The 144,179-nt window shown below is 39.5% G+C and overlaps 1 protein-coding gene across 5 annotated transcripts; it reads right to left on the reverse strand.

Moving 5' to 3' along the window:
* Positions 1-1,281: 1,281 nt before the first annotated feature.
* On the reverse strand, positions 1,282-120,874 carry chd6 (chromodomain helicase DNA binding protein 6). Of its 5 annotated transcripts, none has more exons than XM_042510233.1 (45): positions 120,801-120,874; positions 93,865-93,914; positions 65,347-65,989; positions 60,783-60,906; positions 55,609-55,762; positions 53,706-53,855; positions 52,457-52,522; positions 52,279-52,337; positions 47,734-47,851; positions 45,785-45,871; positions 45,477-45,614; positions 42,617-42,738; positions 41,526-41,769; positions 39,192-39,368; positions 38,346-38,489; positions 37,911-38,009; positions 36,406-36,562; positions 35,866-36,076; positions 35,135-35,330; positions 33,655-33,819; positions 33,335-33,514; positions 32,895-33,005; positions 31,041-31,243; positions 29,523-29,603; positions 28,606-28,727; positions 28,129-28,288; positions 27,119-27,208; positions 26,699-26,802; positions 25,975-26,104; positions 21,339-21,417; positions 20,246-20,303; positions 17,170-17,545; positions 16,195-16,403; positions 14,127-14,224; positions 12,518-13,348; positions 12,054-12,308; positions 11,442-11,757; positions 8,909-10,366; positions 7,903-8,054; positions 6,719-6,988; positions 4,776-5,390; positions 4,356-4,601; positions 3,925-4,065; positions 3,618-3,722; positions 1,282-2,732 (listed from the first exon to the last, which is right to left on the reverse strand). In XM_042510233.1, the coding sequence occupies exons 2-45, from the start codon at positions 93,892-93,894 to the stop codon at positions 1,488-1,490; spliced, it is 10,719 nt and encodes a 3,572-aa protein (XP_042366167.1). In that variant the 5' UTR covers positions 93,895-93,914; positions 120,801-120,874; the 3' UTR covers positions 1,282-1,487. The 5 variants fall into 5 exon arrangements, with proteins under 5 accessions (XP_042366167.1, XP_042366157.1, XP_042366175.1 ...); XM_042510223.1 differs by lacking the exon at positions 120,801-120,874 and adding an exon at positions 120,425-120,793; XM_042510241.1 differs by lacking the exon at positions 120,801-120,874 and adding an exon at positions 120,080-120,191 and having other exon boundaries at positions 60,783-60,903.
* Between the last annotated feature and the right edge of the window lie 23,305 nt (positions 120,875-144,179).

Genomic DNA, 144,179 nt, shown 5'->3' on the forward strand with positions numbered 1-144,179 from the left:
ATCTCATGATTGTTCTCTGCTTTTAGCAATAAAAGCAAAAGGTGGTTCTTGTTCTGGGTTTTTGGATTATTATTGTAGTGTGACGAGTTAAGAACATTTTAACTGAACTACTTTAAAAAAAGTTATAGCAGCAATGGCATAGCATTGATAATAAAGTTGTAGTAAATAAAAAAAAGATGAATGACAAATATCTCAAATGTCGGGGACAGGCAGACGATACTGCAGCGTGTACACCCGGGACTTACAGACTTTACTTGTATTGTGATTTTTTTTTTTTTACCTTCAAGTCAATATTAGTCACGTTTTCTCAATTTTAGCAGGTAAAAAAATAACAAATTTGTTGGGTTTTTTTATATGGCAGCTTCCTTGCGTGTACTTTTATTCTTCAAATGCATCACGGTGATGCAGAGATTTAGGATGCTGCCTGTCTTCTTGGTAGAGTTTTCCCTTTGTATTGACCATAGATGGTATACAATGATGGACGACATGACAGCCCAACGTGAGGCCAAAACATCTGGATCGCCCCCTGCTGGCTGCCCATAAAGCCCGCCCCCTCCATGTTAGTAAATGGCCAAACTAAAGTTATCCGATTACACAAGAAGAGGATTTTCCGCCATGATTGACAGCTGTGAGAGCCAATCAGTGCTTGCACTCAGTGGCGCTACTCGTGATTGGTCAGATGGGTGTTTTGGCGGGAACGCAGAGAACGCTACAACGCAGAATCTGCCTCCGAATGACATCACCAGTGCAATATTTGAGCTTATAAGCATAGCGAGGATAAGTGTGTATGTGTCGTCCATCTTTTTATACAGTCTATGATTCAAGACACACTTCCAGGTGAGACTACTGCAGGTTTTGAACATTGCACAGAGATAATAACAATAAAAAAATCAATTCAGTGGAGTGTGCAAGGAGTCAAAAAAACAAAAACAAAAGAAACAAAGACAGTACTGAACAGGCTCGGGGTTTTGACCTTGAACATCAACAAGTGCTCCTCTGAACTCCCAAACTGTGGCGAGAAATTCAGAGAACTGACAGCTGAGCCACGACTCTCCATCGTTAGCAGACCAAAACTTTCTGGGATCACTCTGAGCTGATAACCGGATCATTACTGCCAAAGCTGCTCCTTGGTTAGCACATCTTGCCTGCAGTGTGTGTGTGTGTGTGTGTGTGTGTATGTGTGTGTGTTGAGAAGTGTCCCTCCCGACTCAGTCTCGATGCAGAATGAAGGGGAAGAATACACAGAAGATCGTTTCTTACACTGTTTTTGTTTTTTTTTGTATACAAGGAGGCGTGGAGAGGGTGGGTGGGGTCTTGGTATATAAACAGAACCAAGTCGAATATAATCATTATTATTAGTCAGCATCATAATAAAAGTCTTTACATGGACATTGACTGACAGACACGGCACAAACTTTACACTGTTGCTCAGTCGAGAAAGAGAGCAACCGAGGAGGAGAGAGCAGGAGGTGGTTGTCTCTCCTCCTCTATGCTTCCTCTCCGTCCACCTGTCTCTGCTCCTCGCTGTCCCGCTTCTCCTCCTCTGCTGCCTCTCCTCCTGTGTCCTCCAGTCTTTCCTCTTTCTCCTCTGTGGCTGCTCCCTCAGGAGGGTTATGGGAGTCTGGTTCCTGGGGCTCTGCAGGCCCGTCCGCTGCGTCTCCTTGCCCAGTCTGGGGCTCTTCAGTCGGGGACAGGCCTGGGTCTGGAGCCGAGGTAGAGGGGATGGAGGGAGATGAGGAGGAGGACGGGTGGGAGGTAGCCTTAACTGTACTTTCTTTCTCTTCTACCTTTCCCGCCGCCACCACCTTCTCCCTCTCCTCCTCTCTCTCCCCCTCCTCCCGCCCTCTCTTCCTCCTCCTCTTGGGGCTGCCCGGGGAGCCGTCGACTGTGCCAGGAGGCATAGCGGGCAGCGCCATGATGCCGCCGTGCGGCAGGAACATGTGCGGGTACAGCAGGCCGTGGGACATGCCCGGGATCAGGAAGGGGTTGAAGGTAAGATGGCTGCCGGTGCCGGCGCCGAGATGCGCAGCGCTAATGTGGGCCCTGCTGGTGGAGGTGATGATGGCGGCTGCCTCCGCCACTCCTGGTCTCTTATTGGATTCCGCTGCTCCTTTCTCCTCCCGGCTCCTCTCCTTCTCAACTGTGGTGGAGCCAGAGGAGGCGGCGCTCTCTCTCTCAGCGGGCGTTGTCGAAGACGGGATGGCGGCCTCGGATGTAGACGGCGCGGTTGTTGTGGTGACCTTCGCAGCAGACAATGATGAAGAAGACGAGGAGCTGGGGTGAGGAGGAGGCGGCGCCGTGTGCGCCATCATCGCGCCGACGCTGAACAAGGCGTGTTGTGGGATCGCGGCCCCATGAGGGTGAGGGATGCCATGCAGCATCATGGGTAACATACTCAACCCGTTCTTGGCATCTTCTGCCGACGCTCCGGCTCCGCTCGCCTGGACAGCTGCGGAGAAACCGTGTGGGAATCCGGCCGCCATGATCCCGGAGATGGGAATTCCAGGGATCCCACCACGGAGGTTCTGCATGGTCACCATGGAGTCCATGCTGCCGATCAATCCGCCGTTCATGAAGAGCGGAGGACCGAGGCCGGACGTGGCGGAATCTGAGACGGACAGTAAAGGCTTCGGCATCTCGCTGCGAGGTCGCCGACCACGTCTGCGAGAGGCCGGGTCTTTGTTGACTGGTTCCGTCAGGATCCGAGAGAACTTCCCCTCAGGGAGGAAACCCTGCAGGAGGAGAGGAGGACGTGAAAGGTCACGGAGCTGCTTAATTACAGCGACTGTGGGTTTGTTTGTTTTTTATTTAACCAGAAAAACCTCTTGAGATTAAAAATCTCTTTTTCAAACAAAACTCACAGACAAAACGGAACAAAAACACGAAAATTTAAAATATACAACAACGATAGAAAACAGAAAAAGAACACAAAAAACGTTTCCACAAGGAAGGTCTAAAAAGTTGGTTCATATATGTGAACAGCACAGCTTGTTTCAACACTTAAGTTTTTATATTTCTGTCAACCTTTATTTTTACAAAACAGGGAAGGAAGTGAGGAAGTGAGGAAGGAAGGAGGGATAAAATAAGACTTTTCCTTAAGTAATGTTCTCGTGGATTACTTTAACTTCTACCAAAGCCATTTTCTGGTAAAATCTTTACTTTGACTCAACTACGGCTTTTAGGTACTCCTACTACTGTGTGTGTCACAGTATGGACAGGATACTACATAACAACTGTACAATCCCTTCACTGCACCTTTCGTACATACATTTTGTGTTTTTTATATTCTATTTTTTTCATTTATATTTTAAAATTGCTTCTATATCTTTATCTTACGTCTTATACTATTTAAATTCAGTATTTTTATTCTTCCTTTATGTTAATTGTTTTGCACCAAAACACCAAGTTAAACTCCTTGTATATGTAAATGTGTATGTGTAAACCAGATTCTGATTCTGAACATTACTTTCAGTAAATGTAAAGGAAAAAGTAACGATAACAACAAAAACAGCATAAATGAGAGAAAGAAAGTTAAATATTGAGTCAAAAAATCAAATCCTTTTTGCTGCAGGCCTGTTTCTGCCCGACAAACCTTGTTTTATATGAATAATACTCACAGAGTGTTTGACCACATCAGCCCAGTCTGGAGCTACATAATACTCTGAGTTTGCATCCAGCCACCTGGAGAGCTCCTTTATGGCCGGAGCCATAGCACCACCGAGCTGCAAGGCGGGAACAAGATATGAGAATAATTTTATGATCAAGATAATACAAGATAAGGTAGGATTAAACTGTATCACTGTGCAGCAGTGCAATACAACAAAAAGATGCAAATCCAAAACATGCACAAATGCCAAATAACAGAATGAACCATCAGAAGATAGAAACAGTAGAGGCGTTATGTACTGTGTGTGTGTTTTCTACCCTGCGTCCGGTGCCCCTGTGCACCACAGGAACCCTCTCCTCCCCCGTCAGAGAGTTGATGTCCAGCTTGGTGGGGTCTTTACAGCGATGCCTCCTCTGCTTGGGACGCTCCACAAAACCATGTAACACACCTGCTCCAGACTGCAGAGTGAAGGAGAGAGAGAGAGGACAGGACGAAGGACAATCAGTCAGATGCATGGCTTCAAAAAAAGCCTTTTTTTGGTTTTCTTGAAAAATGTAATTTTTAAAGAAAAAAAAAAGGTGATTTTTTTTCCTTTAAAACTTTTCCATATGTTTTTTCCGGCCAATTAAAAATAAAAAATAAAAAGTTCTCTTAAATACTTTTTTCTTTATTTTTTCCCCATTTTTTTTTGAAGAAAACTTTTTTTTTTTAACAATTTCTTCTTCGTTAAACATCTTTTGAGACTCACATGAGCAAACGTGGGGAGGTCCATGCTGTAACCCGGGTTCTGCCTCAGCCACTCGATCAGACCTTTGCTGGCGGCCTCTCTGTCGATGGCCACGATCTCCGGCTGAGGAGGTGTCTGGGTGGGGGTGGGCGTAGAAGAGGAGGACGGTGTTGGAGGGCCAGCGGGTCGCTCTGAAGGAGAGGGGGATGGGGAGGAGGTGGAGGAGGAAACGGAGGAATGGCTGATCACCTCCACCCGGCCCTGCAGCTGCAAAGACACACACATACACACAAACACACAGAGGCGCAGGTGTTTTTGAAATTCGGGGTAGGGGAAAGGATTTTCATGACTTTTTTTTTTTTGCCCGAGCTGCGGCTCTTCTCTTTCACAGAGATACATAATTGGAGCTACCTCTACGCCCTCACTCCTCCCTCTACCCACCTGTGTCTCCGGGAGGTGCAGTCCTCTGCTCTTGGTGAACTCAGAGTACAGTGCTTCAACGTTTCTCCTCCTCCCTCTCCTCCTCCTCAGTGAGTCATCTCCCCTCAGGCTTCCGTTAACTATCTGCCCCGTTACAGGATGGATGAGCCCTGCCTGCAGTATCCCGGCCATGTCGATGCCCACAGAGCCTGACAGTGGTGCTGTGATGGGGGGCGGCGGCGGCAGCTTATGACTGCTGATTCCGGGTGCAACCACAGCCTCTCCTGTCCCTACGCCACTGGTGGTGCTTATTTCTCCGGACGACTTGGTTAGATCGATGGCTGTTTCTTGCCAGCCGTTAATCAACATGGCTCCTGTGCGATGAGAGGGCGGCGCAACCACCGGAGCAGCACCACCGGAGCTGGTGGTGGTGGCGGCGGTGTGACACGACGATGCTGATTTCCCAGCTAAAACCTTGGCTGCAGCTGCAGCGGCAGCTTCATAGTCGAATGACCTCCGACCTCCCGCTCGTTTGAGCTCAGGGAGATAAGGAGGAGCCACCAGCCTCTCCTGTAAGAGAGGCAAGGAGGTGAGGCGCCAAGCTCCGCGCCCACATGCGCCGCCCCGCGACATGTACTGTCAGAGTGGACAGGGTGGGTGAGGGGTAGACAAGAATGGGAGAGAGATGATGGCTTTGTTAAACATACATATGGACTGAGACACAACACAGTGGCGGCTATCAACCAGACCTGGGTAAAACCACGAGCCCGACACCTCAGATATCTTTAACTATATTTACATTTTCATTTGGAAGCTGCTTCAGGCTTTAAACAAAGCTCTGCTGGTTTGTTTACTTCTGAGAGCGTGAGACATGGAGTCAAAATAAATAGCTCTGTACCCATCTGTTCTCTGGTCTGTGGAGCGTAACGATGCCTTTGGATAAAACACACTGTACTGATAATCAGACTGTAAATTAAGTGTAAATGAGTATAGTTTTAACATTATCCTTTAAATTTCTCTCCTTTAAACAGATACATAACGTTTTGCTAGTTAAACAAAAAGTTTGCAAGGTAATTACCTGCCCAAGTCTGATATCAACATGTATAATATCAACAGTACACATTACAGAGACAGGGAACTTTACAGAGAAGCAACAAAGCAATGGTGTGAACTAGAGGTGCCCAGTGCCAACAGAAAAACCTGGTCTACATTTTATATGTCACTGAAAATAAGCCATGTCTAGATCTCTTACATGTGGAGCTGGAAATTTAACAAAGACACATTTAATATTTAAGTTCGATTTCCAGTTTTGCGAGTCTGGTCTGATGTACGAACTTAAACTGGTTTGATTTAATGCAAACTGGCCGAACCAGCATTTGTCATTGTGACACGTTCTGGCAATCTTAAAAGTAGCCTACCACAGTGCTAAATCCAAGTCAAATTGCATTAGCAATAAGCAGTATGACAGCTTGATTCATAAAATATAATGTTTAAAAAAGGACTAACGGCTGGTTTGTTTACATGACATAACAGAAGTGCATATTTAATGGATTTAATGTGGACAGAGAGCATCTGATGCAACTCCATAGTGGGCGGCTTGTTTGCTTTTAGGACACGGTGTCATTATGTTAAACTTGGGGGCGGTTGCTGAGTCAAACTAGTGAAATTCGGCATACTGGTTCGGTGTTTTTACACTGACCCAACCCTACAGAAAAAGCAGTACTCTTTGGGTGCGGCAAAAGAACGAGTCAATGTAATGATGCACTATGCAGAGACCTTGTAAGTCTGTCAGCTACCTGTCGTCTATGAGTATTATTATCATTTTTAGCAGTGCAAACTGGACACCACTTGTATGAACTATGGCATGAGATAGTGGAGATACATGTGGACAGATGATAGATGCATAGATATGTACAAAAAAGGGAGTTAATTCAGTCATTCAGAGGGTCACAGGTTGTTCTCACCTTAGGGAGTCTTGTGAGAGGGGGAGGGATGGAGAACCCGAGTCCGGGGTTCGTCTGCTGCACCCTGGACTGGCCCGGGACGGAGCTCGCAGCCGTGGTGGCGAGGAAGCTCGTTCGCTGGTGTTGGTGGTGCTGCTGGGCTAAACTGTTGGCCAGGCAGGAGTTGGCGACCAGGGAGGCGGGCGAGTCGTACTGCTCGCTTGATGAAGGCCACTTCCCCTTCAGGATGGCGTGGCAGATGCTGTCCAGGCGGTTGATGATAACCCGGTCCTGCAGGGAGCGATACAACAGAATCTACTGAACGACTGACATGGAAATGATCATTTTAATGGGCAAACTTTCGTTTTTAATTCAGACACAATGAGAGGAAGTGCATCAAGCTTCCACAAAAACACAAGACAAGCTGATTAGATCATTGCTACTGTTACGGCACCTTCGTCCACTGAATTTTTGTATTTTTGTCTTTTTTTTCTGTTTCTTATTTCTATTGTCTGTTACCAGGACACTGGACTACGGATGTAAATATTCAGTCCTGCTAACTCATATTTACATTTGTGTTTTATACATTAATATTTTGACCCTTTTAAGTATACATTAAAATAAATTAAAATGTATTATTTTTTAGTTTCATTTTATAACAAAGTCTCAATGTGTTGTTTGTGACACTAAGTTGGTGAAAACTATAAATAATATAATAGCAGCACAAGATAAGGCTTTCAAAATACAACACAACCACTCTCTAGTTATTAAAAGTTGTCTGTTATTTACTTAGATGGACTCCGAATAATCAGTATTATCTCTACTCATTAGCTCTGCTCATTACAAATGAACATTGTTCACTGTAAACGACAGTGTTTATTGTCCTCTAGCTGCTGAAAACAGCATCAATGGGTGCATGGTTACACAGTGAAAAAGGGGAAATATCTTTAAACAGGATTATTTTTGGCCAAAAAACATTAAAAGCCAAAAACAACCATTACATATATCCCACTAAATGAAAAGGTGACTATTTAAAAAGAAAAAAGAACTGCCTTTAGCTCATGTTTAAGTAAGTTTTGTTGCTAAAAATAAGGTTTAGTTACTAAGATTTGAGGATTAACTGAGGGTAAGCAGCTTTGAATGATAAAAATCAAATTCTAGAAATACCTTCATAGAAATTTCAGAGATAAATGACACCGCAGTACCTTTGGCCACTCAGAAAACGAGTATAGTGCTTTCTCCTGCAGCAGCTGGGCGATGGTCGGCTCTCTGGTTTCGTGGAGGCTGTCGGGAATCTCACACATGGAAACGGGAGCTGCAAACCGGGGGCTGCCCGCGTAACCTTCCACCACGGGCACTGTGGAAGAGGACGACAGGGCCAAAAATGTGCCTGTTTTTAAAAACAAGTGCATTTATTCCAACATAACTAAACTTTTAAGAAGAAGTACACTATGTTTCAGGTGGTTTACAGGTTATGGGCACTATGTGTGTCTATTATAACATCAAGCAATGGATTAGTCAACCAAATTAAACTGAATTCCATCTGATCCTAAATGCATCTAATTTCTTGGAGTGAGCATCTTGGCTATCTTTCCTATGGTGTTCTTCCAGGTTTTTTAAAAAAATATTATATTATTATTATTGTTGTTGTTATTTATTTTGTTGTTATTTTAGCTTTAAAACCTGAGCATATTGTCTCTTGGCAAGAAATGTCCCGCAAATTTCACAAAGTTTGTAAAAGGTGGCCTGATAATTATATAAAACAAAAATAAATTAATCAATCATTTTTATTTTTTTTAAGAGAGAATCAGAAAATTGTCATATAACTATGGAAAAATATCAAGCAACTACATTTATAATTCTTTATTTAACATAAGGTTACAGAAAAAATATATTTATTATAATTTCTATATATTTATCTGTTTTTTGTTGCTAATTTCAGGTTATTTTCTTTCTAACTTTATACAACTTTTTGCAAATTTTTGGGTCATTTCTTGTTAAGTTGCTCTTTGCCTTCTTTCCATGTATTTGACAGAAGTCGAGCCAATTTGCTCAGGTTTCAGGGGGTCATGACAGTGGGAACTGTTTTCAGACTGAGGAACCGCTCGATGATTGATCCATGAATAAATGAATAATTAAATAATCATTAGTGGCAGCTCAACCTTTGAAACCTGCTCTGAGATGTCTTTCTTGGAGTCCAGCTGTTCTCACCTGGTGTCGTTGGTCTCTCCTCCTTCACTTGGCCTTTCACCACCAGACTCTCCGAGGTGTCCACCAGAACGTCGGCCTGCTCCAGCTTCGGGGTCAGGACCGTGCTGTCCGCCTCCAGCAGCTCTTGCTTCGTCTCAGCTTTGATCTCCGGTAACGCTGTAAACTCCAGGTCCTCCGGCTTGGCCTCGGGTTTGATCTCGGAGCTGTCTGGGTAGGTTGTGAACTCCAGACCGTCTGGTTTGGCTTCAGGCTTGATGGCAGATGTGTCGGGAAATGACGGTAACCTCAAATCCTCTTGCTCTGTCTCAGTCTTGAGCTTTGCCCCATCGGGATAAGCGGAAAACCTGATAGCAACTGGTTTTGCTTCAGGTTTGATTTCGGCGCCTTCTGAGTAGGCCGTGAACTGAAGGACTTCAGGTTTGACGTCTAAGCTCTCAGGCTTCATGGGGATGCTGAGATCTTCGGGTTTGGTGTCCAGTGCTTCTGGTTTGACAGGATAGTCTAACTGCTCAGCTTTGGTCACCAGCTCTTCTGACTTAATGCGGTAGAGGAATTTCCCGTGTTTGACTTCAGAGCTGTCGGGGAAGACGTCCTCCGCAGCCTCCGTCTTGGTCTCCTCCACCTTGATTGGCAGCTCCAGTTGCTCTGGTTTCTTGTCATCACCACTGTCTGGCAAAAGTGAGAACTTTAGATCAGATGGCTTTGTATCGATGCTGTTTGGGGCCATTTTGATTTCATTTTGCTCCAGCAGGTTGTCTTTGTTGTCCCGATCAAGCGAAAATGTCAGGACTCTGTTCTTACAGTCTCTGCTGCCATCTGGTGAGTTCACACCTTCAGATTCAAAGTTTTTCTGATCCATAGAGACTTCTGTTTTGACTCCAGCTCCGCCGCTGCTCTTTGTGGTGTTTTCATCAGACTTTGATGCTCCTGCAGCGGCTGAGACTGAAGCAGCGGGGCAGGAGGGCTGAGCGTACTCTGAGTAAATGCTCTGCAGCACCATCTCATTGGGTTTGACATCTAGCTGCTTCACCGCCGTCTCATTGCTGGGTTGAACCACCCGAACCTCCATTAGAGAAACGTGATCCATCTGTCCCTCTGAGATCTCGTCCACTTGATCTGCCAGATCAGTGCAATCCTCTCCAGCTGCGTTATCCATCAGTGTTTCAGTGTCAAGAGAGTTTCCAATCGTCTCTTCCTCCACTGTCTGATACAAAATCAATCCTCCCACTTCCTCCCCGGGCTCTTCAATAGACTCAGGACACGCGAGGCTGCCCCCCTGCTCCAGCTTCCCGAGATACGGGTGCACGCCTTGCTGTAACTCCTCTTCCTGCTCTGCTTGGTCGAAGCTCTCCTGAAGGTCGTGTTCGCCCTGTTCTGAAATGCCGGGCTCCGGCACGATCCCGTCCATCTGTGGTACTTCCATGGCTGGATTCAAGACTCCCAAACTTTGGTCTGCACCTGTGAGGATAAATTATCAAGATGTTAGATGGTGCCTGGCTGCAAAGAAGCTGAGCAAAGTGAAATTAAAACCGCTGTGTAGAAAAAAGAGATACAAGTGAAACAACCTCTGTGGATAGTTTTAAGCAGCAGTTGTTATTTCCTATTAACTTTTTTTTATGCTTTTTATGCACTTTTACTGTTTTGACTTTTGTTCTTTAATACTTCTTTTCTATGTCTTTGTTTGCTCCCTTTGGCCTGTCTGCAACTTATTTCTAGAGTTCTGGTATCCTTGTGCTTTTTCATTATTTTAGATTATTTTATTTCATTTATTTATTGATTTAAACGTTCTGTTGCGGTTGTTACACAAATTACGCCTGGAACAAACTGCCTGTGTGGGCAGTATGTGAGCATCACAGAGCCTGTTGTTTTGGTTTTTTTTGCTGCCCATGTTAACAAGTTAGAGCAGCCACACTGTTTGTGTGAGCAAAGCTGGTCAGGCGCATCTCAGCTGCTTGTCAGGTGCAACACATCTGCGTACCGTGCCCGATTATCAGCAAAAATGGACAGTCAAAATGGTGTTTTGATAATTATATTGACACTATGCCACCTTTTATTACAGTTTCAATGTCTTTATTTGTCACAGAGATAAGAAAATACAAATAAATATGTTTTACTCAAATTTTCCTGTTTCTGTTTCAAAATAAAACCCCTCTGACAATGTTTCTATCAGAATCCCATCAGTTGGTGACACAAGGCATTTTTTTGCGAAACATTTGCAGGACCGTGTTGTTGACAGAGCAGCAGGAGCTGCACGACTTCATAAGTACGTGCAAGATGTGCTAATCATTGTGAAAAAAACAGAAGACTGTAGAAGCATCACAGCAACAACGCGGCTCATGTGAGCAACGCAAGCGTGAAACACACTGCAGTTCAACGAGGCTGCTGTCACGCGCTGCTCACGCAAGCAGCGTGTTCCAGACCTAAGACCCTGCACAGTGGCGGGGAGCGAGCCGGAGAGACCGTGGGGCGGCGAGTGAGTTAATTCTTGTCTCATTTTTGGTCTGATAAACAGAGACGTCTATTTCTGACATACCTTGGTCCGCAACACTCTCTACTCTTTCCAGATCTCTGTGTTTTTCCACGCTCTGCTCCAGGGTCCCCGCTGACAAGTCTTCCACTTCTTCTTCCTCCTTGTCATCAAACTCGAACCCGGCGCCTCCTTCATGGCTTTCTCCTTCCTCCACAGGGTTGGTCAGGCTGTCAGCGACATCAGAGTGGCCCAGCCTATCCTGCGGCTCGTGGGCAGTGATGTCAGACAGAGAGAGTGGAGGAGGGGGGACGTAAGGAGGCGGGGGACTCGCCGACAGATCGGTTTGATCCGCGCTGGGCTCCTCGCTCACTCCAATGTCCTGAAAACAGAAAACAAAAAAGGCAAAACTCAGATTTACATTGTATAATTATTGTACTGAGCCTAAGAACGGCATTCTGATGATCATATTATGATGTTTTACAAAATACTGTTAAAGTGTAAGTGTAATCAAAAACAAAAGACAGAGTTACTCCGACAGTATTTTCCCTTTTTTCCTTTCAAATTAATACCAAAATTAGTGATTTTAGCGTCTTGTCTTTTGCTTGTTGCTCTACAAACGTTTCTTTACTGTGTAATTTGCTAAAGTCGCCCTGATGGCTCGAGACAAAAACCAACCTTGAAAAGCATGTAACTGGAGGACAACGGCTCCACAGAGTCTCCTGCAGACGGGTGGGAGGGAGAGGAGGAGGGTGGGAGGCCCAAACACTCCTCCAGAGTTCCACCTTCCTCCCCTCCTCTGTCTCCCCCCTGCGCCTCCTCGTCCTCCTCCTCCAGGAAGCCGGTCTCCAGAGTGGAGGGACCCAGGATTGGATCGGATTCATTAAACATGTGGTGAGCCGGACTGGAGTGGTCTGTGCCGTCCCAAGGAGCCTGCGGAGACAGAAGTGATGGATGAATGAAAGACTGAAAGAAATAAAAAGCATGATTTAAAAAACACAGTAATTAATAATAAAAAAAAAATCATTACTTAAAGTAACAAAACAAGCATCTCAGGCAGGTCATTAACATATTCAATCACATTCACACAATTCACCGAGTCATTACTTAATAAGAGTAAAGATGGAAAGCACAGCGTGTACCTGTAACTGGTCCAGCTCCACCGACGGCGCCATCAGCCCAGTTTCCTCAGACGAGCCCTGCTCACCAACGAGCACGTCACTCCTCAGCTTTGAATCGAGGTCTGAACCGCCGACGCCGTACGAGTTGAGCATGCTTTGACCTCCTGCGGCCGAGTTAAATGGGAAACCGTTGAGGGCGTCTTTGGACGTCTTCCCGCCGTGTAAGGCATCCGCAGACATGGCGTCATGCTGCAGCGAGCCCAGCTCCAGGCTTTCATCCAGAGGAGGACAGTCGAGGAAATCCCCCCGCGACCCGGGAACTATTCCCAGACTCGGTGAGGCAGAATTGTGGGCATCCAAAGGTAGAGGGTGGAGGTGAGGGTGAGAGGAGGAGGAAGAGGAGGAGGAAGGAGAGGGAGCTGACGGAGGCACAGGGTGGTGCTGGTGGTGATGATGGTGGTGGTGGGAGGACTGGTGGGGATACTCTGGAGGCTGAGGGGAGTGGCGGCCGAGGCTGGAGTCATACAGGCAGCAGTGAGGATGAGGCAGCTGCGGGTGAGACGAGGATGATGAAGAAGAGATGCCGGGATGAGTGACCAGGCCCGGGTGGTGAGGGTGATGATGGCTCTGAGGATGAAGGTGAGAGGGGTGTCCCCTGACGTAGTTCCTGTGAGCCTCCAGGAAGCTCAGCTGGGGGTCGTTCAGGATGTAGAAGTCGGTGCGGCTCAAGCCGTGGCGCGCCGCCCCGATGAGGAGGTCACGGTCGTGTTTGCCCGACTCCCACCAGACCGGGAGGTAGAGGGAGGGGCGGCACAGCTGGAGGCGGGCCGAGAGCAACGGGTGACGGAGAACCTGATGGAGTTCAGAGAGTAAAAAATTTAAATATAAAACAACAAAAAATAAAAAGTAAAGAAGAAAAGTGAAGTTCCAGAAATGGAAAAAGTAAGAAAAAGAAGCGTCTTTAATGGAAGATGTAGCAGAACTAAACAGCTTTAAGAAGGCACGTTTAGCACGTTTCTAGGACTTTAGGATATTTCTCAGATTTCAGGACATTAGGGGCTGGGCTTGGGCCTCCATCAGGGAGTTCGGGGGATCCTCCACTGGCACTATTATGATGCCGTTTTATGCACTCTGACACCTTACGTATACTGAAAGTACAAAAACAATTCCCAGTGTGAATCAGTTTACTTTTATTGTGAATGAGAAAAAGTTTGAGGGGCCACCCAGCAGCCTATCTGGGGCCAGATTTGGCCCGCAGGCCTTGAGTTGAGTTTCACTGCATCACTAGCATCTTTACTGCAAATTGGTTTGAAATGTGTCTTTCCTCGTGTCCATAACAATCAAACAGATAACTGTGACTACGAGGCACAATTTGAGATTGTATTAAGTGCCTTTTTATGTGATTTCTAGATAAATTTATGGATTTCTAACTTCATTGCAGTTTAATTTATGACACGAGAAGAAGGGAGCTATTTCTGACATAAAACGCATCGATCAAAAGCCACAGAGGAAAAGTCGGGCTCTACACAAACAATCGCTGTGCCGAGGATAAACTTTGAAGATCAGAGTTGGAGTTGCAACAGTAAAAACTCATATTAATGATGAAGCTGTGTTTCTACAAAGAGCCCACCTGCTCTCTGATCTTTCGGAGCAGCTCGATGCGATATAAAGTGCGGGCTGCTCTCTCTTCTGTCAGAGGCTCCACGAGCACAGCGGGATCCACCAACCCTGGAAACAACGAGAGGGAGAGTCAACGATGAGCTGCGGTGGTGAGACGCACTAATAAGGTACGAGGGACGCAGAGATGACGGGATGACAGAATACAGTAAGTTCAAACGTGTTAATGTGTGCATCCTGCTGTCAATCAACCAAATAAATTCCCGATTCTAATGTCTTTAACATTGAGGTGAGTAAATATGCAATTTATGGAATATAAACCTAAATTAAAGTAATTTTAGAATACGGGGTGCCGGGTGGCTCAGTGGATAGAGCGGGTGCCCCATGTACAGAGGCTGTGACCTCACCGCAGCGGCCGCGGTTTCGATTCTGGCCTCGTCTCTTTGCTGCATGTCAACCCCTCTCTCTCCCCCTTTCCAATAAAGGCGTTAAAAAGCCCCAAAAATTATCTTAAAAAAAGTAATTTTAGAAAAAGACACTTTACTGCTATGACAAAACACAGTTTTTAAAACAGTTAAAATAACATTCATGCACTAAATATGTAAAATCTGTAAAACAAAAGAAGCAGAAACATTTATCGCTGTTATTCATTTCAACACACTTAACACGATAACACGTCAGAGTCCTGGAGTGCTTTGTGCTGCTTCCTGCCTACTTTAACAAGCTTTTCGGCTACAAAAGTTTGTGCATCACAGCTGAAGTAATGAACAGCCTCCGGATACAGTCCGTGCTAATCCTGAGGCGAGATGTCCGACATCTAAAGCTCTTTAATCTCTGTCAAGAGGAGGAGGAAATTGAAAAGGGAGCTGGTAGAGTGAGAGAAGTCAGTGATCTTTCTCTGCATGTTGTGCCTGATAGGTGTGACAAATATGGAGGAGACAGAGTCACCTGTCCCCTCTCTGTGGTGGCTGTGCTGTCGTGCCACACTGTGACTGAGCAGGCGAGGACACTGTCCACAGCAGCTCTGCAGAGGTGAAGCATCGCCTCCGCAGACGTCACCTTTATTGTATTTATTTACTATGATGATGTGCATGTGTACATGTTGTAACACCTCCTTAAATTCATTTAAACTTTTATATACAGTTTCATAATATTCACATTAGTTTGTACTGAACTGACATGGATCAACTGACCAGCAGGGGTCAGTGATGTTTCCCAAGAACGAGGACCCCGAGAGGGACACGAGGTCTGCAGCTAATGAGAGACACGGTGTTTGGATCTACAGGCTGCGACAGTTAAGCTTGTATTTATATTCAGGGTTCAAACACAATTTGCCCTTAAATTTCCATGACTTTTCCATGACTTTCAAGCAAATATTAACATGTAATCTCAGAAATGACCATAGATACTCTTTATCTGTGCTAATAGCTTTTAAAAATATATATTTTAAAAAAAAATAGTGAATTCAGAGCAGGATTAGAACTAAATATCTTAATATAACTTAGGGAACGTCTGTTATTTATGGGAGGGGAGGAAAATAATTTCAATACAGTATTTTTTGTTCAAAAATTTTAGTTTTAAAGAAAATGTTTTTTGAGTTTTTTTTCTTTAAAAATCTTCTGTGCTTTTATTTTATTTTCTAGAGTATTTCCCTTTTTCCTTTAATTTCTGGCAATTAAAATAAATAAATAAAAACGTGGTGATTTATATTAAAAAAATGCCTTCATGTTTTCTTTGAAAATCACTCAAACTTACACCATTTATCTCAGCCAGAAACTGTAAAAACAGAAATCAATGCGGTCCTTGAACACATCATGTGTGATTGTACAAGTTTGTGAAATAAAGTTCCATGACTTCCAGAGTATAATAAGTTTTCCAAAACTTTCCAGGCCTAAAACTGCTATTTGCATATTTGATGACTTCACCTCCATGACCATATGAGGCCTGTAATTTTCCTGTTAAAGTATTACCCAGATTGATTAAATTCAGGAAAAATAAAAAGTGTTTTTCAGGTGATCAGTTCAGACAATCCCTGATGTTTGCTGTCGTGATTAAAAAGCACACGTCCGTGTGTGTGGTACCTTCTTCCTTCCTCGGAGGCAGTTTGCAGGCCGTCCTGCACATGTTAACAAACGAGTTGAAGTATCTCTCCAAACTCTCGTCCGTCTTCCTCTCCAGTCGGGCCAGAGCTCTGAACTGGGACCAGTCGAAGGATTTCCTCTCTGGGTCGTACACCACGCCAAACGACGACACAGTGCGGTAAAAATCTGCTTGTTCTCGTCGAGTCCACCTTAAATAAGAAGGGAAGACAGTGCTAAAGATTTATATTGGGAATATTTAAGAAGAGGGAAGCACAGTTCACCAAAATGAGCGACACAAACAAACGGCTTTTCTTCAACACAACCTGCTCCCTTCATATATTAAATACGATACAGCAGCAGGTTGTTCTGAACACACATAATTACAGAAAAACTGTAAAATAATGAGTATTTGTAGCCTCTGGGATTCTTTCACTAAACCAGACTCAAACAAAATATTTAAGTATTTAAATCTCAAGTTTCCAAAAGTTTTTGTTGCATTATGAAAAGCTGTCTGAAGGACATTTTTTATCAAAGTTCTGTAGCTGTAAGACTTTACAGAAGAGGGAGAACTGAATATAAAGTTGTTTATTTATCTTATAAAGTGTGAACTCTTTTTACGGTTTGTCCTTCAAAGTATATTTTAACATGAAAAACAGAGCCGGTCACTATTGACCGGTGAAAATAATCTTCATATTTTAAAGAAATATGAAATGTGAGGTTCTGAAACTTGAAAAGTGTTTACACATCTGTATGAGGAACAAACAGATCTCCCTGAAATTCAGACTTGAGGTTGCACCACCATAATATTCTGAGTCTGGCTCGGCTCTCCACACAACTAGATTTTTGACCATTTTAATTTAGTTAGTTTACTTTGAGAGTTTGGCAATATTAAGCCTTTTCTTTAAAAATCTCCAAAATCACAGAATATACTTGATATCAGCTGAAACTGATCCTCCGAATTTCTGACATCGTTACCTTCTCTGCCACTCCAGGAACAAGGGGTCAGGTTCTGTGGCGACCACGGAGCACCGCCTCAGCTCTTCACCCAGCTGCCACGCCAGCGGCCCGCCGGCGTGATGACTGTGAGCGGCTCCGGCTCCTCCGATCCCCATGCTGACGAGACCGTCGTGGAGCAGGAAGTCGTGCCTGAGCAGCGGCTCGCGGCGCAGCGTGAAGCGCTGGTAGGCGGTGATGAGGCGTCTTAAACGGGCCGTCAAGGCGGGGCCGGTGGGCCAGAGGGGCCGGGCTTGGATGACGTGGAGAGACGCCACACCGGTCCCTGTTCCTGTCGTGGTGGTGGTGGTGACCAACGTTGCATCCTGGACGCACAAGTCACCCGACATGTGGGAGTCTGTGGAGGGAAGATACCAAAATCAAGAACAGACATTCTGACCCACATTACCGAATCCAGTGTGTGTATGAGCCCGTGATGCTGTGGCTGATCCAAAATTTGCATTAAGTTTGAATGAAAAAGACATTTTTCAAAATACTGGTACCAATAAATTACCTGTGTTTTGGATTTTTGGTACCAAAACCGTTTTTTGATAAGTTACTTGAACACCTATGAACATGTTTTCCTCCAAACTTTTTTAAATATTTGGGGGGACAGTCCAACCCAAGATCTAAAATACTGATTTCTCCTCCGACTGTGGTGCTTGTCATTAGTCTAGATTGTTTTGCTGTGAGCCGTCATGTGTTGGCGATATAAGCCATTGAGATGTCTGCCTTTTCTCAAATTTAATGTAACTAGATGACACGTTTTTGGCAATTTTTACAGAAAAGATTTGGGCTATTTTTTATTTTTTTTTAATTGCAATTTTTAACCTTTGAACAGACATTGTAACCGCTTGGTTGACTTTTTTTTTTTCATAAAATTGCTCTACTAAATACCTGGCAAAACCCAAATTCATTTTATACAGATGTTATTTTTAATTGTTTATTTTTTTTATTTTTGTTAGTTTATTCATTTTTAGGGATGCAAGATAATTACTCATCAATGGGACTTATGACGTCATACCAATAATTCCAATAATAAAAATTTTTGGCAAAATTGCTTCGAAAAAAAATCGAAAATAATTTGCTGCGCCCGTTAGTGCCCTTTCTTCATGTTCTGCCTTGAAAATAACAAATGAAAAATAAAGAAAAATCTCCAAAAGACTGCTCCGCTCTCATTGTGCTACAATGTCCGCTGCAGGTTCATGTCTTTGTTTGTGCAGAAATCGGTTAATGTCCTCTATAAGTGTCCAGATGAGTCAGGTGAGTTTAGCAGAAGAGCCTCCTAATCTGCATCATCTCTCTGAAGCTGCTGCTGCTGTTGTTGTTGTTGTTGTTGTTGTTGTTGAATCAAAGAGGCTCTTAGGTTTAAAATTTTAATGTGCTAAAATGCAAACTCAAACTTTCCCTTAAAGTTCCTGCGTGTTTTGAAAACTTGACAAAAGGTTAAAAAAACACAGATGATTTTTAAAATCTCTTCAGTCCTTCATTTAACAGTGTGCAACAAGTTACGTGTATCTCGGTGTGGATGTCTTCCCATGTCTGTCTCCTGAGTGCCGTTTGACAATTAGACGTCCATTAAATGAACCCGCTGAGACAGCGAGCACCATTAAAACTATCAAAACTCATGTCACATCAGCCCGTACTCTGCAGAGCGGCGGTGAGATGAAGACTTCAGCGGAAAGGTGAAATGAGTTCAGATATGAGTCGTCACGGGAAAGCACCTCTAGACATGAATAGAAGGGAAGATGGAAGGAAACCAGCGGAGAGAAATCACATCGTATTGTCTAACGGGATGTCTGACTCATTACAGAAAAAAAATTAAATTACTAGTTGAAAAAATGATATCTTCAGCTGCCTTTAAGACCTGCAAATGGGACTTTTCACAGCTGCCAAGTTATAATCACGTGTGAATCTTAAATGTTTCTCTGAGCTGAAGTTCTTTTTGACATTTTATTTTCCCAAAGGGTGCACGCTGTGTACTAGGGATGTCATGAGAACCAACACTTTGGTGCCACATCGAAGACAAAAATCTGAGAACTTGACGGTACGGGGGATGCAGTTCTTCTTATCGTGGAAAGATGATTAAACATACAGTATGTGTAATGTATACTATACATAATGTCATCATGTATAGTAACAGTAACTGTATGAATGCATGACTCATCAGTGGTCCTTCACCGTCTGCATGCAGACGTGTGAGGAGGCTGTCTAAGGGTGAAGGTGCTGTAAGAATGGCGACCGCAGCTGTGAAATACACTTCTGAGGGCGAATCATTGTTGTATTACTTTAAGTTTTTAAGGTTTTTTTTGAGTATGTCTTTGTCCATGTTCGTGCTGCATCGAGAGCTTCTTGGATCTGATATACGTTGATTATATATTCAAGTGAAAAAACTGAAGTTAACGGAGTTTGTAACATGATTCATCAAAATGAAGTTTTTCTACTTCATTTCTGGACTTGACAGGGCAGCATGAATGTCTACATGAGTTAAAGTTGATGTTAAATATCAAAGGAAGATGACGGACGCCAACCAGCACAGACGAAAAACACAAACACGTAGAAGACGGCAACAAGTGCGATTTTTTACGGGGTAAACATATTTTGTTTAATTCTTTGCAATGGAAGTACTACATATCAATACTCTGCTACAAATGCTAGCAGCAAGGCCCAAAGCATCTATGTTGCACTGAGCGCTACACGTTTGGCTTTCTTTTTTTAAGTAAAATGCTGCACATGTCACTGTCACTTTTTACCAGCTGTCCAATCACAGTGAAGAAAGGCTGTACAAACTTTAACATCATTACATGTATAAGTAATGAACAACAACAACAATGGAGGAGAAATATGTAAATATGCTGTATGTTTCCTCTCTCTAAAAATGACGAGTATCTTGTGTTTGAGGCGGATCATCAGGGATTATTAAAATCTAATTTAAATTACAATGCTATCTACTTTGGTATCCAGAATCGTGGGATTTCACTGGTATCGGTATTAAAAACTACCTGACGTGTCTGATTTTAGCAAAGATGTTTATGTCTGTAATAGCAGTATTTCTCACCTGGACCTGTGCTGTCAGGCTTGTCTGAAGTATCCGTGCTGGAGCAGGTTTCCTCTCCCTGTCAATTAAAGAGAAACACAAATTTTATTAATTAGTAAATTAACAAAACAGCAACATCACCAGACGTAATGGAGGATTTTTAATTCACAAAGTGTGTTAGCTCTGACCTGGAATTTGTTTGGTACAATGTGATCAAGTCAGTAAAATATGATAAAAATGAAAGCCCTAAAAATTACTAATTTACTAAATTACAACTACAAAAAATAAATAAATAAATAAATAAATAAATAAATAAATATTGTCCCAAAACAAGAGGAAACGTCAACATAAATGTATGAAGTTAAAAAACATAAAAAAAAGCTGAAGACTCGAATTTATACTAGTTTTTCCACTGTTAAAACGATGATTAAAAATGTTGAATTTTAAGCACAAAACATTTGCAAAAATCATATTTAGGATCACTTCTGCAGCTTTTTTTCACAAGTTAAAATACTATATTTCATTATTTAAACATGATAACAGGATCATTAAGATGCTTGTTCACGCTGCAGATATTTAAAAGCAGCTATTTCTTTCTTTAAAAAGCATCCAAACAATGACGCAAGACGAGAACAGACCAGTGCCTGAATCTTATTTTGTTACGATGACGTTTAAAACTCGTGTTTACTGCACACCAAGAATATGATGTTGCAGATACACCGTAGTTGAACGGAAGTTTAAAAAACAGATGAAAAGCGAAGATAAATGAAACTTAATAAAAAAATTCACAATATCTGAACATCATCTAACATCATCTGTCCTGCTACTAAAAGTGTTGTTATGTATTAAAATGCATCATTAACGCAGCACATTTGTTTTTACAGCACCCAGAGGACACACAGGTGTTGCTGTTGATCATCAGTTTGGACAGACAAAAATTTAAAAAACTGAAAAAAAGTCTTTTTATCCATTTAGTCTGACTTTTTATCTCAAGGGAGTGCGATGATTTAAATAATGTGTCCATAAAGGAATAAACTGAATATCACGTTGAGAGAGAATAAAAGAAAGAGAGAGAGAGATCTTGCTAAATGTCTCAGGAGAGCGTCTTCATCACCTTGCTGCTCTCGTCTCTGTCCTCCCCTCCATCAGCTTTGCTTTCAGCGTCGTCCTTCACCTCCTCAGTTTTGCACACACTGAAAGAAACAGACACAAAAAAGCTTTAATAACTCAGGCATTTTTTTCTGTTACGTCTATGTGTGAATATATATTTTATTTCGATTATTTTTACATGTATTTATTATTTCATATTAAATATTGGCTTAACAATATTTATAAAATTCAGTGTCCCATTAAGCCATGTCTTATTTTTCATTTTTTAATTTAGTGGGATATAAAACAGAAGGATTAAAGGCACACTTGACAGTATGTGACGGAGGATGAAATTATTCTAATTTTTTTATCATTTTTATTATTACTATTGCTACTACTAAAACTACAACTCCTACGTTTACTAATAATAATAATTGTCATTTTTATTATTATTACTTATTTATTTATTCACTTATTTTAATTAACATTATTTATTTTCTTAAGTTTTTGATGTTGTGTACTTTGTATGTATGGTTATTATTGTTACTATTATTCATTAATAAAAAAAAATAAAACAAAATAAAATAATAGTAATAATAATAATTATTATTATTCATTTATTTTAATTATAAGCATTTATTTCCATAAGTTTTTTTGTGTACTTTGTATGTATGATTAAGTGTTTATTTATTGTTCAAAATTTTCACAAAAAAATATATATATATATTTTTTTTACACATGTAAGGTTAGAATTAAACGTTATAAAAAACAGAAGAACTAAAGGCACTCTATGACAAACTGAGTCTCCTTGATGTTTGACTAAAGATAAAAAATGTCAAGAAACAAAGAGAAAAATGACTGCAGAGGAAGAACATGATGTTATGATGCAGAGATGCATCACAGAGTCTGTAAGAATATGAGCCAGAATATGTGATCAGATGTAAAGAAAAAAGATGAATTGAGAGACAAGAGAGCAAACTATACATCAGTTACGTGATGGAAACAGCATGAAAGAAACATTTCCTGCAATGTGCAGAGGAAAAGTTCTTAAACCAATAAAGCAGCAGCTGAACATGACATCACGTCTCCAGGCACTGCAGCCAATTTATGAATGAAAGGATGACTAAACAGTTTCCATGTTTTCTGCCTGAATAACAGAACACAACATTATTGGAGGAGAAGATAAACGAAATGATATCTGTTTCATAGCTACGGGGGATGAATTAAATCAAACAGAAAAATAGTCTGTTGAAATGTGTTAGTTTGGAAACAGAGAAGCTTTAGTTTAGTCTGTGTCGGCCTTTTTGTTATTCTTCTGCAATATACAAACACCCTGTAATGACCAGACTGAGCCTTTTATTATCTGTTATTATAAAATATATGAAACTGTGATAAATGGAGGATGAGCACACAGCTGAATGAGTTTAGCTGCATGTTTGTGACGCCACGTGGATGTACGGCTCCTCACACCAGTCAAGTGACAGCTGACATCCACGTCTGTGAAAATGTGATCGCTTCACACACATCTTCCCCGAGCAGCACAGATCTATACGACCAGTTTCAAGGTGGACACCCAAAATTAGTGTCACCAATTCAGTGTCTGTCCAAACGTCCCCCCTTCCATTTCTGACTTAATAACCGCCAGAAAAGTGTTTATGCTGAACCGGATGGACAGCCTGAGGAGCCATCGCATAAAAATATTCTTAGAAAAAAACGCCTCTCTGTCCAAATATCAAAACTTTCAAGCTTCATCAATACAAAACTTGTTTTTCACATCCCGAGCTGTACTGTAGACACACCTGAGGCCTCAATGAAGAAAAGTGGAACACTTCTTGAGAACATTTTAACGCATTTTTGAGCAGTAACATTTACTACACCACAGCCTCTGCATGCACAAATTCATCCTCGTAACGTCTCCCCTGCGCGTTTATTTATTTATTTTCTCCCATCCGGTTTCAAACCTGCGTTTGAAGCCTGCTGAGTTAACATTTTGATACCAGAAGATCTCCCTGCCACACAGTCGCTGTGCTCTGCTGGGAACAGCTTCAGGTTGAACAGGTAATAAAGCGAATGACAACTTCAATTACCTGCAGGAAGAGGATCAAAGCTTCACGTTCAAATGCGCGCGTCTCATCTTCATAGCTCGGCTGTCAGCCGGAGCAGCAGCGCCCGGAAAATACATTTCCCACGCTCTGTCTGCGCTTTCCTCTTTTCTCTGGCTCGCTCTCTCTGTCAATTATTCCTCTCTGGCTTTTGTCAGCGCAGGTTCTTCTCGCAAAACTCTCAAGTACAGTGAAACTAGCAGAAAATATGACTTGTGAGGAGGGAAAAACCATACAGCTTTTAGAGTTCAGTGGCAAAAATCAAACACTTTATGGAAATACACCTGCAGCCGTGTGTGTGTGTGTGTGTGTGTGTGTGTGTCAGTCGTTCATGGCCGTCTTTAAAATGATCCGATTGTTAAAACCAAAATCGGCCACCGCACACTGAAAAACGTTACTGTGACTTTATTCAGTGAGCATCTCGTTTCGCCTGTAGCCTCTTATAGATATATATAAATACACAAGTCACATGACTAAATATTAACATCTTTCTTCCATTTCTGTCGTATTTTCTAAGGTGAGTATAATTCAAAAACATGACAATATTTACAAAGAATTTCATGACTTATTGTAATCAGAGTTATGGTGTAATTTGACTATTAATGGTGTAATGTGTCAGTCTATTCAATATTCAAGGCTTCTTGATGTTTTTTTACAAATGTTATTTTGTAAATATTGTAACTTTGATTATTATTAGTAATGATTCTTGCTTTTTATGTTCTGCAGATACTGTCATTAAAAAAAAAAGATTACTTTAAAAACTACAGAACTGATACACTGTGAAAAAAAATGAAAAACTTGGGAAGAAAAGAAAAAAAATTTTAAAAAATGTTGCTAATTTCTCATGTAACTCGTGTATTTATCACACCTGTAAATACTCTGAACACCTGAAGAAGCTACAGGTGAAACGCGTCGCTCGCTCTGAATAAAGTCACAATAGCGTTCTTTAGCGTGCGTTGGTAGAGTTTGTTTTTCACTTTAAATGCTCCCGATACCAACCGGCAGCTGAGGATCACGCTGGCTGTGCACGGGGAGTTTAGTTCACGATCTGATTGTTATCGACATAATTAGCACCCCGTGCGTGTATTTCTGTGTTTATAATATTGCTCTTCTCACTCAGTATGTAAAGCAGTTGTGGGGGCGGAGAGGTGGCAGTGTTGATAAAAACAAACATCAGAGAGGACAGGATGTGTTTTTCACACCAGCGTTGGCACCTGCTGCTGTGAACGCTACTACAGAGAGAGAAGGAGGCGATCGCCGGTGGAAGGAGGAAGTGACTCCTGCTGAGGATCTGCAGGGAAGCTGGTTTGTGGACACCGATGTCACTTCTGTACCTGTTTGAGAGTAAGCGGTGTGTCCGCAGGAAGCTGAGACTGAGGCCATGTTCAGATGAGAACAGCCCTACTTAAAATGAAAAAGCTTTTTTAAAAAAATCTGCGTTCATATGATAACATTGTGAAAACAATCTTCATGTACACGGATCTGTGAAAACAACCAACAAGGCCAGTAGTTGGCAGTGTAACTTTGTAATGACACACCATCGAAGAACACCACGCACGTGTGCATAAAGGCGTTCGTCTACAGAGAGGTGAGTAAAAAATAAACAAGAAAACGACGGCAAACGCACGCATGAGAACCAACACTTTGCTGGAGGAGTGTTAATAACCTCGGTAGAGTCAGCAGCACAAACGCAGCTCGTTAGTCGGCCATTGTTGTTAGTGTTGACTTCCTTCTTCCTACGATTTGTCTGAAACGTAACGCCCATGCGTGAAGTGCGGCCGTTACTGTTCTCACAGGATCTGCGCTTTGCCAGTTTCCACGGCGACAGAAGGGATTGCGTCTTCAAAAGATTACACTCTGGAACCCGGTTTCAAAAGTTTGCTTTTTCAGGCCCCTAAAATGCTGTTGTCGTGGAAACGAAAGTCCGAATTGCAACACAACGTTAATGATTCATGCAAGAACTGTTGCAGTGGAAATGCTCTCATAAATTTAATGCCTTTTAAGACCTTGTAAAGGTCATTTTCACCCAACTTTTAGACAGACCAATCATCTTTTTTTCATTTAAGCACTGCAGAAAATTAGAAATTTTAGTATTTGGTCCCCTGCAGAGGTAATTTTTATGTAGAAATATGGTTATTAGAGTGAGTTATTTTAATATGCATGTTGGCAACAGCTTTGTGCAGGCATGAAGTACAAAATGGTTCAGTTTTAGGATAAAAGATTTAAGAAAGACCTAAGAAATGTGGACTTCCGCACAGGGGAGCTTGACTCATTTTGATGAAAACAAGTCAAAGATTAATAAATTAAATTAGATAAAATGTTTGTGGCAATTAGGATCTCAGATTTAAATTTAAGAATTTTAATGACTTTTAAGGCCTAATATTTATAAAAAAGGATTTAGTATATTTTAGCACTTGTTACGGACTTGCAGACACCTTGCAAAGAGAGCCCGACACACAAGGCTGGATCACCAACTCTGCAAAGTACGGCAGTGTGTGCAGCACAGTATACTGTATAAACCTGTGTGCACTCGTGTGTGCGCACATGTGAGCTCTCTACCTGTCAGCCATGTCGGAGGCCACCTCCCCTCCTCCCTGTTCAGCAGTCAGCGCTGTGACGTCAGGCATTCCTACTCGCTCCAGGAAACACAGGTCTGGATCTGCACGCATGGCGTTGTATCGTTCGTAACCTGTTCAAGGAAACACACACCCCGTTAAGAAGAGACTAGAAAACTGCCACGCAGGTGTATGCCCTCATGCATGTCTGTGAAAACATGGATGTTTCACACACAGCAAAGAGGATCTGTAAAATCAGCACGATTTAAGGTGCACACCCAAATTAGTGTCACCAACTATCAGTACTAAGATATAAAGTTAAGGAATAGTAACAACAGAAAAGTGTTTTTGCAGATTATGATGTCACAGTTGAACTTTGACACTTTTTCCTATAAGATGACTGTGTGAAATTTGAAAAGTTCAAATTAGGTGTGAAGAAAAAAAAAGAGACAGACAAGATAACAGTGACCTTGACCTTTGACCTTTGACCACCAAAATCTAATCAATTTATCCTTGAATCTATGTGGATATTTGAGCTAAATTTGAAGAAATTCCCTCTTGGTGTTCCAGAGATGTTGCGTTCACAGGAACGGGCTGGATGTCCTGACGTACAACCCAAAAACATAACGCAGCCTCGGCTGTCCTCGACATGGACAACGTGATTATTTTCATAAACTAAAGCAATTAAAGCATGTCAGAAAATGATCTAATTTGACATCAGTCCTCACCGTGTTTGTGGACTCCTATGAGGAGAGACTTGTCGGCATCCGCATCCCACCACGGAGCTGGAATCTCTATGTAGTCGATGTCGGGCAGCGAGACCTCGAGTTTACTGTCAACACAAACAGAAACACGTGAAAACAACCTGTCAGTCAGCGATGCCGCGGTCAAGGCAGGACACGGAAAATACGAGCAAACACTCAGATGCATCATCAAATGTCATTTTGACAGAGTGTCTGAGAAACATTTTCAGCTCACTGCTAATACAAACATGAAGGAAAACACAACATCCAACTAATTAATAAATAATTACGCCATATTCTGCATCAAGTGTCAGGACGGTTTATTAATAATTCAACCCTCCATCTGACCAAATATGTCCAATTAGGTTTAATCATAACATAAAGAGCATGGTCCCTGCTTCATACCTGGCAGGTATCCCCTCCAGAGACTGAGTGGCAGCGTCGCCCAACACCTCCACCTTTAGGTAGTACAGCATCCGCACCCGCAGGAGCACCCTGTGGAGAGAGACGGGGTTAGACTTTGTAAAAACACCACAGTAAAAGAGTACTTTCTCATTAAACTGTAGTGTTTCTGGTCACTGTTTTTCTGTAGCTCATAAATATCACATGAAAAAAAAGGAGTAGGCAGAAAAGGTCCATCTGTTACATCATCACAGTTAAACAACAAACTGCTGTTTAATCTTGTTAATTAGTGCTGGCAAAGTTTTTTGCAGTGGTTGAAGTATTCAGATCCTTCACTTTAGTAAAAGTAATCATACTACAATGTAAAAATACTCTGTTACAAGTTAAAGTGTACTGAAAATACAGCAAAAAAAACCCAAAACAACCAAAGCATCCCAAAAATTCAAAATTATTTAAAAAATGGTAAAAATAAATAAATAAAAAGAGAAAAAACACACCCAAAAATTTAATTATTAAAGGACATTATTGGAAAAAAACACCCAAAACTTAATTTAAAAAAAACAAACAAAGCCTTAAAAATAATTTTAGAAAAGGAAAAAAAACAACCCTGAAATTCATAATTATATAAAAAAAGAAAAATACTTAAATGTTTATCAATAATAGTTTCTGTTAGTTTCTATTAATCAGCTGATTGATTAATCAATTCACCACTGCAGCTGCACTTGTATAAATTATTTGGTAATTTAATTTATAAAAAATACCATATATTAAAAACTCTTATTTATTTGCAAGAATCTTAATCTGTACAGCAATTAAAGTGTTCAAATAAACGAAGGGATGTAAAAAGTATAAGTAAAGTAATATTTCCCTCTGACATGTGGTGGAGTAAAAGTATGAAGTGACATGAAAAGGAAATACTTGAGTAAAGTACAAGTACCTCAGATCTGTACTTAATACAGTACTTGAGTAAGTGTACTGAGTTACATTTGACCGCGGGTTATGTGTAAACTGACTTGTTGCAGTGTTGTTTGAGGTGTTTCTTGTAGCTCTCGTCCTGCAGCACCACCTCAGGGTTACAGTGGACGAGCCAGTCGGCGTTCTTCACCTCCGGGACATTCAGCTGATTCTTCAGCTTCTTCCCCTTCCGACCTCGAGGAACGGGAGCCGATAAACCTGAGACAGAGAGGACGTTTAATTCAAGGCACCCAAAAATTCATTGGTTCATGTGTTTCCATTCAGAAACATCAGGGGAGAAACACCAGCGCACCATCGTCTGATACATAACTCTCTCTCTCGCTGTTGTATCTGTGTATGAACCGGCAGACTCGGCTTCCAGCTCTGGTGTTTTATTTCTGTTTTGCATAGTGTGCATCAATTTACATATCGCGCATTCTGCATGCACCGAACCCTGACCCCTGTGACATAACGCTTCGGTATGAGTGAACGAACCCTGCAAAGACAACAGTGTGAGTTTACAGTGAGATGCTGACCAGAGTGGTTGAGCAGCGTCTGGTCCTGCTGGCCTTCCTTGTTGGGTGTGATCAGATCCCAGATGAAGCTCTTGATCTTGTCGTCACCTTTGTAGTGTCTCAGGCAATAAACCAGCAGAGCCCTGCACAAAACAAAAAAAATAATAATTATATATGTGGGTTGTTTTTTACACCCTTAGGGACTGTCTGGTGCATTTATTTTTTTTATTTTGGTTGTGTTCATGCATATGACATCAATTTTATCAAGATTGTGTGTTTTTGTTTAATCCTGGAATTTCCAGCTCAGCTCCTACGATGAGCTTAAAATACACCAAATAACCATAATTGTTACATTCATACTGTGTCATGCAAAAAAATGCTCCATTGCAACCCATTCACACTGCAATTTTTGATCCCACAGCCATTAAAGCAAAAAAACATGCTTTGTATTATTTATGGGTGTCGTTCTGGTCTTTTGTCTTAGAATTTGTCATTTTTACTATTTTCCACCTGATGACATCATTTTTATTTTATTTGGCATATGGAGAAAATACATGCTGTTTCCACTTGGTGCTCTGTCAAAGTCAATGTTGCTGCTAATCATTGATATATCCCAGACTGTGATCATCAAAAACAAAAAAAATCTACTTTGCATGTAGTATTTTGAAAATAATTAATTTTTTGTGGGTTTTTTTTTATCTAAAAACACAGTAGTATCATGACAAAAAACTGTCATTTAAAGGGTTAAAATTCTTTAAATCAATGAATATTTGATATTTATAATTAGGACTGATGGTGTTTGAAAAAATAAACAAAATGAATGTTTTTTTAAAGCTTGATTTTGAAAAGGACAGTTTGTGCGCAGAGCGATTCGAGTGTGTGATATTAAAGCGGGCTAAAAAAAGGGTTAAAGAAGAACGAGGACTTGCTGTCCTTACCTACAGATCACCTCCATGTCCCTCTCTGCCAGGTGCCATTTAAAGCGACCGTGGTTTAGGATGTCCTTCCACCGACCCCAGCTGGAAACACCAGAGGAATGGAGACGTAGACAGTGAGAAAAGCAGAAAGAAATGAGAACATACAGTAACAATAAGTACAAATCTTCGCAGCTGAAATGTAAACAATGAGTGTGTGATCAGAAAATAAAGAATGGATTCTCTTCACTTCAAATCACAGTGAAGTTTGCTCTGTTGTATTTGGCCTCATTAATGTTTGCAGCAGACCAGCCTTGTACACACAAAGATGTATATGCTCACAGCAGCCTTTTATTGGACTGAGCATCAGTACGCTGTCGTCCCACAAGGTTTAAGACTCCTGCTGCAGGGTGTGTGTTTGTGTGTGTGTGTGTGTGTGTTCATACCGTTTAGAGAAAAATGAAAAGAGTCACTTTTATCGTGGTTGGTCATTTTTCTTTTTTATACGCTCGGCTGCAACTTCATGGTACTACCACAATCATATGTCAACCCGTGAGAAGGTCTGGTCACACTTTTAGTATAAAACCTTCGGTTTTTTGGGTCATTTTGCTGTTATTGAGATGCTCTCCAGGACAGTGTGAGTTTTTAGTCACACACTATAAGATTCTGCAAAGACTGGGAAGCTTTCAGGGTAATTATATGTGAGACTACAAATAAATTCATTTTGAGATTATTCCCCATCCTGCTCCTGATGGAAAATATTACACCAAACTCCCTTTAAGAAATGTGACGTATTAATAATTCCTTATGTATCAGCAAAAACACAAAACTCTAGAAACATGAGATAAAGGGCGTCATATGTCGACAGTTTTCTTGTCAATTCAGCATCAATATAATTCATAAAAATAAGCTGAATTTGCAAAGAAATTTCTGGATTTTGTTGCCTTTACTCACTTCCAGCCTTCGCTGGTTAGCTGCGTTATTTTAGTGGGCGGAGACAGTGGAAATGAGAGGTGAAATGTTTCAAAAATTACGATATCTCACTAAAATAAGTGCCAATCCATGGATCAGACAGCTGAATTAAACACTGACTCCTTTTATCTCCAAAACTCTTCCTCCTCCTTGACTCCCCTCAAAGTTAACTGTCTACCCCTGTCTGGTGCTGGAGCGAGTGCAGCTGTTAGGTGTTGACAGTGTTCATGTCATTGATCTTATTTGCATCAGCCAAGACTGAAAATGTACGATAGCTCTAAATGTGTTGGATTTTATTTGAACGTCAAGTCAAGAAAAAGACTGACATAACAGCTGTGAGAGAGCTTCATGACCACGTTACACTAAACAATCACGATAACGGGAACACGAACCGACTGAGGTAAAAATCTACAGATTTTATTCTGATAATGGAAATTTGTCTGCAAAGTGAAATCGCTTAAAAAGTCGTAGTAAAAGTAACTTTTTCTCTCTGATACTTTCTGCATATTTAACTGAATCTTCCTGGTGGTCTGAGGTGTAAATCTGAAGCCGTAACATCGCAGGTCGTACCCGAAGATAAGCAGGTTCTTTTCCACCCGGAAGCACTCGGCGCGAAGGTACCGCCGGCTGCGCTCGCCCAGGCGACGAGTCCGACACGGCCGCTCCTCCGAGTCGCTGTCCAGCTCAGAGAACTCCATCAGCTCGTCGTCCTCGAAGGAGTTGTAGTGGCGGGTCTGTTTCCTCACCCGAGGCGTGTCGATCACCAAGGACTCCTGGATGAGAGAAAGAAGAATAAAAGTAGAAAAGATGAAGCAGGTGAGGAGAGATCGCAAATTTTTATTCTCCAGCTGGATTCATGAGAGAGGAAACAAAAAAAACAAAACACCAACACACGACTCCTGTTCAGTGGGGGTGATTAGGGATTCAAGGCACGAGTCACGATCTGCGCGCGCACACACACACACACACACACACACACACACACACACACACACACACACACACACAGAGGGTATGAAGACAGTAGCAGCGCTCAGTGTGCAATCTGCTTCATTCATTAAGGCAGTCCATCTGTTACGAGTGGGAGGAGAGGGAAGAGAGAAAGGAAAAGGAAAGGAAGAGCAGGATTCCTTTATCCTCATCCCCATCCTGTCCTTGTTTACTTTTTTCCAGTTTACGAGCTCAGCTCAGCTTCCCCTCCCTCCATCTCTGTGTTCACTCACTTGGTTCAGATCCATTTTTTTTCCATTTCTATCCTTGTGTTGTTCCCCATCTCGCTCTCTCCATCAGTTACCCATCATGCCACCTGGTTCTTACCTTCGTAAGATGCTGAGGTTTAAAGTCACTCCTTCTATTTACCCTTTAATGTCCAACTTTTTCTCTCACTTTCTTCTGTTAGCTTCCTTTATTTTAATCTACAGCAGGGAAAGAGCGCAGAGGCGATCATGTGTGTGGGTATCTGTCAGTCAGCAGCTAACTCACAAACTACCGGACCTATCAGCCTTATATTTTCTGTACACATTTATGATTGTATAATCTAGTGCAGTGACACTCAATGTATGGCCCGCAGGCCAAATCTGCCCCCCAATAGGGTGCCAAGTGGCCCCCCAGCCATTTTCTTAATCATAATAAAAACAAAGTGATTGACACTGGAAGTTGTTTTTGTACTTTGAGTATACATAAGCTGCATAAAACATAAAAGCGCCAGTGCCTTATGTAGGACGGAGGTCCTATATGATGTCCTAAAATCCTAGAAACATCACAAAATCGTGGGAACATCCAAGAATCCCAGAAATGTCCTAAAGTCCTAACAATTCCTAGAAACATGTATGTGGCTGCTTCAACTGGCCCCTGGTCGCTTGTCATTTTGCAAAAGTGGCCCCAATGCAAAGCAAGTGCGAGTGTCCCGGCTTCAGTGGCTGCTGTGATTAACAACTGTTGACAAACCTTTTGTTATCAACTGTTTTAATATTTTTGAGTGCTGACTCCTCACTTTTCTGAACCGCTGGTATAGGTTGCAAGTTTTCCAGAAGCCTTATTGTCTGATGCGGGCCACATTTTGGCCTTTTTGTAGTAGTATCTGCTGAGTAATTCTATACCTGATATGTTGTGATCCACTAAAGTTTTGCGTCTTGATTATCTCGTTCATACCTTTGATGTCCCTTTGCTGCTGTAATAATGCAAATTTCCCCGTTGTGGGACTATTAAAGGATTATTTTATTTCATCTTAATCATCTTGGGCAGCTGGAAGCAGGCACCTGGATGAGGCTTTTCTATAGTTTTCTTCATTTTTTTTTTTCTCCTTTATTGTTGTGCCGTTCTCTCATTTTCTGTCCCTTGTCTTTGAAATCCTCTTCTTCTTTTTTGTTCCTTCCCTCCTCTCCTGCTTTCATTCATAAATCCCAAAACTCCATCTCAATGTACCTTCTCCGACTTGGAGTCGATCTCCACCTCGGCGATTTTGGCCCATTTCTGCCAGAAGTTGGGGTCGTCCAGAGAGATGTCCGTTCTGTTACCAGACGAGATGAAACTGGCCTGAGGAAAGAAAAACAGAGAGAAAACAGGAAAATAATGAGTCAGATTCTGGTTCTTGTTACTGGGTTTTGACAGAAGTTGGCATTTAACTAACTGCTTGGACTGAAGATGAATTATTTTCCACAAATATTTAGTATCTTTAAATCTGATTTTCATGCCAAAATATTCCAAGAATTCAGTGTTTCCACCCAAAAGGCATCTGACTTTAGACTACAGGACAAAATAAAATTTGAAGCCAAGACAACAAACATTATATGATTTAAGGGCTTCACTAAGACAGCTGCGTCTACCGTCTCAGACATGCAGACTAAATATTTCAGGATCTCTACCTTCGCGAATGTGGAGCCTTTCCCTTCAGACTGGATGGTGATGGTCTGAGTTCGTCTCTGAAGTATCTGATCGATGTCCTCCTCGCAGAACTTGGAGCCCTCGTCCTCTTCGTCCATCAGCGCTCCGTACGCCCCTTTTTTCAACAAATCCTCCACTTCTAGTTTAGAAAGCTGCTGCACCTGCATCGACAGACAGCGACGCAGGATTATGCTTCTTTTCTTCCTGATCCACGTACATCTTGTAACAGCTGACCACATCCCCGGAGAAAACACAAACACAACACCAAACAACGGAAGAATATCCAGTAATGCTCTCTCACCCCGTTGAGGCTTCCTTTGCGGTTGATGTCTTGGAGGACGGCTTTGTCCAGTCCCAGCTTCAGGCTGGCTTTGTCAAACATTTCCCTCTCGTACGAGTTCCTGGTGATCAGTCTGTAGACTTTCACCGCTTTGCTCTGGCCGATCCGGTGGCAGCGTGCCTGAGCCTGACAGAGCGGGCAGAAAAAAGATATCAAGTGTTTCGTGATGTGTTGTTTTTTGATGACCATAGCAGAAAAAAGTAAATAAATAAAATAAAATAAATAAATAAATATATATATTAATGAAAAAAAAAAATGAAAAAAGATATTAAGTATTACATTGACATAAATAAATACTTAAAATAAATATAATACTTTAATAGATTCCATTATTTTATGTATTTATTTTATATTTAAAATAAATAATAATGAGGCTGGAAAACACTTTTTTTTTTTTTTTTTACCTTCCCAAAAGTGCAATGAAACAGTACCATAAATCTCCTTCATGATTTAACAGGAAGTTTTAAAAATGATTTATTGAAGTTTAATCAGAGTGACCATTAAAAAAAAATTGCATGCACACTTAGTAAATTAAATCCATTGCAAGAGAATATATCACAATATACTTCAAACTGAATAATTCAGCAAGGAGGAAAACCAGAATATTTGTTCAAGTGTCAACAGACAGCAGTTACAGCTAACCATTAATAAGAACATTTGGGGAAATAGCATTCAATTTGAGAATTATTACAAATATTTTGGCAAAATATAAACATTTAAACCTATTATTATTATTATTACAACATAAAAACTGTGGGACGTTTCGGGTATGACTGTTTTTCAAATATTATAATCCCAAAAGACAATCATAAAAATGATTAGACAAGCAGCATCTTATCACAGAGACAAGAAAATGTTACTGAGATAGATCTCTGTTTTCAGATCTCTGAAAATGGTACAGACACATTTTGGACAGTTCATCTCTGAAATATTTAGATTATATTAAAAAAATCACACTTTTGTGAGGAGTCAAATTTAGGATTTTTTAAAAAGGAAAAAAAAAGATGAAGTTTTCCATGTAAACGATTTTTTTCTGCACTTCACATGTGAGCATATTTTTAATTCTCAAACTATAATTGTTATTCATATTTCCACAATTATTTTTATCAATTTTATTATGGTTGTTGCTGTGCAACTCTCCCTATCTCTTTCTATGTATCATTTTGTCATATGAAATACTGTAATTGTATTGCGTTGATCTGTAATGTACACACCACTTCTATTGCACGTTGCTTCTCCTATAGTAACATTTTTTCCCATTCAAGGTTTTTTTTTTTTTTACAGGGGGAATATTTTCGTTAACCGCTGTGCGGATCTAAGGACAGAGGGATGCTGTGTGCTGTAAAGCCCTTTGAAGTAAATTAAGTTTGTGATACTTCATAAATAAAACTGAATTAAGTCGACGTCATCCACGTATAAACTCTCCCGGCTCCTCACTCACCTGCAGGTCGTTCTGAGGGTTCCAGTCGGAGTCGAAGATGATGCAGGTATCAGCAGCCGTCAGGTTGATTCCCAGCCCTCCGGCTCTGGTGCACAGCAGGAACACGAAGCGGTCCGAGTCGGGCTTACAGAACCTGTCGATGGCCGCCTGACGCAGGTTCCCTCTCACGCGACCGTCAATGCGTTCGTAAGTGTAGCTGCAGACAACATGTAAAAATCCTTTTATTCTTAATATCGAGGGTAAAACAATGCATCTTAACATTTGTCTCCCATGAGCCACATATAGGGCTCCTGCACATTTTTACCAACACACTTCTTTGACTTTACCACTTTTTTTTTTTTCTTAATTTTTGTTGACTTTTGGAGAAAACAACCACTCTTTTTTTTTTTTTAATTCAATTTGTGGAGAAAATATTCCGTTTTTTTTCTTCTTTAAAACATGCCTTCCAAACCTGTGCATGTTTTCTTAAAAATCACGAAAAATTACAAAATAGAAATTATCTTATAGTTTCTCAAATTTCCAATGGTCCTTGGACACATATATGCTTTATTATACAGGTTTGTGAAATAGATTTACACATTTTTTTTTTCAATTTTCCAAAACATTCCAGGTTTTTCATGACCGTACAAACCCCGCAGATATCCATATTCACTCTTTTCCTTCATCCCTGTCAAACACTGTTTTGCCTTTGCTAACCTCCCTCCTGCACCCCCGGCAGCCTCTGTCCTCACCGTCTCTGTATGAGGTAGTCCTCCATGATGTCCAGACAGCGGACCATCTGGGAGAAGACCAGGACTTTGTGTCCCCCGGCCAGCAGTTTGGGCAGCAGCTTGTCGATCAGCACCAGTTTACCGGCTGCCTGGATCATCGCCTGCAGCTGGAAGTCCAGCGCGTCTGGACTGTGAACCTTCCTGAAGCTTTCCAGAATCTTCTCCTCGGCTCCTGAAAGAAAACAAGAGGGAGGTCAGAGACGGAGACGACTGTTGAGATGAGGAGGACTATAAATCAGAATTTAGCTTTTAGTTCAATGTTTTCTCGAAACCATTTTTTTACTGTTTTTTTTTTGACTGCCTGTTGGTTGCAAAGTGCTGCTGTGTAATTAGAGATCATTAATTAATTTCTCATTACAACTGATGTGTCATTAAAGAGGCGCACTCACAGCTGGGGAAGAACAAGATCAGTGATTGTGTGAAAATGGAGGGTAATTCCAGCATTAAATGAGTCCTTTTCTTTTACACTGTGTGTGTGTGTGTGTGTGTGTGTGCGCTCACCTGTGATAAGGTAGGGGTGGTTGCAGCACTTGCGGAGCTCCATCATGGTGTTAATGAGGTTGGGCATGTTGTGCTGGTTTGCTCCTTTAGACAGGAAGGAGAAGTTCTTCTCGAGGATGGCTCGGTAATATTTCTTCTGAATGTTGGTCAGCTCCACCTGCAGGGACAAAACGAGGAGGAAAAAAGTTGTGTTAGTGCGCAGGCTGGAAAAACGAACGGGTTCAGGCTAAATTATTAGACAACACACACAGAAAACACACATTATGTTGCTATTTTAGTTTCAAAAACAGAATATTGAAGATGACTGCAATCATACAATTATCATTTACTTCATTTTCAACTTGTTCATCACAGTTTCTAAATTATTTTTTTTAAATTTTTTTTTTACATTTTTTAAATAAAATTTATTTGGAAGATGTTAAATGTGAAAAAAACAACGATTTTAACAATAGCAGTGATGGAAAGTATTCAGATCCTTTACTTGATTTAACATACTAATACCATACTGTAAAAATAAATCTAAACATAAAAAAAATAAAAGTATTGGATGCAGAAATTTTGAAATGAACTGAATGTATCTAAATAATTTTAGTAATGTAAAGGAAAAGCATTAAATCCTTGTAGCTGAGATGCTGTAACCATGCAATGTTTCTGCATGCTAAATTTCAGATGTGCAAAAAAATTTAAAAATAACAAAATAAAAATAATCAATATAGTTGCCAAATAATTTTGTGTTGTGTGTGCAAAGACCTTAATTTGCAAAATAAGAACAAACTAAAGTTATTAAATGATTGTGGATTAAAAAGTATAATATCCCTGAAGTTCTGTGGAGTAGAAGCAGAGAGTGGCAGGGGGTTTAAAATACTGAAGAGCAATAAAAGTACATCAAATTTATACTTAGGTACCATACTTGCGTAAATGTACTTAGTTACATTTTACCACTTAATGTCAAAGACTACGAATTCTGATAAAATTCTAATAACAGGACTCATTATTGTAGCATTTCACGTGATTGTTTAAATCGGGGTTGCTAAAAGTTTTGATGGCTGAGTGCTAATTTAGGGAACAAGCTTATGATTTATAGCGAGTTATGATTTCTCCACCAAAATCGCCAACATTAACTAACAGCACTGGCACTGATGACAGAACGTATTTCTTTCGATGCTCATTTGGTGCTACTAGTCGCTGTGCGATCAGCAGCTTTATTCAGTTTAACCTGACAGACGCGTGTTAGTGGGAGCAGTTTGATGCAGCCTGCTACTAAAAACTAAAAGTATGGAGGTGGATGGCAAATGATTAGAATATAATGCATGCATGGGCTGCAAGAGATGTCTCAGAAGGACACTTTTGGCCTGCAGGCTGCACTTTGAGCAACCATGTTTTATTTATTTTACTCTATATCTTACACACACACACACACACACACACACACACACACACACTCACACACACACACACACACACACACACACACACACACACACACACACACACACACGGCGCACCTCTATGATGGTCTCTTCTTTAGGCGCCAGGTTTTTTTCTACATCGTCCTTCAGTCTTCTCAACATCATGGGTTTCAAAATGGCCTGAAGCTTCTTCACCTGTTGCGGAGAAAACAGGAGGAGGTGGAAACGTGATATAAATGCTAATATTACATTCAGATTTTTTTCTTGTCTGGAAGAAAAAAATTAAGCATCTTTCTTCCTTTTTATGTGTTTACTAAGAACGTTTCTGTTTTGGGAAAAAAACAAACAAGAAAAGACAAAAGCACAGCTGATCCCACACAATAAAACACAGGGACGCAGGGCGTCTGAAAAAGAAGCACTGTGAGGATGCATTCAAGACAAACATTACTGTATCTGTAGCTGCTTTTCTCTTTGGCCCGGCTGAATTTTACAGTGTACTGTATCTGCATGAACACACTCATCTCTGCATACCTGCTCATCTGTTTTGAGGTCTCCGAATTCTTCGAGGAAGGTGCTCTCTGAAGGAAACTGCAGCGGCTCCAGGAAATTCAACAGGCTGAACAACTCCTCCACTGAGTTCTGCAGAGGGGTTCCTGTCAGCAGAACCTTGTGTTCCTGTTAGAAATACAGACAAAATTAACTTTAGAGGAACAGGAAAGGTCACACAAACCCTGCTGCTTCTACTGACATTTATTCAAACTGAACCAAAAAAAATGATCCCAAGGAGCCGTGACACTCAACTCACAGCCCACGGACCAAATCTGGCCCCTGACACGGTGTCAGCTGACCCCCCAAACTTCTTCTTAACTCAAAATAAAATAAAGTGATTCACACTGAGAATTGTTTTATCCTTTTAGTATACATAATGAGCCAGAGCGCATAAAACAGCATCAAATTAGAGCTTGTTTACAAAAAAAAAAGTGCCACTGGAGGATCCTCTATGACCCCTGACAGAGGTCCAAGCTTAGCCTCTAATGTCCTAATATGTCCTAAAATCCTTGCAATGTCCTCCTGGACAACTCCTGGAAACCTCCTCAATTACTGGAAATGTCCTAAGATCCTAGAAAAGTCCTAAAATCCTAAAAATGTCCTCAAATCCTAAATAGATCCTAAAATCCTGAAAATGTTGTGAAATCCTTAAAACATCCTAAAATTCTAAAAATGTCCTCAAATCCTGGAAATGTCCCACAATTCTAGAAACACGTATGGGCTGGCCGGGACCCACAGTAAAACAAGTCAAGTATCCCTGCCATAGGGTTTATTAACACAACCCCTCCTACAGGAAACACACACACACACACACACACACACACTGACCAAGTTCATGAGTTTGAGTCCCTCCAGCAGTTTGCAGTTCCTGTTTTTCAGCCGGTGCGCCTCGTCGATCACCACGCAGCGCCAGTGCAGCTTCTTCAGCTCCGGACAGTCGGCCATGATCATCTCGAAGGTGGTGATGACCCCGTGAAACTTCAGCACGCCTGGGATGGTGTTACCCTGACAAAGGTACATTTAAAGAATCACATCATGGGGATGAATGTGCAGAAAGGCCAGATCAGCTCTGTAATGAGCACTCTGATGTAATCTGAACAAGCAGCAGTAAGAATCCTGTTGTGACAGCGAATATTTGAACAAGACGAAGGAATCATTCTCATTTTCTATGAAGCCGAAATGCTCCACAGAGAAACAGTTGAAGAAGCTGATCACTCGATGACCAGAGATGGAGCCGCGCTGCAGACAGAGCGAGGTCGAGGGAAAAAGAGGTCGGTGAGACAGAGAGAGATGTGACGGCTGTGCGATGGATGTCTGTCACGTCCTCAGTGTTGAACAAACTGCAAAGTCCCTCAGGACGGACGGTGGACATGAGTGGAGAGAAAGTGAGAAAAAAATACATCCTGTGAAATCACAGTTTATTTTTTTCTCACTAAATATGATCTTAAATAGTCAGCAAAGCAAGACAGCTAAAGCCCTGTTTGCATGGGACAAGTAAACGTGAGGAATTGCAGAGGACGTCTGTACTTTAATCCTGCGCATATCAATCATGTCTGTAATGTGTAAAGTAAAAATTACACGGCAAATTACCTACAATATTTCTGCAAACGCAGAGGTCATGGGATAGTATTAGTCCAGTGAGACTCAGCATCTCTGTGATTTGCTGGTGATTTAGGGTTCTTTTGGGTTTTGTTATTTACTCCGTCATGTGCACACGTCAGTCAGACGTTAACTGGACTCGGAGATCTGTGTGTGCTCCTATTTTCCGCGCTGGTCTCCCTCAGTGATTAGGGATAGGGACGGTTGGTTATTTGTTAGGGGGAAGTGCTGCAAAACAGGTAAGGCATTTACATTTAAAAAAAAAAAAAAAAAAAAGCACTGGGGAGGGACTTGTGTGTTTGATTTTGGCTCAGGTGAGGGACATACAACTTTAAAAGGCAATATTTTATAAATATTTTTAATAAAAAGTCAGCAGCTATCCCACTCCTCTGATAAATATAGTTCGGTCCCACAACACCGGCACTTAAGCTAAGTGATGTCCTGCTGTGGACGGGGCTGCATTAAATATACTTAAGCCACCTAAAAAAATCAATGTCAGTTTAAGTGTTCACTATATCTTTATATTTTCTCCTCTTTACCTTCCATAACAGCTGATGGAGGCAGCGGTAGAGCAGCAGCTCTGCCGCTCTGTGGAGTAAAATGACTTTTTCTCCATCAAAGGCCGTCTCACAGCAAAGTAAAGCCGTGAAAATATTATAAATATAGCAAACACTTAAACTGATATCAATTTTTTCCTTGGTGGCTTAAAACTAATCAGTGAAGTCAGAGTTTGATCAGCACTGTGTGATTATATGTACGTGACGCAGCAGTTTTTCTAACCCAAAGTTATTGTAAATAAACAGTTGTGATCGTGATTCTGTCGATATCATAGACTGTGTAAATAATATAATTTGGGTTTTTTGCATTTAGCTGAAAGAGGGCACATCTCCACCTGCTGTGGGGGAGTCAGACATACTTCCATAAATAAACAGATCCTCCCCCCGTGTTCGCACACTGGCACAAGGACAGCAGCTCAATGAAATGACAGAGTTGAGTTATAACTGCAGCTTGACTGAAGTGCATGTAAACGTACAAGTTGTCAGTAAATTTTGGTAAAATACAGACATCACTTATCTCGTGTGACTGCACCACATGAAACACTAAATTACATGAGATCTCCAGGAAATACTAATCCCGTGTGAAAAACGCTTAAGTGAACATTTGAGCCAAATCCGCAGATGTCCCCTCACGGTTTTCTTGAGATATCATGATTACAAGAATGGCACAGACAAAGTGATTAAGTTACACATAAAAACGTTCTGGCATAAAAGGCATAAAAAAACTGCACTAATTAACTCACTGACTAACTGGTAGCACTTTCATGAAATTACAGCTGGAACAAATGAAACATCACCAGCAGATGATTCAGAGAGTAACCGGAAATATAGACAACGGGAGTCATCAACAGTTGAATGTCAGTACCTTCAGCATTTCTCTCACTGTTATATCTTTGTGAGGGTAAGAAAAAGACATCCACATCTTCTACCTTCGTTCCTGAAAGCGTCACACAGCTGACTCACTCACTGAGTGATCTCTGAGAGGTGATGACTACACACACGTTACCTGCGGGTCTCTGTAAAACATCTCGTACTGCAGGATCATCTGCCGGCTGATCTGCGAGCCGTGATACACGATGACATTCATGTGCGTCCACGTGCGAAACTCCCTCTCCCAGTTGGTGATGGTGGACAGGGGAGCGATGATGAGGAAGGGCCCGCGGATCCCCATGCTAAAGATCTCATACAGGAAGGTGATGGACTGGATGGTCTTTCCCAAACCCATTTCATCCGCCAGGATGCAGTTTTTCCTGGAAAGAGAAATGAAAACAGTGTGAGAGAAATTCTTATGTTCTGCTTTCCTTAAAAAAAAAAAAATACATTGAAATACATTGCTTTATGCTAATTAGCAAAAAAATTAAGCTTATTGATAAATCTTCGTATTTACATATAACATACTGGTGATCTTTACATGAGCTCTCATAAATGAGTTTTAGAACTTACACAGTTGTTCCTTAAATGATATTTTATGGTCAAATATAGTCAGAAAATATGCAACAAAGTGAAATTCTAAATGGCTAAAAAGTCACAGCATTCATACACATTTTTACAAATACATTTCCATGACTTTTCTATGACTTTGAGGCAAATTTTAATGACCAAACCTTCTCTGAAAAGACCATCGACACTCCTTATCTGTTGTTTTTAAATTTTTTTGCCATTTTCTTTGAAGAAAAAGCTTTTGGTGATTTTAAAGGGGAAAAAAGCTTCTTATTTCTCTTTTTTTGGTCTTTTTTTGGTCTAAAATTTAAAAGGCACCTTCTTTAAAAAGTTTTGGCCGTCGTTCTTTTCTTTAAAATTTTTGGTGATTTTTAAAGAAGAAATTTGGCCTTTTTTCATTAAAAAATGTTATTCGGATGGCATGTTTTCTAGAAAAGACTGGACATCGTTCTTTTATCTATAGAAAAAAAATTGGTTTGGAAGGCATGTTTTTTATAAAAAGTTGGCCTTTTTTTCTTTTTTGGGTGATTTTTGAAGAAATTGTTTTGTTGATGAAAACATTACAAACCTGAGTGTTTCTGATTCCCTAACACAGTTTAAACCTTAACCAGTACATTTTCTTTCACTGGTTCCAGTGTGTTTGTGTGCAGTATTCACCTGTTGTACCAGTTGAACAGTAACCAGTTCATTCCCTCTAACTGGTATTCTCTGAGCTGGTTCCCATTCCGGTAATCTCTGGAGCGCTCCAACTTCTGCCATTTCTCTGGAGGAGGACGCTCCTGCAATATGAACACACACACACACACACACACACACACACACACACACACACACACACACACACACACACACACACACAGAGCTCTGTCTTATTCAACACTAAGATCCATTAATTGGTGGTTTCACAACTTACCATTTCACTTTCTGTGATATTAATCAAAACCTAACTGGCTACTTTTGCAACTTTAAGTTGGATTATTTAGAAAACTATAATTACTGACAACCTTGTCTTTATTAGAAGTGATGTGAAAAGGTTTCTTTTCATCCATGTCAGATTTTATCCAACAAAGAACTAAGAGAATATCAGGTATGAAAAGTATTTGGTTCCTATGATGAATGAGTTTTCTCAATATTAAACAGAAAAAAGTGTGAGATGACTCCGCCTGTCATTTTGGAGATGGAATAGACAAATATAAAATAGGCAGAACAACAGATAGTTGCCGGCAGGCTGTAATAAGTGATAATTTCAGTTTTGAAATGAATAACAGCTGAAGAGCAGGAATAATCTGCTCAGGTCTCACGTCTGTATCTCGCAGGAGTGGAGAGAGACTCTAGAAAATTGCTGCTATTTGAGCAGCAATTTTGTATTCAACATCCTGCAAAAGTAAATGTGCTGTTAGAGCGGTCAGGAGGCTGATGACTCCTCTGTCACAAAGCTCTCGTCAGGCCCTCGTCACGATGGCCTCTGCTGTGGCTTCACAGCGATGCACACAGTAAACAGCCAGGCACAGATGTGGAGAGGAGGTTTTACACGGATTTGATTGTGAGGCTTTTCAAAACCTCAATGTCACCTCCAAAAACAAACACAAACCCGGACCTGATGGTGCAGAAGAAAGCAAACCCTCACAGCGCTGATTGCATTTGCACTCATTAGCACGGAAAGAGAAAACAAGGCCAGGTTGGTGGATGTGAGCGAGCGTGGTTGCTGAGCTGTGGGCAGAAAGGTTGTCTGTTCTGCAGGAAGGCTGCAGATGAAAAATAAAGCCAGAACGTTGTTCTGGTGTTGTTTCAGTTTCCCTTTTCCTTTTCATCCACCCACCAAACTAAACTCAAAATGTTAATGTTTTGCTCACTGTTTATCTAAGATCGTCTGGTTCCAGACATCTGAATCACCGCCCACATCTCAAGATCTCTTCAGCGATTCAGACAGGTCTGATGGTGCGCTCTGTGACAGCTGTTTCCCTCACTGAAAGGCAGCCGAGCCAAGCGGAGCTTTGTGGGTCGTATCAAGAATGAATACGTCGTCTTTCGGCACCAAAGATGGAAACATTGCCACAAATAAATGGCAACAAGTGAGAATAAAACACAGGATTTATACACATTTTTACCAATAAATGTCCATGACTGAGCCAAATTTTAAAGACCATATATTCTCTGACACGACCACCTACACGTTTTCATGACTATATTACAGCTTTTGAAAATATATATTATTTAAAATAATAATGAAGTCCACTGAATATTTAAACATGACTTGGGGACTGTTCGTTATTTATGAGCGGGGACGTGGTGGTGCAAGAAGAAAGAGCACGTCAAATATTTCTTTAAGCATTAGAGAGGGACTCGTTGGGTTTTTTTGCCTTTGGAAGTGACGTACAACTTCAAATGGCTGTATTTTATAATTATTTTACCTCCAGTGCCTTCAAATGTTTTTATTAAAAAAATGAGTCCAATTTTTTAGATTTTGTTTTCCTTGAAACTTGGATCAGCGTGTCAGCACAGCCAGTGGTGCTAACATAGTGAACAACGTTAAAAGGGGCTTTACAGCTGAAAATAAAGCCACCTACTCACCTGTCGGTTAATGGAATATTGAAAGAAGAATTAACCAAAACTGACATCCCTATGACTAAATTTAGGTTAATTGGTCAAAGCAAGTGGTATCTCAGCTACTATGTTGAGTGAAATGAGAGACGGGACGCATCTCATTCGGATAGAAATCAGTGGACATGAATGCGACGTCAGCAGGGCTCCGACTAAAAAGTGTTTTCACTGTCGAGTATTTTGACAGTTATTTTCTTGATCAATTGATTAGTTGCTTGGTCTATATAGTATGTCATAAAAGGAAAAAAGAAAAAAAAAAGAGTGTTTCTAAAAGCCCAAAATGACGTCCTCAAATGTCTTCTTTTGTTCACAAACCAAAAAATAGTCAATTAACTGTCATAGAGGAGTAATAAAAAAAATAAATAAATAAAAATATTCACATTTAAGAAGCTGGAAATAGACATTTTTTTCTTAAAAAATTACTCAAACTATTTAATCCATTGAAAAGTTGGTGATTAATTCCACAATTTACGACTAGTCAGTTAATTGTTGCAGCTGCAGATGTCTGAGTGAATAAGGACGAGATAAGAAAAGGTAATTCTGACTGATTATCAGGTTACATCTGAGGTTGACCGCTGCAATTACAATCTGTTGTCGCAATGTTTAATTTCATGTGAGAGTCTTACCTTTGCTCTACTTTAAAAGATTTAATAACGCTGGTTTCATCTGAAGTAACAGTTCTCCTGCTAACAATATTGGGCCACTTCATAGAAAATGATTTCTCTTTTTATTTTTTTTTCGTCACGCAGTTTACAAAAGTGAACCACATATTGTGCTTTCTCAAAGAAATTTTCTGCTCTCTCCTTGAAACTAAACCTGTGTTGTATTCATATTTTACAGATTTTTCTCCTGTAAAATAAACATCAAACTGCAGTTTTTTCTCCTCTTGTTAGTCTTCTATTGTTTTTCCACTCACTATGTGTCTGAGGTCTGCTGGCAGTTTCTGGATCTCCTCGAACTCTTTGATCTTTTCTGGGTCCAAGTCCTCCTGCAGCTCCCACGTCGCCTCCTCGTACGAGAGACTGCACCACTTAACGAGGTAATGGGTCACCTCCTACGACAACACACAGGAAAATAAAGTGTGTGTGTGTGTGTGTGTGTGCGTGTGTGTGTGTGTGCGCGCGCCACAGGAATAAGAGGGTAGCACCACACCGAGGGCCTTCAGTAATAACCATGTTCAAACACTGCAGGGAGAGCGAGCGTCTGTGTTTATGTGTTACCTACCTCTCCAGTCTCAGTATCTGTGGTAACAGCCACCTCCAGCACTCTGTCCGCCTCCACGTAGTCTGGGTTAAACAAGTCCTCATCAGGCTGGAAATAAAGACAGACAACATGACATCAATGATCATCCACTAATAACTACATCAGGCATTTTTTTGGATAAAGCAACAATTTGTGCAAAGACTGTAAAATAAGCAAAAATCTGTGAAATTACCAGCGATGCACGATAATGATTATTTCAACCGATACCGATAATTTCTTTTTGTTTGTTTTTCATTGCCCGAGGGTATGAAAGGCTGAGATGTGGTGAGTACAGATGAATTTATTTAATGCATTTTCATAAAAAAAAAAAAAAAACGAAATTTCAGACAAAAAGCTGGGAAAATCGCATTTTTGTAAAAGAAAGTCATTTTCAAGAGCAAAATCAATTTCTTTTTTATTTCTTTTGGGTTTTTTTCCTCTAATCTTCTTATGTCAACTTGTATGTACGGACATAATATTCAGTTTGAGTTATAGTGGAGCTATAGAGGGGAACCCCAAAATGTCAGGAAGCCCTCGTCCCCGTCACACACACTGACTGATGACACGTTGTGGACTGATCTAGCTGTGCAGCAGTTTGACACGCAGCATAATGCAGCGAAACCATGGCAACATGGGCGAAATCAAAGCAATTTATGCTTATTATTACAGACTCTATTTATCGGCCAAAAAATGTTTCATCCAAATTATCTCTGTGACATCATAACTCCCAGGCTATGGGCCGATAATTTCGCTGCATCCAAAATAATTACCACAAAATAACCTTAAACAATACCTGAACAAGAGAAGAGATTGGAAACAGGGGCGTTAACCATGACATACCGGTGGTTTTTAACCCTTTGATTTCTTTTGAAAACATGGGAAAAAAAGAGCAACTTTGGTACCCAAAAATTAAATAAAATTGAGGACTTTTTTTTTCAAAACTTACAATTTGCACACACAAAAATTCCCCAAAACAAGCAAAGAAACAAACAAACAAAAAATAAATAAAAAATAAACAAAGAGGGTAATTATTTGAAAAAACGGCTTAACAAAATATATAATTCTGTCACATAATTTTAAATACAATTACAATAATGACAATCAAAAATATGGTTTTCCCAAAAATTTTAAATATTATTTTCTAAAAAAACATCTCGTCAAGTTGGCAACTGCCTTTTCCGCCATGTTTTCGAGATAAAGCAAAGCAATATGCTGATGGTTCAAAGGTTTCAATACTTGTGAAAGGTGTCTGTCTGCAGCACGAGAAGGGTTTGTAGAAGGGGAGGGAAATTATTTGGTTAATACTCTTCATTTACAGTATACCATATTATCTCAGAGGGCTTTACAGCTGGTATAACATGTACAGACCTGACAACAGGTGTAGTAGAGTGTGGGAAGAAAAAAAATACAAAATACAGTAAAATATATTTAGAAATGTCATTCAGTGTTATTTCTTTCCACACTCTGTCTGTACCAACTGTAAAGCCCTCTGAGATAATCTGGTGACTTTATCCGACATAAATAAAACTGACTTGACCCAACGTTTATTTTGAAAAGCTTTAAAAAAAAAAAAAAGAGGTAAACAATGAAGTCTGACATGCTCCCATGTAAATGAAATTGCACAGCAAAGGCCAAATTATGCCCTTAAATCAAGGTGTTCCCACGGTAACAACATGAAGAAGCTAACCTGCTGACCTTTATTGCAGCAACACTGAATGAATGTGTTGTGATTTATCAAGTGTGCATTTTTCAATGAGCACCTGAAGTACTCGTGATTACATTTCCTAACAACTTTGTGGCACAGAAGATGGTTTTGGTAAAAGCTTTTCTGAATTATTAAAAACAAATTTGTCCAGCAGGAGTCAAAGTGAGAGGGCTCGTCCAGAGCAGTCGGTAACGCCAGCTGACAGCAGGTGATGTTTCAGGGTTACCTCGGTGAACAGGTGTTTCATCTGGGCCTGTTTGGTCCGGAAGCGTTTAATCTTCTGGTGGATTCTGGGATCTTTCTCGAGCTCCTCCAGAGTGGCCCACTTGCAGTGTAGGTAGGAACTAAAAGAAAACACACAAAAAGAATCGACACAGATTTTAATTGATGAGGAATATGTATGGATTTAGTCTGCATGTTCGTCTGTTGGGGCTTGGCGATATGGGAAAAAAATATTGACCAAATATTTTTGGCCTGCACCTCAATCTCGTTATTGCGAAGCAGGGCTGGACAATATATTAACCACTGAGCACCTGGACACATCAGCACTAGCACTTAAACCGGAGCAAGACGGCTTGATTTCTTCCAAAAATACGGGTTAAAACTTAACAAGCAACTTGGAAAGAAAAGAAATAGTAAAAGGTGACACAGACATGTTCTGAAAATTAGCTAAGGGGAATTATTAAACATTATCAAAACATCGGCCAAAAATATCCACAAAACTATATTTTTAATACTTTTAAATCATATAATTAAAATTGTTTTACAGAAAAAAGTAAGAAATGCATTTTTTAGCACTTTCTTTGAGTCATTTTCTTTTTTTAAAATCTTTATCTTTTGACTTTTTTGGCTTTTCTGGTAATTTTATTTTAACTTTTCTTTAACTTCTTGTTATTTTTGCTTTGTCTGTTTTTGTTTGTTTCAAAAGAATGGGCCACGTACACATAATGCCTGCTGCCTCGGCTATCGCTGGCACAGAGGTATAAGAAAATAACTGAAACTATTTATCACAAGAATAAAAAAACCCATCCAAAAACCCCCAAAATGACTTCTTTCTCTCCAAAATAAACTCAACATAAAGCCCTGTGCATGTAGGGAGAGAAACTACGGAAACAGATCAGTCTCATATTGTTTCTGTTTAAATCACATAACAGCAGCACAATCTATTTGAAACAGGACTTAAATCTATAATAATAATTTCAGCTCAGGCTTGGCGCAGTTTTTTCTTTTAGTATTGTCAAAGTTAAACATGAATTATTCTGGTCTTAGCCAACAAACCGGACTAACAGGAACCAATCAAGCTTCTTGTCAAAATGGATAAAGAATATTCTGATTTCGCCGACTACAGAATTTAATCATTAAGCCATTAAAATTATTTCAAAATAAGTAAAAAAAGGTTAAGTGGCAAAATACAATTGTGTGAAAACACTATGTATGCAGTGATGACAAAAAAAAAGTACATTAATACATGTGATCCTTTTGAGAGAAAATTAACAAGAAATTGTGGGTCAGTGAACATAAAAAAGGAAAAAAAATTTTTAAAAAAAGCAGCGGCCGTGATGTATCTCCTCTGTATCCTCCAGACTGTTTAGGCAATAATTTCTATCTTTATGCACCACACACCGCTGAATCTTACAGACCGGGGGAGAACGAGGATGTCTCACTCGGTGATGCTCTAACAAAGAATTCCCTAATCATTAGTCGACGGTAAAGAAAGCAGAACAAATGTTGTTACTATGGCTACAGTTTGACACGCATGATTTAATCCATAAACCACAATCTATAAATGGACAAACATAAATGTCACCGCAGTGTTTGCTGTGCAGTGACTAAACCCCCTGTGCAACTTCTCATACATTTGATAATGTATTATGTATAATGATGATTTTTTTTTACACTACAAATATTAAATATGGGAATCTTTCTCTGTAACTTTATCATTTTTGAATACTTTATTCTAAATAAAGTCACGGAACAGTAAAGCCTTCACCATCCATTCAGTCTGATTCAGCTCGCCATGTTTTATTCATCACCCCGGAGAATAAATTACAATCATAATAATGACGGTACAGTATATGTGTGTAGGAGTTTTCTTAAAGATACAAAGTGCTGGAACAAACGGCAGCGTCTCCAGAGATCCTCAGACTGGCTGCAGGAGCCGAGCCTCAGTGAGAGGATGAAAAACTCTCTGCTCTCACTCAACAGTTACTGCTGAGAAGCACTTTACTGACTCTGGAGAATAGACCGCTGCAGAAACACAGCCCATGTGTGCAGAGTCAACTTCTGTGGGAGAAATCAATGTCATGAAAACTATTAACTAAGTCATTCTAACAAAGTCAAGACACGCATTAAATGCTTTTATCAATCATGAGGGGGACTCCTAGCACCTCGGAGGATGCACATGTGCGTCGTGGCATCCGGGACGTTTTGTAGATTCACAGGGATGTTTTTTTGGTAATTTCTTTGTAAGCATCAATAACAAACGTTCTCAAATCTAGACTCCTAATGTCAATCTGGACCCAGCCCACACCGCGTATTAGGAATGCAATAATAAATGCAATGTGGATGTTTCCTGCTTCAAAAGATACGCTGCAATAAATTGTTAGATTTGTAGAATATAGTCTACAAATCGTTACAGCGACCCTGTCCCGAGATTAAGTCTTAAACAGAATCGTTTCCTTGTTTGACATTGTTGTCATGGCAACGTTAACAGCCAGCGAGCGTACAATGTCCAAGCCATCAAGTGTCCGAGTTCAAGGGTTGGCTGACAGGCGAAAATAAGCGAGTTAGTTAACGGTTATCAGGTGCTAACATTATGTCCCGCCGGCGTTAGAAAGCGAGACTTTGGCGTCCTCTGTCAGTGCACACGACGTCGCCAATGCAGTGAGGATGTCACCATCACAAATGTGCAAAGAAAAGAAAAGTTGACCAAGAAAAAAGAGTTTTCAAAGACGAGCGGACGGAGAAATACGCGTTCATTTTGAAACCTGTTGGCACAGAGACAGTTGGAGTCGTAAAGAGTTGAAATGTTTAACGCCACTATGACACAAAGCACAGACAAACGGCAACGTCCTCAGAATACAGAGGGGAGGACAACAAAACTTTAACAGTTAAAATCTTCCTATGAATCAACAGACAAGTAGTTCGGCTTGGACGTATTTTGTCTCAGAAAGCCTTAAACTTAACTTTACTTAAACGTTAATTGTAAGTTATAAGCAAGTTTAATGATAATTTGCTCATCATCAATCGTTTCGGACCTTTGGCCTTGAATAGAAATCGGATTTGGACCTTTGAATATCACGTTTAATAACCCCTGCTGCATAATGACGGGGTTGAGTAAAGAGCCTGAGGAAGCAGCTCCTCGGGTCTCAGTTTTTGTTCTTTCTGTGGAGTTCACATGTTGTTCAAAACCCGACTGACAGACGGTGCTGGTATAAACAAACGCCGTGTGTTCCAACAGCTTCATAATCAGTTCAGACTAATAATCAGAATTACCGCCTTTTGGTTGTATGCTAAAATATGGATGCTTCACATACGTCTTCAACGCGGCAGCACAGATCTAAAAAATCAACACAGTTTCAAGATAAGTGTCACTATTTCTGTATCTGACCAAAAATTCCCCCCTCTGTTCCTATGTTACAGCCTTGAGTAATGGCTGGAGGAGGGATGCTGAAGAACTTTATGATGTCACAGTGAAGCCGACCTTTGACCTTTAAATTCTGATTTGTTCATCACTGAGTCCAAGTGGATGTTTGTGCCAAATTTCAGGAAGTTCCCCTCAAGGTGTTCATGAGATAGCATGTCCTCAAGAGTGAGACGGACTCAAAGTCAGAGTGACTTTGACTTCTGATGGTCAAACTCTAATCAGCTGCTTTTGAGTGAAAGAGGACGTTTGTGCTAAATTTGAAAAGATTCCCTCGAGGCAATCTAGATACTGCATTCATGAGAATGGGATGGACGGACAGACGGACAACCGGGAAAACACATTTCACACAGCTTATCGTGGCTGAATGCAAAAAGTATCAGCTGATAGATTCAAAATGATGAAAAACGACGTGAAAAACAGCACACTGGCATAAACAAAACGCAGCCCCAGCGATCACATGAGCTTCCTACAGGTGCGTCAGTTTCCACCAGCAGTCTTAAGACAATAAAAAATCACCAAAACTAAAAGTCCACAGCCACGCTGGCAAGTCTGTTTCCAAATCGCACTGTGATCCATCCAGCCATTGTCGAGACATTTTATAAATGTCATCCTGTTGGTGGCTCTTGGAAAAGATTCAGGGAATCACTAAACAGTTGCTGAGGTATTGCAGTCTGAACCAAAGACTGATCCCAGATCTCAGTGACCCTCTGGTGTCTGTCTGCAGGTCATGTACTGGTCATAAAGCCCGCCCCCTTCATGTTACATGTTAGTGAATGGGACGTGGGACAAACTGAAAACTGAAAGTACACACCAAATACATTTTTCCCAAAGATGGTTTTTGTCACTGAAGGTAGTTCTCATCACCCTGATGCTTGTTTAAGTGTCTGTTTTTATGAGAAGTTTTATTTTAATGACTTAGTTATCTCTACAAAAAGGGGATGGTCGGTTGGTCCGAGGCACTAAAAACAGGCAAAAAAAGTCCCCACTGTTCATACTCTGCCAACACAAAGCTGAACTTGGCACAATGAACCTGTACAAATACAAAGCCATAACGGTGTTGGCTAAATGTTTAATATATGAAATGCATGTAAATGCGTGAATTAAGATTAATGAAGAGAGACTCACAAATTTCTGTACTTGACGTAAAACTCCTCTGTCTCCTCCGGTTGGTCCCCTGATGAAGTCTGGGGATGCAGGGAGAGATTAAGTGAAGAAGAAATAAATACATGAAGAGCAGCAGGAGAAAACATTTTAAAACGAGGGGCAAAATAACATAATGTGTGTGTGTGTGTGTGTTCTTCACCTCTTTCTTCACTGTTTTGACGGACAGAATTTTCTCAATGATGTTGGCCTCGTCCTCAGGTGGCTCCTGAGGGGGAAGCAGACAGAAAAGATTAGCTGCCTACAAGGATGAAGGTCAGTTCACAGAGTCTGTGATCACACAGCAGCCATGTAATAAAGACTTGAATCGAAACACAGCATTCAAGGAGCACCTCACATAAAAAAAGATAACTATGTATATAAATCCTATCCGACGGGAGCGTTAAATGTAACCTCCAAAATGACCATTAAATTGAATCAAAGCCAATCCAAAACAGTTTCAACAAAAACTGAACATTACAACCTTCATGAAGTTCCTGCAAGAATTTTAAATGTTACATTCAGATCCTGAAACTAATTTCTTAAGGTTTCCTGTCAAACACTACGACTAAAAGACTTTTTTACTGAATATTCGAAGGCAAACTGTTACGTTTCTATTGACTTTAAACTTATTTAAACTTTAACACTTATTTTGTATTTTCATATTTTGAGGCCATACTGCCCACTCCTACCGGGCAGTCGGTGATCATCTTGATTCCAATTTCATACACCCGTCTGCCTAATTTGGTAAGTTTAACCCTTTGAAACCTGGAGTAACATCACTTTTGTTGTGCTGCTTTCAGACACCTTTTACAAGTACCTAAACCTTTGAACCGCGGCCAAATTGGTGCGATTTCTTTCAGAAGCATGAAAAAAAAGTGTCCAACAATTTAGAAAATAATTTCAAATAAGCTAGGGAAAAATGTCCGGGGAAAAAAAAATAAAATCCAGGGAAAAAATTATAACGATCATAATTACATATTTAAAGTTACGTTACAAGATTCTAATGAATTTCAATCACTTTTTTTCCCGACCATTTCCAACTTTATTTTTCTTTCTTATTATAATAATAATAATTGTTTATTTGTTATTTTTATACAATTTTTTAGGTAATTTTCTTTTAGTACTTTTTACTAATTTCTTGCTAATTTTTGGGCCATGGCTTCTTTCACTGCTCATTGCTTTCTTTCCATGTTTTTAAAAGAAATCAAGACAATATGCTCAAGTTTCAAAGGGTTAAAAAAAACATTTTGAGTAACTGTAATGACTTTTCGTTGACTGAAACATTCTGAGTTGTCATCGACAAACTATGAAGAAAAAAAAGACTAACATTTGACCAGCACTAATAAGCATATCCGTCTACAGACTAAGCCTGAATCTAAAATAGCCGTTAAATTAACAGTGTTCATTACCTCGGCCTGCCATGCCAGAGCGGTGGCGTTGAGCGCCGAGATGCGACCGGCTCCAAGAACTGCGATCGTCTCTCCATCATCGTCTACCACCTTGAAGTCCAAATCCTCGTTATACTTCCTCCTCTTGACCTGACGTCCTGAACGCCGCTTCTAAAAGAATAAAAGGTAGACATATAATGAGAGAGAAAAAGAGTGAGATGTGAAATAAGAGTGGAAGAATTAAGGAATAATAAAGATGAAGAGGGATAGTGGAGAATTAAGAAGACAATTTAGGAGTAGGGAAAAGGAACGACATAATAAAATGAGATATTGAGGTGAATTGGGGGAAGTGTGAGATGGAGAGAGGGAAAGAAGATGTATTACAGTGAAAAAGCAGAAAGAAGGACATAAAGGCAGTGGAGAGAAAAGAAGAGGGCAGAAGGAAATGAGAGAATAACAGCAGTTGTGATCAAGAAAATATAAAAAATAAAGAAAAAACATGGAGGAAAACCGGAAAAATGTCACAGGAAATTTGCTGCTGCTTCGCTATTTAATGTGAATAAATGAATATCTGATCAGGCAAACTGAACATGCAGCTGAGCCCGTTAACAAAATAACATCAGGTAATAAAATGTCCGGGAACATGACGTCCAGTATGTTTATCACCACGGATGTGACGCGAAAAATGTTTGGGATCATGTTTTTTTTTCTGCTCTTCAATTGTCCGGTATTAGTGTTTTCCATCCAACTACTGTTGATGCTGTAATGTAGTAAGATTATTAAAAAGTAAATCGATTGTGCCCATTAAAAGTCGAATCATAAGTCTGAGACACCTCGGTTGACTGAGACTGCTTCAAGTCGAGCAGTCATTGATTTGTTTGTGCTGAGCAGTGTACCTCTGGGGCGTTTTGGTCCCCAGATTTTCCTTAAGAGTAAACACTCTGACTTTCAAGCTACTCTTTGGTAAAAGGAGGTACGGACATGCAGACACAGCAGCACGGAGGACGAGAGAGAAGAGACTTTCTGCTTAGAGGTGGGGAGTTTAGAGCTCACCGAATAAAAGATAAAAACAAATAAGTAAAATAATCAAAAAGAAAAGCAGTGAGATCTCACACATTTATAAGAGAAGCTGAAACCATTAAATGTTTTTTACATGAAAGATGGTGATTATAAAAATAATTTTTCTAATCAATTGACTTATTGTTACAACTGCACTTGTATGTTTTGACATTATTTGTGTGCAAAAGTCTTAATTTGTAAAGTAGTTACCAAATAATAGTAGTGGACAAAAAAAGTAGAGTATTTTCCTCTGAAGTTTAGCAAAGTAGAAATGGAAAGATCAATGCACTCAGTATAGTTGTATATTTTTAGCTCTGGAATGTAATAATCTTATCATTATAATAACTCTAAAAAGTTATCTCAATTTGATTAAACAATATTCATGCATTTTTTAAATGTTTCTCAAATATAAAACCTGTGTTTTTTGTGCTGGGCAGTGATTTGTGACAGGTGAAAACAAGAAGTTTTTCTCTTATCTTGGTGAGGATGCTCTTGAACATTTTTTAAATTTTATCTCCAGAGAGGAGTGAAATTAAGAAAACATTAATGAATCCCAAAAATCAATGAGTGCTGACAAAACAAAAACAAATCATGCATACAAACAAGATAAGAAAATATGTTTGTATATTGTTTCTTGCATGAGGCCCAACGTCTCACTCATTTAAGAGACTACAACTCCGAAAACTCCAACTGCTTCCTGTTACAAGCGTCTGTTTCTACTGTTTTCTATTTGTCAAAACACGTCGGCAGAGATCCTTCCCTTTCACCCACACCACCTGTAATCTCACATGTCTAAATCACAAAGTGTATTCACACCAGTGCTTCCAGTAAACCCAGGGTGTCCAGGGTCTTTGTGTCCACTCACCGCGTTATCCAGGGGGTCTTGGCTGTCCTCTCCACCCATGTTGAGGGCTGACATTGAGGTAGTGTCGTCACTCTCCGCCCCCTCCTGGACAGCCAGCTCCTGGTTTCTCCTCTTTCCCTTCTTCTTCTTCTCCACCGGCGCTGCGCCAGGATCTCTGGGAGGAGAGGAATTTCGGATGAGTAATTAGCAGCTCTCGTAGCCTGCAGCAGCGTTTTTTCACTGAGCCAGAGGCTGGAAACTTTACTGCTCCCTGAAAGATTTGTACAAGGCTGGCTGAGAGAGAGCAAATATTTAATCTTCACTTTGTTCTGATCTCTTTGGGTACAATTATGAAGACAAAGGACAACCACTGGAACGATCGCTGGGACCATCAAGCTGCTGAGATGCTGGACACAAGATCAGTACGCTTTGGAGCAGAAGGCTGATGGTTTGAAACACGAAGCTGGTTGAGAGATTGAAGGAGCGGGGTGTTTCCTGGCTGACAGCAGATCGCATATTTGAGGCAAAAACACCTGAAAGATTATTTTCTTCGAAACAGTGGCAACAGCAGGACATGTGAAACAAGGGTCAATTTTGGGCGCAGTTTGCTTTTACTGTATGGATTGGGTGGTATGACAGTATTTCGGTATACCAGCGTATTTAGAAATCCTGAACGTTTGTTTTCAATACTTTCATAAAAAACAGGTGCTCCTTTTTCTATTGAATTCATTGTATGTAGTGCACAGCACGCACCACCAGAGCTCCGGTCTCTACTGGTGGAACAGACAGCTGAGCTGACAGACACCACAACACCTTGTGTTGGAGGGAGAAGTTAGAGGACTGTAAACAGCTGGTGGCACACAGAGACCGTAGGGGATAACGACATATTTTTTTTAATATAACGCGGTGAATTAAGGACTTATTTTGATCAAACTGGAGCTGATGATTGTTGGAGCAGTCAACTTACTAACTAGAATACTAGAAAGAGTAACCAACATGGTTTGGGTGAGTTTTATTTCTGTTTCTGTTGAGTTTGAATAATGTGTGTTTTATGATGGACTAACGAGGAAATTCAGACCTGTCAATCTTCTGTGACCCAGAGAAAGTTGAATTCAAAAGGTGTTTACTTTGTATTTCTCTGTTTCATATTTCTGTTGTGTATGTATTTGTCTGAAAAGTCAACAGTGAGTAGCTCTCTCACTGTCGTGGGAGGGGCGATCCAGCTGCACAATTACCCGATGAAATTTCAAATTTCAGGAAGGTATCAACTTTTATTACATGCTGCCCAAGCCTACTTCCTTCTCTTTTGTACAATGAAATAATGGAGTTGTGTGCAACAAGTAAAACAGTAACACTGACATATTACTGCACCTCTCTATCTTTGCTTTTACTTCACAACCTGTTAAAGAGCACTCAGCTGCTCTGAAGTGGGTTAAGAGAGAAAAAGGATTAGAGACGGAGATGAGGACAAAAGAGAGGAAAAAGGATCATTTTGGGAAAGAGGAACTTAACAAGAAAGGCTCCGAAAAAACACAGACTGGGTCATGAGAGTGACATCTGTGAAAAAAAACATGTTTTTAAGAAAAATACATTTTCTGTGTTTCTCTCAGATTTATCTAAACAACCTCTCAAAATAGAAAACACAGTTTGTGAGTGTGTCTGTTCTTGATGTAGGGAAACCTTTATTACTAAATCGGAAAGAAACTTTAGATAAAAATATACCAAGAGACAGCAAAACTAATGGGGACACACACACACACACAAAACTTGAAAAAATTAAAATTGTTGTATTTAAATTAGTCCCTAAAAATGGCAGATATTGTGTGTGTGTGTGTGTGTGTGTGTGTGTGTGTGTGTGTGTGTGTGTGTGTGTGTGTGTGTGTGTGTGTGTCTGCACTCCAAACAGAGAGCCTGGTCTGTCCGCTGAATGGAAAGCACTGATGAAGAGTCCAATGCAAAAGCTTCTACATCACATGTAACAGCTTCCCTCTTGTCAGTTCGCACAGTTTCTTTCATACAGCGGATCCACATATGACCCAGTTTGCTGAACATACATTCGACCCACACTTGACCCCGTCCACGAGACTGCTGTCACTGATTTATCTCACACAGAGAGACACTTTATCTGCGACTGCAGCTCCACTCTCAACACTGCCAAGAAACAGTATTACACAAACAAAGATTTATATCAGACTAAAAACAACAGAAACAACCTCTGTGCTTTTAAGAAGCAGCTCAGGACCCATTTATATGCTCTTGCTTTGAATTAAAACCACCTTCTATTTATTTTTCTCACATGTTATGGTTATTTGTTATTAACTTGTTTTATGTTTTTTATGTGCTTTTAGAGTTTTGACTTTGTTTTTAATATTTTTTTTTTTTTTGTTTTGTTTTCCACTTCCACCTCTGGCCTGTCTGTAACTTATTTCCAGAATTCTGTCATTCATGTGCTACAAAATGATTTTAATTATTTTTTTATTTGAATTATTTAGTATTTTTTATTTTATTTATTACTATTATTATTTTTATATTTAAAATTATTTATATATCTCTGTGTATTGCTAGTTTTTAATTTTTAGCACTCTCGCAAGAAAAGCACTCTGAGCTGCATTTTATGTTTAAAAGGTGCTATGAAAATTAATTTTCTTAAACTCCTCAAAGTGATTCTGAATGAGTTGTGCTGCGTTCACAGAAACATAAAAAATTCTAAGTATGAAATTTCTGAATACATCAGATGGCTGGTTTTGATATTTAACAGCAGGAAATTACGAATTACCCACAAGCTGATTGATCAGTTCCCACTGACTTTAGGGTGCAACCATCAATCCCCTCGAGCTCATATTCTGCTTTTAAAAGATGAAGCCGACGTGAACTGCAGAGAGCGACTCACTCCTGAATTTAGGACTGTACCGCCAACTGTGGCAGCAAAGATAAAGCTCCTGTCCCAGATAATGAGTGAGCGGTGAGAAAAGACAAAGCAACAGATTAAGATGGATTTAAAACGGCACCACGTGAGGACTTTTAATCTTCTTGTGTGTGGTGTTATCTGAACTAAACACGACCTGACACCGGAGCTCGACCTGAAAATGACCCTGAGTCGGTCAAGTTCACGAGGCCGCCTACCTCTGACATCAACAACTCCTTCCTCTCCATTTTTATCCATTTTCCCTCCATTTTATCACTGCTCCTTTTTTTCACATCATTATCTCTGTTGCGTTTTATCTTTTCTCATCCTCACTCTTCCTTTTCTTTGGCAGCAGTGATTGTCATCTCCCCTCTCGATTACCTCTATCCCTTTTTATTCTCGCCGGCGCTTCTTCTCTTCCTCTCACACTTACATCTGCAACTTTTTCCCCTCTTTCTCTCTCACATCAGGCTGCTGTTGCCTTTCTTAACTTCACATCAGTGACTCATCTCTTCTCTCTTCCTCCATGTATTCACACATTATTTCGAACATTTTTCCCTTTCTCCTCTTACTTACTTATATCCCTCTTACATCAAACAGAGAATTTCTTTCTTTCTTTCACATCCCTCTCAATTTCCTGTTTTGCCAGTGCGTTCCGGTCAGGTGTACGAGTTTAAACTGGTCTGAGTTTATGCAAATGGGCTGAATTGGCATTTGTCAATATGACACATTCTGGCAATTTTAAAAGTAGCCTATCAGAGGGCTAAATTCAGGTCGAATTGCATTCGTAGTAAGTAATATGACAGCGTGATTAATAAAAATATTATATTTATAAACAGACTAACGGAGCCACAAGCGCCAAACAGGTTGTTGTGTAATTTCCTGCAAAGCCGTGGCTGCCGGTATCAGCAACACGAGAGAGAATTTTATCAGAAGGAGAGCGGTGCACGTCGTGTTTGTTCACAGCAGAGGTGTTCTCTTAAAAAGATTAAAATTGCACCAATATGACACCATTTTGGATTTGAAGTCGACAAAAAAGCCGCCCTAACTGGCTGCAGGTGTGTGAGCTGAACTTCACAAAACTAAGACGGATGCAGGTAACGGGGACCTCGCCCTTTGACCATCAAAATCTTATCAGTTCATCCTTGAGTCCAATTCAGCGTTTGTGACAAAGTTGAAAAAAATTTCTCACGGTCTTCTTGAGATATTGTGATCACAAGAATGAGACAGATGAAGTCACAGTGACCTTTGACCACAAAATCAAATCAGTTCATCCTTAAATCCAAGTGGATGTTTGTGCTAAATTTGAAGAAATTACCTCAAGGCATTTTTCAGATATAGCCTTTATAAGAATAGGCCAGCCCGCCTTCCGGACAGACAGAAAGACAAGCCGAAAACATAATGTCTCTGGCTTCTGCTATCACCGACACAGAGGCTTAAAAACAGTTTATCAGTAAGCATTTTATTTTCTGTCAATCAACTAACGGCCAAAATGTTGCAAATCTAGTTACAGGTTACTTAAATGGGTGATGTGACAGAAATTAGATTAAGAATTTGTGTGTTCATAAATGCATGTGCATCTACATGAGGTACATACAGTACAGTATGTACAGTATATATATACACATATACATATACATACATACATACATATATATATATATATATATATATATATATATATATATATATATATATATATATATATATATATATATATATATATATATATATATATGAGCTTGTGATGGAGTCAGGACATGTAAGAGACTTGTGCTTTAATAACTGAATAGATGCCAAAAAAAGCTTTTTTCAGCCCTGTTCCTGTTTCCAGGATTTAAGAGTAGCCCTCATCTATTTGTTTGCTCATCCATCACACGCAGCAGCTCACATCCAATTTCCAAAAATTGGAGAGCCGATTCACTCTCGCATATTTCCAAAATTACAAAAATCCAAGCTTCACACTAGTGGCTCATTTTGTGTGTACTTGTGTTGTTCTCTCTCTTCCATCCTTTCTGACTCTCAAATACAGCAGAAAAAAGCCAAAATATAGCCTTTAAGTGAAATATTTGTAACAGAGTTGCCCAGAGAAGAACTGCATAATTTGTTGGGGATGACAGGTTTACTGCCGCCTTGCTCTTTCTTGCTTGCCTCACTCCATCAGTGTCCACTTCCAGGGCTTTTCTAGCACAGCCTCCTTCACTTTCTTCCCTCTAAATCTTTCCGATTCTGCCCTCTGCTCATTTATAAATCTCTCTCTCCCGTCTCATAGCCATTCAGGATGTCTTACCTGGGTTTGCGGCCCCTCTGTTTTGGCGCTGAGGGGACCGGGGTCTTGCTGTTGGCCTGTCTGTGGTTCTTGCCGTGGCTCTGGGCGCTGTGGGCCTGACCCTTAGTGTGGCCACCCGGTGCTGCTGGAGGACAGGAAGTGAAAAACATTAGGGGACATGGACACAAGTATCTTAAAGTCCTCTTTTGTATAGCAACTTTCATACAAAAAATGCAGCCCAACGTGCTTTACTAGAAAGACATTACATGCACCAGGTGCTTCACATCAAAACACACAGAGGACAAAAAGACATAATAAAACCTGCCTGTAAAAACAAAATATATCAGAATAGAAAACACAGAATGCATCTTTAAATTGTTAAAAGTCCACTTAATAACAGTAGTAAAAGTAAGATAAAAATAAGGATACAAATTGAATGCATAGAATACGCAACATAAAAATGGAAAATAAAATAAAACCCACTGACATTATTAATAAAAATCAGCATAAAAATAGAGTATATAAAATACATAAAATGAAGGAAAATACAACATCTTGAAGATGTGCAGCTGAATGCAAAGCAGTCAAGTCAGAGCTCTGTCAAGTCAGAGCTCTGTTGTTCCCAAATGGTGGAACACACTTCCAAACTCTGTGCGATCTGCTGAGTCCCTTTCTACTTTTAAGAGACAATTGAAAACTCATTTGTTCCGAGAACACCTCGGCACTTAACCCGACTCTTCTCCGCTTTGCCCTTTGGGGTAAATTAAGTCAGAAGGTCCAAAACCCAGCACCTAATGATTATCTAGCACTGACAAAGTTGTGTGATGTTGTATGTTGACTGTCATCGTAAGTAGTGATACTGAGATTGTTGAATCTGAGATCGCTACTGGTTATTACTTTGGTTTCAAAAAAAAAAAAAAAGGGGGGGGGTGTGTCGTGCGGCACTTCTTCTGCCACTAGACGGCAATACCTGTGACCAATCACACCTGAAGCACTTTTTGCACTTACTAAGGGTTTTTTTCCTTAAGTCTAAATTCTTGCTTGTGTTGTACGTCGCTTTGGATAAAAGCGTCTGCTAAATGAAATTGTAGAATTGTAGAATTGTAGAGCTAGTTAAAGGCTAAATTAAAAAGATACATTTTTAGCTTTCTTTTAAAAATATTTGGCGAGCTGGCTTCTCTGATATCTGTAGGCAGTGGGTTCCAGAGCTTTGGGGCGTAACTGACAAACCCTGCATTCCCCAGCTTCCTTTTGGCTGTTTTTGGGAACCTCAAATAAACCAGCTGCAGATATGACACTGGCGTTTCTTGACGTGGACATGATTTCTCTCATCATTTTTCCATTATTTTTTTCGCTGATTCTGACCAAAAGCTTCTCTCGGGTGTAGGAGTTAAACCTCACTGCAGACACTGGGGGACATTCACAGCTTAATTTCTGCACAGGTGACTCCTAATGCTTGGCTTGCTGAGGCTGATGGGCGTGTAATAAAGCAAATAATAGGACAAGCTGAAATGTTGGCCTCATATGACCCAGATGAAATTAAGGGGTCTCCAAAGTGATTACAGTTCATCCTGAGGGATCATGGATGTCACAAATGAAATTTTATGGCAATCTATTCAATAATTGTTGAGACCTTTCACTCAAAACCTCATGATGGCACTGGAGGAAACATCAAGGGATCACCAAAGACGAGTTGGGACGATTTCCGGTTTAGCCATTTTGGTCCATACAAGCTTGAACTGGTTTGATTTTATGCAAACCAGCTGAGCCAGCATTTATCCTCATGACGCATTCTGGCAATTTTTAAAAGTAGTCCAAAAACAGACTAATGTAGCCACTAGAGTCATACAGGTTGTGTGTTATTTACTGCAGCTGTTGCTGCAACATGAGAGAGATCAAATTTCAACAGGGGGAGGAGAGCTGCGAATGTCAGGTTTGTTTACTTTTTGGGGTGATGACTGGAAAAATGTCAGGTTTTTCTATTTTATACGACTAAAAGTGAACCAACATGCCAACATTTTGGATTTGAAGCAAACGAAACAGCTGTCCTTACTGGCAGCAGATGTGTGAGCTGAACTTTTGTCAGATGCAGTGTTAGTGTTTATTCCTGTTGCTCGCTTTGAAAGCGCCGCAGTGGAAAAGGACCTGCTGATTCATGAAATAGAAAAGAGGACTTATTTATTCCGAACATCCTTATTTCACTACAAACACCCAAACGCAGAGCCAGCTGGCTGGAGGAGGATTACCGGGAAGTTCAAAGTTTCTGCTGAGGTAAATGACCATCAATAAAAATAACCAAGGCTAACATTACTTGCTGTTGTCTATCTTGTATTTAATTTCTAACAAATAAATTCCTCTCTCTGCCATTGCTGGCCTCTGTCTGTTTACATTCCTGTAACTTCTCCACTGGGTGTCTTGGTGTCTCTTAGCTCAGCTGCTTGTTCCAACAGTAGAAACTGGAGACTGAGCTCTGGTGGTGCGTGCTGTGCACTACATATAATGAGTTTAATAGAAAGTGGAGTACCTGTATTTATGATGGTACTGAAAAACATACCTTCAGGATTTCTTAATACCCTGGTATACCATAACACTGTGACACCAACCAAGCCTATTTCTAAAGTGTCTATCGGCTAATCTGAAACATACTAAAAAGTTGCCTGTAGACACACAGGACAGAAGAAAGTGGCTCTATTGAGAAGCATTTCATGAGATTTTCTAACACATATGGAAATACGGAAAAATGTTGGTTACTATGCAAACCTGATCGCTCTCTTTTGTCGTATGAAAGGAAACTTTGACCATGTCCTTTTAACCTTTGCATAATTACCTGCACTTCATTAAAGCTTTTAGTTGATGGAATAAAACATACATAATTCATTCAATTCATATATTCCATAATTTTACATGTTTTAAAGACATTCTACATCATCTTAGTTCATAAGGAGTGGCGTCTGAAAACATGCATTGATGCAATTTTGATTCTCACAAGAAATCTATTTTTCAGCTTTAAAAGAATGCTAATGAATCCACCCACAGAGACAGACACACACACACACACACACACAAACCACACACACACACACACACCACACACACACAAGTAAACGGACTCAGCTTTAATTAAATCCAACAATCACATTATAATAAGATTAATTTATACCGACATGTCTGATCATGATTTAAGGACATTTAAGAATAGAACAGTTATCATCTGTGCCTTCCAATTAGTGCTGAAATGTTCCAGCTTCAATGCTTGTTGTGACAGGACTCATCTGACATTTTTCTTTGTAAGGTAGGTTGTAAACAAACACACGTGCACACACACATCTGAGGTACTATCAAAAGTCAGTATGAATTAGAAGAACCACAGATTCAGATGTAGCAGAGGTTCAATCTGACTATGAGGCTTTTATGGCAACAAAAACATTTTTCTGTCACACAACTGAAATAATCTGTCTGTAATCTTGACAAATATTGATTTGTTGAAGCTGAATATCAATAAACAGAATGGAAAAATGGTGTGAAAACCCCTTTAATATCCTGGATATCATAACAGATCTATAACTTTAAAAACAGGGCTGGGGCTGATGATTATTTTTATCATTGATTTTTTTGTCAGTTTTTTTTAATTAATGGATTAGGTGCTAATTCTGTGAAATGTCAGGAAATGGTGAAAAATCACAAAATCCCAGCGGATCAAGACCCAAAGATGTCAGTTTACAACGATATAAAGTACAGAAAAGCATCCAATCCTCTTATCTGGGAAAAGTGAAGCAGTATGCAGAATCGATTGATCAGCTAATTGTTTCAACACATGCTGAAAAAAGAGATCTGTGCTTAAAGGAGCACTTAACCGAATCAGACAGATTGTGTCCATTGCTGCGTTCAAATCGATGGACAAAGATGAGAAGGAGGCTTTTGCGGTATTACAGTATACCAAGGTATTTAAAAATCCAAAAGGTATGTCTCTCAATACCATCACAAATACAGGTGCTCCTCTTTCTATTAAACTCATTGTATGTAGTGCACAGCATGCACCACCAGAGCTCAGTCTGCGGTCTCTACTGGTGGAACAGGCAGCTGAGGCTGAAAGACACCACAACGTGTAGTGGTGGAGGGAGGAGTTACAGGACTGTAAACAGCAGGCAGCCAGCAAGGGCAGAGAGAGAGACCGTGGGGAATAACGACATGTTTTTACATCTAACTTGATAAAGTGAGGATGGATTTCCACCAAACTGCAGCTGGTTTTGGAACAGCTGTACCAGTCGATCCAGTCGGTCAATGAGGCATTTAAGCCTCGTCAGTCTTCTGTGACCGAGAGAGAGTTGAATTCAAAAGGTGTACATTTGTATTTCTCTGTTTAATAAGAAAAACAGTTGTGAGAATATTTACTTTTCTTAATGCTTGTCAATTTAAAAAGATAATAGAAACCCACAAAATGGGTTTCTATTATCTTTTTTAACAAGCATTCACTTGTGATGCACTATTGTGTGTAGTACTGTACTCTGTGCTCTGTAAATAACAGACCTCCATTACTCCAGAATATCATATAGACAACCACGGACCGACCACAGTTAGTGCGTACCTTGATTCGTGGGTACAGGAGGTAGGACTTTGACCTTCGGTTTCCTTCCTCTTTTGCCGGGCACCTTAACAGGTACCTGAGCTGGTCCGGGGGCCACTGTGGCCCCTGACGTTTTCCCCCCTGCCACATTCATCAGCTCTGTCCTTCCATCCTTCCTGCCCTCCTTGCCCTTGGTCCTACGCTCCTTTCGCTCCTTCCCTTCCTTGGGCTCCTTGCTCTTCCTCAGTGTGATCACCGTCGCCACCTTCTCCTCCTTTCGTTTCTTTGGTTTGATGCTCTCCTCCACCTCCCCTTCACCTTTCTCCCATTCTCGCTTGTCTTTTTTCTTCCGTTTCTTCTTCACCCTGCCGCCGCCGCCTCCTCCTCCTCCTCCATCATCCTCCTCGCTAAGGGACGAAGGAGGTCGAGGGGCTCCTCCCGAGTGCTTAGCGGCGTGGGCCCCGGCTGCCGCGCAGTGATTGGACGTCGCCGTGCTGCCCACTGGGGTGAGGAGGCGGAGCTGGTCCTTGGGGCCCACGACCAGGTGTCCCCGTGGGATTGTAGGGACTGTGGTTTGTGCGTTGCTCTTTTGGTCCGAGGCGGAGGAGGAGGAGGCTGCAGAGGAGGCCGGAGGTGGTGTGTGCTTCAGGACACCAGTGAACATCTGAAAAATAAAAATAAGTCATAAAATTAAGCGATTACAATGATCCTAATCTCATTCTCTCAGTCAGGGGTACTCAACGTGCTTTGCTTGGGGGCCACTTTTGCAAAATAAAAGGAGGTCAGGGGCCAGACTAAGCATCCTGATGCACGTTTCTAGGATTTTAGGACATTTCAAGATTTTAGGATGTTTCAAAATTTTGGGATGTTTCTAGAATTTTAGGATGTTTCTGGGATTTTAGGATGTTTTTTTCAGGATTTTAGGATGTTTCTAGAATTTAAGGACTTTTTTAGGATTTTAGGACATTTCTAGGATTTTAGGACATTAGGAGCTTAGCGAGGACCTTTGCTGGGGATGTAACTGGCATTTTTTGGATAAACAAGTTCTATTTGATACTATTTATGCACTCTGGCAGCTTATGCACACCAAACCTACACAAACAATTTACATAACGTTACTGCTTTGGATTAAATTTGTTTACATGTTTATATGCTTAGTTCTGATCTGGCAGCCTGTCAGGGGCCAGATTTGGCCTGCAGAAAATAACATTTTTTAAGCACTTTTACCAGGTAATGTCTTTGTTGTTTTTTAATTTTCTTTGTCTGTGTGCATGTGAGAGCATAAGTGTTGTTTTGTTTTTGTTTCTTCAACTTGCCCTTTTTAGAAATTTCTTGCAAATTTCGGGACATTTCCTTCTTTGTTGCTCATTGCCCATATTTTTGAAAGAAATCAATCCAATTTGTATGTAAATATGTTTGTATGTATGTAAGCATGTTTATATATGACCACGTTTGTAATGATTTTATCGTCCTTGCAAATGAGAGCTTGCTCTCAAGGCCCCCCCGTCTAAATAAAGAAATTAAACCTTGTTTTCAGCAGCATGCAGCTGACTTTACACTCCTTGCACAGCACCAGACAGACAAATTTAGCAACTACATGAAGATACTGGAGCATTCAGCAGCTAAAGAACCAGACATTTTCCTCAGAATTTTGTGAAGACCAAAACAGAGCAAAAAGCAGAGTGATGACTGAACACTGGACATTTGAAAGGTGGCAAAAACATGAGACAACTTTTACTCTGAATGTTTTGGTTAAAGCTGTGGCTGGTGATTTTTAAAAAAACAGCCACAGTGAAGGGAAAACCAAGAAACGCCCACCAGCCTTACAGCTAAACAGTACACTAAAATATGTTTCTGGAAAAATTTGAGGTGAGACAAAAGCAATGCAGTAACAGAATCCTGATACATATTTGATCAGCGCTGCCTTGATTGACTAAAGTTCATGAGCAGTGATTGACATGACGGGTGAAGAAACTATTTTTAAAGTTGATAGTATCATGAGATCCAAGAACTCCCTTTTTTTACAATTTTCTGGGAGGTTGACAGACAGCAAGGGGGTGAGATGGGACGCTGTGGAGAGATTAACAAAATGAGAGAAAGAATCTAAACTGAGAGAGAAGGATGAAGAGGAAGACAAAGGAGAAAGAAAGAAAGAGGGAGAATTGAGGATTTAATGAATCGTGGACACCAAACAGTGAAGCACGTTGAAGAAGTACACTCGCAACAATCCTGCACGCCAATCATTCTGGGCACGTGCTGTTTGATGTGTGAATCACGCTGTGACCAAAAACTTAGTATGCAGAATATTCCTCCATCAACCCCAGGATGCTCCAGCTTTTCCCAAACAGCTGAAGCACACACAGATACAGAGTGCGAACACGACTGAAAAATTTCACAAGAAATTATGACCGGGTTCCTGCTACCGTCATCAACTCATAAGTACATGTACACATTTACTGTATGTATGTACTGCCTACTACAAGTAATGCATACTACATGTACCAAAGGTATTGAACACTTTGTGTATATATATTGTATGTATTTACAACATGTTACAATATGTTTTTAACCCTTAGAGTCCGCTTTAATGTAACACACACTTGTATCGTGCTGCGCATAAAATGCACTTTTCAAATTAAGGCTATAAAAAATATTATACAAATGATTTTCTACATTCATTGAGTTGAACATCAGTCCTAATCATAAAAAACAAATATTCATTAATTTTCAGAATTTTGACCCTTTCAATGCCAGGCTTTTGTTATGATGTGACTATGTTTTTAGATGAAAATATATATATATATTTTCAATATACTACATGCTAAGTAGATTTTCTTGATTATCACAGCCTGAGATATGTCAGTGATTTGCAGCAACACTGATTTTTATACATTATTATTTTTTTGTGCAGTGTTAAATACGTTCACCTCATGTTGGCAGTATTATCAAACAGCAGAAATGCACGAAGTATGAACTACAGAGATCGTGTTGGTGTCATGTGTTTGATGGGTCGAGGAGGTTACGTCTGTGAAGCTGTTTTGCTCCGTCCCCCATGCGGCTCTACATCCTACCGGGTGTGTCTGTGAGCGCTTCAGAAGCGGGGCGTCCTGCTGGCTGATACTGCAGACTTGCTGAGATTGTGCGGATTTTGTGGCCATTTTTTCCTTAATTTCTGTGATTCTACTACAGTTGAGTCGTAGTAATTGTACAGATCATTATAAAAAAAACTAGTTAAACATGGAACGGATTGAAGATTTGTGGCTGTGTTTTAGCATATCCAAAGCCATCTTAATAATCATACAGATAAATAACTAATGAATCAATTATGAACGAAACAGATATGTAGGAGATTTTTCCTGTGTTTTTGTTCAAAATTCAGTGCTGATCTTAATTATTATCTACCTTCTGTCTATTTCATGTACAGTGGCTGTTAGCAGGAGCATTAATTCTTCTGCTGGACAGAATACAGCGGGCTGGTGGAAGGAGGAGCAGATAATGTCGAGTCTGTGCGAGATGTTTAATTTTGAAAATGAAAAGACTAGATGCACCGTCTTCCTGCCTGGTACGATCTGCTCTGTGCGGCTTGTCGCGACTGTTGTCCACCTCCGGCAAAAACAGACTCCACGAGAAGGAGAGCGGCGAGGTGCTGAGACGCTCCAGGGCGTGCACGGTGGAATCAGGAGCATTGTCTAATAGAGCTTGGACGATATGCTTTTGTCCCGATTCTCTTTTATCACATTACCTGAATTTGATTTGTATTGCGATTCTGATTTATTGCGGCTCTACAAGTATTGTGATTTAATGGTATCGATTATTACAATTTTCTTTTCCTTCTCAAACAAAAAGAAAAGCTGAATCATGCACTTCTATCATAAGTCAAATGTCCAGAAACAAAGCATGTTACATGTCAGTCAGTCTGAAATAAATTTCAGCTGCATAGAAAAGTTGCATGTAACATGTACAACAATGACTTTTCAAGTAAAGTGCTAATTTAGCTTTCTCTGTTCATTAAGATAGTGCCAAAGGAAAATGAATAAAATCAGGCCAAATTGAGTTGTACCTGAAATCACCACGCGGTGCAAATGTGGGCCTGTAAATTAACCTAGATGTAATATACATGAGCAAAATGTACATTAGATTGAACAAAAAATAAACTTTTTAAAATAAATAAAAACGTATCAATTCTAAAGAAAAAAAATTGATTTTTAAAACCAAAAAATCATGATGTCCGCTATCATCTACAACGTCTGCAAACGTCTCCGGAGGCCGTGTCTTGGCTGCAACACGCTTCAGACGGACCTGATGGAGCTTATTAGACTCAACAGATCTCGCTCGGTCACTAATCTGGCTTTGTGGTGCAGCTCTCTGGTTGACTGAGACTTAAATTTTATTTGTGCTGCTTCCGGCTGGTGATTTAACATCTCCTCTCCTCACAGTGCAGCCAGTGTGCGATAGCGTGCTGTTCTACATCAGTGCCGCTGCCATGTGACTGCGCTCAAAGTGGTTTACATGAATCCAGTAAAGGAGAGGCCCCCAGCAGATGTATACTAAAGCCCTCAGGGGAGTTAAGAATAGATATTACTGCCTCTGCTTAGTCAGTGTGCTGCTGTTCGTCATCCATTACTAAAAAGGAAAGAAAAAACACTGAAACATGAAACTCATCACTTCCTGTATACCAGAGACATTTTCCCAGAAAAAGCCCGGTGCTTAGAATAGTAAATGTTGTTGTTGAGGACTTTTGACATTAATGAACCGACTGTGCCTAAAAACTGTGACTATCAACAGTGTCGTACTGTTCTGAGGCCAGTTTTCACACATCAGTGTTTATCACATGTTGTATCACACGTCAGCTGAGCGTCGTTCTTCTCAAAATGCTGACGTTTATTGTAAGATGAAACAAGGCATTAATCTGTCCAGTAAAGTCAGATTATCTATGTCAAAAGTTGAAAAAAAATCCAACAACTCGCTTTTTTAGCCTGGAACAAATTTTATATAATCATAAAACTATCTACATTAACCAATAGATCAGGAAATATATGGCTGGTTTTCTTGACAATTTTGTGTTTCTCAACCTACATGTGAAATTATACAGCTTGGATCCTTATCACGGCTAGTTTAAGATAAGGAATTAATTAGATTTTTAAAAAAAACAAACAAACAAAAAAGATCTTACCAATTATTCTGAGATTTTATAACGTAACGTCAGAAAAAGATCAATTTAAGTCATTTTAATTGAGGCCTTATCTTTAGATTGAAAAGCTCAATGCCTTTTAAGACTTTTCAAGGATCTGCAGGAATATTTTATTCTCTACTTTCCCTATTCGACCCAAGAAGACATCAGGGTCGGCTGAGAAATTAGACTGTGACATCACTGTTTCCACCATCCTCCTCCTGAAACTGTTGAACCACCGTATCCTGACCTCCATCCCTCACTCCGTCCTCCACTCTGCCTCACAGACGCAAAAGTCATAGAAACGCTAAAAACACTCGCTCTGCTCCCCTGGTGCATCACCTCCACGAAGAAAGCCCTGCAGCAGCACTGTCGCTGTGAGATGTCTAACACTGATGGAGGACAGACGCAGGCGAAATGAACTTCAGTTTCTTCTCATGCACCTCTGATTTTTTACACCAGGTTGTCGGCTCAAAGACATTTCAGTGGGAGCTTAAGTGCTAGATATTATAATAAGTCTCTGGTTTCTGCATAAATACATACAAGCATAAAAATTCATGACTAGAAGATGGACCTCAAGGTCAGCGTACCATGTGGGCAAATAATACTTTCCATTTCAAATAAAAAAAAAAAGCAGAAATGCCTCAAAATCCATGGTACATGAGTCGCCGACCATAACAACATGACAGTCCGCAATCAGCCCTCTTCACTGCTCAGCCCAGAGGTGGAAGCTCAGACAAAAATGCTAAGTTAGAGATCAGCTAGCGATGAAGCATTAGGCTGAATGAGAGGCGGTTAAGCTCAGGGTAACGAAAAGGCTACATTTAAAAACATGTGAAATCAATCACATCTTCATTTACTATGAATTATAAAGAGGATAATTGCTACATTTGACCTCATGTTTATTTACCACAGCAGGGATACGCAACTTGCTTAACTATAACTTTTGCAAAATGACGAGGGCAGCGGCCGGTCGCAGCAGCCCCATACATGTTTCTAGGATATTAGGACATTTTTCAGATTTAGGAAGTTTCTGTGATTTTAGGACATTTCTACGATTTTGGCACATTTCATAGATGTCAGGATATTTCCAAGATTTGTAAGATGTTTCTAGGATTTAAGGTCACCTCTAGGAGTTTTTGAGGATTTTAGAAAATATTTAAAGACCTCAAAAATTTTAAGTTTTAAGGAGGTTTCTACAATTTTGGCACGTTAGCAGGATTTTACCCAGGATTTTGGGTAATTTCTAGGATTTTAGGTCATTTTTCAGATCTTGTTACATTTCTCTGATTTTAGGACATTTGTAGGATTTATGGATGTTTCCAGGATTTTAGGACATTAGGGGCTTAGCTAGGACCTCTGTCGGGTGTTTTGCGTGGGATCCTCCACTGGCACTTTTTTTGATAAACAAGCTTTATTTTGTTTCCGTTTTATGCACTCTGGCACCTTATGTAAACTAAAAGTAGAAAAAAAATTCTCTGTGTGAATCACTTTATTTTTTATTATGAATTAAAAAATGGTTGGGGGTCCACCTGGCACCCTGCTGGGGACCAGATTTGGCCCGTGGGCTGCAGTACAGTGTTGCGTTGCAGCACGGTTCAGATAAACATGGTGGTGTTGGGTTTTTTCAGTTGGGCGTAGTTTTTTAAGGCATGCCATGTACGCTACAAATCGAATGTGTCAGCAGCTACACCTCTGTGATGCAGGTGGTTATATTTTGAAAACTGCATGAGAATGTTTTCCCCAAAATAAACCAGGACAATCGCTATACAATGCTGGCTTTAAAAAAGCAGTTCTTTCTGGTTTTGATTTGCTGCTGCACTCTTATTTCATCTATGACTTCATTTTGGCCGTTGTTTCAGTTTGTCTCCACTGTCATTTTTGACATCTTGTTATTGTGTTTTTCATTTTTCATGAAGTTTAGTTGTCATTTAGAGTCCTTTGTTTAATTCAGCTGTGGTTCTCTTTGGCATCCTAATTCTATAGCAGCAGGTTTGTGGTGATGATCTGTTTTTCCACATCCATAGTTACTGCGCATTGTTTACTTTTTATGTCATTTATATTTTTAATTATTTATATCACAAAGGCAGTTCTTCTCTTCAGACATTTCTGTAATCACTGTAATTAATGCCTGTGTTTCGTTATGATTTTAGCTCTCTGTTTGAATTGAAATAGGCAGAATTAACTGAAGACTGCAGCACTGACCAAGAAGACAACATTACGCCGCATTACACAATAAAACTCCAAGGTGAGAGCATTCGGCTCACACTTTCCTCAACAAGAATGAATGAGACAGTGTGTGTGCGTGTGTGTGTGTGTGTGTGTGTGTGTGTGTGTGTGTGTGTGTGTGTGAGGTGTGTGTGTATAATGAGACCTGCTTCATAATGAATAATAATGTGCTACCTGATTGATCCCTGCAGGGAAATTGTCTCAGCTTCCACAGGAAGGTCAGAGCAAAGGGTCAGCTGATAAACACCATACAGGAAGTGGTGTGAAGCTCTTGCTCGAGAACACTTCAGCAGAGCAGATGTTTCCCAGACGAGAGCTGGAGAGGAACTCATGATGTCAGAGCAAGCTTCCAACTAATCTAAAAACACCCCGAGTTTCCCAAGATAAATCTGCTGTTCTGGCCTTATTCTCCACTCTTTACCTACTGCAGCAGGAACACCTGTGCTGAAGAAAGTATTAAAACGTGTGGCTAACTTTCCACCAATGACTTTATGTAAAACAGAAAAGTGAGCTCAGCAGAGAGCAGATCTCTGCCAGGTATGTCAGAGCGACAATATCCTGGTTACATTATCAAGGTGTAACCGGAGAAGACAGGCTACATGGAAAGAAACCTTACCTTCCACAAGGCAAGTTTTATTTAAAATATTTTGGGCCATTTTCCTTTTATTTTAACATTTTAAGCTAATTTAATTTGTCTTTAAGAATTTTTGGTGACTTTTCAAAGATTTTGACTTTTTTTTTCATTAAAAAACTCTGGCTGATTTTTTCCCTTTAATTATTTTTGGTGATTTTTTTTTTTCTTTTAAAATTTTTGATTCAAAAAACTGAAATTTTGGGTGATTTTTAAAGAATGTGTGCCTTCCAAATCCTCTATCCACAACATCACCACAATTATACCGTTCATCACAGCCAGACAGGTAGAGGGCCAGATAGAGGGACGGACGGATAGAGAGATATAGAGATATAGCAAGATAGACAGACAGATAGACAGACAGATAGATATGATGCCACTGGTCATAAATGTGAACATTATTAGGCTGATGGTTCCAGTAGTTTGAGTTTCATCCAAACATGCTGAGTGGGAATAAAAATTAAAAATGAAATGAAAAAATTAAATTAGGACTTCAACATTTCTGTGAAAAGGTAAGAAACTGCCAATGTTCTAAAAAAATAATTAAAAAAATGAACACTAACAGAGAAACAATCAACCGATCAGCCTGACCATCGATGGGAGTCGACTGATCGATGCTGTGCGGCCACTGAATGTCAGGAAAAAGTGAGGAAATATGCCTTTATCTCTCTGAAGGTCGTATCGAGGACAGGGAGTCAATAGGCTGCAGTTGGACGGCAGAGTGGGACTATTTTTCATCGACTGAAGCTGCTGATGGACACTCGGCCTCTGAGAGATCGTTTCCTCTGGTACAAACTACTGAACACAAGAAACACCAAATCCACCGTACATTAAAGGCCACGGTCATGTCAGCGTCGGCAATGTCTGCCTCACAGCAATCACTGACTGATTTTGTTTTCTTTTGTCTCTGCAGGTACACCATCCTGAAACTATTAATTGCAACTGCTTGGATATGATGATTTATTGATGTACAGACAGAAGAGGAAGCCACACAGCAGTCGGAAATGACAAGAGTCACGTTGAGGTTCATGACGCAAGATACTGTATCTGAAGATTTTCTCACGCCTGCTCGCAGCTGCACTCACATCCAAACACTTGATGTATTAGACTCTTTGAATTTCAGCATTATAAACTCCAGTGTGGACGTCCTGCTGTGTCTTCCTCGCTTTTTTTTCACTTGCGCATCAATAAACCAGACTTCCCTGGGTGGGACACTAAACTTAGTAATTAAGGATATTTGAGATCTGAAAACTCGTCCAAAGCAGTTGTAGTTACAGTTTACTGACTTTGAAATATCCCCATTAGATCCGCTGTAGTATGACAATGCAGCCCACTCTGTCCCGTAAACAAAGAGTGCGGTTTAATATCTGCTTTGACAAACAACTCAAGAGTCTCCGCAGAGAGAAAACCACAAAACAGAAAGAGCACAGACAGCAACATGCAACACTCTGCATGTGAACAGGTAACTGACAAAAGACTGTTTCATTCAAGCAGTAAATCCTGAAAATGATACAAATGTGCACGTGAATCGAGGTCGCAACAATCTAAGATTTTCACAGTATAACTGTCTAAGAAAATATCGCAGCATTATAGAACTATTATGATTATCAGTCAGAATGACCCTTAAAATAATGAAAACAGAAGGGTTCATTTTGGCCAAACAAATGTTTTATCAATATAATTAAGCCTTGAAACCATCTTTTTTTTTTTTATGGAAATAAGTTTGCAACTCAGATGTGAATATGCTTTTCACCTGTGTAAACTGAAGTTTTTGTTATTCTGAATTTTATTTAATTTTTCATTTTTACAGCAAATGCATATCAATTATGAACATCACAATTACTGACTCAACAATTACTCTTGATTATGGACTTGGCCCTGATAAAACATATCAGCCTAACCCTGAAATGTACAGTAATAAAGAAACAGATTTAAAAGAAAAACCAAGACAGAAATGGCACTGAAAGATACCACTGTTGAAAATTCAGAGCATTACTGCCAGTCAGTGAACAGACGGCGATTAGCAAAAACAAACTGGTGAGATTAACTCAGACTTTCTTAGAAAATGATGAAATTATCACCAATGTTTTTGCTTTCCCATACAGGACTGAAATACCAGCTCTAACATGCTCACACTGGATCCCTGTCACTCTGAGGATCGATTTCAAAATCTCGCTGCACGTGAATAAATCATGACATATGAACTTTATAAGACCCGCAGCACATCTGGAGCCGGCCTACTGAGCGTCTACAGAGTTAGAACAAAACATGAAGAAGCAGCGTTTTGTTGTCATGCAGCACAAACCTGGAAAAAACTCCCGACTTGGACTGCTTTTCAGTCAAAGAGAAAACATTCCTGTTTTACGCTGCCTACTGCACCGGGAATGACTGCAAACTTCATTTAAAATCATTTTAATGAATCCTTTTATCTTTGCACCTCTTGTCTGCACTTTTGTCATTTTTATTGCAGATTTTTATTAATTATTTTATTTTATTTCATTTAAGTCATTATAATGATATAATTAAATATAATTTAAAAATATATAATTTCCCCTTTTATATCTTTTCTCTTTACTCTGCTATTGTAAGTCTATCCTTTAATATGTTGTTTTGTATGTTAATATGTTTATTTTTAAACTCATTAAAAAAAAAATTAATAATCTCTTCATCTCTGCACCTCTTGTCTGCGCTTTTTCTATTTTTAATGGTGATTTTTATTTTTTAATTGTAAAACATTTCCACATTTATTTATATTTATTTATATATTTTCTATTCATTCTTTACTCTAAGTCTCTATCCTTGAACGTGTTTTATATTTTGTTGCTCTGTAAAGCACTTTGAATGGCCCTGTTGTATAATATGTGCTTAACGGGTCTCAGCAGGACATTCAGAGTAACAGCAGCATTCATGTAAAATAGTAAACAGGCACTGACAGTGGAAACGTTTTTGCAGACACTACATACACAACAAAAGCCAGAGACGGTTTCGTATTAAGCTGCTGTGAGCTGTAGATTCACCACAGTTCTCAGCAGAACAGATGAAGATACCTCGCTGTGCAAACTCCCTCCTCCTTTGTGTCCCTCGTCTTTTTATCTGTGCACCTCTTGTCTGCACTTTTGCTATTTTTAATAGTGATTATTTTTAATCATTTAGTAATTGATTTTACCTTTTTTATCTTATCTCTTTACTCTGTTGTTGTAAATCTGTATCTTTTCTTATGTTTTCATATTTTTCTGCTCTGTAAAGCACCTTGAATTGCCCTGTTGAATGAAATGTGCTATACAAATAAAGCTGCAGCCTCTGCCAAAGAGAAGCGTGAACGTCAAGAGCATTCACTCCGCTTCAAAATCTGGGCAAAAACGTCACCACAGACACAATGCACAACCCACGGACTACAAAAAAACCAAAACAACTGCCCCATTTAAAACAGTCTCAGTCGACTGAAGGGTCTCCGGCTGATGATTTAAATCTCTGACTTTCAAGGGCAAACTGCATTGCCTACAATGAAAAATCAGCCCAAAAAATGACAAATAAAATCACTTTTCAACAAAAACATGATCTATTAAACATCAGGCTTGAAAAACAATGGGTGTCTGGTGTAAAGGAAGAACCTTGAGAAGTCAAAATCTTTGACATGGAGGAAACACAATCTTAGCGATGAACTTCCTGCTACGGTACAGACTGTTCTGCAGCTTTAATTATTAAAAACACATTTAATTCATCATTTAAAGATATAGTGTGCCACCTCTTGCATATGAACTTAGTTCACAAAAACAAAAGCAAAACTGGCTCGGGATACATAAACAGGTACAGACCGCCAGCTGTCCCAGCGTTTCATATACATACAGCTTAATGTGCGGCGTGCTCCGCCGTCTGTCGTCTTTTAACGCTGCTGCTCGTGGGCTCCGTCCATCTGTATGTAATGTGAGAGACTGTACGTCACCCGTATGTTTCCGTACCAGTGTCAACGCCACAAACTGTAGCACATTTTTGCACTTGGCAAAGGAAGTGATTGTTTTTCTGAAAGCGAGCCGGCGTCGACTCATTACTGTGATTATGTGGAGTTTTGAATCGGAAAGGCTGAGCTCTGATCAGTGAAAACGTAGCAAGAAGGTGAAGTCCTAAAGCAACAACGCAGAGCCATCGATTCACGCCTACATACGCATTCGATGCAGGTGTTCAGATGGTTCCTATGACAGCGAGGCAGAGAGTGATAACGGGGCTAAAACTGTCTGCGGCCCTGCTGATGCTCTTGACTGTATTTAGAAACCGGAGAACAGGGAGCACGCTCACTGTGGCGCTCTCCAGGTCAGGCCGATGTGGAGTCACAGACTGACTGAGTGACGTCTGTTTCTGTCTACATGCAAATCCTCGTGTGGCGTGTGTGTATTTTTGTCTGCAAAAGGAATAAAAAAGAAAAAAGAAGTGTCATCCTGATGTATGGCTGCAGACGTGGAGCAGGTGCGTGTGTGTTTTTGTAACTGCGGTTTCACGCAGCAAGTGCGGCTGCCTCGCGTCGTGAGGCCAATACGGATGCGCTCTTACACAGGTATGAGAAATCATCTCAATGAATCACACACACACACACACACACACACACACACACACACACACACACACACACGCACACAAAGATAGACACGCACAGCACGCTCATCGGCCTCCTCGCCAGGTGGGTTGGGGTGGGGGGGGGGGGTTAGCAGAGCCGTTGTCATGGAAACTGGCTCTCAGTGCCAAAGCTGCAGGGAGCGGGGAGGCGGACGTAAACACGCGGTCACCATGGTAACCCCTTCGTTGCCACCAGTTCCTGATTGTCTATCCATTCAACTGTCTGTTCATCTCGTCTGTCTAATTATCTGTCTGTCTGTCTGTCTGTCTGTCTGTCTGTCTGTCTGTCTGTCCGTCTGTCTGTCCGTCTGTCTGTCCGTCTGTCTGTCTGTCCATCTGTCTGTGCACCTACAGGTCTGATAGTCTCATTTAAAGTTCTGATAACAGCTATTATACCTGCGGTTGCCACGACACTGACCGCTGTTCATCGTAAATGTGGGTCAAACATGTCGTTAATCTGGTTCAACTGACTTTGAATTTTAAAATTCTAAAAAAATGAAGACTATTTGATATTTATGATTAGTACTGATGTTGGTTAAAAAAAAACTCAATGAAAGTAGAAAACAAAATTAATGTATAATATTTTTATAGCCTGAATCTAAGAAGTGCTTTTTTGTGTGTGTGCGTGTGTGTGTGTGTGTGTGTGTGTGCGCGCGTGCAGAGCGGTAAGTGTTAGTATTTGACACTGCACAAAAAATAATAATGTTTAAAATTCAATGTTGCTGCTAATCATTGACATACATCCACTTTTATCATGATGCCACTATATTTCCAGATAAAAAAAAAAAAACAAGTACAAATGACAAATTCCAAGGCAAAAGCCCAGAATGACACCCAGAAATAATACAATGCATGTTTTTATGCTTCGATGGCTGTGATGGGTTTCAATGGCGCATTTTGTCCAACAGCATGAATGTAATAATTTTGTTTCTGCAGTGTATTTTAGACTTATTATAGGAGCCAAGCTGGAAATTCCAAGACTATACAAGAATACACAATCCTGCCAAAATGTACGCCATACGCATGAAGACAGCCCAAATTATCAGAAAGAAAAAATGAAAAGCCCGTATAATGTGCAAACAGTCCCTAAGGGTTAATGAGGAGGAAGAATGCTAAGGACGGCGAGTCATTCTGAGTCTGCGCACAGCGATATTTGCAAAACAAAGATCATGTGGACGTAGACAGGCTCTTCGAGACAGAGACAGAGTATGAAGCTTTGCTGGACGACGAGTTCTTAAATCTGTGCGGTAAAAAAAAAACAAAAAAAAAACAAAACACCGGTAAGTCCACATCGCTTTTGCTACCAATCTGTGGTTCACTTGAACCTTTCAGGGCAGGCCTCCAAAAGCAAAAACACACTTTTCCACTGTGGTTTAGACGAAGAGGAGAACTGTAGATGTGATCCAGGTGTTAAACAAAGGGTCAGGAGCCAGAGGAGCAGGAGGAGGCTGCAGTCGCGTCCCTACATGACACGAGCAGCAAAGTAATGAATCTGAATCCCAGGATGAGACACCCGGGAGAAAAAGCTGAGGAGATCTCCGCTCAGGTCAACTGTTCGCCATTTTTGGTTTTAAGTGAAAGCTTTATTGGTGAGTTTGAGTCAAAAAGTTTCAAGGAGTAGAAATTAAGTAGAATATTATGTATTAATTAAATTGCATTACAGACAACAAGAATCAATTCAGTGATTGTTTTTACTAATTTCATGACTTTTCAAGGCCTGGAAGACAGTGATTGTTAAATTCCATGGCTTTTCCAAGTTTTCCATGACCGTTAATTTATATACAGAGAATCAATAAATTTAGACACACAAAAAAAAGAAGTAAATGCTGCTGGCTTGTGTGATTTCCTTAACGTACTTTACAGACTGTTGTTTGACAAATGTGCTCAAAATATTGAAGCAAAATACAAGTTTTTAATAAATTTTTAGATGCTTGTATAACACTTTGAAATCTGGAAAAAAGGTGGCTTTATTTCTTTAAAAAAAAACTGAAAAGAAGGCAATGAGCAGCTTAAGACATGACCCAAAAATTCAACAAAATTTCCTGATAAATTGCACAAAAAAGAAAATGCCCTGGAAAAAAATGCTTGAAAAGTAATTATAATTATGTTAAACATTTTAAAAAAAGCTCAGGAAAATGATTTCTGACTACATATTTAAATAATGTTACAGAAATCTTTTTTCCCGTCACATCACATTATCTGTGACTGTAAGAGACCGACAGCAGATCCAGCTGTGCCGTCTGAGGTCGCTTTAGTTGGTGTTTACTTCTCTAAAAACCTGTTTCACCTCTCTTTGCATCTTTTCCTTGTATCTCTTCCTCTTGTCTAACGTGGGAGACACAAAAACAAGAAACAGGGAAACATTTACGACAAAAGAGAAGCAGCTTCTGTCTTTAGGACACTTTAGCAGAGCACATGTTTCCTGTCAAAGAAAGCTTGAAGCAAGGACGCACCATAATCACTCTGCTGCCTCACTGCTTTTTTTTTTACCTTGATTGTATTTTAAAAGCAGAGAAACAAAAACAAGTAAAAAAAAATATTTAACAGAAAGAAGATAAGCTGATTGCATTAAAACACAGAGATTAATTTCCAACTAATTGAGCGCTTGAAGATGTTGGCAAGAGCAGAACAAAATAAAAGAGGTTGAGATTAGCATCTGCAAGCCATTCCTCTGAAGGACCTCTGATGACGGCTTTAATCTGGCGGTGGGCACGTGAGCGCTGGAGATCAGACGCTCTGAAAACATCAGCCCGGATCCTGCTGGGCCGTAGAGGACCGGACGGCAGCTTACCGAGCATACTGTTCCCTACAGGGCCGAACAGCACGAGAGAAGGCTTATTACTTATTCAGGTTTCCACCAGAGCTGCGGATTTACATTCTGACCCTGCTCGGTTTTATTGGCGGTTCAGAGTTACACCTGGGATACAAGGTGTAAAAGAGAGCAACTAAATGAAACTGACGGCTTGGTTGAAGCCAGAAATTCACTGATTCAGAGGTCCAGACTGAGATCCAATAAACCTGAAGATAGAATAGGGCCAGACAGGGATCATATTTTAGCCCAGTTTAAACAAGGCCCCAGTAAAGTGTGGCGAGGGCTGACATCTTCTGCTCATTTGGTCAAAATGCTTTTGTCCCGTCAAAGTTTCATTGGTCTCTTTCTCTTATTTCTCTTTCCCATGTGTCATTTTGTCATCTACTGTAATTTAATTGTTTTTAACGACATCTTTCGCACGTCTGTCTGTCCAGGAATGGGGATCTCTCCTCAGTCGCTCTTCCTGAGGTTTCAACCATTTTACCCCTTTATAGGGTTTTTTGGGGAGTTTTTCTTCAGTCGATGTGAGGGTGTAATGACAGAGGGATGTCGTATGCTGTAAACCCTCCGAGGCAAACTGTGATTTGTGGTAATGGGCTTTATAAATAAAATTAACGTGACACACTTAAGTACTCACAAATGCATTTGTTAATAAGTTTTAAAGTATTTTCATTTTACCCAGTCAACAAAGCCACTGGCGACTGCCGTTTCAGAGCGACAAAGATTAGATTTCCATTAAATAGTATTACATGGCCGTTACAAAAATGTCAGGAATTTGGTAATATTTCGGTGGTACGGGAATGGTGCTTGGTATCTGACGCCAAGCAACTTCAGGTATCGGAATCGATACTGGGAAGGAAAAAATGGTTATTCCAACATTTCTAAACTCTGGTGACCAAAGAAGAAAAAAAACACAGCAAGTAAGTTTGAGTATTTGTTTATCGAGATTGAGAAAAAGGTTTCGTAAAGGCCTTCTTTCTCATCTTTTGGTTGTTGTTCATTACACTTGGCTGTCAGGCTTGTTTATCTGTGTGTTTTGTTTTGCATTGTTTTTGTTTTTTTTACATGTTCGAAATCAAGATTCATTCATTCATTCAGACAGACGCTTACACTGCCGTGCTGGCATGGCGCTCTCTAAAGGTACGCTGGCCTCAGGTAGAGTGCACACAGTGGACTGTGGCCAGTTTAACTCATCCAGTCAGATGGTGCAGATTTGTTTTCCTGATTGGCTCAAGAGAAGGTAGATTTTATTAGGCTGACTGCAGCTCTAGCTAGGGCTCATCTGACCTGATTTACATTTGGGGTTAATCACATCCTACCAGGAAATATTCAATAACTAGAATAAAATAATTGGTTTAAGATCATCTTCACACATCTTCAGGAGTGTTTTTCAATTTAAATATAGAGAAAATGAATTGAAGTCATTCCAAAGTGTGTGTGCAGTGTGTGTGTAGTGTGTGTGCAGTGTGTGTGCAGTGTCTGACATGACGAAGGGCACGGGTGTAACTAGGCCACTCGCACCAGAATGAGTAACAACAGAATCACTGCTCGCCAAGTAGGCCACATTTGCATGATGCCACAAACTTCACCTGACACAAAAAGCAAGCTGAAGCAAAGACACAGAACAAACAGCCTCCTGCACATCTTTCTGTTAACTCTACACATCCCACCAACTATTCCAGCTGCAGATCAGAGATCCGATGTTTTACAGGTAAATCTACTGATAAGCAACACGGAGAGAACTCCCTCCGCACACAGAGGAAGTACATGCTCTTATTTTAAATATTCAGCTGTTTAATTTCCATCCGTATTTTCTGCCTCGCAGCCATAATGATCCAAATTCCCTGCAGATCGATGACATTCATCTTATGACCATTTGGTAAATGTCATCTCCCAAACGTCTCCTTTCACTCTTCCAGCCTCTTATCACAGAGAACTGCATTTTCTCTGAGGATCAAAGGACGAGAGCAGACGTACTCAGACGTAATCAGTGCAAAATGACGGGAGGCCAGGGGCCCATCCACGTTTCACGGGTTTTAGGATGTTTCTAGGATTTTAGGACATTTCTCAAATTTGAGCGCATTTCTTGGATATTGGGACGTTTTGAGGATTTAGCACATTTTTAGGATTTCTGGAACATTTCTAGGATTTTAGCATGTTTCTACAATTTTAGGAAGTTTCTAGAATTTCCGCACATTTCTGCGTTTTTCGCACATTTCTAAGATTTTAAGGAAATGCCTAGAATTTTGGGATGTTTCTGGCATTTCAGCACATTTCTAGGATTTTGCAATGTTTCTCGGTTTTTAGGACATTCTTAGGATTTCAGAGCATTTTACCATCTTCCAATTCATTGCGTGCTCATTCTGCTACATTATGGTTGGTGCAAACCACAAAAAACACATAGTGGCACAAGAGCAATGAATTAAGAATCTATCACATCACCTTTGCAATCTGCTCATAAAAATGAACATACCTCAAAAACTAAATAATGTACATAGATAACATAACTTTTGGAGTGTTGAAAAATATTTAGTTCATGTTTTTACATTTTTGGATTGGTGTGTTTTGAGTGAGATCTTTTGTAAATTACATAACTTCAATACTTTTGTCAGTTACTTTGGTTTATTTACTTGTATAATGTCTTTAGTTTAGGTTGTACAAATTTTAGGGATATGAAGCATTTGAAGGTCCTCCAAGAAATGACATCACAACAAGCCAAAATACAAATGTAGGCGCTGGCAGACCATTTTCATTGCAGAGTTCAAAGGGTTAAAAAGGAAACAGACATATGAGGCATCATGTGGGGGTTTGATGTTCAACACATTCTCAATAGGTTTGAACCGCAGTGCTCCTAACCTTTGTTTACATGCCAATTAACCTTTTCATTCCCAGTGTTGGGTTTTTAACACTTAAAATATAATTCTCCTGGCTCACCTCGCTCCATGTTCACTTTGCTTCCTCGTACAGAAAAAACATCGGCAGACACAGTTACAGGTAACGTAGAAGCTAAAATTAGCAGCTAAGCTAACTCAGGCTCAGTAATGACCTGAGCCGCTGCCATCCATCTCCACAACAACAAAGCAACTGCAGCCCACACACACTCACACACACACACACACACACACAGACGCATACCATAGTGGCATCACGTCATGGTTGAATGTGCTTACATGACTGACTACACAGGCACGCACGCACACAGAAAGAGTTGCACCCTCACTCCCACACTGACACCGCATGGCTCAATGTGCTTACATGACTGGCTCCATACACATACAAGGCTTACAACAACCTCTCTTAAAAACACACACCTCCGCACACACACACACACACACACATCTCCACAAGCTTCACGGCTCAATGTGCTTACATGGATGACTACATGGATAAAGAAATAAATAAAAACAACACACAGTCTGTCTCTCCTTCATGCAGACGCACACTAACACGCCGTCTCTCTCGTCACAAAAACACAGTCTACCAGACACACACGCGCACACACACACACACACACACGCACACACACCCTCCAGTGACGTGCTGCAGTGTAGCAGCCTCTGCCAGCCCAGTAAAGCCGACCGAACGCAGCTGAGGGAGGCTGCCTGCAATCACACTGCCTATGAATCAATAATACGGCCTCACAAACAAGCGCACACACACACACACACACACACACACCGTGTCTGTCTCGCTGTCATGAATATAGACCATGAGCACTGCAGTCTCATCAATGCTGCCGCTTCCTTTCATGGCTACAACAGCGAGCACAATTTTCGGGGGTTGCAGTGAACACGTGTGCAACCCAGACTTAAACTAACCATTCCACAGAGCGTCCAACACGCACAGTTTCTGTAGGAAAGGATTATTTTAGGGCACAAGGTGGCTTAACAACAGAAGAAATTCTTTAAATTACACAAAACATCCACACCGGTGATGAAAAATGGGGACAGTAAGGAATGTTTCCATTGGTACTTCGGGATTCAACTATCGCCAGTTATCACGATAATCACAGTAAAATCTCCTGATGGTTAGAAATATCATTCAAATTTGAACTATGGTGATAACCGTGTGTGATTACCCTGCATTCAACATAATAAATAATTATCTCAAATTTACTGAAACAAATGTATATGGTAAACAAAAAAAAACTTTGCTAGGCAGCTAGATTTTTTTCTACCAGCCAAATTGGCCAGTGAGTCAAAAATGTTAATTTTGTTACGTGCAGATTTATCCATATATGTTTTGAGTGAAAAATGTTAATTTTTGACTGTTATGTTTTAATCAAAGTTAGCAACAACAATCTCCTACAGACAAAGCAACACTGAAGATGCAGCCCGTCCCCATCGTTGCCACATGGTGCTTCAGTTTAAATATTTTTTTTTGCATAGCTGTTATTGTTTTAATGTTTATGCAGAAAGTGCAAAGTGCTGCTGCTTATTATGTTTGTGTTTAATACAAAATTTGGTGAAATGATTTCAGTGTGTGAATCTGTACTTTCTGAACATTTTCCAGCACATTTCAAAATTATCGCAATAATATCAGTTATCGGACATTTAAATTTAATATCGTTACATCTCTACTGTTTCACAACTTTTCACAATCAAAACGCAACAAATTCGCACCGAAATGAACTGAACTGAACTAAAATGTAAACGTTGCAACTTCCAAGTTTTGCAACTTAGACAAAAAATGAGAATCCACCTTTTTCTGAGTTTTAAATAAGATCTAACTAAAGAGAGCATGATCATAATCTATAAAGAAGTGCACTTTTACGTGCAGATTTATCCATATATGTTTTGTTTCTGAGAAGCCAGAAAACATAAGCAGCACTCAGCCAGACGCCACTAAAGGCTTGCGAGAAGGAATTCCAGCTCAGAGGAGAGCTACATTCTTGTTATTCCCAATAAGAAAAAAAATGTAAGGAGCAGAGGAGGGGGAGGAAGAAAGGAGCGCTGCAGACGGACGTTTCAGCTGTTTAGCTGAAAGATGATCAAAGTGAGTTAATCTAGGCCTCCGACAGAAAAGGATTCAGTCTTTTCTCCGCTTTGCCTTGAAGTGTAGAAAACCCAGTTTCACACTGCACTTGCTGATTCATGGTTTGTGGTGGGAAAAAAAAATACTGGAGGGAAAAAAAATGTTTCAGTGAACAGAAAAGTTGCCTTTATATGCATTTGTCACATGTGGGGGCACTAAGGTGTGAATGAATGACGCCCCCACAGTCAGACGACATTAGGGCATTTATGTTTATTACACGCTGAAACAAAGACACATCTTATTATTATTATTATTATTATTATTATTATAAGCAGCTGAAGAAGGAAAGTTCAAGCTCCAAATATGTGAGCATTTAGACTGCTCAACAGACATTTGAAAAAATCCCGTTGGACTAAACGATTTACTGATTAATCGTAGACGTGAACGTGAGAGTTTAACACACCTGTGCTCATAGTTATTTGTCCCCTCCGCTGTGGCTTAGAAATACCTCATTTCTAGTTTATACATACCAAACTATATTAAAATATGAAATGAACAAACATGCTAAATGGCTCCTAGAGCATTTATGGTAATGAATCACAATATATTTCTCTCTTTTTCCTGATAATTTGAATATGTTGCTAAATTCTTTGCTTGGCGCTTTTTAGAAATTATGTCGCCAAGAGTGTCTGAAAAGTTAGTAAATATTGCAACAAAGTCACCAAGTTTGCAACACTGCAGGGGGAAGGAAGTCAATGCAGCACCAGACCAACATCATTTTGCTTTTGTATTTAAAAATGTAAACCTACTCGTCACTTGTAAATGAACGTCAGGCCACAGAGAGTAAAATTAACCAAAACTGACATCCCTAATTCAGATCATGAATATCCCACTTATGTATCCATATTAATGTAACCCTCCCAAAACAAATCCAACACAACACAGCCGGCACAATATCCTGTGCATTTATGTCAGACATGTCAATCACAGCCCACAAAGCATCACAAACACCAACAGAAAGTCGAGCAAAATTAACCAGGAATTAAGCTGTCAAAGAGACCAAATGGATGCAACAGTTTTTTTAAACATAAATCAGAAGCTGTAACCATTTCTATCCAAAAACACGCCACTACAGTCACGTTTATGCCAGGAGAGTATATTAACAACATCACAATGTTCCTGTTTCCCGAAACGTTTCCAGACAGACATCAGTTCCTCTCGCTCTGCCGTGACGACGTTATCGCTCAGTTGTTCCCAGATGTGACGGGCAGATAACCAGATAACTTGATGGCCACTTGAATGTATACGAGATACCAGCCACGCCACCACTGCATCAGTGGAGATCTCATCACCTCCGCTCTGTGCAGACAAACTGTAAACCAAACTGCACTCTGCTAAAGTTCAGCCAAAATATGCCGATTTTCTTCAATGCTGATTCTGCCTTTGGCATACTTTGTTATGACTTTGTCTTAAACATTTTAATGTGACGCTGTAGGTCTTTAATTGTTTTAACTTTCCCCTGCTGAGATAATAAAGCTCATTTGATTGAGAAAATGATCAATACAACCAGCATTATAATGAAGTAGGAGCTCATATAAACTCACTTTACCTGATATATTATTGATCTAGCTTCTACCAACGGCTTTACGCAACTCAAATGTGCACACTAATTAAAAATGCAGCCGCCAACAACATGAGAAAACTCGTGTATGAATAAATTAAGAGAATCTGGCGACCTTAAAGAAAGTTTCAGCAAAGAGAATTGAATTTTAAGTTTACCGTGTTCAACATCTTAGCGTTTGTGTTAATATAATAACACGTCCTGATGACATAAAGCACTGCTGAGGCTGATGAGAATGTGCCTCATTCACAAACTGAGATTTATTAAAACTGAATATTCATCAGAGATGGTTTTCATGTAATCTCCATCCAGACCTCTCAGGTCCTCTGACACGTCTTTCAGTCGTTCCACGGGTGAGGACTAAAAACTACGGGAAGGCAGTGTTTAGTGTCGATGGTCTTCGCCTCTGGAGCAGCCTGCCAGAGGAGGCGAGGACGCAACGACCACGAAACACCTTTAAAAGAAATCTTACCTTTTTAACTTAGCATTTTCATAATATCATAATCCCTCTTCCCCATCTCATCTTATTTTAATGTATTTGTTAGTATTTTGTTGTATTGTTAATTATATTGCCTTTGCACTGCGTTTATTCTGAAAGTCGTTATTTGTATTGCAATTTTGCAGAAAAGGTGCTTTATAAATAAAGTTGAATTGAGCTAACTTAAAACCCACTTTCGCATTTTCTAGTTTCTGTCCTCGCTCCTGATAACTGCTCTACTATAATGCATTTGTATATTTCCAATTCACAACTGAAGCTACTTATCATGACAACTCGTTTGGCGTTTGCTTTCTGCAAAAGTGGCTAATCTTCAAAACATGAGTTATTTTTTGTTTGTTCGTTTGGAGTCAAATGCATCTCTCTTGTGAGACTTTCAGTTGGGCGTTCTTTACTTGATTTTCTCAACTTCTTGGAGCTGAGTGATGTGACCTATAAATAATATTACAACATTTTAAGGCTGCATTGGGATATACAACATAAACCCCTTATTTTGAGATCTCCTCTGAACTGCCGCAGATTACCAAAATACTAAACTTCTAAACAAAATCCTGCTTCTATAAATCAAATAAGGTATAAGTGTTATAACTGTTATAACTGAACTGAAAAACAAATGTGACAATATATACTCAGTGCTTCCGTTATGTAGACTTATTATGTAATGTGCAATACACCTTGGTGGACATGCTCATGAAGTGTTTATTTATCTCAAATGTTTACTGAGGGCGTGAAAGGCTTTAAGTCTAATTATGCTTCATTACTAAAAGGGGCCACAGAAGGGTGACAACGTGCCATGAGCACCCCTGGTCACATACTGTTTATTGTGCTGTTTGTTGTGTTTTATTACGTTATTTGGGGTTTTTTTGACTGTTGTGTGCTAAAATGTATGTATGGTCTGGTAGACAGCAAAACTGAATTGCCCTTTGGGATAAATAAAGTTGTCTGAAACTGAATTATAGTCATTTTATACATGCCACGTAGAACAGGCCACAATACATCAAGTATAATCAATATATCACCTTCCAGTAAGACCAATGTATTGGACATATTAAAATGTTGACCTTATGATGACGCTGGATGAAAACTAAACATTGTTACAATTCACCCTCTGGGCACCATGAATGTCAACACAACATTTTATGACAATCCACCTAATCGTTGTGAAGATGTTTCACTAAAAAACAAATTTGTCGACCTGCTTGCCGCATCAAATGAGAAGTTAGTAGACTTTGACAAAATATCATGGAAATCTGTCCAAAACGTGTTGAAATATGCCAGTTAGCATGGCTTAAAAGACGTTTACCAACAACAGTGGATCCAATTTGTTTGCCGTATCGAATTTAACATACAAGTATTTTCCACTCGTCTTGGTGCATCCAAAACCAGACAGATTGGGTCTTAAACCAGGATCAACTTTTGTTCAGGCTCAAGGAATGTTTACACAGTCAGCACAATCACAACCATGAGAAGAGCTGGAAAAATACAAGTTTCCAGCTTGTTTCGTTTGTTTGTTTTTTTGGTTGTCAAAAACTGCCTGGGTGGTTTTCTTTTTGTTTTTTTCTTCCGCAGTAATCAGAACAGTTATCATTTGTGTGGTAAAGCACTTTGACAACCAAATAAAATAAAATATACAGACGATACTTCTTGGCAGAATCAGAGACAGCCGCAGGTGGCTCTGATGGGGCTTTTAGAGATTCAACATACTTTTCAAGAAACGTCACTGCTGCTCAAGTTCGACCGAAAAAGCACACCAGCTTTAAAAAACTGGCCAGGACCCAAACTCATCATGTTTCAATCCTTGAAAAATCTCACCAATGTGCAAAGTCAGTCAAGTCATGCACCAAACCAATGATACTCAACTTACGGCTCGTGGACCAAATCTGGGTGTCCCACCCAACAATTTTCTAATTCACCAAAACATAAAAAGATTTACATTGGGAATTGTTTTTGTACTTTAAGTGGACATATGGTGCCAGAGAGCATAAAAACAGCATCAAACTACATTTTGTTTACTAAAAAAGTGCCAGTGGAGGATCCCCCGCCCAACGACGGAGGTCCTGGCTTAGCCCCTAATGTCTTAAAGTCCTATAAACGTCCTCAAATCCTATAAATGTCCTAAAATCCTATAAACGTCCTAAATTCCTAGAAATGTCCTAATGACAGAGCCCAAAGGATCCTGAAAGACAGCACTCACACCAGCCACAGTCTGTTCACTTTGCTGCCATCTGGCAGAAGATACAGATGTATCCGCTGCCGAACCGCCAGACTGAGGAGCAGCCTCATTCCCCAGGCTGTGGGACTCATCGACTCCTCCTTCCACTCCAAAAAGATGTAACAGGATTTAAGACAAATTTTATTTCCATTTTTTAAACTATGTTTTTAAAAAACTATGTTTTTAAAAAATGACCAATAAATCTATCTTGTAAAATCCATGAAATGTCGAAAAGTCCTAGAAACTCGCCAAAATCCCAAAAATGTCACAAAATCAAAGAAACATCCGTAAGTCCTAGAAATGTCCTAAATCCTAAAACATGTATGGGACTGCTGCGACTGGCCCCTGACCTCCTGTCATTTTGCAAAAGTGGCCCCCAAGCAAAGCAGGTTGAGCATTCCTGCACAAGACATTTAATAAATAAAAATCATGTGCAACATTTGTATAAATGTGCAGCTTGTTAAGAGAGAATGTGCATTAGAATAACATGTCCTCAGGGAGACTCTTAGTTGGTTTTATTTTTGTCCACTAAAAGAAATCCACAAAAAAAAATTTGGAGGAATTCCCCTGTCACTGTTGGTTATACTGTTGTTTAAATGTATTTATCGCTTTTTTTCCTTCATATTAGATAGACTATAGACTATTTCACTGGGTTTGTGTACATAAGAAATAGCTGCATGATTTAGAGAATAAAAACGGCCACTAATTTAGAGGACAAAAGCCTAACGACGCTAACGAGTGAGCGATCATGCTTTCCTGTGGTGACAGTGTTCGCACCCTGTCACTGCAGTATGGAGGCCTCGTGCTCAGACGAGAGACTGCTGCGTCACCTCCAACTTACAAAAACTCATGACTCATCACTCTGCTCAGCCTGACTCATAAATATTACAAACAGCAGGCCATCAACGAAATGCAACGAGGAATACTAAAATACCTTCAACAGAACAATTCTACAACACTGTGAGCGAGACGGACACTGATCAGATATCTGAATGAACCCCCTGTTGACTGTAAGGAGGAGCAGCAGAGAAAAGACGACTGAATATCTCAGACTTACTGTGACTGAAGTTAATGCATGTGACATTTAGAGCTTAAATACAGCAGAAAACAACTATTTGTTGTGTAAAGATGCAGTGGATAAATAGCATCCTAAACAGAGAACGAGGCCATGCCACCTGTTTTTGCTGTTATCCGAGCTTCTCTGTTTTTTGTTGTGGTAAGTGGTCCACCTGCATATGCATATTATTGTCTGTGTGTCCCTGTGTGTGTATCCCATAATGCCCCCAACATTAACACCAGGCTCCCATTAACAGCGTTGGGCTTTGAAGCCATTTTTTTTAGTGGCCAAAAGTGGAATTAACACATCATTTGATGCCATGGGGCCCAAAAAGACCTTTTCCCCATTAGATTTGGGTTAGTTTGTTGGGGTACAAGCTTAAATCTGTTTGATTTGATGAGAATTGGCTGAACTGGTCATAATGACACATTCTGGCAATTTTGAAAGCAGCCTACCACTGTGCTAAATCCAGTTTTGCATTAGTAAAATACTATGCTTATTAACAGAGCCACTCCTTTACAAATTAGGGTTTTTGCACACAAATCAAATAAAAATATACAAGAACAGCTAAATATTTAGTCGATTAATTAGAAAACTGATTGGCAACTATGTTTCTAATCGGTCATTAATAGGTCATTTTTCACACAAAAACATTTCAAGATTCCCACTTATTTTAATTATTTTGATTTATTAATTTTCTAAAAACCTTTTTGCATGTGTACTTTTACTTTTAATACTTCAATACATTTACCTGAAATCACATTTACTTTGTTTAAGTTCAAGTCTACATCAATATCTCTACTGCAGAAACTCGTAATCATCCTTTTATAAGCGTTTTGGTGGCATCTCCCCAGAGTCTGTGCACACGGCACAAACCTGACCTTATACAGTATTTACGGGGCGATACCTGTGCTGACAGGTGACTTATGATCAAGTGGGATTCATCACTGAGCACACCTGGTCCGAGCAGATTTGGATGGTTAAGAGCGTTTGGTGCATCTGGAGTTGACTTTTCTTATATTTTCTTTTACCAGAAAATTGAGAGAAAATAGAAACGTAAGAGAATGTTGCTTCATGAGGCTCAAAGAAATCTACAAGGAAAATAAGGACGAAGCCTTTTGTGCACATTTTTGTTTTTTTGTGTGAGTATTTAAGTGTAATCAGATAAGAAATGGTCTAATCAAAGGGTGTGAAGTAAACAGTGCACTCAGTAGCAGACATGGAGTGATTCCAGGCACAGCCAGATGTTAACTGGAACTGGAAACAAGAACGCTTCCTGTGTCGCGGAGGGCTACATTTGGAAACAAATCACCAGATTATACAATTTCACTTGAAGATTACTGAATGGATCAACAACCACAGACCCGCAATCTTAATTGAGATCTCTCTTTTTACATAAGAGTGCGGATACTTTGAAGAGATTGTTCTTCACAGATGGATAAAAAGTACTACAATAATTTTAGAGTTTGTGTGGTTTCAGACATTTCAGTGAGGTAGTGCCCAGATACTTCAACACAGCAGCTAACGGGAGTCCTGCAGACTGCATCAGAATGTAAACAATCATAATATTCACAATATATATAAATATTTTAACCAGGTGCTGTCATCCTCGAATGCAGTTATATTCAACTTGCTTTGCTTCAGAGCCACTTTTGCAGAATTACTAGAGGCCAGGGGCCAGTCGCACATGTTTCTAGGACTTTGGGGCATTTCTATGATTTTAGGATGTTTATAGTATTTTAGGACGTTTCTAGGATTTAAGAACATTTGTAGGATTTTAGGGCTTTTCTAGAATGTAGGACATTTCTAAAAATTTTAGAATGTCTCTAGGATTTTAGCACTTTTCACACATTTACGGACATTTGTAGAATTTTATGAAATTTTTAGGTTTTTAGCACATCTCTAGGATTTTATCATGTTTCTTGGATTTTAGGACATTTCTGGGATTTAGGACATTTCCAGGATTTCAGGACATTTCTAGAAGTTTAGGACTTTCCTAGGATTGCAGGAGATTTCTGGGATTTTACAACACTAGGACCTCTGTCGTGGGGTGCAGGGGATCCTCCACTGGCACTTTTTTGCATAAACAAGCTCTAGTTTGATTCTGTTTTTTGCACTCTGGCACATTATGTGTACTAAAAGTACAAAAAAATCACCAGAGTGAATCACTTTATTTTACTATGAATTAGAAAATGATTGGGGGGCCACTGAGAACCCTATCAGGGGCCTGATTTGGCCTACAGGCCATAAATTGAGTATCGCCGCTATGATGTTTTCTGTCATGCTTTTGTTAGAGTTGGGAGGGGGGGTAAAATTACTAAACTCTGCGAATCTGAGAAGCACAAATAAACTTTTTCTCCAGTCAAATTCTTAGCATTGCCACTTCCTGTCAATGCCAGTTGCCTGGAGAGTGCAGCCGTTCTCTAGAGCTGAGATCATTTGTCTTAGCAGTGTCTTAGATTACAGGAGCCTCCATTCATGCGTGTAAACAGTAACACAGAACACACTTACACCAGCATCTGAGGGTTTGGGAATATGTCCAAAATTTACACGCTAAACATACTCAAGATTGAAGTTAAAATAAAATCATGTATAATTTAGTATTAAAGCCGCTGTGTGCATAAAGGTTATTTTAAATGACCCACTTTTCTAATGTGTGCATGTGTTTGTGTGTGTGTGTGTGTGTGTGTGTGTGTGTGTGTGTGAGAGAGAGAGAGAGAGACACAAACCTGCTGCTTGTCCTTCTTGTGTATTTTCATCTTCTATCCCTTCACTGCATCTGTTGACAAAGAAAGACAACATTTGTATTACTTCCAGGAACGTACACAAAACAAACAGCTTCTATGACATCCAGCAGTGTGGCTGAGTAAACTTTTGCAGAGTTGAATTCTGAGAAAGAAATTAAGGTGATTCAAACAATTCTAACATGTTGGACCAACTTCATACAACACAGACCCATTACAAATGATGATAAAATGCCAAAACGTGGGAAATACTGAAATCCCAAAAGAAATTATGCTGTAAGTCAGCAAATTTACAGTTTATTCACAACAGTTAACCTTTCTAACCCAAATGAAAACACTGTTTGCTCAGACAAATGTTTTCCAGGAAAAACGTTTTCTTTTAAATTCCAGTTCAGATTTCCCACACATTTATCTATTTGTGGCAGCATGCTACAACAAAAACATCTGCCGCCACGATTGATTTTATATTCTGGAGCTGGATCATTCATTAGGAGTGCTATTGGAACATACTGTTTGGCTATTTATTGCCTGAAACTCTCAGAGTGCAGAGAGTACTCTGAGCACAAATGAAGCAGCAGAGTGTTCATTGTAAGGATGCACCATAATATTGGCACGTCAGTGTTATCAGCAGACATTGGCTAAAAAATGAAATATCGGAACCAGTCAAAATGCTGACTGCCGATATCCAAAACACGATTTTTGAAGAACACGTTTTGTATTTTTTTTTTTTTCAGGACAATTTTTTTTTTAAATTAATTTTCGCAATTTTTGAAGAAAGTGTTAAGACTATTTTTTAATTTGGGGTGATTTTTGAAGAAAACATTTTGGCAGTATAATTTTTCTCAAAATATTTTTGGTATTTTTTTAAAGATAACATTTTGGGGATTTTTTTTTTTTTTTTTTTTTTTTATGTTTTGGGGATTTTTAAATAAAGCACAACTTTCACAAGTTTTCACCAAAAATGACCCACTTTAGAAATTATCATAGGATTTAAAATTTCTGACATTCCCTGGACATATTGTGTGTTATTATACAGGTTTGTGAAACAGATTTCCATAACTTTTCCAAAACGTTCAGGGTACATCTAGTTTCCCAAAACTTTTCCAGGCCTGGATATTGTTATTAATGGTTGCAAGGGATTACCCTCGTTTAAGTGTATGCATTGTTTTTTTTTTTAAGGAAAATCCTGCATGTGTGATCAGATGCAATAAAAGTTAAAAATGTTTCAATTTCAGCAACAAAAAAAAGGAAAAGTGCAGTTGTCTCAGAAATGAACTGAATGACTCCGTTTCATCAATATATGAAAACCAAGAGGATGAAAATGTAAACAAAAACTCTCACACACACACACACACACACACACACACACACACACACACACACAAAGCTTACAACTAAGTCAAATCCTTACAATACATAACAAGTCAACAAAAGCTTTGTATTCCATCATGAAAGCATCTGTATAAAGTGATAAGAAAATCGGCTGCGGAGGAAACATTTGACACAGGAAGTGTATTTTCGAAAGCACGCACATCGGTGTTGACAGTTGCCGTTGTTTTACTAAAGGCCACCAATGTGATGCTGTGTTCACATGAGAGGATTTGACAAGTGTGAACTCTTTTCTGGCACTTAATTCTGCACTTGTTTCATGTAGACGCACCAACAGACAGAAAATCACTTTCTCCGAGACGCAGCGAATATTTCAAACGTGTTTTATGTTCAACCAAAGCAGCCAATGACCGCTGATGCTTTATCAAAATGGTCATTATCAGTCTGGATCCTTCAGCTGTTTCTGTTTCCCGTCCTGAGTGCAGAAACTGTGAGGGGCGGGTGGTACATGAACATCTTTCTACACAAAGCAATCTGGCAACCAGATCTCCAAACAACAAAAGCAAGCATGTACAGTACGCATGGCCGCCACTGATCTCAGCCTGCTGGAAACTTCCCACCAAAGAATCTAAAGAAATATGTTAACTAGCTGGCAGCAGAGCACAAGTTCAGTGTGTGTTTCAGCACTGAAATTGCACATTTTCACTTACATGCATTGACTGGCTTCCCAAAATCTTGCAGTTTTGTAATGATTACTGATCACTGATCAGCCTTGACGCCCACAGAGAGGATCAGTGCTTCACTTGCTTTGCTTGAGGGCCACTTTTGCAAAATGACAAGAGGACAGGGGCCCATCACAGCAGCCCCATACATGTTTCTAGGATTTAAGGACATTTTAGGACATTTCTCAGATTTTAGGATGTTTCTAGAATTTTAGGACATTAGGGGCTTAGCAAGGGCCTCTGATGGAGGACGCAGGGGATCTTCCACTGGCACTTTTCTTGATAATCAAGTCAAGTCTATTTTATTGTAAAGCCAATTATCACAAATCACAATCTGCCTAAGGGCTCCGTCTGTCCTTAGGCCCTCACATCGACTAGACCCCCCCTCACGACAGGGGAAAGAAAGCTGATAAACAAGCTCTATTTAGATGCCGTTTTATTCACTCATGTACACAAAAAGTTACCAAAACATTTTTATTGTGAATTAGAAAATGGTTGAGGGGCCACCAGCAACCTATCAGGGGCCAGATTTGGCCCACAAGCCATAACTTCAGTATCACTGCGTTAGAATGAGTTCCAACCTCTTTTCAAAATATGGTCACTTCAGGCTCCAAAATCTAAGACGGTACACGGCAAAATGCCGAAGTCAAGGCTTCAAAACAGGAGACCACAAACCGATGGAGCCATGTCCATTATTTTATCCAGTCGATGCTTTTTGGAAGCTGCTGTAAAGACTTTTAGCAGATATGTCTTCCTTAATATCTCCTGTCATCTAACCACAGAACAGTACTGATTTATAGTGCAGAATTTTGATAACCATATGGACATTTCCCAAAATCTGTTAGATTTCAGGAAAAAGCCAGAATACAAGATAATGGTCTACCTTTATTGCCGACACCTTCATGCTGCCGTATTTACTCTTAATTTTGTGTGTAACCCAGATTTATTTATATTCTTCCAACAAATCTCAAAGTGTGTGAGGATGTTTCTCTCTCTTTATTCAAATTAATGAGTTCCCATCACCTGCTGATTAAAGAAAAAGTTGGGTTTTGACTCTCAGATGTGAGTCAACGGCAGCCTCTGCCCACCTCAGAGATTATTTTCAGTTCTGATGACACACGGTTGTTTTTTAGTTCAGCGCAAGGTTAGAAAAGCTCTAAAATATCACATTTTAGCTGAAAAAGACACGTTTTGGGAGGGATTCTCAACTGTGAAAGTTAAAATTAGAGATGGGAAGGCGTGGAAGGACATCAGAAAAATGTTCATCGCTGGATTCAAACCCGAGACGCTTCTGTTTACACATCCTTTGATTCACAAGCATGGTCGCCCACAAAGATCTGCACTGCAGGACTTGAGGGTTTCCCGTGAGTACAATGCAGTGCTGATGTAAGATGTAGCAAACAACCTACCTCAAAGCTTTATTGTCCATTAAATGAAAAAAAATGAATGTAAATTAAATCCCAGCACACTGTCAGTTTTAACATCTTAACTTAAGTCTTATTGTACCAATGTCACCGTCAGTCTCTACGCATTTACACCTTCAGCCTTCAAACACTCATTTTCCTCAGCGTGTGAGCTCTAACTACATCAGAAATAATCCTGAGTGAGTCAGTCTTTAGTCTGTTTCAATCCGTTTGATCTAACTTTTGCAATTCCATGAAAATAAAAGACACTTTTTCATCATCAGTGAAAACTGTAACCCTCCAGGTTTGCAGGAGGATTGCTGCACTGCACTGAGTCTGAGCTTTTCCAAATCTCCACCGAGTGTTTGGCAGAAAAAATACAGCAAGTCAAAAGCATTACATCATGCAATATAACAGTTTTGTGATTAAGCTATAAAAAGGCAAATCATTATAACTGCTGTTGTTTGATTTTTTTAAGACTATTTTAACCAGTGATTTAATTATAATGCATGTATAACAGTAATACTCAACTTACAGCCTGGGGACCAAATCTGGCCCCCCATAGAGTATCGGGTGGCCCCCCCAACCATTTTTAGTTCACAATGAATATGAAGTGATTCAAACTGAGAATTGATTTTGCACTTTTAGTATAAAAAGGGTGTCAGAGTGCATAAAACAGCTTTAAAATAGAGCTTGATTATTAAAAAAAGGTGTCAGTGGAGGATCCCCCACAAACCCCCGACAGAGGTCCTAGCTAAGAACGTAACGTCCTAAAATCCTAGAAATGTAAAAAAAAAAATAATCCTAAAGTCCTCGAAATGTCCTAAAATCTTAAAATGTTCAAAGTCCAAGAAAAGTCCTGAAATCTTAGAAAGGTCCTAAAATTCTAGAAAAATAAAATGAATAAAATTAAACAGATTTTTGAAAAGTAATTAACACCTGCTAATAAATACAAGTAATTACATCTAAAATAAAGTGTTGCCACATTCAGGACACAAATGTGTCATAAATTCCTGCATATTTACTGCAGTTAATTACTTTTGGAGCCATTTTTCAGAAAACAATACTTGTTTCCTTCCAGCTACTATAGCTCAGAAAAATAAGCTACAACAAGCTGCAACATCCAAAAAAGTGAAGCAGGAAAGCTGTAATCCAGTTCCCAATATACATTTGAGTTACATGTGTCAGACTTGTCTCGTCTGGCAGGTTCCCATTTTTAGACCACTCAACTTGACAGCTACTCTCACACACACACACACACACACACACACACACACCTGTCTCCACTGGCCTATATCACCTGCACACCACCACCTCAGAGCGAGACAACACACAGTCTCTGAGAGCTACAGTCACACACACACACACACACACACACACACACACACACACACACACACACAGAGACACACACACACGCATGCACACACACACAGAGACACACACACACACACACACACACACACAGAGACACACAGAGACACACACACACGCATGCACACACACACAGAGACACACACACACACGCGCACACACACACACACACACACACACACACACACACACAAACACACACAGACACAGAACACACAGACACACATTAGAAATTAGGTACAACTGATTCTGGTTAAAATGACCTTTTACAAGGTTCATAACACTTTTTAACCAATACATTTCTAGGACTTTAAGTTTTCAAGAAAATACATTCAACAACCAGCGATACTCCTCATCAGTTCTATTTTATTACCAAAAAACAGGTTTTTCAAAATCAATTTAAAAACAGTGAATTCAGAACAGGATTAGAACAGAATATTTGAATATAACTTAGGGACTGTTTGTTATTTATGAGGGGGGTGCAAAAAAGGGAAGACATGTCAAAGAATTTTTTTAAGCACTGGGGAGGGAGATGTTTTTTGCTTCGGGGAGGGGCATACAACTTTAAATGGCTGTATTTGTATTTATTTAAATGCTGATTTTAATGACTTCATAGGCATGTTTTTCTTTTTTCAATTTTTGATGATTTTGAATACATTTTGGCAGTTTTTTCTTCAAAAATGTCTCTCTTTAATAAAAATTAAAAATGGAGATAGTTTCTCTCTAAAATTGTTGCCGATATTTGAAGAAAAAAAACTGAAAAAAAGTTGTATTTTTGTTTTATTTTCTTGAAATTTGTTGGTGATTTTTTTTAAGAAAACGTGCCTTTAATGAGTTTGAAAGGCAACTTTTAAACAAAAATGACCCCATTTATCACAGTCAGAAAGTTTGAAAATGACTTCTTGTTGGAATAAAGTCTTATCATGATTTAAACATGAGATATGAAGATATCATAAGTAAATTGTAAATTTTGGTTTTAAATATTAATTTTCTGTCAGACATTGAACATGACAAATATACTGTAGAACAGGCATCACAAACTGGAGGAGCTTATTCTACTAAAATTCAAAGAGGTCCAGTTACTAAAATTTCCTCCCAGCAAAGGTCCAAACCTCATACCTAAAATCAATATCACGATTAATTGAACATTTTACTTTTATTACGATTAATAAACGATTATTTTGATTTTTCTTTTTTATGTGGTTTGTTTTTTGCCCCCATGGTGTGTTGGAGTGTAATAAACATAACATTTATTCTCATTTATATAAACTTTCCAGCATTATATAAACATTAAAAGCTTCATCTTAAACAAACTTCAGGTAAATTTAAGCACATTGTGCTGATAATAGGCCAACCTCTCCTGACTGCAGGATCTGACTTCAGCTTCTGTCAAACTTCTATGCTATTAATCATTTTACTCAGGAATTAAAAACGTTTGAGGAGGCCTACTTCTCCTATAGCTGCCCAACAGCCTGCCAACAATCCCAGTTAGAGAAAGGATGAAAACAAGGTAATGTGCTTGTGGCCCCAGGGCCCCAAAACATCACATCTGCCCCTCATAATAATAATGAGAGCTCAGCGCGAGCGGCTGGATGAGACACAGAGCGATGTGTCCTGCTGTTTCAAAATAATTCATCTAAAGTCTGATTAAAACCTGAAACTAACACAAAGTAACCTGTAGAAGTCCAAAGAAGTCATTTTCCACCTCTGCAAATGTGGCTGTTTCAATGCTGTGGCTGTCAAACACTCAGCTGTTCTAGAGTCAAAGCCAAAGTTCACTGCAGTTATATTTTTTTTAAACTTTCAGGGTATGGTTACTTTTATCAATACTTCTCCAGGCCTGGATATTGCCTTCACTGACGTTTCCGGTTTTTCACGACTGTACCAACCCTGCATTTATGTTGAGAAAAATCCTTCACGCAGACACAGACAGAGCCACAAAGGCACCAACCAAACTGAAGCACACAGGTGTAAATTAAAGAGGAAATGTTTTCCTCCTCAGAGTTTAAGAAATCAGATTTCACCCTCTGCTGGGTTTATTTACTTCAGATGGCAGGTGTCCCATCTGAACTCTTGATTCATGTCTCAGCCACTGTCTGATCTTAATATCAGGTGCACTGCAGTGAATAAACACCCTACACTTCATGAAACTTCCCTTTGTAGAAAACCAAAAAAATCTCAGTCTTTAAAACACTGACACTCCTGAGGCTTGTTAGATAGTTGAAGGTCTCTGAATATATGTTGGGAAACTCAAAAAAACAGGTCAGACGGTGGGACAGCAACTGGTTCCACAGGGCTCCTCAACCGCTTTAACTTCTTACAAGCACACACCTCTGTGCCTTAAAGGCGAATACCACGAACATCACGTTAGTCCAAAAACATATGGGAGAGTGTTTCACCACACACTTCAGTTCAGACGGTTGTACTGAACACTGAACATGTTTGTCTGCAAATCTTCAATCATTGTCACATGCAGCGCTGCGACTAAAGATTATTTTCCATTATCAATTGTTCTATTGCTTATTTTCTCGAATAACTTTTTGGTCTATAAAATGTCATTTACCAGGGTAAAATACAATTTACTAAAGACAAGTATAATACTCGTAATATAATATTTTGTAACTTATTTTTAAATTTCTTTTTTTGCTGACACATGCTTTGTATTGTGTTGGTGTGACATGACACGGAAATAAAAAATAACTGAAAACGAACTAACTCTTCACATTTGAGAACCTAGTACTAGACAATGTTTGGCATCATATCTTGAAATATTTACAATATTTGCAACTATTTTGACAATTTATTAATTGTTCAAAAATTGACTTTTCATATCTAAATATGCAAAAATTCAACAGAAAAATCTACATTTTCTGGAATCACTCCTATAAAGAATATAAACTGCAGTAAAATGTAGCACACAAACTTACAGGCTACTTAAAAGACAAATTCTCCCCATACTCAAAAATACATATTGTTGCTCTTTTCATCAAAACGTCCATAAAAATAAACACTTGTTGACCAGATCACAACCAAAGCACCACCAGCCTCATGAAATGAAAACTTGCCACCTGGTCTAACAGCTTTTTGGGGGAAACACTGGTTAGCTGTGAAAATGTCAGGGATTTGGCAATATTTTACACTGGATAAAAGAAAGTTCTACGGTGGTTAATTTATGTATTTTTTATGTTTTACAAAGGGTTTCACCTGAGCAATGCCACACAACATGACAGCAATCATTTCAAATCCATACAGGGTTAACAGCCATAGTGAGCTGTGCTACAAATAACATCTTACTTACACACAGTTATTCTTGAAGAGGGAGAAAATTCACAAAACAGTTAAAATAATCCCAATTCTATTTTTTTCCATGTGACACAGATCTGAGGTTTAATCTAATAAGTGAGCAGCAAAAATCTGCATTGAGTCACATGTTTTATCTGGATCACAAGGATGTGAGGTACGAAATGAGATCCCGAGGCATGTGACCTACATGCAACGTACATTTGGACATTTGAACATTGGAGATTGTCGGCATTGGCTCCCTCTGACCACAACAGTGACGAGTAAGAACAAAAATATGTATGACAACATCTCTGCCCCCGTCTTTGTTGATTTATCATCATTATCACCATTGTAGTATCACAACATGAAGCAGAAGTTTCTACTGCCCAATCATACACAGGAACACACTGTACTTCCAGGTATTACATTGGAAAAACATGCAGCAGTGATACTCAACTTACAGCCTCCTGGCCAAATCTGGCCCACGACAGGGAGTCAGGTGGCCCCCCAAACATTTTCTCATTCACAATAAAAAAAGTGATTCACACTGGGAATTGTTTTTGTACTTTTTCGCATACATAAGGTGTCAGAGTGCATAAAACAGCATCAAAATAGAGCTTGTTTATGAAAAAATGCACCAATGGAGATTCCCCCAAAACCCCCACAAAAAGGGGCCTTTGTCCTTAAGTCCGGGAAATGTATTAAAATCCTTGAAACATTGTCATCTTAGAATTAAAAGGTACCATCTGACATTTTTGTCAAAATTGAGTAATTTAAATTTCTTATTTTGTGACATTTTAGTGACATTTTGTAAGGTGTTAATGATTCATGTGCATTTTGGGGCTTTTTATTTAGAAAACAAAAAGATTTGTATTATTTACTCTATTTGAAATGCAAAACTTTGACGCTTAATACCTCAAAACAGCTCAGAACGCAGATATAACCTTATTATTCTAAGATGGGGACAAATTTCCTTAAATCCAAGAAACGTCCTTAACTCCTAGAAATTCTGAAAAAAATGCCTAAAAGCCCCAAAATCCTAGATTTGCCCTAAAATCCTCAAGTCAGAGACATGCTCTAAAATTAAATAAATATTGTAGAAACATCATGAAGTTCTAGAAATATCCTAAAATCCTAGAAATGTCCTTAAATCCAAGAAATGTTCTAAAATCCTGGAAACATGTATAGGTGATGATATTGCAGTTGAACAGTACAACAGAGTCTACTAAATATATCATTAGCCTAAGGCCGCTGAGAACAAATTTATTCCAAACATTTCTTTCTAGGTTTTGCCCATTACTTCACAAAACCTTCCAGATATCTCAGACATCGTGACATGACTTCCTGGTTGCAATCTCTCATTGAATATCAAATTTTAAATGCAAAGTCAAACCCATGGCTTGTGTGGAGAACATTCATCCCAACACACATCTCCGAGCACAAACTCTTCCAGGGAGGCAACAGAAGCATCTTTGTCGCTTCAGATTGGTTTTGCACTTCATGTTGCACCATCAACTAAATCAGACAGATGTTCATTTTTCTGCAGTTTTAACGAGCTTGGTAGTACACAATCGCAGTGAGTCAAGTTTGGGAAAAAACAAACTTTGTGCACAACAAGTGTTGCTGAAAGAAGAGAAAAAGTTAGCAGAAAGCAGGTGTGTGCACGGTTTGAATGCTGTTAATGCAACATTTCAGATATTTAAAGGGCTGCTGGGGTTAATTTAATTAGGTTTTAATCTAGGTGAGAAGTGAATTTAGAGATTTTATAACTGCTTTCCTGGCAAGTTGACCACTCAGATGGAGAACTGTGGGTGCAGAAGTTTGGATGAACACAATCAATGCCTTTTTCTGTGCTACTGCTGCCCACTCGCTCCACCATTCATTCATTCTTCAGAGAGCTGAAGCCGATTTGGAGCAGGTGACTTCAACAGCAGGTCACCAGCTTCACTGTGCTTCATGGAAAGAACAGGTGCTCCTCATATTTTGTACGCTCCGTACATGACATTCAGCAGGATCGTCCTCTCGCTGCTTAACACATGGATGATAAAATGGCATCTGTTCTACGCTACTCTGCAGCAGCAGACACACTCGGGCCCTCCCACCACCTGTCTCACTGTACCATTAAGGGATAAATGCAGCATCTGCACGCAAGTTTGGACCAGACTCATAAGTGCCATCTTTAAAGTGTGACACTTAATCCTAACACACTGAACACTGTATACTCTGTCAATAAAAGGGAATTAACTGCAAGTGAAGGAGACAGTCTGTCTGTGCTAATTTATTGTCCCACACAAAACCGGCATGAAGAGCAGCAAACACACAGAAGTGGAGCACGGGGATGAGACGAGAGACGGTTTTAACGCAGATCACAACGAAAAACACAAGAAACTGATGACTGTGAATTCGGGATAATTGTCCAATCTTGTCCAAAAGAGTCAAAGCTCATTTTTCAGGAGGATTTTGGAACGTTTCTCAGATTTCAGCCCATTTCTATGATTTTAGGAAGTTTCTCGAATTTCAGAATATTTCTGGGTTTTTAGGATGTTTCTCAGATTTTAGGACGTTTATAGGACATTAGGAGCTTAGCTATTGGGGGATCCTCCACTGGTACGTTTTTATAAACAATCTCTATTTTGATGCTGTTTTATGTACTCTGGCATCATATTCATATAAACAATACAAAAACAATTTCAGTGTAAATAATTTTCTTTTTATTTTGGATTAGAGCATGGTTTGGGGGTCACCTGGCACCCTCAGACTGTTGAATTGAGAATCACTGCTGCACTAAACTAACAGAAAGTGGACCTGACATCGCGTATTCAGTTTGTGCTGGACCCGTTCATGTGAGTCTGCGTCACAGTGTAAGTTGAGACTTCAGTCTGCAGTTCATAAACTTCAGCGATAAATCAGAGAATTGTACAGTATCACTGACTTCATGATCAAAGAAAGTTTTTGTATCGCATCAAAACTCTCCCCATCCTCCCGGGCAGCTACGGCCACAAATAGAGTCTAATTCAGTGGAAAACACTGCTTTGTAATTAGAGCACTTTTAGGTCCCAGTGTACTGAGTTTGATTTAAAGGGTTCATGCACATTTTTACCAAGAAATCTCCATGACTTTGACGCAAATTTTCAAGACCATAAATCCTCTAAAACGACAATCAATACTCCTCATCAGCTGTTTTTCAATAGCTTTTAAAAATGTTGGTATTTAAAGAAAAATGTATTCAGAAAAAGATTAGAACTGAATATTTAAATATAACTGAGGAACTGTTCCAAACATGTTTCCTTGTCACAGGCACAAACTGTAAAAACAGACATCATGATAGGATATTCACATGTCCGATTGTCTGTGAACACATCATGTGTTATTATACAGGTTTGTGAAATAAAATTCCCTGACTAATATATTTATTTTCACAAAACTTTTCCTTGACCTAAAAATTGATATTTGCAAATTCCATGACTATTCCAGGTTTTTCATGACTCCACAAAACCTGTATAATACTCAGGATGTCCCTTGTAAATAAAGGAAAACCTCCAACATCAATACCTTCTGATATTTTATGAATGGGGTTCAACTTGCAGCCAATTCATAAAAACGTAATATTTGCAGGTTATCTGGTTGTGGATTTTAAAAAGTCTTACCACACACAGGAGGTGATCTGATTTATCGAGGAGCAGATTGTTTTTTTGATTGTTATTGACATGATTGGAGATTAAAAAAACAGAAGCACTACCGACATGAATGCCTTTTCTTACAACACTGAAGCCACCAGACTACCAACCATACTTACAGACTTCCATGTGATTTCTGGGAAATGCAGTGCAGAAACACTACAGCCATGAATGTGCACACAGTAGCAGAAACAGGCCACAGTAGTAAGTCTGATCAGTTAAGTGCTCTGGGGTATGTGGGGCGCTCTGCACCCGGAGGCCCACTGACACTGGAGCTCCTCTCTGAGAGGCGGCGCCTGTGTGATGCATTATGTCTGTCATGTGGGAGGACGTCATGTGGAGGGCACGGAGTGAAAGCGAACACAGAGCGAGAGCAAACCAGTATGAAAACAGGACAAAACAGCATCACAGCCTCGTCACTTCATCTCCTGTTGCCATAGAGACACTGAATGACTGTGTGCAATTTGTCAATCAGGCGATATGTTTGTATAAAATATTTTTAAAACAAAGTCAACCACTAAATCTTTTTTTATAGTATCTGTGGACATGAAAGGTAGAAATATTTTTTTTTTCTTTTTCCACTGCTGCTCTATTTATATAAAAATGTTCTGTTAGCTTGTTGGTTTTTCCTTCTCCTGATCACGGCTCGTATAATCTCGCATTCATATCTTTCACTTGACTTCACTGTCAAGCACTTTATTTTAGGAAAGCTAATAAAGTTGCTGCTTCCAACATGAGAACACCATGCCGGTAATATTTAGCAAACTAACTGCATCGGTGTACAAGGAGTCTGTGCGACTGCCTTTTTTAATAATTCTGCAGAGCGTTGTCGTCCCCAGCACGTGTGGCTCAAGTCATTTTTAAGAGACTCTCTGTAGATGAAGTCAGTAAACATGATTTCATAAGAAGAAAGGTATTATGAATTAACATGACATAGATAAAACAGCATCAAAATAAACTTGTTTATCAAAAAAAGTGCCAGCAGAGGACTCCACACACCCCCCAACAAAAGTCCTAAAATCCTAGAAACAAGCTAAAATCCAAGAAGCGTCCTAAAATCCAAGAAATGTCTTAAAATCCAAGAAATGTCTTAAAATCCAAGACATGTCCTAAAATCTGAGAAATATCCTCAAATCCAAGAAATATCCTAAAGTGTGAGAAATGCTCTAAAATCCTTAAATCATACAGAACTCCTTCAATAAGAAACATTCTAAAATCCAAGAATGTCCTAAAATCAGAAAACGTCCTAAAAGCTCAGAAATATCCTAAAATCTGAGAAATGTCCTAAAACCCTATAACCGTAGGGTTCTGTAAACTTGTAGTTTGTTGGTCGATTGGTTGGTCAGCATGTTCTTACTTGCAGATGCGCAACATGCAAGTTCTTTTTTCCTCATCGACTAATTAATTGCTAGAAAAGATTAATATCATGAGCTTTGATATTAAACATATTATATAAGGAAAACTAATTTCCTTCCAAATGCACTCAACAAGTGTGAATTTTTCGGAAATGATACCGTCTGTATGAAAAATCGAGATCAAGAAAGCACACCTGTCTGCTTCAGCTAATCTGCGCCACTGACAGAAGTCACCTTTTAAATATCAAAACAGTTTTTCTTCTCTTAAAACATTTTCTGGCCGAGTACACAGACTGCTGCCATTACTAGGTAACAGCCAACATTTTCATTTTGTAGTTTTGGCCAACTCACAATTTAAAAAAAAAAAGTCAAACATACAGCTTATAAATCTAAAAAACAATGATGAAGAAAGTCTGAACGCAGGGAGGTTCCTGTGACCAGATTTTAGGTTTAAAGCATATTATATTCACGATGGCATCTTCTGGCTCAAACCTACATTACATTAATACTGTGACCACAAATGTAATGAGAAAATGATGATATTGCATGCACAAGAATGATATGGGTGCACGGTCACACTGACTTTGACCTATGACCTATGACCACCAAAATCAAATCACTTCATCCTTTAGTCCAACTGGACGTTTGTGCTGAATTTGTAGAAATTCCCTCGAGACATTCCTGAAATAATGGGACGGGCAGACAACCTGAAAACCTAATGCCACGACTGGAACTGGTGAGGAGGTATGAAAATCTGCAGCGACCAGGGCGACTGCTTTGTCTCCTCTCAACGCCTGTGTCACAGCCAAAAAGTCGCACTTGAGGCGACCTCTAGCTCACCTGGTAGTGTTTGGCTGAGGCCTCCGCAGCAGCCCAAGTTCAATTCTAACCTCCTGCCCACTCAGCCTCAATCCCACTGCGCATAAAAAACACCCACTAACACCTGGCTTTTTAATGTAATTCACACTCGCGTCTGATGACTCTGCAGTAGACAAAGGTATTTATCAGCTCCTGTCCACACAGATGGACGCACAACATCTGCATCAACAAACTAATTTTAGCCCCTTAATCAGCGAGGTGCAATGATGCGCTGACACTAATTACCGTCCATCTCCTCCTAAGTAGCACTCAAACATCAATCCAGATTAATCTGCACCGAGTTTGAAAGACAGACTGAATAAGTAAGATATGTATAAAGCACAGAAACAAACTTTAAGTTTTCACAGAGCTTTATCTGCGCTGATTTGTCCTGTTTACCTGTTCTCTGCCCTGTCTGTGATGTAGAACGGACACGCCAACAAAACCCACCCACACAGACACACACACACACACACACACACACACACACACTCATCTGCATCAGAGCCATGTACACAGCTCGCAGCTAATTAGATGGTAAATGGACTGTACTTGTGTAGCACTTTTCTAGTCTTATTGACCACTCAAATCGCTTTCACACTACATTGTCACATTCACACACACATTCACACACTGGTGGCCAAGGCTACTGTACAAGGTGCCACCTGCTACTCAGTAATCATTCACACACACTCATACTCCAATGACGCAGCATTGGGAGCAATTTGGGGTTGAGTATCTTGCCCAAGGCTACTTCGACATGTTGCCCAGAGGAGCCGGGGGCCGAACCGCTGACCCTCCGATTGGAGGAGGACCCGCTCTACCTCTGAACCAAAGCAGTTTATAGCCTATTTTTAACAGGTTTACACATAAAAAAAACCTGCATGCATATGGTAATTTTGATGAAAAAGGTGTATTAGCCATCCTGTCTATGATGTCAAAAATAAAAATAATCAAAGAAAAAAAAAGTTGCATTTGAAGACTACAACCAACAGCCACAAGCACACACGCTCTGCAGCACCTTTCCAGCAAACTCATACGCTCTGATTTTCAGAGTCCCTTTAAATACCATATATATGACCTGTAAATATGACAGAGATGATCTCATAGCAGATTAAAACTCCCCCCATCATACAGAGCCTCGTCTTCCCGCTGCACACTCTGGCACCTTATCAAGTCCCACCAGAGCTTTTTAATCTTCTGCTACATAAAATGTTTTAGTTTAAGCCATTCGGTCAGGACCAAAGGTGATGCAGCAGAGAAAACCTCCTCACTAACATTACAAACACGCAAACAACAGCCTCAATGACCTGACGGTAAACTTACTAAAAATACTGTCTGCAGACTTAAAATGATTATGTTGGAGAGAAAAGTGTAAAAAAAAAAAAAGGAAAAACAGCGAGGTAAAGAAGGTGCGGACTTCCTGTTATCTTTGACACCCCCCAAAAAAAGATAGCAGTTAAGTCTAAGTGTGAAAGACGACAGCATGTGGAGGCTTTTTTCAAGTTGTGTGCCAAGTTGTTTTATCCCTACACACCTGTCATCCATGAATATTGATGGAAGAGCATGCGGTTTTCAGAAATGAAACAACCGTCTGCTGCTCACTCACTTTGCAGCCTTATGTGGCACAACACACACACACTCACACTCACACACACACACACACACACACACATACATGCACAAGGAAGGCCACGTGTGAAATCTAATCTCATGTCTACTGGGGCTGTAACCATTCATGTGCAGAGGTCATGGTTCAATCCATGCAGCCACATGCAAAATTCACGGTATGTAGATAGATGCATTTAATTTCTGGGGCCGTCACATCCAAACAACCGTCAGCTGTCGGTCAACGTTGGCCCTCAGTAGGCGTCTGTCACCCTGGTCTTTGTTTTTTGTCCCGCACCATGGGCCCATTTTATTTCCACATCATTTTTCAAAGAAAAGTGCCAAATTTAGTGGTTTCAGCTTCTAAGTTGTGATGATTTTCTCCGCTGAATATTTTTAGGATTTTGAGTTCAGGATTTTGGGTCAGAAAAAAAAAAACAACCAAGAAATCACTTCGGGCTCTGAGAAATTATTTGCTATTTCTCTAATCTGTCAAGCCTCTCATCAAAAAAACAGATAAATCAATGATGAAAATTAAGTTGCACATCTAATTTAGATGAAACACAACTGTCATTTTTGGTTATTTTTAAACTGTAAATATCATCTTTGCAGTTCCAGTATCAGCAGTAATACCTGAGATAAATAACCTCCAGGATTTTCCTCATCACCTGACACAGTGGGAGCTACATCAGACTTTACAGAGATGCTTCCCGGCCGTCTCAGCGGAGAGACCCGCTCTCTTTTCAACGACCTTGTTCCCTTCGCTCACCCACTTGCCCTTGCACAAAAGAGCAGAGGAGCTTCGCGGTTGCTGCATCTGAGAATCGTCGGGAGACGACTCACTTTAGGGACGAGGAGAAGCAGCCGGCTGTGCTAAATCAGAACCAAACTCAGCCCCGTGTGTGTTTCCGTGCACAAAGAGAGGGGAGTGCGTCTTTAAAATGGAACACAGCTCCTCCTCGCTCCGTCCCCGCTTCAACTGTACGACGCTCCCACGAGGGAGCAAACAAAGGAGCGGACAGTGTTTTCAGAGGCAGACTGGCCCGGATTGCAACACAGTGAGACTCATTAATTAGATAAATCTAAATCAGAACAATCAGCTTTATTGGGCAAGTGTTTGTGAAGACAAAGATTTGACTGTGGTCTTTTTGTCCCTCTCACTGTACATGCACAGGACAGACATCCAGCTAAAAACAAGGACAGAAAAGCTGAACAAGGGAAACGCAAACGCTTGATTCACAGAGCTGAGTGATAAAGGGATGAAAATTATATTACAATATTTTTAGGCTACGTCTCGATACACCATATATATCTCAATAATTTTAAAACTCCTTAAAAGCACTTTATTAATGCCAGAACTGGGACAGAATCGAACATTGGAAATTTAATTTTTTCTCTTCCTTCAGGAATGAGCATTCAAAAATAGTAACATAATTCAATTTTTGATCAATAATCATTCATAATATAATGACTGTGTGTAAAGGCAAGGAACTATCTTATTAGATGAGAAATGTGCATTACTTTACTATAATGCAATCTTTAAAATCAGGAAGAAAAACACCATTTATTCCATATCATGATATAACAATATCCAATATCTAAGAGGATATATAGTCTCATATGTCGATACGATAAAATATGTTTATAGCAAAACTGTCCTGTAGACTGACATGCCTGATCTGGTAGGGTTTCAGTTGTGAGTCCCTTAAAATGACATGTCTTTTAACATTTATTTATTTATGTATTTATTTAACAAGAAGCAACAGTATTGCATAACTGAGTCATGTTGTTTTTGTTGTTTTGTTTTGTTTTTTTCGTTTAGGAGAAGAGAACATTTGTTTCACAGTTTGAGCAATGATGAGTTTTAGATAGCTCTGGTACGCAGAGTGCATCTACGCTAGGGCTGGCATAATCAGATTTTTAAGACAAAAAGAGTTCACAATAAGGACATTCTGGCTATATCTATAGAGATTTTGAAACAAAGAAATAATGTTATCAGTGAAACTAATCTTCAACTTTGTCTCTCTTTTAGTTGTGTCTCTTTTCTGGTGAATGAATTAACCTCACAATACGAGTGTAGAGAGGGAGAGAGTCTGGAAATAAATAAATAAATTAATAAATAAATAAAAGTACATTTACACTTGATGAACAGAGAAAAGGTAACCCGATGGTGTTTGGGAAGGAGAGAAATCAAATTGATGTTATGCATTTTTGTTATCAATATTTTATGTTTAAAATATCACAGTTATCATTGTTACAGATTTTTGGGGTTGACCGGTTCATAGTTATATATATAGTATATATATATATACATATATATATAGTTATATACAGTATAAATCTGGAGGCTAGCAGGATGCGACTGATGCCCTGAAAATGTAAAAAGCTCCCGCAACATACACAACAGTCTGTTAATTTGCTGTTTTTGACATCTGTACACATCTGTACACACTTAATAAGAATATTTCTTAGGACATACAGGCAGACGCACGCACGTTTGCACAACTCTTGGCAAAAAAACAATTATGTTCCCTTTCTGTTTGCAATGTACTGTAGTAATAACACAAAAAAGCCAATATACAATTAACATAAAGCAACAAACAGTAACAACAAAATATGACATGCATATTGCAAATGGTCAGTGCAATGATTACATGCTCAAAGTGTCAACAATATCAAAGTGTGCTTGACTCATCACGCAGGCATTTTTTGTAAATCTATACACAAATAACGCACCAAAATAGATCTTCATAATAACTTTAACAACATGGCTCAGACTTCTATGCTGCAGAGTGAAGACAGCACATAGATACATCTCAAAATAATACAAATTCAGCTCTTCAAACTAAATAATAGCAATGCAAATCTCTATAGGCACTATTTTCTCACGTGCAATCGTGCACAAACACAAATGACTAATTCACTCCAACTTAACGACTAGGGAGCAAAAAAAAAATTAAAAAATAAATAAATAAAGCATTTTGTGAGGCCAAACTTATGTCAAGCTCTTTCCAGTCATGAAAACTTTCTATATGCTCAGCTGATTTTTCATTCGGCGCAAAGGATGCTTGACATATTTTTCCAGTCTTCAACACGTCTCTTGCAAGAGCTTACTTTCTCTCGCCTCCAAAAATAAGTTTAATAACAGAAGCAAAATGTAACATCCTTGCGTGCTGAATAAACAACTCTGGGCCTTTTCAGACTCTTTCCGTTTGTTAACATCCGACTATATGACACAAACTTTCAGTCAGCGACGTGACCTGCTCCCTTATCCTCGCATTCATGTTGTTGTTTTTTTACCCTTTCTACCTCCATTGAGTTTATTTCTTTGACCAACATCAATCCAATCATAAACATCAAATATTTATTCATTTTCAGAATTGTAACACTTTAAATGCCAGGTTTTTGTCATGATGCCACTATGTTAGATGTTTCAGATAAAAAAAAAAATGAAAAGTTTACAATATACTACATACAAAGTAGATTTTCTCTCTTTTTTGGGATGATCACAGACTGGGATATGTTTGATTGTGACAGTGCACCTAGTGGAAACAGCATCTATTTTCTCCATCTGCCAAATATGGTAAAAATGACATCATCAGGTGGAAAATAGTAAAAATTACAAATCCCAAGCTAAAAGCCCAGAACGACACCTAGAAATAACATATTGCATGTTTTTAAGCTTTGATGGCTGTGAGATCAAAAACTGCAGTTTGAATGTGTTTCAGTGGAGCATATTTTGCACTTAACAGCATGAATGTGACAATTTAGTTTCCACAGTGTATTTTAGACTTATTGTAGGAGCTGAGCTGGGAATTCCAAGATTAAACAAAAATTCACAATCCTGCCAAAATGTATGCCATATGCATGAACACAGCCAATATTATCAAAAAAATAAAGAATACAAAGTGCTTACAATATGCCAAACAGTCCCTAATGTAACTATGAGTAACTCCTATTGATAAATGCATAATTTTGACTCATAAAATGGTTGGCACTCATACATTTTGCTGCCTCGGTAACTGTCTTGTTCCTGTATAGAATTTATGTCGCAGTGACTAGATATCAACTTTGCACAGCTGCTTTCTCGGCCAAAAACACAAAACAAGTGAGGAATAAGAGAGGAGAGCCTTCAATCCAGCTAACTGAGATCCTGACTGACATTAACTGAGACCCTAAACTGAGATTCACTTGTTTGAGACAAAACTCTCCCGTCTCCACCCACCGAAGTGCCAAATTACAGATAAAATAAAACATCTTCTTAACATCAGTGAGAGTGTAAAAAGTTTTCTGCTCTCTCATCCCACTCGATTCTTTTGGCAGAAAACAAAACAAAACATCAGAGTCAGACTGGGTGAAAGACGCTGTGCGAACCTTTTACAGTGTTTCTAGTTATTTGAGTTTACTCACAGTCGCCTGTCACCGCAGACACTTTGAGCTGAACACTGAACCTGTGACTCTGAACTGAGCGAATGGTACAGACGCACCTGTTCAAAGGTCTGTAAAGCACCTATTTTTCAAGTGCCATCTGAATAAAGGTTAGTAAACATTTGTGGGCTTCATCTGAAAGAACTGAATCACTCAATGATCACAGAGATTTGACACAAACTGGAGCAGTTGTTCAGTTTTCTGGTTGATTTAACAGTTTGATCTAAGACAGCCGTACATCTGCAAAGATCTGGGGAGGCAAACTGAGAAACAAAAGGTGTTTGACGATATAATTTGACTCAAATTACTGGGTTGATCGTCTTTTTCAGACCCACTGGATACATCACGAGTGTATACTGCAAGGTGTAACGTTTCGAGATGCTCCGATTCTGAAATTTTTGGTGGATTCAATGTTTAAAAAAACAATTTGGGCGATACTGATTCAAATGTTTTTTTGTTGTTTTAAAATGTATTATGTACACAGCTCAGCTGCTGTTAAAGATAATAATGTTCAGTATTGATAGATGCTGTCAGAGAGCTTTTAACTGCAGCTTTATGTCTATTGTACTGTATATTGGGAGGTGTTTATAATGTTTAATTTTAACATTAGAAACACATTTCAAATTTATTTCTAGTGCAACACCACTAACCAGCAAAACAAGCAATTTCCAGGCCTGGAAACGTTTTAGAAAATTAATTATACACTTAAAGTTTTGGAAAAGTCATGGAAATCTGTTTCAGAAACCCGCATGATAACACACGATGAGCTCAAGGACCACTGAAATTTGGAAAATCCAACCAAAACTTCTGTTTTTACTTTTTAAGGCTTTGATAAATGGTGTCGTTTTGGTGACATGCCTTTAATGTTTTCCTCAAAAAAATAAATAAATAAATAAGTCGCCAAAAACTTTTTAAGGAAAAAAAACATTTTCATCAAAAATCAACATTTTTAAATAAAACCTGGCATCAAAATAAATACACAATGCAACCATTTAAAGTAATATTCCCTTCTCCTAAGCCGAAATTAAAAACGTCAAAAATATTTGAAATGCCTCCCCTTTTTCGCACCATCTTCTCTGCTCTCAAAAATAACAAGCCGCTAAATTATATTGAAATTTTAAGGTCTAATACTGTTCTGAATTCACTTTTTTAATAATATCATTGGAAAAAGCTGTTATATAGTAATGAAGAAAAACTGATGAGGAGTATTTCAGAGAATTAATGGTCTTAAAATTTGATACAAAGTTGTGGAAAAGTCATGGAAAGGTCCTGGAAATGAATTGTTAAAAATGTATGTATGAACACTGTAACAGCCACCCTAAAAATAAACACAACTGCATTAAAACTTCTCTGATGACGTCAACAAAAACTGAAATAAATTCTTCCAAAATGTAGAATCAGTGGCAGATCTGTCGCACTGGATGATATTAAATTGTACATGTGATCCTAAAAAAGTGGCCAGGGAGTGTGGTGTCGTTGCTTATCTGTCCTGATTGATTATTAAGGGCCGCATTCCAAACATGTTTGCTGTTGCTTTTCTCTACAACAGCTGGATCCTTGAAATCCTCCCCTGTTGGATGATATATGTTGCATCAAGTTTAAGCAGTAATTTTTTGTAAAATGACAGAACAGGGTAACCAGTACATACATATAAAGTTTTTTAACTTTATATGTTCAAAACTGGACCTTAATTGTCAAATATAAAAAAAAATGACCAAGTATTACCACTGGAAACACACTTCTTACCAAATAAACATCAATAGTGTGAAGGCGTGCTCTAACGGAAAGGTTGCATAATTAACGTCAACACTTGCTGGTGTTTGAATCTACAAACAGCAGCTGAAAACATGTGCCGTCATGTTTTTATCCTGCATCAGTATGAACATAAAAACACACGATTATTTTAATTCTTAGTGTGTTGTGACATTTACACATTAGGGATGTCTGCATGTACTCAACTGCCCTTTAAATGTGCTACCCTCGCTGGTCAGCACCACAACATCTCGTCCGTTGAACTTATTATTTCAATGATTACTTCGTGCAGTTGTGTTTGGCCAGTAAAATTCCTAAAGATTTATTTCTCTAAAGAAAGTTGTTTTCAGTAAATCTTGTTAATTTTTATTGAGTGAGTTGTTGTCATGTTTTAAAAATGTGATGAAGATGCAAAGTGCCACACATTTATGCTGCAAAACATCACAATTCGATGCATATTAGAGCTACATAACATTAAAAGTTACAAAAAAAACTATAAATAAATAAATCCATAGAGGATTCATGTAAAGATACACACAAGAAAATCCCATGACTTTTTCCAAAAACATTCAAGGATTTTACTGATTCCATGACTTCTCCAGGCCTGGATAACAAGCTCATGGAATCTCAGGAGACTTTGTAGGTTTTCTGTGTTTATGGGAACCCTGTGAAGTAATGTGCAGCCACAGCTCTGCAGCGGCAGTAAAAAGTGACAAAGACTGAACAAAGTAGGCAGACACACTCAGATTCGTCCTACAGTCCACGCTGCACGACACCAACACGAAGTCCACACGCAAACAACACAACACGGCCAAAAACAGAGCCGGGCGCCTCAAAGCCTGTGAGGTGTTTCACCGCTGGGTCACCATGCTGCCTCATGATGAAACTCACACCACATTTACACAACGTGTTCAAGGAGGGATCATCACGTCGTTATGTCCCCTCGCCGTTCTGTACAAAAAGATACGGCGGAGGAATTAGAGTTGTCTTGCCTTTGAGCCGCCACAAGAGGTAGTAACATCGTCGAAACAGAGTGTGTTAGTAGAGTTAGCAGCTAACTGCTGCAGCTGAAAATGTCCACAAATGAGGAAAACAATGAGGTCCAGGTGCACCTTAACCTCTGAGCAGAGGACGAGATCCGCTTCCATGTAGCAGGGACGATAAATGATCGTTATTGGAAATGTTATACCATTGTTATTGTTTAGAAAGCACTGCAGAGCGTACGTTATATGTCACACTACAGGCAGACACTTGTGTTAAATGTCACACTTGTCACGCCTCTTTGCACAATGTTGGCATGCTGTCCAAAAATCACACACTGGAGCGGCACGATGTCGTTTGGTTCTGTGGAAAAAATGCAAAGGAAGCCGAAAGAAGAGACTTCGTAGCCCAATCTCTGTGTGAAAAAGGCTTTATTGTCAACTTCCCTTTAAACGGCAGGTAAATTAGTTGTTAGAAAAATCCCCATCACAAATATACACTACTGTCTCTACTTCTAGTATGTCTTATTGTTGTGGGACACCAACACAACGTCCACACGCAAACAACACAGCAAGACCAAAGCAGAGCCGGACGCCTGAGGGGTTTAACCGCCGGGACACCGATCCGCCTGGTGAAGAAACACTGCAGCTAGGATGAGATATGATAACATCCCAGAAAATTTCACTATATACCATATTTAACTATTATTATTATTATCTACAATGACCCTTAAAAGGAATAAAAACTGAAGGTTTTCTCTGACTGACCAAGCGCTCACCACTACAAACCAAACTGTCACATGAGGAGAATTGAACCAGCAACTTTTCACTCACTTACATGTGTAAGTAAATTAAATACAGCCCCGTGTACAGCTGCAGACTGATGTGCCGAACACAGATTTAAGGAAAAAATATGAAGAGAACAAAGTGTTCACTCTAACCGCTAAATATACTGGGGAAACATATTATTTATATATTCACAATCCCTGCATTAAACAATAAAGAATCAAATCGAACCAGCGACCTTTCATGCCCACTGCAAAGCTAAAGCGTCACTCTAAGATGAGAAATTAACTCATTCCCGTCTACAGCCACAGACTGTTGTGCCTGATAGAGGACTTAAAGGCAAATATGTGGATTATAGAAATAAACTGATTTTTCATATTCATTTACCCATTAAAGGGATAGTTTAGCTTTTTTAAAGTGGAGTTGTATGAAGTAATTATCCACAGACAGTATATTACAAACAGTAGATATCAGTCGGCACGCCCCCAGTTTGGAGAAGCAGACGGAGTCGGACATGGACGCTAAGCAATGTACTGCTGTGGACGGGTCAGCAGCGAAACTATCTAAACTAGCTATCTAAAATATACATATTTCAGTGTCAGTGTGCACTATGTCAAAAGTGTTTTCACTGCTTTACCTTTCTGTCCGACAGCCCGCTGCTGTTCCCATCTATGCTCAAAACCAAGAGACTCAACTGAGAAAAACGGTCATTTCAGCTCACTGAGCTCAGGGGCTGCTGGTCTGTCGATCAGTTGGTGTTATTGTGTGACTTTGGTGAATCTGAATAAACCATTTAACACACCAAAGTCACACAATAACAAACAAATTTGCTGAGGCAGCAGTAGACCAGCAGCTCCTGTGTTCAGCTGGGTTTAATCTCTGCTTTTCTCTGCTTTAAAGAGATCAATTAACAGCTTCAATTTCCCGATGGAAAACACTGTCTGACATTAAAATGTGAAAATATTCTCAATTTTGTCTTAAAAAAAGCACCAAATATTTTAAATGAAAAAAAATCCCCAAAAAACTTATGAAAAAAAGAGGCCAAATGTTATTAAAGAAAACACACTTTTCAATCTGCAAAACACAGGAACACAGAAACTCATTAATTATTTCCAGAAAATCCCAACTAACTAAAGGGTCCATACGGTCATGACAAACCTGGAAAAGTCATGAAATTTGCAAATAGCAATTTCCAGGCCTGAAAAAGTTTTGGAAAACTAAATACACCCTGAAGGTTTTGGAAAAGCCATGAAAATCTCTTTCACAACCCTGTATAATAACGCATGATAGGCTCAAAGATGGTTGGAAATTTGAAAATCCAACCAAAACTTCTGTTTTTACAGTTACTAGCTGTGATATATGGCATTATTTTGGTAACATGCCTTCCATGTTTTCTTCAAAAATCACCAATAATTTGTAACGTACAAAGGCTTTGTTCTTGCTGCAGCGGCTGCAGGTTTGAGTTTGACCTCAGCCCTTTTCTGCATGTCTTCCCCTCTCTCGCTAATTTTCATGATATATGTCGTGTCAGTACAGGCCAAAAAGCCACAAAAAATAATCTAAAATAAACAAAAAATTACCCAAAATTTGCTAACAAAACTCCAAAATATTTTCTTTGAAAATCACTAAAATTTTAACAACAAACATCATCAAAATGTGTACTTTGAAAACATTTTTAAATTTAAAATAAATACAAAATACAACAATTTAGAGCCACATGCCCGTCCTCTAAGCCAAAATAAAAAAGCACAGCTTCCTCCACAGTGCTCAAAAAAATATTTGACATGCTTCTCCCTTGACATGCACTACACCCTCCCCTCTGATAAATAACAAACAGTCCCTAAATTGAATTTAAATTTTCATTTCTAATCCTGTTGTGAATTGATCATTTTTCAAAATAATAAAAAGCTATTAAAAGTAACAAATAAGGAGTATCAATGACCGTTTCAGAGAATGACTGGTCTTTAAAATTTGCCTCCAAGTCATGGAAATGTTTTGGTAAAAATATGTATGATAATTAATGAGTCAGACCTCAGTGATTTGTTTAGCTGTTGGCACACCCTTTTGTCTGCTGCCCAGGGAGGTGTCACACCTGGCCAGGTGAACGCACGAGGACAGACGGACCCCTACCACCACCTCATGACTCAATGTACTTGCATGACTCATTGTATGTCCACACACACACACACACAGACACACACACACCTGGCTGCTACAGCTACACACGTTTCAGGAGGCTAACCGGCTAACAGCCTAGCTTTGAGGTTTTGGCTGTATAATGAATGCTAGCAGACGCAGGGGCTAACACACAGCTAGCCTCAACGTTGCAAGCCGCCGGATTGCCACAAGTTGGGAGAGAGAGAGAGAGCTGTGAGGAAATAAAAAGAAGTTCCCGGCGAGCAGAAAGCGGGATGAAAAACACACAACACACACCGACAGAGAAAAGGAGACACTGTGTCCTATTTCATGTTAGCACCCGCTGCTACCCGAGCTAGCTCTCTGCGCTAGCTGCTCTGTAATGTCACTGCATCGCTGTTGTAAATACATTATAACAGCCCCGTCTCCTTTACACGTGTGGACAGCCTCTAAAAACTCCTTCTCGGGGACATCTCTCCACCGAAAAACCCTCCCCGGCGGACTGCTCACCTGCTCCGGACACCGGTCACACGCTCTCACCGGCGAGACATCACCCCGGTTAGCCCGAAAAAACACTGGCGCTTTTTATTTCCAAGGACACAAAATCGCCATGACAGTTTAGAAAAATGCATAAAAAATTAGCAGGCAGGGGAGGGAGGGGAGAGAGAGGAGTGAGAGATGGGGAGGTGAGAGGAGGGAGGGGAGGGGAGAGGAAAGAGGAGGAGGAGGGATGAAAAGAGGAGGAGGAGTGTGCAATATCTATTTAATCCACATAAAGCTAGCAGGAGTTTGCTCAGTCTGGATGTCCTGCACGGTTTGCTTCTCTCACACAAAAAGTTAAAGGGCGCTTCTTACCTAAAATGGCCACTGCAGCAGCCAAAACACAAACAGCTTTTTCTTTTTTTTCTTTTTTTTTTTGGTGGAAGTTTAGCGGCAGCGGCGGCGGCGGTGTGGCTGCTGCAGCCAGCCTAACCTTACACCGTTTGGACCCAGCAGCAGCTCCGCGTTTCACATTTTTCCATTGGCTGCAGCCTCGCGCAGCTGGCTCCGTGCATGTTTCCATTGGCCCTGCAGCTGTCATGCAACCCGACCGGGTTTGTCTGAGAGCTATCGCGGCAGCCCCCAGGCAACACCATTGTGTATTGTGTGCGTTTTTCCCTTCCTGGTGATTCGCATTGATGTGAGGCTCACGCGCGTTGTTTGTTCTGGGTGGTGTTTTTGTTGTCCTTACCGCAGACTTGCAGGGAAATCCTTCTCACTGCTTCCCTCCGCGCCGCACCGCACCGCACCGCCCGGCTGGCTCCTGCTGTCATTGAAGAGAAAGAGGAGGAGGGGGGAGAAAAAAACAAGAGGGGAGCGTTCAGTTTTCAACCCCCCCGATGCAACAAAACGAAGGGGTTTACATTTCTCCTCTGCTGGCCGCATCCACCAATCATGTCGCTTTTTGCTCCTCCATCATTACCGGGTTTGAAGGGCGGAAGAAAAGAAATAAGACATTCCACGTCTTTTGCAGATCAGGTTGCGTTTCCCGGATGTTCCGTTTTGTTTGGTGGATTTCAAATGTGAGCGGCTGTGTTTATTGAAAGCGCTTGTTTTTTTAGGGGGATTTGGGGCTAAAATGCTGGTGAGGAGTTGGTTTTCTTTTTGCCGGCTTTTCAAACTTCAGCTAAAGTCTGGGGGGCTTTCTGATCCCAGCCAGACACTGTCTCCGTTTATGTGGACGAGAGAAAGGCACAATACAAAAGTGATTCACTCTAGGAGTTGTTTTTGTACTTTTAAGGTGTCCGAGTGCAAAAACCAGCATCCAAATAGAGCCTCTTTATTTAAAAAAAAAAGGAGGATCCCTGCATCCACAAACAGAGGTCATAGCTAAACTCCTAATGTTGTGAAATCCTACAAATGTGCTAAAGTCCAAGATGTAATTCAAAAATCCAACAAATGTCCTTAATCGAAGAAATGTCCCAAACTCCTAGAAACATTCTAAAATCCTAAACTCCGATAAATGTCCTAAAATCCTAGAAACATCCTAAAATCAGAGGAATGTCCTAATATCCTGGAAAAGTCCCAAAATCCAAGAAATAAAAATTAAATAAATTCCCCAAAACATCCTAAAATCCTAGAAAAGTCCTTGAGTCCTAAACACGTCATAAAATAGGCTACTAGAAATGTCCCAAAATTCTAAAAAAAAAAAATCCTCAAATCTTACAAAAGTGCTTAAATCCAAGGAATGTCCTAAAACCCCAGAAATGTGGTGAAATAAAATTTTAAAAAAGTCCTAAAATCTAAGAAATGTCCGAAATTCCCAGAAACATTGTAAAATCCTGGAAAAGTTCTAAAATCCGAGAAATGTCCTAAACTCCTAGAAAAGTCCTAAAGTCAGAGGAATGTCCTAAAATCCTAGAAACACACACAGTTTATATTGGGGGCTATTTTTGTTGTCCGTACCTTAGACTTGCAGGGAAATCCTGCAAGAACAAAACAGGAGCAGAGAGGGAAAAAACGAGGGGAGCATTCAGTTTTTTAATCGTTTAAATTTCTCTTGTTTGTTAATATGAATGCGATGTGCGCTTGTTTTTAGGGGTCTTTTAGGCCCAAATGCTGATGAGGATTTGTTTTTTGTGGACATTTAGTCTGGCTCCTTATCCAACTTCAGCTGAAGTCAGTCACTGGTTATCTATACATGGAAGAGTTAAAGCAATGATACTCAATGAACAGCCTGCGGGCCAAATCTGGCCCCTGACGGGCTCTGGGTGGCCCCCCTAACCATTTTATAATTCACAATAAAAAATAAAGTGACTCCCACCGGGAACAGTGTTTGTACTTTTAGTCTCTATGAGGTGCCAGAGTGCATAAAACAACATTAAAATAGAGCTTGTTTATAAAAAAGTGCCAGGGCAGGATCCCCTGCACCCTCTGCAAGAGGTCCAGCTAAGCCCATAATGTCGTAAAACTCTAGAAATGTCCTAAATGTCCAAAAATCCAAGCAACGTCTTTAAATCCCAAAAACATCCAAAAATGCAGGGAAAAACAAAACTCTTAGAAAGGTCCTAAACCACAAGAAATGTCCAAAATATGGGGCGCTCAGTGGATAGAGTGGGCGCCCCATGTACAGAGGTTTTGTCCTCACCGCAGCCGATGTGGATTCAAGTCCAGCATCGGCCCTTTGCTGCATGTCCCCTTTCACACTTAAACTGTTCTATCCATTAAAGGCAAAAAATTATCTTTATTGTTGTAGAAAAGAGGGATCGTTGAGTTTTCAACCGGCCAAAATGAAACTAAACGAAGGGGTTTACTTTTCTCCTCTGCTGGCTGCATCCACCAATCAAAAGTACTTTACAGGTCTCTCTCTTTTTGCTAAGCCCCCAACATCCTAAAAATCCTAGAAACACCTGAACACAACAATTCCCAACAAACTTGATTTAAGAAAAGTAACCATGTAAAATAAACATTCATGATTTATAACAATTTAATATATTATTGCTCTGTTGTTAAAATGGTTGAGCACCAGAAACTTTGAGGTTAGGACTTGACGCTTGTGTGCAAAGACTTGAGATTTGCAAAACAATGACTCGGCCCTATCGACCAGAGTGACAAATCAAAACTTTGTTGGCAACTGTGGTGGAGAGAACTGGGAAGTTGTGGCCCGGACACGTTTGACTCCAGATATGTTGCATTCATGGTGTAAATGTGTCACAAATATGGAAGCACACAGGTTTCATCATGAGGATAAATAACATGAATGTGTAGGCGACACTGGTCTAGCAGATAATGCTGCTGTAAACAAAAAGTTAGTTTGACCCTTTGAGCAATAAAAGAAGAAAACATTATCAAGAAATTAGTAAAAAAAAAAAAAAAAAAAAAAAAAAAAAAAAAGAAAAAGAAAATTACCTGAACATTTTTTTTTTACAGAGAAAGAAGTAAAAAAAAGAAAATTGCTTTGAAAAAATCTAACTCTGAAACATTATTTTAAATATGTAATTATGATAATTAAAAATATAGTTTTTCCCTAGCTATTGTTCTTTTCCCTTAGACATTTTTCACTAACTTTTTAAAAAAATCTTAATATATAAACGTATTACAGTTTGTTGAAAACTTCATGGCGAGTCCCTCATCTTTTTTAATTTATTTTTTTTTATTTTTTAAAATACATCACAACAACTTTCTCTGGGTTCAAAGGTTTATTCTTGTAAAAGCATCTGAAAGCAGCACAAGAAAAGTTTTGTCACAGTCTGATACATGAATCCCGACTCGTGTATCCACCTGTGAGGTTTTTTCTGGAGCTTTCAGCCACATCACACGCTCTTAATCAGCGGAGGGATTTTGCTCGGTGTCGACATGCAAATTTGTGGTTGTTATTCCATCAGCTGTTAATGAACCGTCATCCGATCTGTCCTGAGAGCATCAAAGCAAATCAGCACCTGCTGTTTCCGCTGACGTCCAGTGATTTAACCTCTCACCTGGCTGCAGTGACGTACAGGGTGTTACTCCGAGGTGTGACATCACGGTCGGGAGTGTTTACAGGTGCAACACTTGTGACTACACCAAAACACAACCAGAGAGACCCTTTAACCCTTTGAAACCTGAATCGACATCACTTTTCCTGTGTTCAGATGCCTTCACAAGCATTTAAACCTTCAAAATCTGAGAATGTTGGTTTACTTTTTGTATGAAAAGATCAGAAAAAAAGGCAATAATTGGGGCACCTGTGCTCAGTGGATAGAGCAGTGCTCCATATACAGAGGTTATATCCTCGCCGCAGCAGCCGTGGGTTCGATTCCTACCTCAGCCCTTTGCTGCATGTCACCCCCCTCCGCCTTTCACGCTCAAACTGTCCTGTCCATTAAAGGCAATAAAAGCCCAAAAAAAACAAAGAAGAAAAAAGGCAGCAAGCAACTTGGAACTATTGTGCAAATTAGAAGAGCTTGCAAGATTTGGAGAAAAAAAAAAAATTAAAAAGAATTAAAAAAGCTATGGAAAAATGTCCCAAAACTATATTTAAAATAATCATAAATATATATTATATATATATATAATATATATATATATATACATCTATATTACAGAATTATTATTATTATTTTTAAGCATTTTTAAAGTAATTTCCTTCTTTGTTTTTGTTTGTTTTTTGCTTTTTTGTTTTGTTTTTCTTCTATTGTTTGGTTGCTCATTGCCTTTTACCCAATGTTTTTTGTAAGAAATCAACACATTTGCTCAGGTTTCAGGGAATTAAATAATTTTGTCTTCGATATGGTTCCTCACATCACTTCTTCTCCCTGATTAAAAAATGCAGAATGTGTTTATGATGCAAACATTGTTAGTTAGTTGTACAAAGCAAGCTGTCTCCTGCAAAGTCCACTCTCAGTGTTGGTGCTCTGTACGTGTCGGGGTTTCTGTGTTGCAGATTCTGGATTCTGATTGGCTGCCAAACTAGACTCTGATGTCACAGAGTCATGCTTGTACACGTCTTAAACTTAACGTGAGCACAGAGAAAGTTTCAGACCTGCAGAGTATGAACGTTTTAAAAAAAATAAATAGCCAAATGATGAAACAATATGCAAAATTAATTTCTGAGTGGTGAGACTTTAAAGGGAAATTTTGGTATTATTTAACCTGGACAATATTTTCCAATGTTTTTGTTTGTTTGGTTGTTTTTTGTTTTGGTTTTTTTGTCCAGGTGTCTTCTTATCAGGGACATTGATAATTCAGAAACTGTAAAAAAAAAAAAAAAACAAAAACTTTTTTCTACAGAAGATAGAAAATGTATTAATTCATTTAGTTATCATTTACTCACTTCTTCTTTAACTGTATTTGTATATGATTATGTATGTAGGTATCTTCGTCAATATGTACAATATGTCTATTGTTTGTATGTATACTTTCTACAATTGTCATTCTTAGGAGCTGTGTAAAAGTTTTAATACTGTTGCTGTTTCTGGTGTTTAAAGGAAAAAATAAAAATAAAAAGTGAAAATATATAATTCAGTTGAAGAGAATAATCTCACATTTGAAGGTGCATTAATTTATATTTTAACTGAGTTTTTTTAAATTATGGACATTAACACAAGTTACAGCTACATACTACATGATCTGAGCTTCAGATTCATGTAGAGTATCTGGAGTTTGAAACAAATCCTGCTGCCACACCAGGCTTTTTCCTGAGACATATCCAGTAACTTCTGCTTCCCGCTGCAGGTCTACCTTTCTATAGGTCCCAGGAAGGTTTGGGAAAGCTTACAAGAAAATATCAAAGGTTTGGGCGGATGCGTCAAAAAGTTACAAAGCAGCGTTCATATTAAGTTATTGATAATTTACAGAGATATTGCATGCAATAGTCCACCCTCCACCTTCTCTTCACATTATTTGTGCTTTCCCTGAATAATGACATCAGGTACATCCCCACTAATAAGTATTGCAGTATTTCCTGGTTAAGTGTGAGGAGACATTAGTAAGAACAGGAGAGAGCACATGTACTGCAGATAAACAGTAAACTTGAAGTTATTACAGTAAGTATAAAGCTGACATAAAAAGGCAGTTATACGATGACTCGCATTTATGAGCCAGTGGTTATCAGGTTTACAGATGAGCGCTCTCATTAACATGTTGGACATGTAGCTGCTGCTCTTACACACACAGTGACAGTGAGGCAGGAAGCAGCTCAGTGTGTTTCTTTAGGACATGTTTGCAGGACAAACTCCTGTGACAGGAATCCAATGTGTGACCTTTCAAAGCACGCCAATACCTTCAGCACACGTCGTTAGAAAAAGCATAGTGCACTGCATGTGCTTGTGACAGTGCCTTTGTATTGACAGAATCGCAGTACCTGTGTTTACCCTCAGCCGCACCAGCAATGTTCTTCAAGGTTTATTAGACTAAAGGTCATTGTTTGAAATGCTGACCGTCCCTTTAGGCAGTTATGAAAATCGTCCAATAAAGCAAAAGTAATTTCAAAAGTCAGAGTTTAGATATGGTTGTTTAGGTCAGAGAAACTTTACTCGCTTTGCTTTAGAGGCACTTCTGCAAAATGACAAGAAGCCAGGATCCAGTCACAGCAGACCCAAACATGTTTCCAGGATTTTAGGACCTTTTTCAGATTATAGGACGTTTCTAGGATTTAAGGACATTTCTCAGATTTTAGGACATTTCTTGGATTTAGGATGCTTCTAAGATTTTAGGACTTTTCTCTGACTTAAGGATGTTTCTAGGATTTTAGGACATCTCTATACAACAGAATAATTCTTGGATTTTAGGGACATTTCTCAGATTAGAGGACATTTGTAGGATTTAAGGACATTTGTAGGATTTAAGGACATTTCTAAATTTGACGATATATCTCTGATTTTAGGCCGATTCCAAGATATTAGGGCACTTTTAGGATATAAGGACGTTTCTAGGATTTGAGGGCATTAAGTACTTAGCTAGGACCTCTGTAAGGGGGTGCGGGGATCCTCTGCTGGAGCTTTTTTTTTTATAAACAAGCCCTATTTTGATGCCATTTAATGCACTCTGGCACCTTATTTATACTAAAAGAACAAAAACGATTCCCAGTGTGAATTTTTTTTTACTGTGACTTAGAAAATGGTTGGTGGGCCACCCGGCACCTAATTGGGGGTCATATTTGGCCAGCGGGCCGTATGTTGAGTATCACTGGTTTAGGTCAACAAGCAGAGTCATCCCTGGGTGCTATATGAAAGGCAGAGATCACTGATACAGAATGTAAATTTGCAAGCTATATGGGTCTGTTATAATTTTAGAGTGAACAGATGAACAAAAAAATCCCCCAAAACTGTATTTAGCAATATCACAAATCTCCACTGGCTGGTTTTTCATCAGCGTAAACTCTGTCAGTGCATATTAATAATCCTTTTTCAGAGCTCAGCAACGACATTCTGTTTCTAAAGACTCATTTTTTCACTATTTGGCCATGATTTTATGTTTATATGCACTTTGTCAACTCTGCTTATTCATGAGCACTTCTCAAACACAATTACTCTAATTGTTATTATTGTGATAACATAATAAAACTCTGATTTTCAAAGACTTGCATTTGTCTTTTCAGTTACAGACTGCTGCACTAAGATCTTTATTTATAAGCTTTTGCAGATCTGAGAGGCCTCATTAGGAAAAGTGTTTTGCCAGATTTCATTACACGGTCATTTCAAAGAATAACGTAATCATAATCAAGTGCCTATTCCCGGGGTAATGATGGGAATTAGTTTTACTTTTTGATGAAACAAAGACAGATAGACCACTGATTCAAACACCAAAATAACGTTGTTATGATCTGCAGCTTTGCCCTGCATTGCATCATGAGCCCAGTCTGTGAAAATACAGAGTATATGACTTAAAACATAAAACATCAGGTTTTGCTCACAAAATCAACCTGAAATGAAAAAAGACGTTTCTGATTCTTGGTGGTCCTATAACATGGCATCCCAGCTTTGAAGACATCACATTTTCAGAGTATTATGTAGCGGATGTTTCAACTTTAGATTAAAACTTAGTGTTTCAACAGTGCTGTTGTTAATGTGTTACATTTCAGCACAAATAACAAATCATTGTGGTTAGGAAAAGATCATGAGATGTTTTGGCTTAAAATACACAGTTTCGATGGTACAATCCTGGTTAGAAATGCAGCGATGTCTTGGTAAAAACAAGAACAAACACAGACAGACTAAATGACGATATTTCTCCCTTATCAAGTACTGTAAGTGTGCTCTTGAGCAAGGCACACCGCCCAGCTGTTTCAGATGCCACTGCAGCGGACGCAGAACAAAGTGGTTCTGAATAACTATGTACATTCAACAACACCTCCCTTGATACGCAGATTGGAAATCATTGGCTTGATATTTAAACACAAAACTTAAATTTCATGAAAAAAAGGTTGCTTGCATCAGACAGCAATTCTTTTTACTTCAGTCTCAGAATTAAAAAAGGATCTTACTGAGCTGAACAGCAAATATCATCTTCTGAGCCAAAAGTATGTATGACAAAGTTAATATTTTTTAAAAGAACATTTTACTGAAATTATGCAGCTTTGAGCTTAATGCTAAACTGTATTTAGTGAACATTATTTCTACTACAATCTGTTTCTGTTCAAAGATTACAGACATTTTACAATAAATTTGACGTTAGATGCATAAACTTTTGGATCTTAACAGCTGAGAAGAGGAGACAGGAGTGCTCAGATTATTCATTAAATTAGGAGTTATGTTATAATCCTAAATGATGTAATTTCAAGGTCAGCTGTTACAGAAGTGGAGAACGTGGACCATATTTGCAATAAATTGTATTTTTCTTATCTTGTGATCTGGAGATCATGAGTTAACTGTCTCATCTCAGGTTATTTTCTGATAATAAGAACATTGTGACAAAATGTACAAGTTAATAAGTTGATTTTTTTCCAAACTTTTATTTTAAAGTTTTCTGGTAACTCCATATTATATTTACATTTAATTGTTCTTGAATCAACAAATGTTCATGGCTTCATTATTAAACCCTCAGGAACCCAACAACAGCTAACATTAGCCTGATAGCTTCTCAGCTGTTCAGCTTATCACTATTGACTTGTTTATTTACTTTGCCGTTTCTTTTATGACTTATATTTTTGTGTTTTCTGATTGAACTTCATCCTCTGGTTCCTTTTCTTTTTGTTTCATCCGCTCAAGTTTCACTCACACAAAAGTAAAATATGTTTGGATCACCCTTTGAAACCTGAGCAAATCGGTTGGATTTCCTTCAAAAATGTGAGGGAAGGCAACAAGCAACTTAACAAGACACAGCCCAAAGATCAGAAAAAAATGTGTGTGTGCATTTTCTAATGATCCTTCCCTCTTTTTAAAACTAATTTTAAAAGAAATCAAACCATTTTGCTCAGTTTTCAAAGCTTTAATAGCTTGTGAAATTTGTCTGAATGCAGCACAAGACGACTGATGTCGATTCAGGTTTCAAAGGGTTAACGCTTCAATAATTACCACAGTTTAACTCTCTCTCTTATCAGTGTTGCTCAGCACTTCCTCTGCTTTGCATCTTGAAAGAATCAGTGGAAACTCTACTTCTACTTTTCTACAGTCAGGTGTGAAAGACTGTTGCACTGCATTTAGTTGAATTTGTCCTTATTTGATCTTACAGTTTAACAAAATTAAACAAGTGTGTAATCACTAATATGTTAGTGTTAAGGTTAGGGTTAGGGTTAGGGTTAGTTTTGTCAGCACTGTTGCTGATTTCTGCAGTGCATGAATAAACAATTTAAGTAGGGTGCTCCACTGCCCCTGACTTTTTGTAAAATAGCAATGTAAAACTACACTTCTAGAGTCCCTGAGCGTTTTATCTTTTTCTTTTGAAATCTTTTGTAGAATTGCAGTGTGAAACATGTAAATGTTTTGAATAGAGGGGCAATGTCGCACATGCATGCAAATGCACACAACTGACCATCACCTGTTGAGAATGTGGTCAGTGTCTGAAAACGGAAAGTCAGCTTGATAAACTCGGATGACTTTTTTGTTTTTATGTAGACGGGAGTTTAGCACAGTTCATTTATACATACTTACCACATTGTAGACATAATAAACAACCTATGTAGGAAAAAGTGGTTAAAATTAAAGCAAGCTGAAATAACTGTGGTGCAACATACTGATTCTGACTATGTGTCCCAGCATAAATAAACCAACCCACACCAAAATAAAACACCACATCCCGTACCACAGAGTGTATCAGGAAGCCTCAGTGGGCACGGATGTTAAAACTAATCTCTTCCATCAGATGACAGACAGCTGCTGTCAAACACACATAAACACAAAACACACAACAAAGGGCATGACTGAACCCCAACCCATAAATAGAACGGATTTGATGATTTCCGTTAGTGAAATTATTTTGTTGATCGATTCAGCTGGAAAAACTGAGTCACCGTGTTTTGTGCCTGTTGCAGAAAGAGTTACAAATGAAAGGAAACTGATGTTTAATGAAAATATTGCTGAGAGCTTCTAACCACAGCTGACCAACTGCCACATGTCAAGGTTTATTAATACTCATAATAATAACACTACTACTAATAATAATAATCATAATATGGTATAAAAATAAATAGTAAAATAAAATAAAATAAAATAAAATAAAATAAAATAAAATAAAATAAAATAAAATAAAATAAAAATAGAAATAATAATAATTTTACAGCACTGGAAAAATAAGTTGCAGACAGGCCAGAAGCGGAAAACAAATAAAATAAATACAAATATAAAAGAAATATTAAACAACAAGAGTCAAAATAGTAAATCTCATAATAATCACAGGTAATAATCATAATATGGTATAAAAATAAATAGAAGGTGGAATTAATTAAAAGCAAGAGCACAGAAATGGGTCTCGAGCTGCTTCTTTAAACTATCTTCAGAGGTTGCTTCTCTTATATGTATGGGCAGTCTGTTAAATGCAAAGGTTAAGGGTTAAATGCAAAGAAACTGTCCTGTAAGTCAAACTGACATTACTGCTACAGAACAAACTTTTTACAAATTTAAAAATCTCAGATTTTCTAAGTCAAGAGGTCGCATAGTCACATATTTGCACAGAAATGAAGGAGGGGTCCATTTTAAATCAGAGTGCTAAACGCTGTGAGGTGCAGTCACAGTGCAGCAAATGTTTCAGGCAGACAAGCATCCATGCATACATAATTAGTGTGCCAGCCATTGTAGATGTTTACCTGACTCTGTCTATGCTGCGTTTTCTAAATGATGGCTCTTCTGGGGGAGGAGAGATGAGAGCAGGGCTGCATCACGCATGTAAAAAACTAGGATTTCTGTTATACCTGAATGTGGATGTGAATATCAACCAGTGTGTTGCTGTTTTTATGGCTGTCCTGCTGTCTTTTGTAATAGCAAGAGAAGGCATCACACTTCACATACTGCAACTATCCTTCACTCATACTGAACCAGCCACTGCAGCCCATCTTTTATTAAAGGTGTTAGACTGAGCTGAACTCACATAATTATTAAGATACCACTTGCTAGACTGGAATTTTACCGATGCAGTTCGGAGTTAAGTGATAGAAACACTAAACTAACCACATACTGTAAGAAAGTGACACATGTATCCTAAAAGAAAGAGAGTTGTGGTTTCACATTGCTCATTTTTGCATGGACGGTAAAATTACATTTTTTAGTAGGTTAATGTAATGATTTTGGCCATCACTCATCACTGAGATATTACACTAAAAACTTTCTATCCTTGAGTTTATGAGCTGCAATCAAATCACTATTTCTGATCAGGGACATGCACAGACATTTTGAGGGGCTGAAAAAATAGCCTGAAAAAAGGGGAACACATTGGATTAGCCCCCTACAGAATAGCACTTGGAGGGTGTGGTGGTGTATTTTTTCTGCAGAGACTCTCAGTAAACGATCCCACTTTCCATTACTTGCCAATAGTTTTAATTTTATTATTTAAATTATTTTTATTTCAGGACTGTTTATTTTTATTTAATATTAGTTTTCCACTCAGACTTGCTATCAATGTGTGCCCCCAGTCCGGCCCCTGCAGACAGTCAGGATGTGGCCCTTCAGCTCAGCCCCTGCAAACCTGAGCGGCGCACCCCACTTATCATTACCAGTCTGCTGTACGTGGAACTGGACCAGGTTTTTTGGCCAGATTCTGGGCAAACAGGCAACCAGACATGGGCCAGCTTTCCTCTTCCAGCACACAGAGTTTGGGCCGATGCTGGGCCAGGTCCTTTTTCTGATAACAGCCCAGTGATGGCAGTGTCTGCAGCTGTCAGCGGACCAGTTTATTTGACCTGATTCTGGGGTATCATTCATCCCGAGTCCACGCTGAGTCAGGAAACCAGACATGGCCCAACTTTTATCTTCTAGCACACCAAGTTTGGGCCAATGCTGGGCCACGTAATGTTCTGAGAACGGTCCTGTGATGGCCGTGTCTGCAGCCAGAATTGGACAGTCCATCTGGCCAAACTCTGGGTGATTATTCATCCCAAGTCTCAGCCGAGTCAGGAGACCCGACATGGTGAGACTTCTTTCTTGGAGCATGTTGAGTTGTGGCCACTGGGCCAGGTTATTTTTGATGCTGACAGCCAGAACTGGGTAAGATTATTTGGCTCATTTCTGAGGCATTCATCCAGAGTCCCAGCAAAGTTGCGCATCTGGACTTGGACCAACTTATTATTTCCAGCGTGCAAACTTTGGGCCGATGCTGGGCCAGGTCATTTTTGTTAAGGCCATTTTTTGCCCAGTGTCGGCAGAATTGGGACCGTTAATTTGGCCCGATTCTGTGGCGTCATTCATCTCGAGTCCCAGGTGAGTCAGGAAACCAGACATGGCCCAACTTTTTTTCTTCTGGTGTGCCCAGTTTGGGCCGAGGCTGGGCCAGGTCATTTTATGGTTTTAGCCCAGTGATGGCCATGTCGGCAGAATTGGACCTGTTTATTTGGCCATTATTCACATTATTCACCCTGATTCTCAGCCTCGTCAGACAACCTCACACAACCCAACTTCCTTCTTTGGGGCCAGTGCAGAGCAAGGTCATTTTGACCACATTATGTTGATCAAAGACCCAAACAACTAGTTATTATTTAAACTGAAATGACTAATTAGATAAAATAAGTTGTTTCTTTGTCTAGAAAGAAGCTTTGAACTGTGTTTATACTCAGGAGAGCTGAATGCAGAGCCAACTGAGCAGGACGACATTTGGCCGAGGAAGAGTTAAATTATTCTGCATCTGTTCCATGCACCCCTGCAATCCCCACAGATCCTGCCTGCGTTCTCCTGCTTTTCCTTCCTCCCTCTCCTCTTCATCCCTCCTCCTCTTCGTCCCCCTTCCTTCCTCCCCTTGCTTGGCCCTGAGCCCAGAGTGAGCTGGAAGGAGGAACAGATTTTTTTGGTCTTTTCTCCCCTCTACCCCTCCACCCCAAAAAAGCGCTAAGATCATGCGTTTCTGAGGTTTTTTTCGTTCACCAGATGTGAAGGCTTGATTTCCGTTTGTATTTCCGTCTTCTCCTGAGCCACTTCACCGAGAGTTAACACAGGAGGAAAAAAAGTACAATATGAGGCGGTTTCTACGTCTTTGTGAACTCAATGGCCTCCCTTCCCACATGGCTGCGCAGTATCATACACCGCACACATCATTCACGAATCATCAGTGCTGTGGTGCTGAACCTCCGCCCACCTCTACAGTCTCTGTTTCTTACCTTTGAAATCATCATCGTCTTTTATGTCTCTGCTCCGCTCCACATAAACAGTCTCAGTATTTACATCAAGAGTAAGTAACTGATGGAGCCAGAGAGAGTTGCAAATGGTTATGAAGCCGTTCATTAAGAGATAATGAACCGGATACTATAGAAAAGGGAATAATGAAAGACTTAAAGTAAGTAAATCAACAATTCAAATTCCATAAACAGATCCAATTAAATTCTAAAGTAAATTATAAATACAGAAATATTCTTTTAAAAAGCCATGAAAAATAAGCTTTTTTCTCCATTAAATTGCATTTTATTTACCAATTTGGTCCATTTTAATTTAGAATTTGTGGGAAGATGATGTTGGTTCACCGTGAACGTAATAGAAACTCACAAGCGACCCTCAAAATTTCACATTTCAAAAACAAGTATACACTCAGTGCCACAGTAGACACATCGGCAACTTCTATTTTGTGTAGCTGTATTTCTGAGTATGGATTTCTGGATGTATTTTCTGTTATTTTTATTATTTTGACTAAAATAAAAAATAAAAATTCTTGTGGATTGGACTGGTGTTGCAAATTAGCAAACACTAACTATCAAACACTCCAGGTAGTAGTATATGAGAGCTTTTGTTTTTGTTTTTTATCTTATTGACGAATCCGGGAAGTACTGGAAGTAAACAAGTCAGCATTACGGCAGTAATAATACTAATACTAATCATCATCATCATCATCATCATCATCATCATCATTATGATGAAAGGCACCATCTGTCTTAAGATGTGTAAAACTCTCTATTTTTTACTTTTAGCTTTCGGGAAGAACCTGCACAGTACACAATACAAACAGACACACATAGTGCCAGAGTGCAGTAAATATGATGCTAAAATAAATGCTGTACAGATAATAAGTTACCATAGCTACAGAGGGGATTTAACATCATGTAATCAACCTACTTGAGTGTGACAATGAATGGACAACATGTACATAATACTGTATTGCATGTTTCTATTATACTGTATTATATCATGTATGTACAGTAAAAGCTGCATAAGGTGACAATCTGACAAATCGAAACCACAAATATGTGTTTTGCTCTGAAGTTTTAGATGTTATACCTCCAGTGGGCTGAACTGAATATGTGTGGTTTGTGATTCGGGCTGAAACTGATGCAGCTTCACTGAATGCTAACACAAGTATGTGGAGTTGGAAACGACACACATGTACGCTGTGAAAAACAAGTTGATTAGGTCGTGTTTGGACGCCGTGTGTCGCAGCAGATTAGTGATATTTCAGGAGAGAGAAGAGTAAGCTGCACCTCAGCAGGCTCCTGTAGACTATTGTTCCTCAGTGTCTGTGTCGATTAACAGGAAAAGTATAAAATCGTTTTTCTTCCTCGACGAGTTGTTTATATTTTGTGGCACTTTTATTTCATTAGCAAGAATACGGCAGAGGACCAGTGAAAAATGCGGGCTGTAAGAATTTAACTTCACACACCTAATTTGTTGCGTGTAGTTCAGAGTCAGGACTTCAGTTTCTGTGTGTGTGCACGTACTGACGGTAGAGCGTGGAGCGAACATGCAAACACTGCAATGACCAGCTCTCACGTTCACATTCACATGCCAAAAATGTATGCACTCCTGGTACAGCAGTGCATGTATTTTTAGGCAGCTGCATGAGCTCCAACTATTTATTACATGCCCAAGTACAAGTCAAATGTTATTTTAAGTCTCAAACCACAGTTAGATTTCAAAGGTGCGGGAGCCAGTCAGTTTAAGTACAAATCCTCAAAAGCACTTTCAGTTTTTCAGAAACCTCCCTGAGACAGAACAAAACATAACCGTGTTGTTTTTTTAATTTCTTTTTTTTGTCATTTTCATGAAATGGATGGCCATAACAGAAATATTTCATAGAGCACATAGTGATTAAATTGATCCATATATCGACTTAACCCATAGCTGTAAAAGTGCAGAGTAAAGGTTTTCACCTTTTGCTTGGGTTTTGTTCAAATTTGCACTTAAAGTGCCTGAAATATGCTGCCTTAATGCCTTACAGCGATATGAATATCAAAATATGTATTTATTACAATTAGAAGCTTTTAAATATAACACTGTCATGGGCAATTTCACACAAACACCTTTTCAAATGAAGTTAAGGTAAAATACACTAATTAAGGCTGTCAAACAATTCATTTTTTTAACCACAGTGCATGGCAAAACTTCAATATTATTATTTCTATCATTATTGAATCGCGTTTTCAATTCTTACATGCATGTAACAGTTACAGTTATGACAAGGTAAAGCAAGTCTTACTAGATTGTCTTGATTAGGAATCAAATGACAGCAAACAAACTGCATGGGCCGCTGATAAAGTTCGCATGTGTGTAAAGTGGAGACTCATGGGTAATCACAGCACCCATTTCCCTTCAGATATCTTGAGGTCAGAGGTCATCGGACACCTGGGAAATGACCATGCTGTTTAGCCATCGCAAAAATGTTGCCTAAATACTATATTTAGCCCCCTTCCTAAGAAGCTAGCGTGACACGGTTGGTATCACTGAATTCCGGTTTCACGTGATAAAAGTATCGTCACTGTAGCTTTAAAACTCACAATTAATTAAAAAAACAGCTTTAAATACAGACCTTAATCACACTGCTATTAACGTGTTAAAGCTGACAAGCTGATGAGAATATGTTGGCACAGTTCAATATATCCTATTGATCAAGAGACCTAAAAATGTTAAAGTTGACTTCTGGTGGAGAAAAGAGTGGAGCAGATTCATCTGCCGCTCTCTCGATGGATAACAAACAAACTTCTCTTCTCTGCTGTGTCGGTGCCCCATTTATTTCACCGTGAGATACAAACACAATTCCACTGTCCGTACCTTTTTTTTATATATATATATATACACGTTAAAAATATGTTTTTAATATAACCTTAGTTTTCTGTTCACTGTAAAAAAGTCGAAGGGACCAGTTCAGCATTTCAAAAAAGTGCAGGGGACATGTCCCCTGTGTCCCCCTGTGAATTACACTCCTGGTATTCACAGTTAGTTAAGGTAGTAGTATAGTAGTATTGACTGTTTACATTATGTATGCAATAAATAAATGTCATCAAAGGACTCCTTAATATGTTCGCTTCAGCAGAGATTCAGGTCATTCTGCTTTCTGATTATGATCAAATACATTACGATATATACACAATTTCACAGGAGTGCTTTTCACTGAATTATTAGTCTGTATGTAAAAATACTTAATGTCTACAGTTACAGGCACACAAATATTTCCTATTATTATTCAACAGGTGGCCTTTTGTCTGCTTGCAGTCGGCTTTGAGCGTTGTCACGGATACGTTGTAAACAAACCAATTTACCAACACTTTGCAAGGCTGGGGTAGATATGCATGAAGAAAATGTCATTTCAGGTCAGAAGAAGGAACACACCTGCTTTTGAAGATTATCAAACACTTTGATATCAACAGCTTTTTTCAGGGATGTGCAAATATCGCAGCGTCAATATTTTCAAGTAGGTGGTTGGAGGAAGGAAAGAGGAAAGCTGAGCTCATGGTTCAACAAGTCTGCCACCAGTAGAAACTGAAAAAATCCAATTTTGATGAAAATCACAAAATCACAAGCCAAACCCGCTGCTTTTCCATATTTTGATGTGAGAAACGACATGTTAGGACACGTTAGGACACGTTAGTCGGAGTGTGCACGGCTGCATGTAAACAGGAACGTTAATAGAATAAGCATTTTCATTAGCCATGGAAACAGCATCGTAGTAATATTGTCTTTTTCAGAATAATGGCAAAAACCAGACTATTTTGTGCAGATAAACACACTCAGTTTCATGTCTGCTTCAGCCCAGCTGACCACCTGAGGCTGAAAATATTTTGGACGGCACAGATCTACCTGAGGGTTTGGGATGCGTCACTGTGCATGTCTCTCATGTGTCAGTTACACGTTTAAATAATGTTAACTGGAATTAATGTTTTTCACATGCAGAAAAAAGCCCGTGTGCACACGGAGAGCACAGAAGGGATTCCTGTTAAGAGGTTTTCCCAAAGACACGAAGGTTACGAGCAGCGCTGCCAGGATGCTGCGCTTGTCGCTCATGTGTGAAGCCACACAGACAGACACAGCTTGGCTGCTGCAGTTCCCCTTTGGCAGCCATGTTGGCTCCACAGTCTGGTTCATGGCTGTTGCCATGGTAACTGATGCTGATCTGCTGAGTGTTGGGCACCTCGCCCCTGGCACTGCTGCGGAGGACACTGTAACATATTTGCAACAGGAGCAGCGAAATGAGATTAAGGAACAACTGCTTTCTGCTGTGAAACTGAGCGCTGAGATCTTGTTTGAGCTTCTAACAGCTCCAAAAAATATTATTAAAAACAAAAAATACTCCAGTAAGTAAATGTAAAGTGCACGTGTTATTTAGTTGTTATCGTGCACGTGCTGCAGAGCAATAAGGACATTTTCACAGTAACACTGTGATTCTGGCTTATGTTCAACAACAATCAGGCGTGATCTGTTGAGTCTCTTGACATTTTATTTCACCGTTTATAAGTTATTGTAATGATAGAAAACAGAAATGTCAGTATAGAAAGATCATTAAGTTCAACCTGAGGTCTCTGAAGTGGAAACTTCGGGTGTGAAAAGGGCAAAACGTCTTTTCTTAGTAGCAGCATGTTAACAGCAGAGGGCATCCTGCTACAGCAGTACAGGACCTCTCTCTGTTCAGTTCATCTCAGTTCATTTCAACAGTCAAAGAGCCTAAATACACGGGGGGAACTGAAAAAAAGCACTTCACAACTCAAAAAAATCGAATCTCTCCCACGTTCCCATCTTTCCCTCTTGTTTCTGTGACGGAGGCTGAGCAGTTGAGATAAAACCAAAATATCTTTAATGTTCCAGCTCTGAGTCTTCAGTTGCACAAGGTTGCATATCACACACAGGCCTGTTATTTCCTATTAAACTATATTATTCCTTTCATTTTACTGAGAGCTATTTCAAGGATTTATCCGTAGATGTGACTTTTTTGAGTTAGAACCTCAGAGTCAGAATATCATGTAAAGTTTGGGCTTTACTTCCGAGTTGTTGTGGAAAAGTAAAACACGTCACTTCTCCAGGGTTCAAACACGTCCTTGCCCTATATGTTCGGTGTTATTCAAACATATCTGATTAAAACTCTTTTCAAACATAACTTCAGCCAGCTGGCATACATGAAAAGACCAAACGTGGCGAGAAAATGAAGAAACGTATGTGATGGTAAGCAAAACATTACTCGCTGACGCATATCAGAGTTACGTTACATCGACAGCTGCAGCAATTAGATTTTCTATTATACTGCATTTTGTGTGCAGTTACCCACAGAAACTTTAGTGTCACAATTTCACTACACACAACTAAACTCCATGACTGTTTCAAAACTTTTAATAGTTGTTACTAACTCCATGACTTTTCCAGGAATGGAAAATATAGTTTTGAAATTCCATAATTTTTCCCAGTTTTCCATGACCACTGGAACCCTGCTTTTCTGTGCACTGGGGTTGATTTATTGTATTCATGATGAAGCATCAATATAACAGCATTTACTGATTTTCATGAAGAGGCAGCACAAACCCTGAACATTAATCAGACTTTCACTTCACATACACCACACCATACGCCCTGAACACTTAGCCCTCACTCCTCAGGTCTGCACATCGGGGTAGGGTATCCCGATTCTTGTTAGGATAGGGGAGTAAGATGAAGTGTCAGGGCTACGTGGTCCTCCAAAATCAGGTCTTTCAGAGTCACACTTCAAACCACAGAGAAGAGAAATCATCTGCAAGATCGCTGAACAACCAACAAAAGAAACCCGCAAATGTATTTTTGACGTTAATAAGGATATAAAGATTACGATAAGTACAGGGTGGGCATGAGGGGAGCTGAATGGGTCAAACAAACTCTGGACTTTCACCTGGGAGTCCACTGTTAGTTTCATGCGTGAAACCAAAAGTCAGTTCAGTTATTTTAAGGAAATCTTAGTGTGTCAGTATGTGTAGCATTCTCTACTAGTGACATACAGTATGTCAGGTGACGTTACATTAAGTTAGTAGCAACTGTGCTTGTTTTAAGTCAAACCGTGATGTTTTTATTAATAACCATGGACTCATGATGAGCGAACCTAAAAAAAAAACACTTTTCTTATGCTGTAAGTTTTTCAAAAAGATTGTATGCATTTAATGAGCAGAAACTGTAGATTTACTGTGAAAGCGCAAGTTTATTTTAATAAAAGCCATAATGCTTGAATGAGAGTAAACTGACGCGCCATCCTTGAACGTCCAAAACTGACAAAAGAGGATACCTAGTGCGTCATATTTTGACGTGTCGGTCAACTGACAAAGCGCTGATATTTCACAAGTTGGGATGACATTGTGTTGATTATTGCTGCTTTGTGCATGATGGTCCCGCATTTTGACATATTTCCATTTCCTATTGACGGCATATCACGTCAAAAATTTAACTTTAGTCCAGCAGTGAAGTTGCTGCACTTGTTTCTGCTTCTCTTATATCAGTGCAGACTGGCAGGGTAGCAGCTCGGGTTGATAACAGCACCGATAATCAGCTAATGAGAAGTGCTCTTCTGTAATGATGACTTGTTTAGATTGATGGTGCAAAAGTTGTAAACAAATCATACACATCCGTGCTTTTCTGTCTCCATTAGATAAACGGCAAATGTCACTGTTATTATTCCAAAACTGCAATAATCTGTTATCATAAACTCATCACTAACTGTTGTAACCGAGGAGCACCTGAGGGGCAGGGCAGAAACCAAAAACTGGATTCGGCTCAAAAGTCTAAACCCTCAAACATTGCTTCAAACAAATGAGGACACACACTCAAACTAGTCCTCACAAAGTAAGAGAAAACACACACACACACACACACACACACACACAAATGCACAGTCAGCTGTTACAGTGAGAGTGTGATGAGGGAGTGGAGGAGCAGAGGCCTCCAGATACACAGGATGCATTCGTCTCTTCCTCCTTATCTTTGCCTGCCATGTGTTTGTCTCAGTGTGAGTGTGTGTGTGTGTGTGTGTGTGTGTGTGTGTGTGTGTGTGTGTGTGCGCGCACAGGCTTATGAAATGAATGTGCCAGCTGAAGTAAATATCAATGTATATTTCTGCGTTAGTAGCCAACTGATTGTGTGTGGGTGTGTGCGGTATGTGCATTTGTAAATGTGTGTGTGCACATTCGTGTAAGTGTGTATGCTCTCTTCACATCTCCAAACTATGACAGAAATATTTGTGTAACCTATTTTAAACCCTGTGTGGTGGGTGTGTTTGTAGGTGTGTGTTTCTGTCTCAGCAGATCCTTCAAATACATCAAACACAGGCAGCTGAGAAACGTTAATACATCAGTTTGTTAATGCATCATTATTTAAAAAAAAATCACGGAAAATCATAAATATTTAAAATATTTAAGTGATTAACTAATTACGGCTGATCAAGTTATGTTTTTAAACTTTTTATCTTTAGATTTCCTCCCAGACAACTACCAGTCATTTTTTTCATATACATATTTTATAAAAGTATTAGAACTGAATATTTAAATAATATAGGGACTGTTTGTTATTTATAAGGGGGGGGGGGGTGCAAAAAGGGGGAGGCATGTCAAATAATTTTTAAGCACTGAGGGACTTATTTTCTTAAAAAATTTCGGGTTTTTTGTTTTTGAATTTTTTTAATTTGTGGTGATTTTTTTAAAAAAAAACATTTTGGCAAGTTTCTTTTTTCTTTTTTGCGATATTTGAAGAAATCATGTTGGGAGGCATGTTCTCTTCTTTTTCTAAATACAGCCAAAAAGTGTAAAAAAGGAAACTACTGTTGGATTTTCCAATTTCCAATGGTCCTTGAACACAGCATGTGTTATTACACAAGTTTGTGAAACAAAATTCCATGACTTTTCAAAAACTTTCATGTCATATACAGTTTTCAAAACTTTTCCAAGCCTGAAAATTACTATTTGCAAATTTCATAACTTTTCCAGGTTTTTCATTACAGTACAAACTCTGGCACATTGTCTTCTGGCAATCTGGTGGAAACCTGAAAGAGCGGAGGCTGTTACAGCAGCAGATTAACGTCCATGGTTTTGGAATGAGATGTTGTGATCACATATAAACGTAATACTAAACTGCCAACATACTTTGTTTGGATGTCCACGTACTTTCAAGTGTGTCAAGTGACACATGCATGTTTAAACATAAAAAAAGTCAAATAAAGTCAAAATAAAAAAAATAAATAAAAAAAGATTCCTGACAAATTCAACAAAGTTCTCTTGAGATTTTGAAAAAACCGACTAATCACCAAACAAAAGCGACATCAAACACAAAGCTCAACACATTATAAAACGACTAAATTAAACTTTCCCACATGAACCTCAGAACTGCCCGAGTCAACGTCCCCACATCACAGCTTCTCCCAGCGAGCTAATCAGGACAATTTCACAAACATTTAAGATTAACTGCCAGTTCAACGACTCAAACACAGTCGGATGAGGTTTTTTCACACGACAGCATGAGAAACTTCTGGAGGGTTTTTAACAGCTCTGCATAGTTTGACTTGACGCTCACAAGCAGCGCATTTCAGTCTGATGGCACTGCGGATCTATGATGTGGCCGTGACAGAAAGACACTCACATCTCCAAAAACCAAAACAACAACGCAACAGTAACGAGAACTCCATCATCAAAACACACACAAACTGATTTATAGCAGCATATCACATGAAGGCAAATCATTTCTATTTTACTCTTTAAAAATCAGCCATTCTCAGGAGATGTGCAGTATATTTCATATATTCTGAGTGGTTATTCATAGCGTGTACAGCGTCATATTTGGAGAAAATGTGTCTAATCAAAACAGTCAAACTTATGAATGTTTTGTGGTGCTGCTAAAGGGTCAGTTCACCCAAATAAACATGTTGGAAGGAATATTTTCTTTTTAAAAAAAATCACCACAATGACACAGTTTCTCACAGCCAGTCACTAAAAAAATCTAAAAATTGTTGAGATTTCAAATTTCCGATGGATATCATGTTTAGGGTTTTGGCCAAAATCTCAAAACATGAGCTAAAAAAAAAAAAATGACACAACCGGATACAAACAAGAGACAGTTACCTCACTGTAATTAGGCTGAGGTGATGAAGTGTTATTTATCAATCTAGATTGTTTTGATGTCAAGTCAAGTAAATTCAATTTATAAAGCTCGTTATCACAAAACACAGTTTGGCTCAGAGGGCTTTACAGCATACGACACCCCCCTGCCCTCGGACCCTCACACCGTCTAAGGAAAAACTCCCCCCAAAAAACCCTGTACCGGGGGAAAAATGAAACCTCAGGAAGAGCGACTGAGGAGGGATCCCTCTTCCAGGACGGACAGACGTGCAATAGATGTCGTAAATGACAAATAAATTCTCTGCTCGTTAAGTGCATAAAGTCTCTTTTCAAAATAAACTTAGAAGTAAGTTAAAAAACTGTTTTTTCTGGGATTTTTCCTCTGAGGTTTAGGCAACAAAAGAATCTGGTTAGGTTTAGAAAAACACATAATAGTTTCACTTATAAAAAGTAAGCTTGTTGCTAATGTAATATAAAGTCACATAAGTCATTTGCATAGTATGCCACACATACTAGCACACTGTATCATTATCAAAACGCTCAAGTTGACGCTGCCGAATCGTGCTTTTGTTGATCTTTATGCACCTGTATTTGCCAGGATAGTCAACAAATGCAACCTGCCAGGTCGTCTCATACTGACGCTGACGGGGTCTCCGTGCGTTGGTGTGTGACGCCGACGAGCCGCTGACCAGGAGGCAGAATTTGAAGAGTCAGGAGTGAGACCTGGAGGAACCGAGGTTATATTTAGCAACAGACACGTATATTGTCTCTTTGTTTCCTATATTATTACTGAGATTATTCCATCAAACCTCTCCATCACAATAACTTTAATTCCCTTTATTTCCTTTAAATAACAGCAGGTCCACTCCGTCTCTTGTGCGTCGCCGAGAAACGTCTCCAAACACATAGATGAAGACTCAACTTTCAGTGTGCAATGTTTATTTTCACAAATGCACAACCACCAATCAGGACATAAAGCAGCAGTGTTACTGATGTATGTGGTCTGTGCTGGAGCCAAGTTCTTTAGTTTAAAGCCAAACATGATACTCACAGAGCAGAGCGGGGCTCAGCGGGGGGAGGGGGAAGAAAACGGAGTGTGGGAGAGGAGGATAAGGCTTCTGAAACATTTACAATTACAAATACAACTGAAATGCAGAAACAGAAAGAGTTCAAACAAAAAGAAAGTAACAAAACGGATGGAAAAAGACGATGAAAAAGCAGTTTAAGAAGGCTGGAGGACAGTTGTTGGGAAACAGAGAGAGT

The sequence above is a fragment of the Plectropomus leopardus genome, chromosome 2 (genome assembly GCF_008729295.1).
Source record: "Plectropomus leopardus isolate mb chromosome 2, YSFRI_Pleo_2.0, whole genome shotgun sequence".
NCBI classification, from domain to species: domain Eukaryota; kingdom Metazoa; phylum Chordata; class Actinopteri; order Perciformes; family Serranidae; genus Plectropomus; species Plectropomus leopardus.

Excerpts from the sequence above, each read along its gene's own strand:
- chd6 (XM_042510233.1), bottom strand. The coding sequence starts at position 93,894 with ATGAAAATACACAAGAAGGACAAGCAGCAG. Across the intron at positions 45,872-47,733 it reads TGAAACACCTGTTCACCGAG|CCTGATGAGGACTTGTTTAA; the intron begins GTAACCCTGAAA and ends CTTTATTTCCAG. Across the intron at positions 10,367-11,441 it reads AGAGAGTGTTGCGGACCAAG|GTGCAGACCAAAGTTTGGGA; the intron begins GTATGTCAGAAA and ends TTATCCTCACAG.